This window comes from Diplotaxodon limnothrissa, linkage group LG9 (genome assembly GCF_057381915.1).
Source record: "Diplotaxodon limnothrissa isolate DT_005_m linkage group LG9, D_limnothrissa_male_GT1.1, whole genome shotgun sequence".
In the NCBI taxonomy this organism is placed as follows: Eukaryota; Metazoa; Chordata; class Actinopteri; order Cichliformes; family Cichlidae; genus Diplotaxodon; species Diplotaxodon limnothrissa.
Genome location: NC_140604.1, coordinates 13319175 through 13450570, shown reverse-complemented (window position 1 = coordinate 13450570; position 131396 = coordinate 13319175). Strand labels below are relative to the sequence as shown.

At 41.4% G+C, this 131396-nt stretch overlaps 5 protein-coding genes and 1 non-coding gene across 7 annotated transcripts; 2 read left to right on the top strand and 4 right to left on the bottom strand.

Annotated features, from left to right (window-relative positions):
• Positions 1-3030: 3030 nt before the first annotated feature.
• LOC146625292 (programmed cell death 1 ligand 1-like) lies at positions 3031-4094 on the top strand. The gene is given in 2 exon segments (XM_085362150.1): positions 3031-3247; positions 3793-4094. Coding segments are annotated over 2 exon segments (519 nt in total).
• An 8-nt stretch (positions 4095-4102) lies between these two features.
• Positions 4103-14746, bottom strand: LOC146625291 (uncharacterized). Its single transcript, XM_085362149.1, has 6 exons — positions 14729-14746; positions 13341-13598; positions 12373-12714; positions 4923-5519; positions 4535-4781; positions 4103-4134 (listed from the first exon to the last, which is right to left on the bottom strand). The coding sequence occupies exons 1-6, from the start codon at positions 14744-14746 to the stop codon at positions 4103-4105; spliced, it is 1494 nt and encodes a 497-aa protein (XP_085218275.1).
• A 10348-nt stretch (positions 14747-25094) lies between these two features.
• On the bottom strand, positions 25095-93544 carry LOC146625289 (uncharacterized). 2 transcript variants are annotated; one of them, XM_085362742.1, is made up of 7 exons: positions 80733-80750; positions 71331-71916; positions 70185-70393; positions 44095-44348; positions 43224-43442; positions 27132-27657; positions 25095-27000 (listed from the first exon to the last, which is right to left on the bottom strand). In XM_085362742.1, the coding sequence occupies exons 1-7, from the start codon at positions 80748-80750 to the stop codon at positions 26314-26316; spliced, it is 2499 nt and encodes an 832-aa protein (XP_085218868.1). In that variant the 3' UTR covers positions 25095-26313. The 2 variants fall into 2 exon arrangements, with proteins under 2 accessions (XP_085218868.1, XP_085218869.1); XM_085362743.1 differs by lacking the exons at positions 25095-27000; positions 27132-27657; positions 43224-43442; positions 44095-44348; positions 80733-80750 and adding exons at positions 87311-87907; positions 93527-93544 and having other exon boundaries at positions 69876-70454; positions 71320-71916.
• Positions 58374-60085, top strand: LOC146625290 (zinc finger BED domain-containing protein 4-like). The gene is made up of 3 exons (XM_085363223.1): positions 58374-58521; positions 58717-58832; positions 59449-60085. The coding sequence occupies exons 1-3, from the start codon at positions 58374-58376 to the stop codon at positions 60079-60081; spliced, it is 897 nt and encodes a 298-aa protein (XP_085219349.1). The 3' UTR covers positions 60082-60085.
• Positions 93545-95083: 1539 nt separating the features above from the next.
• Positions 95084-95189, bottom strand: LOC146625288 (U6 spliceosomal RNA). The gene has a single exon (XR_014906528.1). It is a non-coding gene; the product is annotated as a U6 spliceosomal RNA (small nuclear RNA).
• A 22874-nt stretch (positions 95190-118063) lies between these two features.
• Positions 118064-124317, bottom strand: LOC146625287 (uncharacterized). The gene is made up of 4 exons (XM_085362148.1): positions 124216-124317; positions 120519-121115; positions 119759-119882; positions 118064-118068 (listed from the first exon to the last, which is right to left on the bottom strand). Exons 1-4 carry the CDS (start codon positions 124315-124317, stop codon positions 118064-118066), a joined length of 828 nt encoding a protein of 275 aa, XP_085218274.1.
• Positions 124318-131396: the final 7079 nt, after the last annotated feature.

Below are 131396 nucleotides of genomic sequence, written 5' to 3'. Positions count from 1 at the left end.
ACGTGAAGGTAAAATAATGTTTTATCAGTTTTTACACTAAAAGTGTCCCACAGAGTGCTGCGACTTTTGTCCAAACTTCTGCAGTATTAGAAAAAAACCTCAACAAGCAGACGAGTGAGGACTTTGATGCTGGGAAGGAAACAGAAAGAAGAGTCTGTCTCCTGAATTCAAACTGGGAGCTGGTTCCACTGGAGAAGATTCTGAAAGCTGGTATTGAAATGTTTTTTCATCTGTAATTATTTTTCCATGTAATTCTAAAAGCAGTATTAATATGTTCAGTTTAATGAGTACAGTTTACTTTCGATTTTTTAAATATTTTAAAAAACATTTTCAATGCCAACTTTGAATGCTCACATTGTTTCTGGAATCAAATTAGGAGCTGAAATAATTTTGTCTCTCATGTAAACTCAACAGGAACTTTCATAGATGGTAAACCTGCTTTAGATCTGTTTTTTGAAGTCATCTGTCTAACTCGTGATTTCAGTGTGAATGGTACCACAGTTTGAGCACTTTGCATGGATGTTTTTATGTATTAGACTCTTGTTTCTACTCTGGATTTAAACAGTAAAGACAAAGGCAGGGATAGATGAACTGGAACAGAGGCAGCTGCTATGTAAGTGACCAGTACAGTTGTGGCCAAAAGTTTTGAGAATGACACAAATATTCGTTTTCACAAAGTTTGACGCTAAACTGCTTTTAGATCTTTGTTGGCAGTTGTTTCTGTGATGTACTGAAATATAATTACAAGCACTTCATATGTTTCAAAGACTTTTATTGACAATTACATGACATTTATGCAAAGAGTCAGTATTTGCAGTGTTGGCCCTACTTTTTCAAGACCTCTGCAATTCGACTGGGCATGCTCTCAATCACCTTCTGGGCCAAATCCTGACTGATAGCAACCCATTCTGTCATAATCACTTCTTGGAGTTTGTCAGAATTCGTGGGTTTTTGTTTGTCCACCCGCCTCTTGAGGATTGACCACAAATTATCAATGGGATTAAGATTCCAGGCCATGGACCCAAAATTTCAACGTTTTGGTCTCCGAGCCACTTAGTTATCCCTTTTGCCTTATGGCACGGCGCTCCATCGTGCTGGAAAATAATTCCAATAATTCTTCACCAAACTGTTGTTGGATTGTTGGAAGAAGTTGCTGTTGGAGGCTGTTTTGGTACCATTCTTTATTCATGGCTGTGTTTATGGGCAAAATTGTGAGTGTGGGCTTACTCACAATTTTGCCCATAAACACTCCCTTGGATGAGAAGCAACCCCAGGCATGGATGGATGCTTGACTGTTGGCCTGACACAGGACTGATGGTAGCGCTCACCTTTTCTTCTCCGGACAAGCATTTTTCCAGATGCCCCAAACAATCGGAAACTGGCTTCATCCGAGAATATGACTTTGCCCCAGTCCTCAGGAGTCCATTCACCATACTTTCTGTAGAAGATCAATCTGCCCCTGATGGGTTTTTTTGGAGAGAACTGGCTTCTTTGCTGCCTTTCTTGACACCAGGCCGTCTTCCAACAGTCTTCGCCTCACTGTGCGTGCAGATGCGCTCACACCTGCCTGCTGCCATTCCTGAGCACGCTCTCCGATCATGCAGCTGAGTCCTCTTTAGGAGACGATCCTGGTGCTTGCTGGACTTTCTTGGACGCCCTCAAGCCTTCATATCAAGAATTGAACGTTTTTCCTTGAAGTTCTTGATGATCCTATAAATTGTTGATTTAGATGCAATCTTAGTAGCCACAATATTCTTGCCTGTGAAGCCATTTTTATGCAACGCAATGATGGCTGCATGCGTTTCTTTGCAGGTTAACAATGGAAGAACAATGATTTCAAGCATCACCCTCCATTTAACATGTCAGGTCTGCCATTCTAACCCAATCAGCCTGACATGATAATCTCCAGCCTTGTGCTCATCAACATTCTCACCTGAGTTAAGAAGACGATTACTGAAATGGTCTCAGCAGGTCCTTTAATGACAGCAATGAAGTGCAGTGGTAAGGGGTTTTTTTTGGGATTAAGTTCATTTTCATGGCAAAGAAGGACGATGCAATTCATCTGATCACTCTTCATAACATTCTGGAGTGTATGCAAATTGCTATTATAAAACTTAAGCAACAACTTTTCCAATTTCCAATATTTATGTAATTCTCACCACAACTGTATACTCTTGAAGGAATCACATCCTGACTCACCATTGATCACATCTGGACGTTCACTCGGAGAGACTCTGCTTCAGTTACAAATACACTGGGTGCCCCCATCAGCTCATTAAAGGGGGTACCCATGAAAACCATTCATGGTGTTTTCAAGAGAATTTAAATATTTTAGTCAGCTTTCTACAGTTTCACATTTCAGTTATTTCTTATGAAATATGTCTGTTTAATGTGAGGTAGACGTGGACACTGACTTTGTTGCTCCTTGGCTGTTATGGTACAGTGCAGCTTTTTGAGTTTATTATCTAACACCTAATGAAAACACTTATTCAAAAAATATTTTTGTTTATAATTATTTTTATTATATTTTGTTGTGTGTATATATATATTTTTGCCAAATACAGTATGTTTCACACTTTCAGGTCTGGTCTCTGTTGTTGATTATGTTCTATAGATTTAAATAGCTTAGACTTTTTATTTTTTGTATCACCACCTGGTAAATCAGTCCAACTGTAATCCAAGTGTGATTTTGGAGGAAAGACAGACAGTGTTTTTGTTTCTCAAATCAAATCACTTTTATTGTCACATCACATGTGCAGGTACACTGGTACATTACATGCGAGTGAAATTCTTGTGTGCGAGCTTCACAAGCAACAGAGTTGTGCAAAATACAATAAAATAAAACGAGAAAAATATAAGGATGGCTAAATCTTTTCCTTGGATAAAGCTCGATGTCAAGCAAACAACTACGGGATACAACTGAAATACTTATTCACAACATCTTAATTATATACGTAAAATAAGACAACCGAAACATGTCGAACCCCAGAAGCAAAACCTGAGATACAGATGAAAGGCTGCTGAACACGGATGCACAGCAGACGAGGAGGAGCTCCGTGGATAGATTCATGTTTATATAACTGCTCGATCATATATTACGTCAGAAGTAGGACTTCACTTTCCAAGGATCAGGTCTCCAGAGGAAACGCCTCACTCCAGCTGACAGAGGTGAACATTCAGGATGAGGGGAGATATCAGTGCCACACCAGCACTATCAGTGAAATGTTCATCATCCTGAATGTGGATGGTAACAAAACTCTTTTTAAAAAGAGAGGAAAGACTAAAGCTGCCACGTTTACAGCCTACGCAAGAAATTGAACCACAAACATCTTGAACCCGTATTATTAACTAAATAATTATAATAGTCTGAGTTGTTACTACAATACCTAATCAGTGATGTGGTTATTCAGCATTGTCATTCCCAAATCATATGACCTCTGACCTTTGACTCATAGTTGTTAAAGTGTGTCAGAGGAATTCAGCTGAGAGCCAAAGGGACTTTCTGAGGTTTGAAGCCCCGAGGCCTGTCTGTGACACCAGGACTGATCCAGAGTCATTTTTATAACACTTCAAATACATAAAGATTACATGACATGTTACATCATTAATCATTATCTGTATTTAGAAATGCTTTGTCAAAACACTAACACAAATGCTATATTTTACTGTGGTCTGAGATTCAGATTCAATTTTCAGAAAAGGAAAATTGTGACATGAAAATCTCTTTCGGACTTCTTTAGAAATATATTTTTCTTTTGGTTTTTTTAATTCTTAGGGGGTTTTTTTTTTCAGCACCAGTCCGTAAAGTTAATCTCCAAAGAGTAGGACAAAGGATCACCTGCAGCTCAGACGGGATCTACCCTCAACCTGAGCCCACCTGGTCCACCAGTCCTTCATCCAGCATCACCAACAACAACACAACAGCCCAATAGACTGAGCAGCAGCTTTACAGCATCAGCAGTTCTCTGATACTTCCAAACAGTGACATGGATCTATATTACATCTGTGCAGTCAGCACTGGCAGAAACAGGAAGAGAGCAACCTTCAGAAAAAGAGATTATACATCCATCCATCCATCCAGTGGAACATTTTAATCAGATCTTTACAGGAGATTCGATCTGAACTCTGTGGAGCCTGATCTCAAGGGTTTTAAGTCTGACCCTGAAACCACAGGAACTTTCTGTCTCTTCAGGTTCACTGTGATCCAGTGATGGGAGTGATTTCAGCCCTGAGTGATCACGCTGATGTTTGCACAGAGCAGACAATGAGGTGAATGTTTGGGCACATTGGTAACAGTGAAACAGTTTATTAGTAACGTGGGATCGTTTGTGTTTGGAGTATGAACTGAGATTCCTGAAGCTCTTGTCACACTGGTCACAGCTGTAGTTTCCTTCCATGTGTGCATGTTCATGATAGATACGACTACCGGGATGTGAGAAGCTTTTTTCACAGTGTCTGCACTTGTATGGTTTCTCTCCTGTGTGGACTCGTTTGTGTCTTTTAAGGGTGACTGCGGTGATGAAAGATGACCCACACTGATCACAGAGGTGCTTTTTAACCCCGCTGTGAATCAGTTCATGTTGTTTTAAGTAACTTGATGTGGGGAAGCTTCTCCCACATTCTTTGCAGTATTTCAGTTTGTCTCCAGTGTGTCTACGTTGATGTATTTTTAGGTCAGCTTGCCAACTGAAAGTTTTTCCACAAAAGTCACAATGAAAGTCTTTCCCACCACCACAGTGATGACAGGGTTGAGAACTGGATCCATCTGTGTCACTCTGCTTCTAAACAAAGACACAAAGACAGTGTAAGTCAGTCCTTCAACATTTTTTTCCTGAACATCGCCTGAAGGAAAGAGCATCTCTGCAGACGTCCAATTACATTTTACTGTTTCAGTTAACACAGATAAAAATATAAATACATACCTCACAGTAACTGCACTTGTAGAGTCTCTTTCTGGTGTGGATCTGTTGGTGTCGTCTTAGGGAATGTGGAGATTGAAAAGTCTTCTCACACAGGTCACATTTATAAGGTCTCTCCTCAGTGTGGGAAAACATGTGTTGTTGTAACTGTGCGTCTGTTATAAACTGTTTGCCACACTGATCACAGCAGTACACATCATGTCCGGTGTGAATGCGTAGGTGTCTATTTCGATTCCGTATATGGCTGAAAGTTTTGCCACAGATGTCACAGCTGTATGCCTTAATTCCAGAGTGGGTAACTAGATGACTCTGTAAGCTGCTACTGTGAGTAAAAGCTCTGCCACACTGATCACAGCTGTACGCTTTAACTCCACTGTGGATGAGTTGGTGTGTTTTTAGGTAACCCTTCAAGGAAAAAGACTTTCCACACAAGTCACAGCTGAACGGTCTCTCTCCAGTGTGGATGACCTGATGCTGTTTTAGATTACCCTTCTCAGTAAACTCCTTCCCACACTCGTCACAGCTGTATGTTTTGTCCCTCTTTCTTCTGTGAGGTTTGTCGGCCTCCTGAGAGCGCTGACTTCTCGCTCCATGTTGGTCCTGCAGTGACAGAGATACAAACAGAGGCAGTGAGTGAAATGCAGTCGTGGAACAAACTCAACATTCAAACTCCCTCCAATAACACTAGTTTTAAACCTGAAGGTGGAGTGTGGCACCAAACACCTTAAAGGTCTCTTATCCCCACCTACTGGTAGTTCTAGCACATTACATCCAACCTGCTGTTAAAAAGAATTAATGACTGTTCAAACGTTTCACTGTAGAAAACATTGGATTCATTTTTCATTAATGGCAATTAAATGACCTTCATTTTCAATCTATATTATGGCATTTCGTTTTTCATGAGCAAAAAAAAACATACACACTTAATGTGTTTACTGCCTGATATTGGGCTACCGTTGTGGTACTTTGAATGAGTTTTTTGCAGTGATGAACCAATATTAAGTCTATTTATACAGCAATGATAGCAATAATATTATTAGTAGTAATAATAAAATTCCCCAGCATGTATTTTATCCTGTCTTCCTTTTTTCGCCCCAACCACTCTCTGCAGATGGCCCCGCCTCTCTGTGAGCCTCATTCTGCTGGAGGTTTCTTCCTGTAAAAAGGGAGTTTTTCCTTCCCACTGTCACCAACGTGCTTACTCAAAGAGGGTCATATGATTGATGGGTTTTCTCTGTATGTATTATTGTAGGATCCACATTACAATAAAAAGCACCTTGAGGTGACTGTTGTTTTGATTTGGTGCTGTATAAGTAACACTGAATTGAATTGAAAATGTAATTAATACTACTACTAATAATAATAAAGAATAACAATTGCTTGTGACTTCTTAATGTTTGTAAACACCATTTAAAAATACATAATAAAATGCAACACAGTCATATAACAGGTTGGGAGGATGAGAGTTTTAGACGTGACTGATTATTTGGTGAAACTGTGATATTTTCCTCACCTTCTGTGTTGAGCTCATTGTTTCCTCTGTAGTGACTCAGCTGAGTCCAGATGGCTGAAAATGTTCCTCTGCTGCTCCGTCAGACTCTTCTCCTCCTGCTGATCAGCTGGGACACAAAACAGATCTTTGTTAGGCTCCACACTGCACTGAAGAGTCAAAGTGTCTCATATGTTCATCTGACAACACAAAGTACAAATTTCACTCTGATTGCTTGTAGAAATCTTGTGAGACGTGTTGTGCTGCAAAGTGAGGAAACTCTCTCACTCACTTATACTTCAGGAGGAACTTTGTGACATTGGCTCTAATATTCTAAGCAGCCCTTTACTATGACAGGGCCAGAAAGTCCTATTTGAAGGTTTGGGAGAAGGACCATGTTAAAGGTGGATTGGGGTTTATACACTTTGTTATGATACAGGTAAGGCTGTAAGAGCCTGAGAAGGTGTCCTGAATAAACCTCTAAAACCAGTTTTCAGCTAACGACTCTGCTTCAGTCTGGAAAACAGCAACTACAAGTTTAAAGACTCCATCAACAATTCACACCCAGCAACAGCCTGAACAGCTCCTCCTGTGGTTTCCACAAACAGGGACAGACCTGTTACTCCCCCACCCCACACTTTCAACTCCTTCAGCCCCCCAGTCCCACCCCCCACCCCCACCATTCATAATAACAGAGACCCACACCTGATCACCACTTCACAAGTCTCTCCAGCCCCCATGGTGCCGCTCTCCAAACTCCACCATTCCCCAAACTTTGATTCTGTTCATCTGGACGTAGCTTTTTGTGGGAGAAACGTTTCGTCACTCATCCAAGTGAATTCTTCAGTTTCAGCTGACTGCAGCTTTCCCCAATCTTCAACAGTGCATTTACATAATGACTGAAACTAGAACCACTGAAGGAACAATGGGCTGGGAGGTCAGTTATTGAGCATTAATATGCAAATCCTCATGATCATTGATCAACAACCTCTGATCACTTGCAGCGACTCCCCAACTCTCTCTGAATGGTACTCATGGCCATTGATCAGCGGTCTTTGATTAATGAGCTTTGATCAGTGGTTTCAGTGCTTTCCTTCCTGCTTTGACTGCAGCTGTGTTTGACACAGGAAGACATTTTTACATTCTTCACGATTATACTTTATTCTTTTTGGGGGAAGTGCAGCTTTAAACCTTCACATGATTCAAGTCAACCCAACAAATCAATCTGAACGATCACAAGTGGGAAAAACTTCTGTAGATAAAATAAAATAAAAATTCAAGCCACAACGTGATTAAAAACATGATTCTCCCAAATCACGAAGAGCTGCACATTAACCACCACAATATATTTTATTCTCTGTGCTTTCAAATATGAACACTGTTTACTTTCATCTCTGTTTCATTAGTTTTTGTTAACATCTTCCTGTGCATCACTTTACAGCAGCCACACTCATTAAAATGAGACTTTGTAGGAGTTCACTTCCTCTCATGTGTTCATCCACAGCAGCTGGACAATAAAGTTTATTGTGACCCTGATACTGCAGCAGATCGCTCTCATCCATTTCCTGTTATCACTTCAAATAGAAATGAGGCTGTAGAGGTTTGGTGCAGGCAGAAAAACAGCTGCAGGGACAATGAAAAGACTTTTCTGCTCCAACTTCTCCCAGCATGCTGAGCTAATGATTAGTTGGTGTTTTTCTCCAAACACTCTCTCACTCTTCTCTCAACGTGTTCACAATAAACTGTGAACAGACACCGAGGAGAGCAGCAGAAGACCTCATTCAGGAGCTAAACTCAACATGAACTGAACTCACAGTAAAGTTAGCTCGGTGCTTACCTTTAGATGAGCCCACAAACCGAGAGAAACTCCGCGATGAAGCTGGAACTCTTTCCAAACACAGGAAACAGATCAGGGAGCAGAGACCCACGTGGTTCACGCTGATCTCAGCTACGATCCAGGAGACAAGGGTGGGCAGATCGATGCAGATATCGATCCAAGCGTTGGTGCTACTTTATTCTCTTTGAATGAAAAAGCAGCTCTCTGTGCAAACACCTCCTCTCGTGGAGCATTCTTACTTTGTTCTGCCCCCTCACCCTAACCCTAAAGATTCTGAGAATCCTCTCAGAGAGCTCCTAACTTAACCTAAAAATTCCTTGCCGGGAGTTTTAGCTTAGAAGTGATTCCAGAACATTTTCAGTGAACTCTGAGCAAGGAATGGATGGGAAATCCTATCTTAGTGAGGAGGTGTGGTTGACCCCGTTGCTAGGTATGAGTCATCATTTCAAAAGCCGTGATTGGTTGATCCTACAAGTTTGATGGAAATGAGCTTTTGGTGATAATGAGCAAAGGACGTACCCTCAAATCAATAAACATAATTATACACTCTAATCTTATGCTGACTGTAATTGTAAATAATATTTCACATTCAAGAAAATATCTGGAAAATGAATAGTAAGCTGTAGGGGTTATAGCCTAACATTAGAATCTAAAATATGTGAAAACTTAAACTCATTACACCCTGTTCAAATAATGATTCGTGTCCTATTTGCTCATATTAATATCCTAGCTGGCATATTTTGTACTTTCACTCCCATATGGACCCCATTGAAAACAAGATGGCCTATCTTAAGGGGCTGTAGAAATCACAACGTTACAAGTCCAGTGTGGTCTTAACAAGGGTAACACGGCTCAGCTTTTATCAATGTCTGTGATTGCTGGCTGGTCTATTTATAAAGGCTTGTTAACAAATATCCTACAAACACAGAAAATGGAGAAAAAAAAGGACTCGCAAGTCGAACTGGACTGAGGAGCAAGGTTTGTTGCTGGCCCAGTTGGTGAACGAACATAAAGGTATGTTACGGGGAAAATTTGGCCCAACTGTCACTAGCCAAGGCAAGAGGCGCGCCTGGGACACAATATCAGGATAGCCCGGCGGCTCAAACACCATTCCCATCCGCAGCACCTGCTCCGTCAGCCTCCGTCTCCTGCAGGGAGCAGGAGAGCAGATTGCAACTCACAATTGATGTGTTTGAACAACAAAAAAAAAGTCCTTTCCCTTCAGGAGGAGTACTACCGCCTTAAAATTGAACACCTAAAAAAAAAAAACATTTACAGATTGTGTTCTGTGTCTTGCATTTAACAATTGCAGGTGATGTGCAGTAAAACTGTGGTAGTTCTTAATACCATCACAAGTTCTCAAAAGACATGGGGCTACAGCTTGCCTGAAATGTAAATTTGTGAAGTTTGCCCTGTAAGGCAGTCCACTCTGGGCTAGGTTCCCCTGTGGAATGTAAATATCTTCTTCACCACCATCCTCATCGTTGTCTTCATCCTCATCCTCATCTCCATCCTCCAGAGGTTCTGCAATCTGTCTAACCTTGCTAATATTGTGTAATATTGCACAGGCTATGATGACTTTGCTGACTTTTTCGGGCCTCAGCCGCACCTCTCCTTGGAGAACATGAAAGCGCCTCTTAAGCTGGTCTATGCCACGCTCCACCACCGTTCTTGTTGTCTTGTGGGCCCTACAATAGAATACAGAGACCTTTAATTATTTGATGGAAATATTGCACTACTTGGATGCTCTAACATATTGCTTGCATTTCATTTCCATGATTTTTGTATTGTTTGGCTTACCTGTTATAGTTTAGTTGGGGCCCTTGGCGTGGCTGGAGGTAAGGTGTAAGGAGCCATGGTTTGCATGGGTAGCCACTGTCCCCTAACAAGTGGCAATTAGCTGGCACATAGCGTCTCTCAAAAAGCTGTCTGATGCCACTCTCGGAGAGCATTCTCGCATTATGTGTGGAGCCTGACCATTTAGCCACAATGTCCAAAATCTTACAGGCCGCATTGACGACTATTTGCACATTGATGCTGTGGAAATTCCTCCTGTTAACAAAGACAGCCTCGTCCTCTGATGGCGCAATTATTCTCACATGTGTTCCATGAATTACACCCACAACGCCAGGGAATCCTGCAATGTCCATAAATGCCCTTTTATGTGTGTGTAAAGTGCGGGCATCCAGCGGGAATGAAATAAATTGTGTCACAATATTAGGTTGTGACAAAGCTGTCAGTGTTTGGGTGATGACTCTGCTGACAGAGGATTGGGACAGACCCAAGTCATCACTGCTGCATTGTTGCATTTTCCCGGTTGCCAAATACCTCAGTGTTGTGATTACTTTCGTCTCCGGTGTAATAGCGTTGTGGCGTCGAGTTGGTGAAGTAATTGCATCTCTAGGGAGATCCACCACAAACATGATTCCTGCACGATCCAATCTGTAGCGTCTCAATAATTCCCTGTCATGCAGTGTTTGCAGGACATCACTCCTGCCTCTTCTGTTGGCCATTTTGTGCAGCTGCTTAGGGGAATTCCTACGCCACTAAAAGTCCTCTTCTCTGCTCTTAGCAGATCTCGCCTTAGGAGCCCTTTTAAGCGCTAGGAATCTTGAGGAATAGCTTTTATATTAACTGGGATTGTCATGTCACTTTTAGGGGAAATTCTAAGAAAACATCATGATTCTGAGAATTTTCTTAGAATTTGGCCGCTAGGAGCCACTTTTTACACAAAGATTCTTTAGGGATACGGGACTGATCCAGAGTCATTTTTATAACACTTCAAATACATAAAGAATACATGACATGTTACATCATTAATCATTATCTGTATTTAGAAATGCTTTGTCAAAACACTAAGACAAATGTTATATTTTACTGTGGTCTGAGATTCAGATTCAATTTTCAGAAAAGGAAAATTGTGACATGAAAATCTCTTTCTGACTTCTTTAGAAATATATTTTTCTTTTGGTTTTTTTTAATTCTTAGGTGTTTTTTTTTTTCAGCACCAGTCCGTAAAGTTAATCTCCAAAGAGTAGGACAAAGGATCACCTGCAGCTCAGACGGGATCTACCCTCAACCTAAGCCCACCTGGTCCACCAGTCCTTCATCCAGCATCACCACCAACAACACAACAGCCCAATAGACTGAGCAGCAGCTTTACAGCATCAGCAGTTCTCTGATACTTCCAAACAGTGACATGGATCTATATTACATCTGTGCAGTCAGCACTGGCAGAAACAGGAAAAGGGCAACCTTCAGAAAAAGAGATTATACATCCATCCATCCATCCAGTGGAACATTTTCATCAGATCTTTACAGGAGATTCGATCTGAACTCGGTGGAGCCTGATCTCAAGGGTTTTAAGTCTGACACTGAAACCAGAGGATCTTTCTGTCTCTTCAGATTCACTGTGATGGGAGTGATTTCAGCCCTGAGTGATCACGCTGATGTTTGCACAGAGCAGATAATGAGGTGAATGTTTGGGCACATTGGTAACAGTGAAACAGTTTATTAGTAACGTGGGATCGTTTGTGTTTGGAGTATGAACTGAGATTCCTGAAGCTCTTGTCACACTGGTCACAGCTGTAGTTTCCTTCCATGTGTGTACGTTCATGATAGTTACGACTACCTGGATGTGAGAAGCTTTTGTCACAGTGTCTGCACTTGTATGGTTTCTCTCTTGTGTGGACTCGTTTGTGTGTTTTAAGGGTGACTGCAGTGATGAAGGATGACCCACACTGATCACAGAGGTGCTTTTTAACCCCACTGTGAATCAGTTCATGTTGTTTTAAGTAACTTGATGTGGTGAAGCCTCTCCAACATTCTTTGCAGTATTTCAGTTTGTCTCCAGTGTGTCTACGTTGATGTCTTTTTAGGGAGTTTTGCTGACTGAAAGTTTTTCCACAAAGGCCACAACGAAAGTCTTTCCCACCACCACAGTGATGACAGGGTTGAGAACTGGATCCATCTGTGTCGCTCTGCTTCTAAACAAAGACACAAAGACAGTGTAAGTCAGTCCTTCAACACTTTTATCCTGAACGTCGCCTGAAGGAAAGAGCATCTCTGCAGACGTCCAATTACATTTTACTGTTTCAGTTAACACAGATAATAATATAAATACATACCTCACAGTAACTGCACTTGTAGAGTCTCTTTCTGGTGTGGATCTGTTGGTGTTCTCTCAGGTAATGTGGAGATTTAAAAGTCTTCTCACACAGGTCACATTGATATGGTCGTCCCTCAGTGTGGCTAAACATGTGTTGTTGTAACTGTGCGTCTGTTGTAAACTGTTTGCCACACTGATCACAGCAGTACACATCATGTCCGGTGTGAATGCGTAGGTGTGTATTTCGATTCTGTGTATGGCTGAAAGTTTTGCCACAGATGTCACAGCTGTATGCCTTAATTCCAGAGTGGGTAACTAGATGCCTCTGTAAGTTGCTAGTGCGAGTAAAAGCTCTGCCACACTCAAATCAAATCAAATCACTTTTATTGTCACATCACATGTGCAGGTACATTGGTACAGCACATGTGAGTGAAATTCTTGTGTGCGAGCTTCACAAGCAACAGAGTTGTGCAAAATACAATAATGTAAACAAGCAAAATACAAGAATGGCTACATCTGAAACTAATAAATATATGTACAATATATAATAGTATATGCATTTCTGGATGTGTATACTAAATATTTTTCTACGTGTGTGTGTGTGTGTGTGTACACATATTTTACAAATTAAATAGAGTAAACAATGAATAGAATATATAAAAATATACAGAGTTGAGACATGTGCAAAACAGTGGCATTACTGTACAGTATGGAGTGCATAATGTTGAAGTTCCAGTAGTGAAGCTGAGGTGTCCATGACGTGTTCAGCAGTCTGATGGCCTGATGGAAAAAGCTGTCTCTCAGTCTGCTGGTACGGGACCGGATGCTGCAGAACCTCCTTCCTGATGGAAGCAGTCTGAACAGTTTATGGCTGGGGTGACTGGAGTCCTTGATGATCCTCCCCGCTTTCCTCAGGCACCACTTCCTGTAGATGTCTTGGAGGGAGGGAAGCTCACCTCCAATTATCCGTTCAGAGCACCGCACTACTCGCTGATCACAGCTGTACGCTTTAACTCCACTGTGGATGAGTTGGTGTCTTTTTAGAGCATCCTTCCAGAAAAAAGACTTTCCACACAAGTCACAGCTGAACGGTCTCTCTCCAGTGTGGATGACCTGATGCTGTTTTAGATTACCCTTCTCAGTAAACTTCTTCCCACACTCGTCACAGCTGTATGTTTTCTCTCCCTTTCTTCTGTGAAGTTTGTCGGCCTCCTGAGAGCGCTGACTTCTCGCTCCATGTTGGTCCTGCAGTGACAGAGATACAAACAGAGGCAGTGAGTGAAATGCAGTCGTGGAACAAACTCAACCTTCAAACTCCCTCCATTAACACTAGTTTTAAACCTGAAGGTGGAGTGTGGCACCAAACACCTTAAAGGTCTCTTATCCCCACCTGCTGGTAGTTCTAACACATTACATCCAACCTGCTGTTAAAAATAATTCATGACTGTTCAAACACTAAAATCATGCCCATCCCTGCTGCTGTACACAAACATTAAGATTAGCATGCTAACACACTCAGAAAAGTAATAAATGTTTACCAGGTCTATACTTTTTTTTATATTTCACGTTGCTGTTTCCTATTAGATATTTTTATACCGGTGCAACGAATCAAAAAGAATTCATGACTGTTCAAACGTTTCACTGTAGAAAACATTGGATAAATTTTTGATTAAAGGCGATTAAATGTCATTCATTTTCAATCTATATTAATAGCATTTCAATTTGTATGAGCAAAAAAAACTAAAAAAAAAGGGAAAATATACAGACTTAATGTGTTTACTGCCTGATACCGGGCTACCGTTGTGGTGCTTTGAACGTGTTTTTGCAGTGATGAACCAATATTAAGTCTGTTCGAACGACAATAATACCAATAATAATAATATTATTATTATTAATAGTAATCAGAATAATAAAAACAACAACAACAATAATAATAATGTACTTCCACAGCATGTCTTTTATCCCAACCACTCTCTGCAGATGGCCCCGCCCCTCTGTGAGCCTCCTTCTGCTGGAGGTTTCTTCCTGTTAAAAGGGAGTTTTCCCTTCCCACTGTCGCCAAAGTGCTTGCTCAAAGAGGGTCATATAATTGTTGGGTTTTTCTCTGTATGTATTAATGTAGGATCCACATTACAATAAAAAGCACCTTGAGGCGACTGTTGTTTTGATTTGGTGCTGTATAAGTAACACTGAATTGAAAATGTAATTAATACTACTACTAATAATAAAGAATAACAATTGCTTGTGACTTCTTAATGTTTGTAAACACCATTTAAAAATACATAATAAAATGCAACACAGTCATATAACAGGTTGGGAGGATGAGAGTTTTAGACATGACTGATTATTTGGTGAAACTGTGATATTTTCCTCACCTTCTGTGTTGAGCTCATTGTTTCCTCTGTAGTGACTCAGCTGAGTCCAGATGGCTGAAAATGTTCCTCTGCTGCTCCGTCAGACTCTTCTCCTCCTGCTGATCAGCTGGGACACAAAACAGATCTTTGTTAGGCTCCACACTGCACTGAAGAGTCAAAGTGTCTCATATGTTCATCTGACAACACAAAGTACAAATTTCACTCTGATTGCTTGTAGAAATCTTGTGAGACGTGTTGTGCTGCAAAGTGAGGAAACTCTCTCACTCACTTATACTTCAGGAGGAACTTTGTGACATTGGCTCTAATATTCTAAGCAGCCCTTTACTATGACAGGGCCAGAAAGTCCTATTTGAAGGTTTGGGAGAAGGACCATGTTAAAGGTGGATTGGGGTTTATACACTTTGTTATGATACAGGTAAGGCTGTAAGAGCCTGAGAAGGTGTCCTGAATAAACCTCTAAAACCAGTTTTCAGCTAACGACTCTGCTTCAGTCTGGAAAACAGCAACTACAAGTTTAAAGACTCCATCAACAATTCACACCCAGCAACAGCCTGAACAGCTCCTCCTGTGGTTTCCACAAACAGGGACAGACCTGTTACTCCCCCACCCCACACTTTCAACTCCTTCAGCCCCCCAGTCCCACCACCTCCACCATTCCCCAAACTTTGATTCTGTTCATCTGGACGTAGCTTTTGCAGTAGGAGAAACATTTCGTGACTCATCCAAGTGACTTCTTCAGTTTCAGCCGACTGCAGGTTTCCCCAATCTTCAACAGTGCATTTGCATAATGACTGAAACGAGCACCACTGAAGGAACAATGGGCTGGGAGGTCAGTTATTGAGCATTAATATGCAAATTCTCATGATCATTGATCAACAACCACTGATCGCTTGCAGCGACTCCCCAACTCTCTCTGAATGGTACTCATGGCCATTGATCAGCGGTCTTTGATTAATGAGCTTTGATCAGTGGTTTCAGTGCTTTCCTTCCTGCTTTGACTGCAGCTGTGTTTGACACAGGAAGACATTTTTACATTCTTCACGATTATACTTTATTCTTTTTGGGGGAAGTGCAGCTTTAAACCTTCACATGATTCAAGTCAACCCAACAAATCAATCTGAACGATCACAGGTGGGAAAAACTTCTGTAGATAAAATAAAACCCAACATTCAATCCACAACATGATTAAAAACACGACTTCACCAAATCACGAAGAGCTGCACATTAACCACCACAATATATTTTATTCTCTGTGCTTTCAAATATGAACACTGTTTACTTTCATCTCTGTTTCATTAGTTTTTGTTAACATCTTCCTGTGCATCACTTTACAGCAGCCAGACTCATTAAAATGAGACTTTGTAGGAGTTCACTTCCTCTCATGTGTTCATCCACAGCAGCTGGACAATAAAGTTTATTGTGACCCTGATACTGCAGCAGATCGCTCTCATCCATTTCCTGTTATCACTTCAAATAGAAATGAGGCTGTAGAGGTTTGGTGCAGGCAGAAAAACAGCTGCAGGGACAGTGGCGCGGCTGCCCCTCTGTTGGTCTTCCTTGGTCTCTTGTGTTCTGGGGGCCTCTGGATGTCTGGAGTTTTGATCTCCTCCATACCTGCTTCATGCCCTGGAGGACGGGGCTGTGGCCCCCCCACACCCTCTAGCAGATTATTACATGAAGGAACCTTTTAAAAAAACAAGCGCGTCCATGCTCACAGGTGTACACACGGGTGATCACACCCACAAACTACACCCTTTTTGGCTCCTACCTCAAAGCACTCTGTGTTCTGTTGATCTTATGTGCTGCACAATAATGTTTAATATTTAGTATTTACTGTCATATTCCCATATATCATTGTGATGTTGTTTATTCTATTACTCTTGTTCTCTTCTGCTTGTTTTCTTTTTTCTTTCTCAGCAGGTGATCCAGGTGATTGATATATGCATTTTTTATTTCTTTTTTTTTTTCTGCTCATACTGTTGGTTTTTGTTTTTTGCCCTTCTCCCCCGTCCCTCTTCTCAGCTGTTTCTCTTTCCCTCTTTCTTTCTCCCCTTCTTTCCCCCAGTCAAGTCTGTCCCGTATTCAGTAAATGAAAATAAAATAAACAATAAAAGGTGAATCAAATGGACCATTACGGCAAGGCTGGGATTAGAGCTGGGCGATATATCGAGTTTTTAAAAAATATCGATATATTTTTATACGAGATATAAGATGTGACAATATCCTTTATATCGATATAGTCTATGTTACGTTATAATTATACTTGTGGAGCCGCAAGTTTGCCTCTCTTTCGTCCACTTTCGTCTTTACGCAACGTTACTCGGCCTCGCCTCTCCTTCACTGAACACAACTTCCCCTCCTCCCCCATCGCTTCACCTGCAGGAAGCGACAAGATGGACACGGCAAATCTCCGTTAACAAGTTACTGCGCATCGCCCCGTGCGTGGGGCTGGACGGCGTCAACGTGTTAGCTAGCTAACCACGCTAACGAGCTAACCACGCTAACGCCATGCAGCCCAGAGGTGCTGCACGGACTAAAATCCTTTCGTTTTCTCAAAAGTTGACAGCGCGCCTTATGTATGAATTCTGGTTGTGCTTGATGGCCGCGAACCGATTTTATGTGGAACACGGCGCTCAGCAATCTGTCAAAAAATGTTTTAGTACGACTTTAGTAAGCTACGGAGCTGCACCGCTTGATGGATTGTCGGAGCATTACGGCTGAGCCTCGCGGAGTGATACGTACTGTGCTTCAACGTAATATTACCCTACTGTGTATAAGGACCATAAATGGCACCTGTTAAGAGACGTGGTTGCGAAGCGGATTGCAAACTCCAGGCTGTCAGTCACGCAGTAGAAGTTGGGAACAGAGCAGCTGTGAAATCTGTCTTTGTTATTGTGCTCAGCGTCTTTTAGTTTACATTTTGACTGCACAATTGTGAGCTTTTTGTTATGCACAAAAACAACATTGTTTTCTTTTATTTATGGAGCATTGTTATTTAATAAATGCTCATAATTTATTTTTGAGTAAATTTTATGTACATCTGCTCTATGTTAATAAAAGTGCCCGTGTGACATCTGGGACACAGCTTTGACTAAGAACTCTCTTTTTGTTCTTATTTTATGGCTTTAAAAAATATATCGAGATATATATCTTATATCGCCATCCAGCTAAAAAATATCGAGATATGAATTTTGGGTCATATCGCCCAGCCCTAGCTGGGATGGTCAATTTGGTAAAGCAAATCCGCTGGGCATCTTTCTTTGCCTTTAGACAACAATTCTGATGGCAAAAGAGCCAAACGGGACAGGCAAAAAAAAAAAAAAAAAACAGCTGCAGGGACAATGAAAAGACTTTTCTGCTCCAACTTCTCCCAGCATGCTGAGCTAATGATTAGTTGGTGTTTTTCTCCAAACGCTCTCTCACGCTTCTCTCAACGTGTTCACAATAAACTGTGAACAGACACCGAGGAGAGCAGCAGAAGACCTCATTCAGGAGCTAAACTCAACATGAACTGAACTCACAGTAAAGTTAGCTCGGTGCTTACCTTTAGATGAGCCCACAAACCGAGAGAAACTCCGCGATGAAGCTGCAACTCTTTCCAAACACAGGAAACAGATCAGGGAGCAGAGACCCACGTGGTTCACGCTGATCTCAGCTACGATCCAGGAGACAAGGGTGGGCAGATCGATGCAGATATCGATCCAAACGGTGGTACTACTTTAGTCTCTTTGAATGAAAAAACAGCTCTCTGTGCCAACGCCTCCTCTCGTGGAGCGTCCTCACTTTGCTCCGCCCCCTCCTTCTTCTTCTTTACATCGTTTTTTGGCGGTTGTCAAACAACAAAATGATGAATTACCGCCACCAACTGGTGTGGAGTGTGAACTGGAACGTCGACCCTCAAATCCTCCCATTTTACTCTTTTAAAAACTGGAATAAGGCCTGATAACTTTCACTTCTTGAGTCATTTTGCAGTAAATCAATAAGATCCAGTTTCATTTTTATGTTACTGAGGTTTTGGATCAGTTACCTTCTCACAGTGTAATATAACATGCTCTACAGTTTCTTCTTTTCTCTTTTTTGAATGATTTGAATGGAGGTTATAATCCACCATCACTGAACTGAAGAGATCTCTAAGTAGGAAGTCATCAGTTCAGTTTTTGATCAATTTCAGGGTATTTTATTTTACTGGCGAAGTTGTTTTGGTGATTTTAGGTTTTCTTAGTGGTTATATTAATGTTATGAAATTGTATTTTATTTATTAATTCATGTATGTATTTCCTTTTAAATATAGCACTAATTTACAATGGGAGTTTCCAAGTTGTGTTATTGCTGGGTAAATGTCATTTAGAGATTTGTAAACATATTCTAATAATATCTTTAACAGGAGTGGCTGATTTTAAAAATTGGATTGTTTATGTCTGTAATATTTCATTAATCTCTGTTACTCTGTTATTTCTCTCCAGACTCAACCTTGTTTTTCCCTATAAAACACAGTTATACATCAAATATTATAAATCTGACTTTGACAAATATTTAGATCTTCACACATTTCAGGGTCCAAGTTTGGGTTGACTGAAGTGTTTGCTTTTATCCCCACAACTTCCTAAACATTTTACTGTTATACATAAACAGAAACGAAAAATCTAAAACATGATATATGCATTACTGTCTTCAGCCTCTAGGGCTGATTATCAGGAAGTACATTCTCCTCCGATAAGCAGCTAAAAGCACTTCTCTAACCAAAGGCTGCAAATAGACAACATAAAAGTTTAGAAACAGTAAAACAGATTCACAGAAGCCACAATGATATTAAACATACAGCACTGACAGTGATGACAGAAAACATTACAGGTGAGTTTCAAAAACAATAACACAAATACAGGGTTGAAGTTTATGAAACTGATGAAAGATTTATTACCTTTTAAAATACTAGTACTATTTAAAATACAAAACCTGAGAAACACAGAGGAAAGGCTGCTGAACACAGATGCACAGCAGGTGAGGAGGAGCTCGATGGAAATGAGGAAATAATGCTTGAACACAAATTTTGTTTTGCTGGAAAACTGAACAACCCAGCACATTCAGGAGTTCAAGAACACAGAGCACACAGTCAACACTGAACTCGAGTCTTTACAGTGAGAAAACTCCCACTTTGGAACTAAAAGAACAAAAATGCTTGATTCATCATAATTTCCTTTATATATTTCAAAATATCAGCTAAAGAGAATAAATAAATTAAATTGCTGCACATTTGGCAGACTAACATGTTAAGATTATTCAAAAATCAAATTTATGTTTTTATAACATTAAACGTAAAGATTCAAATGGAAGTTTTTCTAAAGTTATTTCATGATATTTATATTATGAAAAGCAGTTTTGACATTTTAAGTTTTTCCCATTTTCAGATAAAATAAACACGCACAAAACAAAAGCAAACAACAAGAACACAAAGCTGGAAAACCCACCCGATTGACCAAAAGCAACTCAAAATACTCCCTGTGGCGTGGGTGTGGTCCTTGGCCAGCTGCAGAGGAGGAGTGACGCAGTGAGCTCCCGGGGCGGCGCAGGGGCGGGGTGAACAGGTGTGCTGGGATCTGACAGTGATTGTGTCTCTTTATATGTTGGCAGTGACAGACGGAGACGGAGGTGACAGCAGAGAAAGAGAGCGCGGGAGCATATGTGTCCACGTACAACCCCGAGTTTAATAAAAAGTTCTGCATTGTCAAAGTCGCTCCGGCTGGTATTTCTTGGGTCCACCGTTACACTCCCACACAACAGAACCTCCTCTATTCCTCGCTGGCTCCAAATCTCTCAGCAGAGGCGGAGGCAAACTTTACATACACCCAGGGTTTAGCCCTAATCGGGGGGGGGGCTTTAGAAATGACTGAAAGACAGGACACCTTAAACTAGTTTTTTAATTAAGCAGCAAGGCAGAACAAAATCAGGACTGCATCAAGACACGAGGACTAAACCCCAATTCAACCAGACTCAGAATGAAAACAGGACTACAGCAGTTCACAATCAGGACTACTTAGGACTTAACCAAGACAGAACCAGAATCAGAACTAGATGATAGTAGCACTAAAAATCATCATAGACCTGCACTACACTTATTTTTTAATTCTACCAAAGTCCACTATTTAGATTGAGAAAAGTTTATATAATTATTTAGCCTTGTTGTGCAAACAAGCCTGCAGAACTTAATAAATGTAGAATTTTAAAAATAGCAAACCTAAAGAGAAACAGGTACGAGATACACGAGTACCTATGATACTGTGATACTTTTGGTAAACAACCGTTTTGGAGGAAGGAAGGTTCAGGTTTTCAGTAGTCATCATTATGGGCTCATCCGATTAGAATGAGAATAAGCAGTCATCAATCATTTGCAGGTTTTGTGGTTTTATTGTATAACGGGTAAAGGAAAGAAAGACACACATGGACTGCTCTCTCTAAAAAGAACTTAAAGTACGATTTAAATAACTCAAAATGATACATGAACTCAGGAGACTCAAAGAGAAACTCACCTCAGCTGCCACCCCATGTGGGAGTGAAGAAAGAGTGAGGGGTAGGTGAGTGCAGTCCATATATATATATATATATATATATATATATATATATATATATATATATATAAGGAAAATACTAATAAAATTAAGATAAACAAAATAAATATTCCCTTTAGAAAATTTTTTGCTCCATAAAATAGTTGTTTTCTTTTAGAATCACGCATCTTAGCGGTAGGATATACATGAAAAGAGACACAAATTAAGTGTTTGAGTGAAAATGTAAATTTTTCCACTCTATGGTCAACTGACTCGGTGAATCAAACGACTCAAAGAAACCGATTCACTTTGGTGAGTGACTCATTAAAACTCGATTCAGTAAAAGGAATCGACTTTACTATCACTATGGCTGTATCCCAATTCAGGATCTGCAGCCTTTTTTTTTTTTTTTAAATGACATCAGAAACAGCAGTATGCGACATTACGTGATGGCAGAGCTTCAGTTCATCCTTTGTCATTTTTTTTTTTTTTTTAATAAATAGGACAGGGGGAATGAATGAGAGAAAGAGGGGGAGAGAAAGAAAGAAAACCAAAGGGGAGAAGAGACGGTGAGAAGGGGGGGGAAGAGAGAGAAAAAAAAAAAAAAAAAAAGAACTCCTGGGTCACCTGTATGGAGAAAAAAAAAACAAACAAACAAAAAAAACAAACAGAGGAGACAGCAAACAACAAAGAGCAACATAATAATAGAGAAAACAAAGCACCATCACAATAAACTAGCTAGCCATAGATATCAATATTTACTAAATAATAAACGATATTGTGCAGCACGCAAGATAGACAGCGCACAGTGTGCTTTGAGGTAGCAGCCAAGAAAGCTTTAGTCCACGTCTGTGAATACCCATGTGTGCATACCTGTGTGGATCAGCATGCTTGCATTCCAAAGGTTTCTCCATGTAATGATCTGCTAGGGAGTGTGGGGGGGCCACAGCCCCGTCCTCCAGGGTGTGAAGCGGGTATGGAGGAGATCAAAACTCTAGACATCCAGAGGCCCCCAGAACACAAGAGACCATGGAAGACCAACAGAGGGGCAGCCGCGCCACTGTCCCTGCAGCTGTTTTTCTGCCTGCACCAAACCTCTACAGCCTCATTTCTATTTGAAGTGATAACAGGAAATGGATGAGAGCGATCTGCTGCAGTATCAGGGTCACAATAAACTTTATTGTCCAGCTGCTGTGGATGAACACATGAGAGGAAGTGAACTCCTACAAAGTCTCATTTTAATGAGTGTGGCTGCTGTAAAGTGATGCACAGGAGGATCTGCAGCCTTAAAGGCCGCATTTCAAGGCCAATTACGTCACAGCAGCGCGCCGAAGGCTGTCCCAATTCAAAGGCTGCTCGAAATGCGGCCCTGAAATGCGTCCTTCATTTCCCTGAATTTTAAGGCTGTGGCAGTGTAGACTTCGTGGCCCAACATATCCCAGAATGCATAGCGCGGCGATGGGTGTGGATAAATTTGCAGAAAAAAACGGCGGATGAGGGGCGGCCAAAGAGTACACTTTAAGTACTGAATATTATGTCACTTATTTATGTGCAAATGTTTAATAACAAAGAAAATTAAACATTACTGTTGGCCACATGTCGGCAAAGTTATGTGACATTAGTGACGTTTGTACTAACTTGGTTTTAAAGCCTTTACTTTAAAATATACGCCGTTCAATAGCTGAGCTTAATCTTACAGAGAATGATCAAAGCTCATGTAGAAACAAACAAACAAATGAACAGAAGATTTTCTCCTTCATTTCTGTCAAACAAAGCTGTAGGACACGATTCCAGTGGTTAGTATCATGGTTGCTAGGCAACCTGGGCAGCGCAACGGAGGTTTTTTTTTTTAACTTTATTGACAAACAACGGAGGCTAGACCGTCCCATTTCACAAGCCTCACACTTTCGGCCTTAGCGGTCTTTGAGTACGCGGCCCTTGAGGATCGTTGAGGCTGCGTACTTTAAGGCTGCAGACCCCGAATTGGGATACAGCCTATTGCTCACTTGCTTTGCTTGACTGAGGGGACTTCCTGTTCAATAAAGTTTTTTTTTTTCCAAAATAAAGGCGTTTCTAAAGTGCATTACTTGGAGCAACCAGAGAGGATGTTGTAAACACATAACGAATAACAACTGATTGAGAATGATATTTAAGTGATACATTTTACAACTTTTAGTAATAACAGAACAGTGTCAATAATTAAATTACATGTGTCATAAATATTTATGTAATTAATTATTGCCACATTTAATTAATTATTTAAGGGTGTATTTAATTAATTCGTTATGGCAGTCCTGGCGTTCCATAAGATTCTAGAATTACAGGATTTCTGTTAAATAAATCATGTTTACATGAAATAAACAGAAAGGAGTTGTGATAACAAAATCTCATCAATCTCAGCAAACTATCTACTGGAGCGGTAGGTCACTGAAAGTGATCCACTTACATTTTGTTAATTTGATGGAGGTTTGTTTGTTTTGTTCCTGTGAAGAAACGTGTGGTGGACTCGGCCACTGTTTGCTGATATTTCTTAAGGGGTGTCGCCAACTTGTAAACAGGTAACTGAACAACACATATGAAGCCATGTGGGAGGAATATTCCTGCTGCGGTCAGTTGTTCAGTGTAGGGGATGTCCTGTTTTCATCCTGTCTCCCACTTACAATTAGAGATAGGCAGTAACGCGTAATCCGATTACTTTTTTCAAGTAACGAGTAAAGTAAGGGATTACTATTGCAAAAACGGTAATTAGATTTCCGTTACTTTCCCGTAGGAACACTGCGTTACTAAAACCATGATTTTTTTTTTTGCGAGAATGTCTCATAACAGTGACGTAAGCAAGTGCGACGTTTGTGACAACAACAGGCTGCAGATCAACAGTGGATCATATATCGAGTGCTGAGAGAGTATGAGCGTGCAGCGTTTAAAGCGTGGAAGTACTGACTTTACTTTGAGTTTGATTCCATAAAAAGTGACAAAAACATTTGTGTCCGTTGAGCGTGGGAAGAAAACTTCTTTTTACAGCGAAAAAAACCCTAAACTTCCAAGCAAGCACCGTGTGCGCTACCACGTTATTGGAAATTCACAGAGAAACGCGGATTCTTTCACTGACCACTGCGGCACACCTGCACCAGGGTAAACCTCCGCCTACCCAACTCCTGCTTTACAGGTGAAAATAGAGCAACAGGACTGCTAGTCTTTGGTTTCATTTATTTTCTGCTTCACTCACATTTAAGGAACCTAGGATCTAATGCCAAAAGGACAAACTATAAACAAAAGAAAACACAGAGCGCTGTGTCATACGATCCAGGACTGTGACACCGTATTTAATAAAATCAAGTTTTTAAATTGTTTTAGGTGCTACTGTTACGTGTTTGATTCTATTTTGATTTAACATGAAACCCTTGTGAACTGAATGTGCCTACGGCTCCACCCTATTGAAATAGGTACCTCCCACAGGTCGCACTTATTCCGCCAACAATGTGGAGGACCAGTTGTTTTAGATTCAGCAAAATCAAGGCACTCAAAAAGATCCTCTGGAAAAGATTAAAATTCTTGGAACAGAGTTTAATACACAGAATTATATCAACAGGAAGAAAATACAGTTTTTCTTGCCTTCTGGCAGCTGAGGCGAGAAAAAAACAATCCCAGGTTGCAAAAACTTCATTAATATAATTGTAGATAATATTTGACCTAAATATGCGGGTCTTGTGATTTTAAACATGTAGGTTAGATGCTTATCACAGTGATTCCATTATTTAACCACTCCAGTGTATGTATAGTGTATACATGTCAGTATAAGTCAAGTGTATACAGGTATATATGTCATACAGTTGCAGTGGCCTCATTGTTCTGACAAAGAAAACAAACCTATCGACTACACTACACAATGGAAACATGGTAACAAATAGGGATGGGAATCCTTTAAGTTTTATCCGATACCGGTGTCAAACTGGAAATTTTGAAACCGTGCCGGTGCTCGAACCGGAGGTTAAAGAATGGAAAACACAAACTTTGTACAAAAACCTCTTGTGTTTTTATTTTTAGCAGTCTTTTTCTGCAAAATGATAACCAAGTTAGCCTTTTCTGTTGATACAACATACCTCCTTTGGTTGGAACCGGTGCTACACTGGCAGGGCTAGAGACCAGGACTCCACTCTTCGGGTTCTTGGGGGATATTGCTAACTCCGGGTCCGATAACAGGCACCACATCTGCAGTAGATGTGCTCGGTGTGAGGTCTTGCAGCAAGCTATCAAATACGGTGCATTTTCTAGCTTTTACAAAAACGCTATACATCACCAGGTGCTTCATCAGATTCAAGGTGTTACCTCCTTTGCACAGTATCACCTTAAAGCACTTGTTGCAGACTGCTGAGTTTGCATCTTTTGCTGTGAAGTACAGCCAGACTTTTGAGTGCTTCGCCTTGGGCATTTTCAATCTGTAGCTCTGTTGCAGGGTGTTTTGGTACAATTCTTTATTCATGGCTGTGTTTTGGGGCAAAATTGTGAGCCGACTCCCTTGAATGAGAAGCAACCCCACACATAAATGGTCTCAGGATGCTTTACTGTTGGCATGACACAGGACTGATGGTAGCGCTCACCTTTTCTTCTCCGCAAAAGACTTTTTCCCAAACAATCGGAAAGATGCTTCATCTGAGAATATGACTTTGCCCCAGTCCTCAGCCGTCCATTCACCGTGTTTACATGTTTTTCAATAAATTAAATCATGTTAACATGAAATGAACAGAAAAGGAAAATTGTGACAACAAAATCTCTTTCTGACTTCTTTAGAAATATGTATTTTTCCAGCTCCAGTCCGTAAAGTTAATCTCCAACAAGTAGGACAAAGGATCTGACCTGCAGCTCAGACGGGATCTACCCTCACCCTGAGCTCACCTGGTCCACCAGCCCTTCATCCAGCATCACTAACAACAACACAACAGCCCATCAGACTGAGCAGCAGCTTTACAGCACTGGCAGAAACAGGAAGATAGCAACCTTCAGAAAAAGAGATTATACATCCATCCATCCAGTGGAACATTTTAATCAGATCTTTATAGGAGATTCGATCTGAACTCTGTGGAGCCTGATCTCAAGGGTTTTAAGTCTGACACTGAAACCAGAGGAACTTTCTGTCTCTTCAGATTCACTGTGATCCAGTGATGGGAGTGATTTCAGTCCTGAGTGATCACGCTGATGTTTGCACAGAGCAGACAATGAGGTGAATGTTTTGGCACATTGGTAACAGTGAAACAGTTTATTAGTAACGTGGGATCGTTTGTGTTTGGAGTATGAACTGAGATTCCTGAAGCTCTTGTCACACTGGTCACAGCTGTAGTTTCCTTCCATGTGTGTACGTTCATGCTTGTTACGATGACCTGATCGTGAGAAGCTTTTTTCACAGTGTCTGCACTTGTATGGTTTCTCTCCTGTGTGGACTCGTTTGTGTGTTTTAAGGTGACTTGCAGTGGTGAAGGATGACCCACACTGATCACAGAGGTGCTTTTTAACCCCACTGTGAATCAGTTCATGTCGTTTTAACTCAGTTGGTGTGGGGAAGCCTCTCCCACATTCTTTGCAGTATTTCAGTTTGTCTCCAGTGTGTCTACGTTGATGTCTTTTTAGGGAGACTTGCCAACTGAAAGTTTTTCCACAGAGGTCACAACAAAAGTCTTTCCCACCACCACGGTGATGACAGGGTTGAGAACTGGATCCATCTGTGTCGCTCTGCTTCTAAACAAAGACACAAAGACAGTCCTTCAACATTTTTATCCTGAACGTCGCCTGAAATAAAGAGCATCTCTGCAGACGTCCAATTACATTTTACTGTTTCAGTTAACACAGATAAAAATATAAATACATACCTCACGGTAACTGCACTTGGAGAGTCTCTTTCTGGTGTGGATCTTTTGGTGTTGTTTCAGGTGATGTGGAGCTTTAAAAGTCTTCTCACACAGGTCACATTTATAAGGTCGTTCCTCAGTGTGGGTAAACATGTGTAGTTTTAACTGCCTGTTGGTTGTACACTGTCTGCCACACTGTTCACAGCAGTACACATCATGTCCGGTGTGAATGCGTAGGTGTGTATTTCGGTACCCTCTCTGGCTGAAGGTTTTTCCACAAATCTCACAGCTGTATGCCTTAATTCCAGAGTGGGCAACTACATGCTTCTTTAAGTGGCTACTTTGAGTAAAAGCTCTGCCACACTGATCACAGCTGTACGCTTTAACTCCACTGTGGATGAGTTGGTGTGATTTTAGGGAAGCCTTCAAGGAAAAAGACTTTCCACACAAGTCACAGCTGAACGGTCTCTCTCCAGTGTGGATGACCTGATGAAGTTTTAGTGTAAACTTCCTAGCAAACTCTTTTCCACACTCGTCACAGGTGTGTGTTTTCTCTCTCTTTCTTGGTTGAGGTTTGTCGGCCTCCTGAGAGCGCTGACTTCTCGCTCCATGTTGGTCCTGCAGTGACAGAGATACAAACAGAGGCAGTGAGTGAAATGCAGTCGTGGAACAGACTCAACCTTCAAACTCCCTCCATTAACACTAGTTTTAAACCTGAAGGTGGAGTGTGGCACCAAACACCTTAAAGGTCTCTTATCCCCACCTGCTGGTAGTTCTAACACATTACATCCAACCTGCTGTTAAAAATAATTCATGACTAGGGATGGGTATTGTTTAGGTTTTATCCGATACCGGTGCCAAATCGGTACTTTTGAAACGGTGCCGGTGCTCAAACGGTACTCAAACCGGTGCTTAAAGAATGGAGAACACAAAATTGGTCCAAAAACCTCTCATGCTTTTTGTAAAAAGATAACAATGTTAGCCTTTTCTGCAGCTATGGGGCATATATGGTATCACTCTTGGCTGGAAGCAGTGCTTAAACAATGGAAAAAACACAAACTTTGTCCAAAAACCTCTCATGTTTAACTGTTTTCCACTTTTTCTTTGGGCATTTTAGCCTTTTTGGCCAGGGTGAAGGGAGTATCTGCCATCAAACAAGAAGACAGCCGCATGTAGCTATGATGATGTTTGCTAGTTCACCTTACATGCATTAATGTAATAACGTGGTTAGCCTACTCAACGTAAATTACACACGAACAACATTAAGCTACTCACGCAGAGAAGAACGGCTACTGCTGCCATCATCATCCTCATCATTTCTGCTACACTGGCAGGGCTAGGGGCCAGGACTCTCCTCTTCATGTTTTTGGGGGATGTTGCATAACAGGCAACCCACCCGCAGTAGATGTGCTCGGTGTGAGGTCTCGCAGCAAGCTATCAAATACGGCGCATTTCTGGGCTTTTAAAAAAAAAACGCTATGCGTCGCCAGGTGTTTCATCAGATTCGAGGTGTTACCTCCTTTGACAGTATCACAGTATCAGCTTAAAGCACTTGTTGCAGGCTGCTAAGTTTGCATATTTTGCTGTGAAGTACAGCCAGACTTTGACCGCTTCGCCTTGGGCATTTTTAATCAGTAGCTCTGTACCTAGGCCCGCCTATTATCCTCGGAAACGTAAAATGATTGGCTAGAAGTGTATCACAGCTCAGGAAAAAAAAGCACCAAAATAAAGCAGCGAAATGTGCGCTGCTTTTCGGTCTGGTTACTACCGTTTATGTCAGAACGACACCGGTACCCATCCCTATTCATGACTGTTCAAACACTAAAATCATGCCCATCCCTCCTGCAGTACACAAACATTAAGACTAGCATGCTAACACACTCAGAAAAGTAATAAATGTTTACCAGGTCTATACTTTTTTTTATATTTCACGTTGCTGTTTCCTATTAGATATTTTTATACCGGTGCAACGAATCAAAAAGAATTCATGACTGTTCAAACGTTTCACTGTAGAAAACATTGGATAAATTTTTGATTAAAGGCGATTAAATGTCATTCATTTTCAATCTATATTAATAGCATTTCAATTTGTATGAGCAAAAAAAAAACTAAAAAAAAAGGGAAAATATACAGACTTAATGTGTTTACTGCCTGATACCGGGCTACCGTTGTGGTGCTTTGAACGTGTTTTTGCAGTGATGAACCAATATTAAGTCTGTTCGAACGACAATAATACCAATAATAATAATAATATTATTATTAATAGTAATCAGAATAATAAAAACAACAACAACAATAATAATAATGTACTTCCACAGCATGTCTTTTATCCCAACCACTCTCTGCAGATGGCCCCGCCCCTCTGTGAGCCTCCTTCTGCTGGAGGTTTCTTCCTGTTAAAAGGGAGTTTTTCCTTCCCACTGTCGCCAAAGTGCTTGCTCAAAGAGGGTCATATAATTGTTGGGTTTTTCTCTGTATGTATTAATGTAGGATCCACATTACAATAAAAAGCACCTTGAGGCGACTGTTGTTTTGATTTGGTGCTGTATAAGTAACACTGAATTGAAAATGTAATTAATACTACTACTAATAATAAAGAATAACAATTGCTTGTGACTTCTTAATGTTTGTAAACACCATTTAAAAATACATAATAAAATGCAACACAGTCATATAACAGGTTGGGAGGATGAGAGTTTTAGACATGACTGATTATTTGGTGAAACTGTGATACTTTCCTCACCTTCTGTGTTGAGCTCATTGTTTCCTCTGTAGTGACTCAGCTGAGTCCAGATGGCTGAAAATGTTCCTCTGCTGCTCCGTCAGACTCTTCTCCTCCTGCTGATCAGCTGGGACACAAAACAGATCTTTGTTAGGCTCCACACTGCACTGAAGAGTCAAAGTGTCTCATATGTTCATCTGACAACACAAAGTACAAATTTCACTCTGATTGCTTGTAGAAATCTTGTGAGACGTGTTGTGCTGCAAAGTGAGGAAACTCTCTCATTCACTTATACTTCAGGAGGAACTTTGTGACATTGGCTCTAATATTCTAAGCAGCCCTTTACTATGACAGGGCCAGAAAGTCCTATTTGAAGGTTTGGGAGAAGGACCATGTTAAAGGTGGATTGGGGTTTATACACTTTGTTATGATACAGGTAAGGCTGTAAGAGCCTGAGAAGGTGTCCTGAATGAACCTCTAAAACCAGTTTTCAGCTAACGACTCTGCTTCAGTCTGGAAAACAGCAACTACAAGTTTAAAGACTCCATCAACAATTCACACCCAGCAACAGCCTGAACAGCTCCTCCTGTGGTTTCCACAAACAGGGACAGACCTGTTACTCCCCCACCCCACAATTTCAAATCCTTCAGCCCCCCAGTCCCACCACCTCCACCATTCCCCGACGACCACTGATCAAAGCTCATTGATCATATGCTGTGATTGCAGCGACTCCCCAACTCTCTGAATGGCCATTGATCAGCGGTCTTTGATGAATGAGCTTTGATCAGTGCTTTCCTTCCTGCTTTGACTGCAGCCATAGCTGGACTGGCCATTGGGCATTTGCCCGGTGGGCTGCTGGCGATTTTTTGTTTTTATGGGCCGATCGATTTTTTTTTTTTTTTTTTTTGGAAGGGTGTAAATAATGAAAGGTGTTGGAAAGGAGGTGCAGAAAAAATTAGGGCCAACAAGAAACAAGGCCTTCAGGCAGACGCTGCTAAATGTGTAAAAATAATTGAAATGTTTGGCGGTAGCTATGGCATAGCTTCCACAGATTTAGCAACATCAGCAAGTGGTGGAGGCCAGCAGGTGGATAAGGGAAAGGGGAGGCAAGAGGAGGAGAGACCCGAGGCGGCCGCCGGTCATAGTGGCTTAGGAACTGAACTTCAGGTAAGAAGTTATGATCTGGGCCCTATTTCAGGAAGCCGGTTTAGAAAACTCAGAGTGAAAAACGATACTCAGGGTTGAGTAACCCCGAACTGTCCAACTCGGAATATTCGGTTTCAGAAAGGCTGATAACAAGTAGTTCAATCAACGCGGAGTTCCTTTAACCCCAAATTAAGCGCGCGCACGAGGATACATAAAGCCCTGATTAGTGGAGCACAGATTAAGCGAGTCACCATGGAGACGGAGGGAAAGAAGGCGCGGTCAATGTATTTTACAGCGCTTGAGGCCGAAATTCTGATGGCAGCATATGCCGATAACATGCAAATTTTGCAGAAAAAAAGTAACACAGCCTCAGCTGCAAAAGAAAGGGAGCATGCGTGGCAAAACATAGCCGACAGAGTCAATGCGTGAGTGTAAATTTAGGGATTCCCACCCATTTAACACGTTATTATATTTTATTTTTTATCTCATACATTTTATTTTGTGATGTGATGTGAGCGCAGGTGCAACCCAACAGGCCCCAAACGTGCCTGGCAGCAAGTAAAAATGAAATATAAAAATATAGTCCAAACAGGTAAGGTGAAATTGTATTATGAGCCATAGTGCTTGGTCTGTTTGTCCGATGTAAATCAATTGCAGTTAGAGGCTACATTAATTTTCTTTCTGTAAGCACTTATTGAAATTATCTGAGCACATTTCAAGTACATATTTGCTTACTCTGTATGCTCAAATGTGACCCGTTATAGCCACTAGAAAAAAAGCGGAGGCCCGAAAAACAGGTGGGGGTCCTCCACCACCACCACTCACAGAGCCTGGCCACTTTTGGCTTCCACATTTGTGATAATGTTGGCAGCATCACATATGATCTTCACAGTGCAGAGAACACAAATTAGCATCCATTACTATAATGAAATAATTTGTTAGTTTGAAATGCTACAGGGAACTATGTACCTGTACATTAATGCTGTGGAAAGACTTCCTGTTCACATAGTCTCCTTCATTTACTGAAGGAGCAATGATTGGAATGTCAGTGCCATCTATACAGCCAATCACGCCTGGGAACCCTGAAAATAAATGTAAAATTTAAGTAGTAGTTCAAATATCACCACATCATGAATTAAGTTTTGTTCATCCTGATACCTGCAATTTTGTGGAATCCCTCTTTGATGAATCTTGTGGGTCTATGACCGGGGAACACCACAAACGAGTGCAGGAGACGTTTTTAATGCAGTACAGTTGTTATTATTAAACCCCTGTCACATTCTGACCGTTAAAATGAATAACATTCATATATGAAATGAAATTGTTTCAAGTAAACTGTATATGGTGTTAAATAGGCCTAAACTACTGTACTTTAATGTCGGCATTAAGGGCTGTACTTCAAGAGCCATATATTTTATGAGGTGGTACTCATTGTGATATATAGAGGACAGCAGGAGCAGAACAGACACACAGCAATAACCAACAACAACCCTGCAAGTGGACCTATTTTGGGGGTACTTGTGTATCATGTAAGCACTGTGCAATGCTCTATGTGACAAATATTAAAAAATAAATTTCATTAGTATAGATGAAATATTTTGTTCTCTACAAATGCCAGGCAGCCCTGAAACCCTCTGAACTCTAATGTTCACAATCCAATAAATCGATAGACTTTGAGGAGCATGAATTAGACTGGATAAGAATTTTTATGGAACTTCTTTTATCCTGGACCTGGAAGAATCCTTGACCCCAAGCAAGCTCATGCCATCCCCCTGTACCCAGCTCCACTTGTTTGTGAAACAAAGCTGTGTCCCATTGGTTCTCCTGTTTGGTCTACCTTAGTAATTTGGACATCCTCAACAAAACGAACAGTAAGTATGGAAAATTCAAGTCCATGTCAAGTTCTTGTTAACAGGAAGAGAAAAAGTGTCTCATCAGTTTGATACCTGCTACGTGAAGGTGTTAGAGAAGATTTGCATCAATAAGATTTCTTTTTCTGGTCTATTGTGGTTACTTGTGAGTTTAGACTATTCAGACATCTATGAGGGCTGTGATAAGAGAAGGAGAAGGTTTTAGAGATGTTAAAAGTTAGCCTATACTTTCACAATTTAAAACACTCTAAACACAGTTACTCCTGCTACAGAACCTGCTGCCTTCTGGTGGTGTCTAATAATCTTAGGCCCCTCCTCAATTCAGAGATGGTCTTTCCCTTTTCACGTAAATGGCCTCCTTGACTCCGCCCTCAAACCAGCATTCCTCCCTGTCCAGGATGTGTACATTCTCATCATTGAAAGAGTGTCCACTGGCCTGTAGGTGTGAATAGACTGCAGAGTCCTGGCCTGACGAGGTAGCTCTTCTGTGTTGTGCCATCCTCTTAGCCAGAGGTTGTTTGGTTTCCCCGATGTATAAATCCTGGCAATCCTCCTGGCACTTAACAGTGTACACTATGTTACTCTGTTTGTGTCGGGGGACCCGATCCTTAGGGTGGACCACTTTTTGGTGCAGCATGTTTTGGGGTTCATAAGCCACAGAGACCCGGTGTTTAGAAAAAATGCGTCTCAACTGCTCCGATACTCCTGAGACACATGGGATCACTACAGGTTTTCGCTTGGGCAGCGGTTGTCCTTCTCTCCTGGATCAGCTGGAGCTTTCTTTAGGTGCCTTTCCCGCTTTGACAAAAGTGCAGCTGGGATAACCACATTTACTCAAGGCCTTCTTGATGTGCTGTTCACCTGCCTCCCTGGCCGCTGTGTCAGTGGGGATGGGGTTCGCTCTGTGTTGTAGCGTCCTGATGACACCCAGTTTGTGCTCCAGTGGATGATGAGTCAAACCTTGGATACTGATCCGTATGTGTAGGTTCCCGGTACACGTCAGCTTTTAGATGTACAGCCATTACTGATGGAAATCTCACAGTCTAAGAAGGCTAACCTGCCACTTTTCATGTCCTTCCTGCTGAATTTGATGTGTCTCCTTATCTTTCCTCATGTGGTGCATTTTCCATTGTTATACCTCTCTGACCTGTCTTCCCCATGTGATGTTTTTGTGTAATGTATGTATGGTTGGAGGGTAAGATGGCTCTGCCCTTGCGTGCAATAGGTCGGCAGCCTTAACATGAAATTTCCCCTTGTGGGACTAATAAAGGTATATCAATCAATCAGTCAATCAATCAATCAACTAGGGAAGCAGATGCCATTTCGGTTGCCAAAGCAATATATAAGAATATCATCCCAGAACACGGGATTCCGGAGACTATTTATAGTGATGATGGTCCACACTTTGTAAATGAAGTGATTGGATTAATGGCACAGCATCTAGGGATAACACTAAAACATCATTGTTCATATCACCCACAAAGTGCAGGGTTGGTAGAGAGAACTAACGGCACAGTAAAGCTAAGACTTAGGAAGTCAATGGAAGAGACAGGCAGGACATGGTTAGACTGTATAGAACTCGTTAAGATGTACATGAGGATTACTCCAACAGAGAACGGTCTGACTCTTTGAGATTATATATGGTAGAGCATTTAGAGTTTTAGTCTTCTGTAGTGATGATAGAAACGCAGAAGAGAGAGCACATTAGCAGATTGGATGCTCAAAATGTTTAAAAGTAAAGAAGTCATGAGAACAAATGATCTGCCAGATGATTCTGTTTCTCCTCAGGAGCAGAGTCTGAAGTCTGGAGATTGGATGTTGATAAGGCCATGGAGACGAAGTACTAAGTTCTTACTGCAGGTTTTCATAGAAAGTATAGAGAATAACAACCTCCCTCCTACTCTTACTCAGGGTCTCATAACACTTATTCCAAAGCCAAACAAAGACTTACTTCTTATTGATAATTGGAGACCCATCTGTCTGCTCAATAATGACTATGAGATTATGGCTTTAGTACTTGCTAACAGAATTAAAGAGTTCTTGGATACAATTATCAATGAGACACAATCAGGCTTAATGAGAAATAGACACATTTCTCATGACATTAGACTGGTTTTGGATCTACTTGATTACTCTGATTTGGTATTTGACAATAGCTTCATTCTCTTCCTGGAGTTTTAAAAGGCCTTTGCAAGGGTGTAGACTTGGTTGTGGCATTGGTGGGGACGGCTGATTCGACCATCGACCCCTGCCCCGTTTCTTATTTTTTCCTTTTTGTTTTTGCTTCTTGATAAAAAAAAAAGGAGAAATATACTTGCCTGCATATGCTATTCTACATGCTTTTAAACCGTTTAAAATTACAATTCATAGTTTTATATGTGCATTATATAATGTTAAATTACTATTAAACAAATGACTGACTAAGTATTTCAGGCTTTAGTTTACTTCAGCCATATATCATATAAATCAGGTATCATACAAAAGTAAAAATACAGTCATGACAATAAAAGAATATGACTTTAAGGACTTAACAACATTACTTCAGTTATAGTGCACCAACATCTCTGACACATTAGCACTAAGGGAACACTGAAAGATCTGGTGGGTTTTGTCCATAAAACTACTCATCTAAGATTACCACAAAGTAAAAGATCTCTCAGCAACATTATGCAACATTTTAGGCACTACTGCCCCGATCAGATCAGTGAGCTGAGATGTTTTATTCTAAACATGAACTACTGTTACAGCAACAGACATGGACTACATGCCCCACACAACAAACACATGCCTGCTCCTAGGGATGCACCGATACCGATACCGGCATCGGCCTCGATACCACATTTTCTAAAGTATTCGTACTCGTTAAAAGTCCCCCAATACCGAGGACCAATACCACGGTCTGAGACCTCTCTATGTTTGACTGGCATGTAAGGGGTTAATCACAGGCGCCGAGTGCCCGCCCCCAGGCCCCGGCTGCAGCTCAGAGCGGGGAGAAAGTGAGGCAAGACATATCAGCTCTGTGGAACTATTTCAAAGTGAACGAAGACGCGAAAACAAAGGCAGCCTGCAAATTGTTCTCAGCGAAATTGTCCAGAGGAGGCTCTAAAGGTAGTGCATTTAACACAAGCAATTTAATCAAGCACCTAAAATCCCAACACAACAACGAGTACAAAGAGTTTACCCACGCTTATTTACCGACGCTTATTAGCACAGAGGAGCATAGCTGATGCTATAGCAGTGGGACGGAAAATAGTTGGGCATTTTAAACATTCCGCCTTAGCCTACACCCGCCTCGAGGACATTCAGGGACAGCTCAACTAGCCAATAAAGAGACTACAGCAGGACGTACAGACTCGCTGGAACAGCACGTATTACATGCTCCAGTCCCTCATTGAGCAAAAGCGAGTGCTGGGCGTGTATGTGTCCGAGCACAAACTCCCTGACTATCTCACCGCTCACCAATGGGCTCTTATGGAGACAACTGTTGCCATCCTCGCCCCCTTTGAGAAACTAACCAAAAAAAGTGAGCAGCTACGACGCACCAGCCTCTGATGTCATCCCAGCTGTGACTGTGCTAGTGAGACTTCTAAACAGAGAAACAGACGAACAAATTTAAAATTAAATTTTGTTTTTTTATAATTATTTATTCTGTAATATGTTGCATACAACATGCTTTTCATTTTAAATAAATGTTCTTAATTCCAAACTAGTCCCTTGTTTGTTTGTTTTTTGTTAAATTATAGGACTAAAGCTGTTACCTGCAAATTTAAATCATGTTTTTATTAAGTACTCGGTATCGGTATCGGTGAGTATTGAAATGCAAGTACTCGTACTCGTACTCGTTTCCAAAAAAGTGCTATCGGTGCATCCCTACCTGCTCCTCTCGTTAGCTGAAATTAACTGGTGGCATATTTGTTTTACATCTATACTCTCCAGTCTCTCCTTGTGGACATGGCATCACATTATTCATGGTTACATACAATTTTAGACTGATGTGGACCAAACCTAGCTCCTACTTGCCAACCTTGAGACCTCAAAATTAGGGAGACATTCAAAGGGGCTGGGGGGGGATATACATGTACATATACATACAAAAAACTTGATTTTACAGTGTTTATTTATCGGATAAAATAAGTTAAATGTCACCGTTATTATTGTCCGACCGGAAACAGGCCGGGGGTGTCCAAATTCAGAGGCTGTGTCCACCTGAGAACCCGGCCTTTGTGGTCTAAGTGGGCCGGGTCCTCCGAAAGCCGGGTAGACCGGAAATGAGCGACTGTGAAATTGGACGGTCTAGCCTTCAGAATTACGTCACCTGCCGTCTGCTCCTTGCTGTCTAAAATATAACCGGACGCTGGTGTAGATGGTCGAATAAACTGCTGTTTTCACACAGCAGTTTATTCAGCTGTGTGAGAACCCTGGAGGAATTCTCCTGAGGGATTAATAAAGTTTTATTTAATCTAATTTAATCTAATAACTTTAATCTCAGCCAAAACCATTTACTCACCAACAAATAAAACACAGAAACAGGCCAAACAATAACATGTTTAAGTTATTTGTGTCATGATCGGCTGTGTGGCAGGCGGGAGGAGGACCCAATCGCAAGATTCACAAACACGGGGATAAACTCAAAAGCAGCTTTATTGCTGACAGGCAGAACATAGGAAATACAGAACTCAACTAAACTGGGAATTGTGACCAGGAGATATTTTATTTTGTATTCTTATGATCACAGTTATAATCAGAAGTATCAATCATTAATCATTTACCATTGTTGAACCAGTTGACAGAATAATCTTTGAACCATATCTATGTTAACAACTAACAGTTGATGTCCATATTAGGTAAACTCTCTGAACAGGCCCAAAACTGTTATCATTTCCAGTAAGGTCTGACTGTGTTACGTCATCATGGGATCATGGGTTATATAAGGATGGGGAGCGGTCCACTCTTTGGAGATCTGTGGCTGTACGCTTGTCTTCCCTAGAACGATTAATTGAGACTAATCGCTACTAACCTGAAACTGAGGAGGTTCTATATAAGGAGGAATTAAAACAGGTATAAAATGCATCTGATCTTTAATTGCAGGTGGGACCATGAAGATTTTTTGGTACAGATTGCAGGTTGTTGCTCATTATTGAAGTGTGCTCATAAAGGTAAAAGCTATATAGGGGGTCTATCATTTGGTCTGTGTTTTAATAATTTAGGTATGGCAAAATTAAAGGTTTCTAGACAATTTAGGGAACGAGTGAGAAGCATAATTAGATGATCAGAAACTGAGTACTACACTCAAGTTAGAATTAAGAATGCCCAATTTGTTTGAGGTCTGTTGTTCATTTTTATACACACATTGCAAATGTGCTTATAAGGAGCTGGCACTTAGTCTGTGAAGGTCAAAAGCTTCATCCGACAACGGATCGGATTGATATATTGGAGCTATTGACTTCACGTGCAGAGGGTTAAATGCATGCACGCTTACACACATAAGCATGGCATAGGATTGGAATAAACAAAGTCAACAACATTAGGTTAGGAGAGCCAGCGCAGGAGAGGTGTTGGCTTTCTGTCTCTTGCAGAGAAGGGAACAGACACCAGACGGGGACACGGAGATATGGGGATCCTTCACAGCAACTGGGGTCAAGTGTCATGGCCTTGGGGCTCCTTGAGAAGATGGATCCCATAACCACAGCGATAACCAGGAAGGGGTTGGCGAAAACTAGGAACACCAGAGACCAACTAGATCTGTGTAACGACTGAAGGGTGGTATAACCCCGGAAGTCGAAGAAAGAAGAATCTGAGGGCGTTTCTTCACTCCAAGAGGAGGTGGTAAAGGGGCCTGAAGCGTGTCAGGCTGAAACTCGAGTCCGAAGCTAAAAGAACAGCTGGGTTGTGGGAAAATTGGAAAACAACGGAGGCGTTGGGATTGATAAGTGTCATAACGTGTTTGTTTGGTTTGGAAATAAATCCTGGTGTGAGTTGGGCTGGCAAGCCAGCCCAAAGAGGAGGAATGTGACCAGGAGATATTTTATTTTGTATTCTTATGATCACAGTTATAATCAGAAGTATCAATCATTAATCATTTACCATTGTTGAACCAGTTGACAGAATAATCTTTGAACCATATCTATGTTAACATTAATCTACACAGATTATCAGTACTTTAATCAGTCTATTGTTGTTCTGTACTATTCATATTATTTGCTTAAAGCTGTTTCACAGTTCTGTAATCACTCAGAAGCCTGTGGGGCCTGCTGGACCCTGCCTTGGTTCTATGTTCAGTTCTGCACGTACACAGGCCTTTAGTAAGAATAGGAGGGTCGTCTGAGGACAGATATACTTTCACAAAAGGCACGAATGTAATACACACTTGTTTTCTCTAACAACTAACAGTTGATGTCCATATTAGGTAAACTCTCTGAACAGGCCCAAAACTGTTATCATTTCCAGTAAGGTCTGACTGTGTTACGTCATCATGGGATCATGGGTTATATAAGGATGGGGAGCGGTCCACTCTTTGGAGATCTGTGGCTGTACGCTTGTCTTCCCATGCTTCTGTCTTAGAAGTGTGCAATAAAATCACTATGTTTGTCACCTACACGGACTCGGCTGTTTTTCCTTCTTACCCAAACTGAACCAGACGTAACAGAATCAATAAACTAATAGTCGTAGGGAGACACAGGGAATCCACACAGCAATGAGGGAGAACGCGACGCCGAACAGAGGGAGACGCAGACAGAAATACACAGAGGGTTAACGAGGAAAGTGGGAACACACGGGGAACACAGCTGACACAGATAACCATAACGAGACAGGGCGGGGTGAACATAACACTGACGGGAGACGGGCAGAGTCAAACAGGAAGTACAGAGGTTCAGACAGGAGGAGAGAGAGCACGGGGAAAACACAGACATAACGGGCAGGGGAAACATGGAATAAAACATAAGGAGAGACGAGGGCTCACAGATACACAGAGGGGCACACAGGGGGTAAAAGCCACGAAGGGAAAACACACAGGGAACAACATAACAGGGCAACTCAGGAAACAGAACCTAAACAGGGAACTAAATACAAAAATACAAGAGAACTAAGAATACTGGGCCAACACGGCCCAGGACCATGACAATTTGACTTTTACACAGCTACATTCTCGCCTGAAAATGTGTTAACAGTTTATTTTGCGACCCAGAAAGAGTAATAAGAGTAATATTAAAACTAAGTAGCTGCAGTAATAGTATCCATTGTTGGAAACTGGAATTGGCTGGGCCAGTCTAGGATATGGTTTTCAGTTTTGTTGTCCGGGTGTAAAATCGGGAGAAATTGGGGAGAATGGTCGCCCCGGGAGATTATCGGGAAGGGCACTGAAATTCGGGATTCCCCGGAAAAATCGGGAGTGTTGGCATGTATGTCCTAGCATAGCCTGTAACGTTATTGTGACGGACACATTAAATGAGTGAACTTGACTTTATGTGACTCACAGGTTTGTTTGAAAAATACTTTCTTATATCCAGGTTCTTCCTCTTTGCTGCCGTCCTCCTCGCAGCGCAGGTTTGCAGCTGCTGAAACTAAACAGAGCTCCCTGAAAGGCACAGCCAATCACATTGGCCATATTTGTCACATGACGTAGGACTCCAGTAGAGAACTAATTTAACTCTTTCTGCACCACTCGCTGAATGAGAAGCTGACAGATCGTTTTTTACTTACTATCGGGTTTGTTTTTCTTTACTCGAAGAGATCAAATTATTGGTGGGGACAATTCAATAATTGCTGGATATTGGTGGGGACGCGTCCCTTCCGTCCATGCCAAATCTACGCCCTTGCTTTTGACATAACCTCAAAAAAGTGTGAGCTGGCAGGGGACTCCATAATTGGTCATAATGGCTCATTACCTGTGCGGACTCAGACTGTGGAGGCAATAGTAGATACAAAGAGTCAGCCACGCTGTTCAGCACAGAACTTACGGAGCACCAAAACTGCACACATTCCCTTTATCATGATGGCTCGTTTGAAATTTATTTAAAATACGTTTTGAGTTAAAGTTTAAGTTTCTGAGTTAACCTTGGCTACACCTGACCGTGTAAAATCTGACATTAAAAATCTGAAATTACTCAGATGTTAAAGATTATTTTTCAAAAATGATTATCTAATAATTAACTAATAGAGGCAGTATCTTGGTTACATCTCTTGGATGAATGGATGACAGGGTGCTATAGCAGAGGCTTTCATCTGATTAATGCCAGATATTCATGAACTCATGCAGGATTTAATTTTTACTGAAAGAATGTTAAATATCCAAATCCAGCTGTGTGGGTCTTTGTGCTGTCACTGTGCAATGTGGACTGTGCAGCTATGCAGGAGTTTGTTAAAGTGTTGCTTCAGAGACGTCTATAGCTTGGACACAGTATAACGTGGAGCAGTTGCACACTGTTATAATGATTATTTCTTTGCATCTCTGCAGTGTTTTATGATAAAATAAAAATCAAGTGCAAAACACTTGAAATTGATCCAGTGGTTTGTGGTTAAAAAAAATAGCAGTTTTATAAGCTGAGGTTGTCCATTTTCTGACTTTCTTTATATTCTGATAGTTTGTAACAATCTGAAGTGCAAGAAGAATTGTGAAGTAATTTTAAAATATTGTTCCTAATTTAGGAACAACAACACCTGCTTCCATGTCTTGCATTAATATTTTAATAACTTCTCTGCTTATTGACAATTGTTCCTCAGATAATTATATTATCTCTATTTGTACGATACGATGAAGGGAAAACAGGGTACCGTTTTGAAAGTCTTTTAACATTTATTGTATTATTTATTTTTGCAAAATAGATGCATTATACTCCGTGCATTTTCAAAGACAATGACACTTGGGGTTCAAATGAAAGCATTGGGGTGTAACATTAATGAAATGCTCAATTATGATGAATCAGATTCTCCCGCGTCTTCAGAAAGTAAAAATAAACTAAAAGTAAACTTACTGAAAGTAAAAAAAAAAGGGGTGAAAACTAGCGTATGTGGATAAATCTGGTATATTTACACAGTGAATTCAATACACATTCATATCTGACTCTGCTGCTTTGTCAACAGCAGCTGTGTTGCTTCCAGTCAGTATCACGCGCTGAGCTCTTGTGCCCTCCTCCTCCTTTGCATCCTTTCAACATTTTCATGTACAAAAATGTTGATGCAAAAAATCAGCCATGAAAATCCTCATAAAACAATATTGTTTTTTGCTTCTTTTTTCATAAATGACTCATCATCATCATAATCATCTTTGTTTAGATGCAAGAAGAATCATATAGAAATGAAAAAGGTATAAATCTTCTGACCGAATCTGCTGGGACTGTGTGAGGTCCTGAGGCTAAGAGTAAGGATTTATCCACAGGAGAGCTGCGTTCTTACAAACCATCCCACTGTGTAAACCTGACATCTGTGGAACAGCTGAGCTGTATGATGTGTACAAGGACACAAAACATTATTTACCATCAGATCCCGAGCCCTCCATGTGTTAATCAAGAAACTGCTGCTGTGCTACATCCATAAATAATGAATAAATTAGGAGCTGAAGCTAAAAGGACAGTTTATTTGTACCATCTTCATGTCAACACATTCAAGAACATCACAGATGAAAGAAACATTAAAAACTTCTACACTACATAAAGCTAGAAAAATAGTTTTTCTTTCAGGTGATTTCAGAAAAAACAAAACATCAAAAACCTCCAAGACGCTTTGAAAGAACTAAAAGCCTTTATTCTCATGGTCCAATCATGAGTGAACTCCCCGATGAAGCCTTGTGTGCTAAAACATGTCAGAGTTTTAAAAGTTAAACATGAGTTTCCAAAACGTTTTGCTGGAGAACAATGAACTATTTGACTGAGTTTCAATTATTTACAGACGAGCAAAACCAGGACAGAGAAAAAAGGACAAAACTGACTCAGTAAAACGACAGAAAATAAGATCCCATGTAAATCTGTATTATGTAGAAGTTCAGCCCAGCAACCAGTTCAGTTCAACACAAGTTTAAATGATTCTATCTGAACTCTGTGGAGCCTGATCTCAAGCTTTTTGAGTCTGACACTGAAACCAGAGGATCTTTCTGTGTCTTCAGATTCACTGTGATCCAGTGATGGGAGTGATTTCAGCCCTGAGTGATCACGCTGATGTTTGCACAGAGCAGACAATGAGGTGAATGTTTGGGCACATTGGTAACAGTGAAACAGTTTATTAGTAACGTGGGAATGTTTGTGTTTGAAGTATGAACTGAGATTCCTGAAGCTCTTGTCACACTGGTCACAGCTGTAGTTTCCTTCCATGTGTGTACGTTCATGATAGTTATGACTACCTGAATGTGAGAAGCTTTTGTCACAGTGTCTGCACTTGTATGGTTTCTCTCCTGTGTGGACTCGTTTGTGTTTTTTAAGCTGACCTGCAGTGGTGAAGGATGACCCACACTGATCACAGAGGTGCTTTTTAACCCCACTGTGAATCAGGTCATGTTGTTTTAACTCAGTTGATGTGGGGAAGCTACTCCCACATTCTTTGCAGTATTTCAGTTTGTCTCCAGTGTGTCTACGTTGATGTGTTTTTAGGTTCTTTTGCTGACTGAATGTTTTTCCACAGAGGTCACAACGAAAGTCTTTCCCACCACCACAGTGATGACAGGGTTGAGAACTGGATCCATCTGTGTCACTCTGCTTCTAAACAAAGACACAAAGACAGTGTAAGTCAGTCCTTCAACATTTTTATCCTGAACGTCGCCTGAAATAAAGAGCATCTCTGCAGACGTCCAATTACATTTTATTGTTTCAGTTAACACACTCAGTTTACTGGGCTGCAATAACTACAATACTACCACCATAATACTACAGTAATACTAAAATCGTAACTGACATGAAAATCTGAATAATCACTCAGAGCTGCTTTTCCATGCAGTAGAATTGCTAACATGCTAACACAGTTTAATGAGCAGAGTTGTTCCAAACAGTCAGGCTAAAATGACAAGATAACAATATAAATACATACCTCACAGTAACTGCACTTGTAGAGTCTCTTTCTGGTGTGGATCTGTTGGTGTCGTCTCAGGTAACGTGGAGATTTAAAAGTCTTCTCACACAGGTCACATTTATAAGGTCTCTCCTCATTGTGGGTAAACATGTGTTTTTGTAAGTCTGCGTCTGTTGTAAACTCTTTGCCACACTGTTCACAGCAGTACACATCATGTCTGGTGTGAATGCGTAGGTGTGCATTTCGGTACCCTCTCCGGCTGAAAGTTTTTCCACAGATGTCACAGCTGTATGCCTTAATTCCAGAGTGGCTAACTAGATGATTCTGTAAGTGACCATTTTGAGTAAAAGCTCTGCCACACTGATCACAGCTGTATGCTTTAACTCCACTGTGGATGAGTTGGTGTGTTTTTAGGGAACGCTTCCAGGAAAAAGACTTTCCACACAAGTCACAGCTGAATGGTTTCTCTCCAGTGTGGATGACCTGATGCTGTTTTAGATGACACTTGGAAATAAACTCCATCCCACACTCGTCACAGGTGTGTTTTTTCTCTCTCTTTCTTCTGTGAGGTTTGTCGGCCTCCTGAGAGCGCTGACTTCTCGCTCCATGTTGGTCCTGCAGTGACAGAGATACAAACAGAGGCAGTGAGTGAAATGCAGTCGTGGAACAAACTCAACCTTCAAACTCTCTCCATTAACACTAGTTTTAAACCTGAAGGTGGAGTGTGGCACCAAACACCTTAAAGGTCTCTTATCCCCACCTGCTGGTAGTTCTAACACATTACATCCAACCTGCTGTTAAAAATAATTCATGACTGTTAAAACACTAAAATCAAGCCCATCCCTCCTGATTGTACACACACACACACACACACACACACACACACACACACACACACACACACACACACACACACACACTGTTTCTAACACATATTTCTATAATTTTTATAGATTTATACATAATTATTCAGTGATAATAAATCCTGTGTTTGTTTATTTGTTTATTCAAAAGGAACCCCATTAGCTTCCATGTTGCTCGTCTTCCATCAAATACAATCACATAAAATATTATACAATAAAGTGGATTCAAGATATCCACATAATTTGGCTCTTACATCCACAGTGAGGTTTCACAATTAAAATATAAGCAATCAATAATAACTACAACAACAATAACAACAACAATATCAATAACACGGAGGCACATTACAGAAATCTCAAAAACAAATCATCTCTTACAATATTACAACAACTAAAAGTTCTGTAAATCAGCTTTTAAATGTTCATTGAAGTTTTGAATAGTTACTAATTCTCTAATTTTATAAGGTAATTTATTCCACCTGAAAGTTGCTCTAAATATAACAGTTTTACAAAAAGTTACTTTTAACTCGAGGATTTACTAAATTGCAGTTTGTTGAAAATCATGTAATATCATTATGTATTTCATCTGGATACTGCAGCTGAGCAGAAATAAATGTGGTGTGTTTAACAGAATTGAGTTCTTTATAACTGCAAGTAAGCCATAGAATACTTTAGCCTGTACAGGAAGCCAAGAAAGCTGATAATGCATTTCATCGATATTCGTATTAGAGATGGCACCATGCCACTTTTTAATGTCCAATACCGATATCATATGGATATCTGCCGATACGAATCCGATAGTGTTTTTTGTAATCAATAAAACTGTTTTTTAAATAAATATCTTGCTGCATTTTGTATAAGTTCATACTCAAGTTTTAAAAACAAGACACTAAAGCTATTCCGTTATACCAAATGAGCCCTTTCCTCTACTCCCTCTTCACCCACGACTGCAGACCTGCCGATGGTTCTAACACCATCATTAAGTTTGCAGATGACACCACGGTGATTGGCCTCATCAGTGACAACGATGAGGCCGTCTACAGGGAGGAGGTGGATGGTCTGGCTGAGTGGTGCGACACAAACAACCTGCTGCTTAACACCGAGAAGACCAAGGAGCTCATCGTGGACTACAGGAGCAATGCTGACCCACATCCACCCATCTACATTAAGGGGACGGCTGTGGAGCGTGTGAGCAGCTTCAAGTTCCTTGGAGTCCACATCTCCGAGGATCTCATCTGGACGACCAACTGCTCCAAGCTGGTCAAGAAGGCTCACCAGCACCTCTTCTTCTTGAGGACTCCGAGGAAGAACCAAATGTCCTCGTGAACTTTTATCGCTGCACCATCGAGATCATCCTGACCAACTGTATAACAGTCTGGTACGGGAACTGGTCTGCCTCGGAGCAGAGGCAGAGGTTGCATTGCAGAGGGTTGTGAAAACTGCCCAGCCCATCGCCGGAGCACCACTTCCTGCCATAAAAGACATCTACAGGAAGCGGTGTCTGAAAAGGGCTGGGAAAATCATCAAAGACCCCAGTCACCCATCACATTGACTCTTCACCCTCCTGCCCTCTGGGAGGCGCTACAGGAGCCTCCGGACTAAGACCACCAGGTACCGGAACAGCTTCTTCCCCACAGCTGTCAGACTCCTGAACTCTGCCTCCTGACATCTGACCCACGTTAAACTCACGGACTGAACATACACACACCCACAACCACCTACACACACACATACAATGGACAACTGTACCCTCAAACACACAATAATAACACAGACTGAACCACCACTCAAAACCACTAGCACTTTATACAGCCTCTGTAGAAATTATCCACATATCTCTCTTATCTTAACTGCACCACTGTATAAATAATCATTCTGTAAAATACGATAATTTTTAATTCAACAACTGTTTATAACTTGCATATTTCCCATTTCTGTATAGCTGTACATCTCATATTTTTGTATAGTTTTTCCTATTTATATCCTGTTCATAGCTTGTACTCACTACAGCCTGTACATACTTATAGTTATAGCATATTCATAACATACTTCATACCGTGTACATTATAACATGCCATAATAGACCCATTTCTGTAATATACTTACATATCTATATTATTGCTAATATATATATTGTAATATATCTATATCAAGGCTAAAGCACTTCTGGATGGAAGCAAACTGCATTTCGTTGCCCTGTACCTGTGACATGTGCAATGACAATAAAGTTGAATTCTATTCTATTCAAATATTTTATAGTTCAGCAACACACATCAATCTAATAAACTTAAACTTGCACCATCCTTCCTATTCTATTATTATAAAGAGTACTTATCAGAAATATTAAACAACCTAACTAATAGAGTTGCCAACTCCCAGCAAAAATCTCCCAGAACCACCCCCGCCCTCATGATGCTTAATCGACATAATCAACTTTAATTTAATGCACGTGTACATCAAATGCACAGAAATAATCAATCATGTTTCCACAATAATTACCACATTTCCCGGACTACAATGCGCACCTGAATATTAGCCGCACAAGCTAGAATCAGGGGAAAATCCTGTTTCGCACATACAGTGGGGCAAAAAAGTATTTAGTCAGCCACCGATTGTGCAAGTTCCCCCACTTAAAATGATGACAGAGGTCAGTAATTTGCACCAGAGGGACACTTCAACTGTGAGAGACAGAATGTGAAAAAAAAAATCCATGAATTCACATGGTAGGATTTGTAAAGAATTTATTCGTAAATTAGGGTGGAAAATAAGTATTTGGTCACCTCAAACAAGGAAAATCTCTGGCTCTCACAGACCTGTAACGTCTTCTGTAAGAAGCTTTTCTGTCCCCCACTCGTTACCTGTATGAATGGCACCTGTTTGAACTCATCATCTGTATAAAAGACACCTGTCCACAGCCTCAAACAGTCAGACTCCAAACTCTGCCATGGCCAAGACCAAAGAGCTTTCGAAGGACACCAGGAAAAGTATTGTAGACCTGCACCAGACTGGGAAGAGTGAATCTACAATAGGCAAGCAGCTTGGTGTGAAAAAATCAACTGTGGGAGCAATCATCAGAAAATGGAAGACATACAAGACCACTGATAATCTCCCTCGATCTGGGGCTCCACGCAAGATCTCATCCCGTGGGGTCAAAATGATCATGAGAACGGTGAGCAAAGATCCCAGAACCACACGGGGGGACCTGGTGAATGACCTGCAGAGAGCTGGGACCAAAGTAACAAAGGTCACCATCAGTAACACACTACAACGGCAGGGAATCAAATCCCGCAGTGCCAGACGTGTTCCGCTGCTGAAGCCAGTGCATGTCCAGGCCCGTCTGAAGTTCGCCAGAGAGCACATGGATGATACAGCAGAGGATTGGGAGAATGTCATGTGGTCAGATGAAGCCAAAGTAGAACTTTTTGGTATAAACTCAACTCGTCGTGTTTGGAGGACGAAGAATACTGAGTTGCATCCCAAGAACACCATACCTACTGTGAAGCATGGGGGTGGAAACATCATGCTATGGGGCTGTTTTTCTGCCAAGGGGACAGGACGACTGATCCGTGTTAAGGACAGAATGAATGGGGCCATGTATCGTGAGATTTTGAGCCAAAACCTCCTTCCATCAGTGAGAACTTTGAAGATGAAATGAGGCTGGGTCTTCCAACATGACAATGATCCAAAACACACCGCCCGGGCAACAAAGGAGTGGCTCCGTAAGAAGCATTTGAAAGTCCTGGAGTGGCCTAGCCAGTCTCCAGACCTCAACCCCATAGAAAATCTGTGGCGGGAGTTGAAAGTCCGTGTTGCTCGGCGACAGCCCCAAAACATCACTGCTCTCGAGAAGATCTGCATGGAGGAATGGGCCAAAATACCAGCTACTGTGTGTGCAAACCTGGTAAAGACCTATAGTAAACGTTTGACCTCTGTTATTGCCAACAAAGGTTATGTTACAAAGTATTGAGTTGTATTTTTGTTATTGACCAAATACTTATTTTCCACCCTCATTTACGAATAAATTCTTTACAAATCCTACCATGTGAATTAAAAACATATCATGATATGAAAAAATCTTATATCGCCCAGCTCTAGCTTTAACAAGAAGAAAAGTCAGTCATTCACCATCTTTCTCTTCTTCTTGTGCACTAAAACCACCAAAGTCCTCTTCTCCAGTGTCGGAAACGAACAGGTTCATGATGGCTTCGTCATCACCTCTCCGCTTCTCTCATTCGTTGTCACTTTCAAAACCAAACAAATCCTCGTTGTCAGTGTCGAACACCCTCTGAAGGGCTGTGGCGGTGTCCTCCTCTCCATCATGCAGCAGTCCAGCCCTTCGAAATCCGTTGGTGATCATGGATGTTTTCACACTTTTCCACGCTGTCAGAATCCACTGGTGGAGTTGGGCATAACTTGCTTTTCGCAAGTTTATCGCCGCTCATCATCCACGCCTCCCGCTGAAGGCGTAGCGCTACTTTGAAGTTTGTTTTTCGCGCTACTTCTTACGGCACTATGTTGCCTGGCGGATGGACATGTGACCAATATACCACTCTTGAACCCCGATCCTTCCGCCAGGCAACGTAGTGCCGTAGAACAGCAGAAGAAACAAAACAAATCATCTTACGATATCACAAAAATCATGGACAATCCTTAGAAAAGCCGCACCTGACTAAAAGCCGCAGGGTTCAAAGCTTGTGCAAAAAGTAGCGGCTAGTAGCCCGACAATTACAGTAAATAGATTCAACATCTTTCTTCAACAGAATTGCAGACTGCACAGATGGTACCTTCCCAAAGGAAAAAGGACTATAGCTTACCAGGGTGTAAATTAGACTTAATAGTTAACATATACAGTAATGGATTTCTATACATTTAATCAGATGAACACTTTGGTTGTAAGATTCAGATAATTATTTATTAAAAGTTAGTCCTTTAAATGAAATAACAAAGAAAAGTATTTTTTGTGCCTCCCTTTACTTGTTAATGCCATACCTGCCCCCTGGCAAAGCTTTGCTAGAGCTGCCCCTGCACAGTTACCAGCTGTCAGCTACTTAGAAAACATGAGAGAAGAAGAGGCAGCTGCAGCTTAAGGACACAGACTAACTCCAGAGTCTTTTTCCCCCCATTCTAGCTGAAGTACGGGACAAATCGCTTCCTTTTCGCCTCAGTATGGAAGAGATTAAGATTAAAAATGCTGCGGTTTGGAAGCATGTAGTGAGGCTCCAAATGCTCCACCAGTTCGCCGACAGGTCTTGCAGACAACAGCCGCTCTATCGAGTGACACATACTTCTCTGATAAGCAAAGCTGGGTTACGCCAAGTAGCGCGTTTTGTGAGGCGAGGATCGGTCCGTTTTTAATTAGTATAGTATGAACATCTAATCTGGACGCCTTATTCTGGACTAACTGAAGTCTGTTAAGATCTGTCTTATTAGCTGCTGACCAAATGATTGACCAATAGTCCAGATGAGACATTACTAGTGCATTAATGACATCTTTCATAATTTTTTTTTTTTTTTGTGTCCCGTTTGGATCTTTAGCCATCAGAATTGTTGTCTTAAGGCCAAGAAAGATGCCAAGCGGATTTATTTTACCAAGTGGATCATCATGGCCTTGCCATATTGGTCCATTTGATTGACCTTTATTATAATTATACATTTATTTTATTTTCAGTTGGCCAGCTCTGTTCTAGGATGCCCTCTGGACCCAGTGGAGGTGGTGAGTGACAGGAGAACGGCGGCTAAGCTTTCATCCCTGATGGACAACATCTCCCACCCCATGCAGCAGACTGTGACAGCACTGAGCAGCTCCTTCAGTGGGAGACTGCGGCACCCACGGTGTGGGACGGAGAGATTTCGCAGGTCTTTCCTCCCCACTGCTGTCAGACTCCATAATAAAGACTTTAACTGATCAAGCACACACATCCATACATGTGCAATAATACTAAGTGCAATAATCCTTTCTGTCATCGTTGTATTTTTACTCAGTTGTATATAGTATTTGTATTTGTATTCTATTTTTATCTTATTGTATATTTATTTTATTTTATTCTACTGTATATAGTATTTTATTTTATTCTATTCTGTACAGTTGTGTACTGTATTTATTCTTATTGTATTCTAATTTTTGCCTCATAACTTTTGCACTGTCCACTTCCTGCTGTGACAAAACAAATTTCCCACGTGTGGGACTAATAAAGGTTATCTTATCTTATCTTATCTTATCTTACAAACGGGACAGACATGACTGGGGGGATAGGACAGGGAGAAAGAAAACCAAACGGGAGAAGAGACGGTGAGAAGGGGGGGAAGAAAGAAAAAAAAAAACAAACAAAAAAAACAAAACACCTGGGTCACCTGTATGGAGAAAAAAAACAGAAGAGAAAGCAAACAACAAAGAGCAACATAATAAATTTTAAAAAAAGCACCATCACAATAAACTAGCTAGCAGTAGATATCAATAGTTACTAAATAATAAACGATATTGTGCAACACGCAAGATAGACAGCGCACAGTGTGCTTTGAGGCAGCAGCCAAGAAAACTGTAGTCCGCGTCTGTGAATACCCATGTGTACACCTGTGTACACCTGTGTGGATCAGCATGCTCGCATTCCAAAGGTTTCTCCATGTAACGATCTGCTAGGGAGTGTGGGGAGCCACAGCCCTGTCCTCTATGGTATCAAGCAGGTATGGAGGAGATCAAAACTCCAGACATCCAGAGGCCCCCAGAACACAAGAGACCAAGGAAGACCCACAGAGGGGCAGCCGCGCCACTGTCCCAGTAAGAGCTGAGGAGAGTCCCAGATGAGGGCTCACTCAGCAGCCGCAGAGCAGAAGCCAGGGGGAGTTGCAGTGACGTGCTTGTGAGCTCTGCCGGCAGCCAGCTGTGCCTGAGTGACCGAGCCCCAGGCCGAGAGGCCGGGGGCACCCCACCTCCGAAGTGGCCCGAGCGAGCCCCAGGCTCCAGGCCCCGATAAGCGGCCGCCAAGGAGTGAGCCGGTGTGTACCCGGACGCCCACCCCCAGACACAAAGAACCACCAACGCACCGACACCTGAGGGAGTCCGCCACTGGCAGGGGAAGTGGTGGTGGGTGGAGATAGGCCTCCAAACCTTGGAGGGCCTGAGATGTCCCCAGAGAGGTGGCGTCTGATACCAAACCTGACATATAGACACAGACATACAGGCACACACAGATACAAACATCCATTCCCACCCTCATGCTCTCATATGCACTTACTCCACACTCAACCGACGGGGAGACAGACATAAAGAGACGCTGTATACACGATCACACTCCCCAAGCGTACTCTACGAACCGGGTCTAGGTACCCTTGCCCCTGGAGGGGGGAACTGCACCCAGACCCAGGTGGTGTTACCCTTTTCCCTGCGGTGGGGAGAGGCAGACCGCCCCGACTCCGCAGCAGCAGGGAGGCCCCACACTCCAGACCGCAGTCGGACGGCCAACTCCTCCTAGCCCCCCCCGCTCCAGCAGGCCGCAGAGAATGGGGGTGAGAGAAGACTCCAAACCTCCCTCCACCCGTTCATTGTAGTGTTGATGCATGTGTGTTCTAAGGTGCAACTCCAGATGAGACATTACTAGTGCATTAATGACATCTTTCATAATTGAAGAAGTGATACAGAAAGAGCATTTCATAGCCATAGCTATGCCTTGTCCTATTTTCTTAAAAACAATCGATGTGCTGAGACCATGAAAGGTGGTGATTTATGGTAATGCCGAGTAGTTTAATCTGGGTGACGTGTTCTAACACTGGCTATGGACAGACTTAGTTGTGGGCTGTTGACTAATCTGCTTCTAATTAACATAGATTTGGATTTAGATACATTTAAAATCATGTTGTTTTTACTTATCCAGTCAAACACATTCAGCAAATTTTGTTGTGACACGCTGATCAGTTCAGAGTTGTCACTGGCTGAATAAAACATGGTGGAATCATTGGCATACCCAAGATTAAGCCAAGACATATTGCAGATCGTTTGTGATAACTGAATAGAGAAGTGAGGCAACCTTTCATCAAGCACAGAGCAGCTGATGAAAATCAATAACATTTTAGTTTATCAATCAAAAGATCTAAATTTATCCAAGAATACCACTTTCCCATCATCTAGATGTTTATACCATATATTATTGGTCATATGAATTAGAGCTGAGCTGGTAAAATGACCAGCTGGGCTCTGTTAAAGTGAATTGTTAAATGTTGTCATTTTTATGCTACCATCTCTACATTGTTTTAACTCTGTGGTGAAAGGAATTTATTTGTCCCCCTCCCCAGCTTCTCGAGGTCCGGGGGGGGGGGGGGGGGGCTAATGACATTTGAAGTGCCTTTCTGAGATACCGACGAGGCCTCACTTGCAAGTAAATCGATCGCTGTTGCCTTGTTTTTCCTTTCACGGGAATAAGTCCTGGAGACAGCGGGGTCTAAGTTTAGACCCAACAGGTTCAGTGAAGAAAAATGTCTGATTGTAACCTGAGGATTTTTTTGCATTAAGAAAAAGGCACCAAACATCAAACCAATTTAATCCTAAACAGTAACACATGAACGTAGAGCAGGGCGATATGACCAAAAATATTAACAGTGTAAATGCAAATTCCTCGGAGCAAATGTCGGCCAATTTCCACTGGAAATGCCTTTTGGTTAAACTGTCAGCAAGGAATTTGCATTTGCACTGTTAAATTTTTATATAACTTCAATACACAGAAAAAAAAAAACAGCTGTTTGTTTAAGTGAAAATACATTGATGGGATTTTTAATAAAGTTGTGGAGTTGTAAAGTATTTTGTCTAGTGTCAATTATAGCGTCAGTTATATCATTATCGCAAATTTTCAAATGTATATCGTGATAAATATTTTTGGTCATATCGCCCTGCTCTGTCTGTCACCTTCTGTGTTGAGCTCATTGTTTCCTCTGTAGTGGCTGAGCTGAGTCCAAGTAGCTGAAAATGTTCCTCTGCTCTCCGTCAGACTCTTCTCCTCCTGCTGATCACCTGGGACACAAAACAGATCTTTGTTAGGCTCCACACTGCACTGAAGAGTCAAAGTGTCTCATATGTTCATCTGACAAGTAAAAGAACACATTTTTGCTTCCCGAGGTGGGCAACTTATTGGAAACAAACACAAAAGGTTTGAGCACCGATACAAAATTTAGCAGTATAGCAGGAGAGACTGAGGCCTGTTATTAGACTCAAATGCCCAGTGGGCCGACACACCAATATACACATACACACGTGTTATATGGGAACACCCTCAAATCACGTGATGCCCAGAATTGTACAATACTGATGCTTGAGAGCGCGCGTGTGATCATAGCTGGACTGGCCATCGGTTATACCGGGAATTTGCCCGGTGGGCTGCTGGCGATTTTTTGTTTTTATGGGCCGATCGATTTTTTTTTTTTTGGAAGGGTATAAATAATGAAAGGTGTTGGATTGGCCAATTGGTCATGATCGACTCTGGGCTGGACCAATTACAGCCGAGGAGGTCGGATGCACCCTCCCCCTTGTTTAGCAATCTTATAGATGAACTAAAGAAATGGAGAACAAAAAAAGGAAAGGAGGTGCAGAAAAAATTAGGGCCAAAAAGAAACAAGGCCTTCAGGCAGACGCTGCCAAATGTGTAAAAATAACTGAAATGTTTGGCGGTAGCTATGGCATAGCTTTCACAGATTTAGCAACATCAGCAAGTGGTGGAGGCCAGCAGGTGGATAAGGGCAGTGTTGGGAAGGTTACTTTTAAAATGTATTCCATTACAGAATACATGCCCCAAAATGTATTCTGTAACGTATTCCGTTACGTTACTCAATGACAGTAACGTATTCTGAATACTTTGGATTACTTAATATATTATCATGCTTTTTACAACAACGTGAATGTACTATTGCTGTGTGATTTATTACTGAAGGTCCGCGACTCCGAACTGTAGTAAAGGGACCTCTGACTAATACGGCGGGGTCCCTGTCGGCTCGTAGCCGAAAAATAGCTTTACTTTGTTGTGTGGCTCAACTTTTCTTGCGAGAGACAGAGAGAGGCGTTGAAAGGCTGCTCCAACAGAACTTATTGTTTTCGGAGGAAAACACGAACACGGTGTACAGTTGAGTCTTAATAGCTTACTTACAACTGGGCTCGTCAGGCACTCTTCTTGGCTGAAGTGGTTATTATTATATTTACATGCTTCCAGCTCCCGTTTTTCCTCGACGACAACTCCTACCTTTCCACTCCCCCTTTTCTCCCTCCTCGAGCTCACAGACCCATAACGTGTATGGCAGTCCATTCTCCCTGCAACACGGACTACACTGCCCATGATGCTACATTCTTTAGAGCTATGCTTGTAGCATTCTGCCTGTTAGCTTAGCACAACAACAACGAAAAGGCGCTCTCTCACCCAGGAAACACACAGTCGCAGAAAGAGAGAGAGAGAGAGTTGCCCTGTAACCATGGCAACCGTAACCCTGCCCCCTGGAACAACAGAACGTAGCTGTCAAACAAAACCCAAACAGTCCTGACCCGCGTGTAACGCTAAGTTATTTAAGGACTAGTTTATGTCAATGGATGAATTTACTGACTGACGCGCAGAAGAAATAGTTCTTTATGGAGCCCAGATGGTGTGAATGATGAGACCAAAAACTACAATGTCTTGTACCAAAAATATATTGAATAAATAGGGGAAAGGGGAAATGGAACAAAATAATTAACACAACACACAACGTAAATGTCCACAATTAAATAATAAATCAGTGCTGTGATTTTTCTGTGCAAGTGTCCTTTTGCTAAGAGTCCTTTTTTTGGTCCTTTTCTTTTTAAAGTTCACTTTTAAGGTATTCCTCCTTAGGGTCCAGCTTCATACAAGGGGGAAATATGTCCGTAATCCAAAGACGGCTAAGTGGGGGAAAAGAAAGAATGGTCCTACCGGCTCGCCACTTCAATATGAAGAAGATCAATTCAAAGAGGGAAAAAAAACCTGACCTGTAGGTCAGAAAAATGTCCATTAGCACATCAAGTTCGATTCAGTTTACCGGTAAACAAGTATATTCTTCTGCATGTCTAGGTAACAATGCAAACCATAAATCATCATCAATCCATGTACAACAGTTAAATCATTAATCATCTTGGCTACGTAGCTTAATCTATACAGTCCAGTAGCGTTCGCTACAAACAATACAAAAACAACAATAAAGGAAAACAACTGTCTAACAGACAGCATAGCCGAATTCAAGGCAACACATAACAATAATCATTCAATCGCACTTTGTTTCAAAGTAAGCCCATAAAAATGCTTAAGTAAAGAAAGTGTTCAAAAACAGCGGTTTTTGAACCGGAGTTCTGCTTGCGGTGGGAGCGCTGCCGCACAAAGTCATTTTTTAATCGCGAAAACGATCGGCTGGTTACTGACAACCAAAGGTTGAAAGATATTAAGGACACTTACCGCTGAGTTTAAAGTTTAAAGATGAATTGAGGGGAGAAAACGCTTTGTTTTCCAACACCGTTCTAAATGCCATAAGCTCACAGCCACAGCAGGAGTCGAACCCGGAAGTATCCCTCCACAGCCGGTTTTCAGAGTTGCCGCGACGTGGGAGGAGCCAATCAGAAGAGGGACCTCAAATCAGCTGACGTGGGTCATGTGACAGGGAGTAGTTGATATGGGTTACACGCGACAAAATGAAACCGGAAAGTACCGCAGTGTAATCCATTTATTTCAACAAAGTAACTGTATTCTGAATACCACCTTTTTAAACGGTAACTGTAACGGAATACAGTTACTCATATTTTGTATTTTAAATACGTAACGGCGGTACATGTATTCCGTTACTCCCCAACACCGGATAAGGGAAAGGGGAGGCAAGAGGAGGAGAGACCCGAGGCGGCCGCCGGTCATAGTGGCAGAGGAACTGAACTTCAGGTAAGAAGTTATGACCTGCTGTCTATCTGTGTCAGATATAAACCAAGTTTAGTTGTAGTTTGTTTTCATTGTGCTGACTTTTTACAGTTGCTTAGAATAACTGGTACTGCGTACTAGCTAGCATGACGGAGTTTATATACTGCTGGGCGGGTGCTATGAAGTTACTGATAGTAAATTTTATTTTATGCTTAAGGTTAGTTTCTCAAACTCCTCAAAATCTTAACAAATTGTGCCAATCCTTACATGTTGCACCAGGCTGATTTATCATCGAAAGTGGAGAAGTCTGTGACAGAGGAGACAGAAGAGCAGCAGAGAGAGATGGAGATGGAGAGAAGATTTTATGTCATCCATGAGGGATGCATTTGACATGTTTCACATATTATAGCTCAACAAGTTACTTATAGCAATTCAAATACGAGCAATCAGTTTTTGGCACAACACCGGCTATTGCAGTTAATAATACAACAGCGTCTTGCCATTTTTGTGTTTCTTTTTATCGCTGTGTAACTGAGTTCAATTGAAAGCCTGCATGCGCTAGTACCTCTTGCCACAAGTTCCCAGAATCCTTTGCGGTTTTACCCCTGAATGACGTCACATTTTTGGTGGGCCGGTCTCTAGTCAAAATGCCCGGGTCGATTTTTTGTCCCAGTCCAGCCCTGTGTGTGATGCAAGTATGTGTAGTGTTGAGCGCGTGATCAGTGGTGAGAAAAACAACTCACGGAACTTGACCTTTCTATACTTGTGGCTAGTGATGTGACCTTCTGTATCGAGGCTTCGAAGCGTGTGTCGAGTAATGGAGGGGGCGTTTCCGCGAAGCGTGCATCGAGGCTTGCTTCGTTTATGGGAGGAGCTAAAAATGATGACGTCCGAAGCCTCGCTGCCCGGCTGTACCACGTGACTGGTTCATGAAGTGGTTCGAACTTTGCTGCGAGATATGACAGCGATATAAACCCCTCAGACTTCATTCAAAAATGTGGGTGTTTGATGGAGAGTTGCGGTTAGTGAGAGTTTGGAGACAGTTTGGAGGTTTAGGAGAGTGAGGAGAGAAAGTCAGGAGAGAATGGAGCCAGCTAAGAAGAGGAGGATGTCCTCCCCTGTGTGGGAACATTTTGAGCTTATATCTCCCAACAAGGTATGTAAATTTCTACAGAAGATGTATTTTCATAATACTGATGGTGCAATACAATTTATGTTAAGCAGCTTTACTTTTGTACAAGGTGAAGTGTTTGCTATGTGCCAGGGAGCTGGGATATAACAACAACACCTCATCCATGCTTAGGCACTACAGAGCTTTGCATGAGAATAAGGGGGACACCGATTGTGGAGCAAGACCAGATGAGCCATCAAATGCCATGATAATATAGCATGCAGTAATGTTACTAAATGATATAACAATATCATACAATGCAATAAGTGACGTGTGTGATATTTATATTTGTGCTTTGTTTTTATTGTCTTTCCTCAGGAGAACAATCTCAAATAGATGAAGACCTGGTTAGCACGGTGATTGAGGACTCCCAGCCATTTAGCATTGTGGAGGACAAAGGATTCAAAAGATTTGTTAAGTCATTAAATCCTAGCTATGTTCTCCCCACTAAAAAGGTCATAAAAGCAGTGAAGATTTCGTTTCTACAGAGTAAAATGTGAACAGGCAGGACTGAGGCTCAAAGCCTCAGTGTGTAGCTACACTACACACTGCTTCACAGCCACGTCGTACTTTAGAACAAAATGTTTTTACTTTCCTTTAGGCCCTGAAAGTCATGGTGGAGGCCAGGTACCAGGAGATGAAGGAGAAAGCTAAGGCCAGCGTTGAGAAGGCAGCAGCTGTGAGTCTGACATCAGATATGTGGACCTCCATCAACACAGAGGCCTATCTTGCAGTCACCTGCCATTTTGCTGATGAGTCCAGCACATTAAACACCGTTGTTTTAGGAGTGTAATATTTTCCTAATGCACACACTGCAGAAAACATTGCACAGGTGAAAGGCTCACTCATGGCAGAATGGGCAATTACTGACAAAGTCACATGCCTAGTAACAGATGGGGCTGCCAATATGGGGGCTTGTGCAAGGGAGCTAAGACTTAAACATGCCATATGCATAGCTCACACCCTGAACTTAGTGGTGAAGAAGGCCCTTGACCAGACCCCTGAGCTCTCTGACATCCAAGCCAAGTCCAGGAAGATCATGGGATATTTCAGGAGCAGTACCTCTGCAAAGGTATGTTCTTAAGTGGCTTAATTACAGTTTCTTTAATGCTACTTATGTGTATTGTCGAGAAAAACATCTTATTTTAAATCTCACTGTGATATCATTTACATGCACTGTCATTATTTCATCATTACTTCATTAGTTTGTATCACTTTATCATTAAATATTATCATGTATCATTTGAATTAACATTTAAATAGATCAGTTAGAAACCACCAGAATAGCTGGACCTCCAGAAGGCTCAGCTGCAGCAGTTCACATAAGGACATTTGAACTCTTTTTAGCCTGATCCCACAATTACACAAAATACACACACTGTATACACAATTGGTTAGGTTCCCAGGAAGCATGAGTGGAAACATCTGGGTTCAATTCTGGGAAGTGGGGTGTTTTGAACATAGAAGGAGATATGGGAATTCTTCTGACGTCATAATGACTATAAAGCTTTCTGCAACGAGCAGGGAAGTCGAAGTCCGGCTCTTCCCACACTGTACTACTGTGTGCTTTAATAAAATAATTTATTGACCCACTATGGACTTTTCAGTCGTATGTCTCTTCCTCAAAATTCGAACCACGACAGTATAGTTCTGCTCCCTTGACAATCTAATGTATGCTTTTTTAAATTGTATTTTGTAAGGAGAGGCTTTCAGTTGTGCAGGAACAACTAAGGCAGCCTCAACACAAACTACTACAGGAGGTGGAAACCCGCTGGAACAGCACTTACAATATGCTGCAAAGACTTTTCGAGCAAAGGGAGCCAGTAGGTGCTGCTTTGGCAAGTCTCACAACAGACATCCCACCTATGTCATCTGAGGAATTTGGTATAATTTCAGAGTGTCTGGTTGTCCTAGCACCATTTAACGATGCAACCACTGAGCTCTCTCAGGAAAAAAGGGTGTCTGGGTCAAAGGTCATACCTTTGCTCACTACGCTGGATCATTGCCTCAATGAACAAATGGAAAAACCACCATCCATTGGATCTTCCCTGGCTCAGAAGCTTAGGATGCTATTGAGAGAGAAGCTAGATAAAATACAGACCATGAGCATTATGTTCCTTGCGACACTGCTGGACCCAAGGTTCAGAAAACTCGGGTTTCTCAGCCCTGCAAGAGCTAGCAAAGCAGAAAAAAGACTGAAAGCAGAATGTGCTTCTGTAATGAGGGCCTCCACCACCTCTTCCTCCACACCACCACCACAGCCATCAACGTCACAATCTGTTGAGGCTGTTTCCCACGGTACCATTGTTATTGCATTTTAGTTGCATTTATATAAACTGAATGTTGGGTTTTCCACTGTATCTATTATTGTATGATCTACTGTACAATATAATGCGCCTTGAGGCGACTGTTGTTGTTATTTGGCACTATAGACATAACATTGAATTGAAAATTGAATTGGTAGTATCTCATAAGACTCTCCTTCTTGTTTAGGTAACAACCTGCGGCGTCGCCTGGATGAGAGTGTCAGGCAGACACAGACACAAAATGTGACAGCAGACGCAAATATTGAGGTCCAACGGTACCTGATGGAGCCAAATATTGGAAGGCTGGAGGACCCCCTTAAATACTAGGAGAGACAGAAATATGTCTACCCTCACTTATATAAGTTAGCACTGACATACCTGTGTACCCCTGCCTCATCTGTGCCCTGTGAGCGAGTGTTTTCAAAGGCAGGGGAAATATTGTCCAAAGAAAGAAATCGCCTACGACCTGCCACAGTGGAGAAACTGTTGTTTTTAAATAAAAACCAATGATGTGTCCCCTAAACACTAATCACTGTCCTTGCCTCAATGTTACAAAAGCACAACCACTGTCCACACCTCACCTCACAGCATATGATCATTTCCATTTTAGGCATTTCCAAATAATCATTTTCCATACTGCCAGCATAAATATACACAGTATACACACTCCTTTTGTTGTTGACATTTACAGGCTGTGTGCAAAATGCCACACTCTTCAAATTCATGCCAACTAATATTTTTACGTCCAGTAGGTGTCCTGCTAGAGCAAATGAAGCTTCAAGAAACTTCGCGTTGGGGTGAACCAATTGGATGAAAAGCTTCAGTGCTTCATGAGGCTTCATCTGCCCATCACTACTTGTGGCTCACTTACATTTCTAAACTATTCGTTTGCACACTTACACACACCCAGCTGCTGTTTCCTGTTTTGCTACACTCTGGAGAGCCCCGCCTTTAACGGTCTCCTCTCACAGAGAGCAACAGAAAACTTCGAAAAACTCGAGTTTGACTGATCTCAGTTCAAAGTTACCTTGACACTTACCTTTAGATGTGAGAGATAGTGATGGTCCGCTTGAAGCTGACGCTCCGGTGCGTGTGTCAGAAAACTCAACACGCTGCGTCAGAAGCACCGTGTCGAGGCTTGATTCGTTTGGCCAGAGTCACGTGATTAGTGACGTCTGAAGCTTCATTTAGAACGTACTTTTTTTTTTTTTAAGTTTGACGAGCATCTTGACTTTTGGTCTTTGGATCAAGGGCGTCGATTTGGCATGGACGGAAGGGACGTGTCCCCACCAATATTCAAACCCGATAGTAAGAAAAAAAAAACGATCTGTCAGCTTCTCATTCAGCGAGTGGTGCAGAAAGAGTTAAATTAGTTCTAAATAAATAAATAATTCTCTACTGGAGTCCTACGTCATGTGACAAATATGGCCAATGTGATTGGCTGTGCCTTTCAGGGAGCTGCGTTTAGTTTCAGCAGCTGCAAACCTGCGCTGCGAGGAGGATGACAGCAAAGAGGAAGAACCTGGATATAAGAAATTATTGCAGGGTAAATGTCATTTAGAGATTTGTAAACATATTCTAATAATATCTTTAACAGGAGTGACTGATTTTAAAAATATGATTCTTTATGTCTGTGTAATATTTCATTAATCTCTGTTACTCTGTTATTTCTCTCCAGACTCAACCTTGTTTTCCCTATAACACACAGTTATACATCACATATTATAAATCTGTCTTTGATAAATATTTAGATCATGTGAAAACACAGAGCAGCTCTCTATGAACAGTGTGAAGCAGGGGTGTCAAACTCATTTTCCATCAGTGTAAAGAAGTTACATATTTAACTGTTTTTCTACATGATGAAGAAAAAGCTGCTGTCAGCATGACTCTGAACCAAAGTGGGGAAAAATGTGCAAGATTACAGAAAAAGTTTTTGTAGCTTATTGCACAAACTGAAAACAGAAACTTTTCTGACATGAATTAGTTTGAATGGGTATAAGGACGGTTTTTATCTGTTGGAAATGCTTGGCAGTCACCAAGAACACTACTGGTACCACACTGCACCATGACCGACTGAAGTGCTGTGCTCATAAGAAACCAACATTTCTCCAGTGGAGAACATCAGAATATTTCAGCTCCACATTTCAGTGCATCAAATGAAAACTCTAATGTGTCATTTGCAAGTTCTCAAAGCCTCGGCATTATGGGAAATGATAAGAGCATTTAAATGATGACATGTAAAGAAAAACTATACAGCCTGAGTTGAGACAGCAGTTCTGGGTTTACAGTGAACTCTATCAGCTGGTTGTAGAACAAGTACTGCTGCCTGATGTTTGCCACCTAGTTTTCTAAGAAAGCGTGCTTACATGTAGCTGTCATTACGCAAGTGTGCAGGAATGTTTCTGCCTCCGTGCCCACGCACTCTGAACTGAGAGGTTTCACCAATAAGCACCATGAACTGTTCTCTGCTTATTTCACCTCCACTGGTCATTGAATACCTTCCATTGTTCATCCTGTAATAAGAAATACAATCACACAGGCCAGAATCAGACCTCTGTGTCCTATGAAAATGCAGACATGGCATCTGCTACTCTTTCACTCTTTTCACTAAGAGTAAATGTTTTAGCTGCTTATGTGTTGGCAACGTGTCAGGTTAGATTTTCTTTCCTGATTAGGATGTCACCAGAAACTCAGGAATTTGCATCAGTAGAACTAAACAGTTGGCACACTTCTTACATGAGCATAAACGTGTCATGTTTGCTATTGCAAACATTTAGCCTATGAAAAAAAAAATAACAATAACACATCTGTCTCAAACAAAAGGGTACGGTGTATTTCAGGTTAACATATGAAGGATAATACTTTGGATGTTTTTAATTAAATGAGGCTTACTATGAATTCTTTGAATAGATGTGGATGTCAGCCTGTTAGCTACTAAACTGCAGTAGTTCCTCCCTCAACTACATTTTGGAGTAATTCTGTGTTTGTGTGTGTTACTGTGTTCGTCTTTTAGAGAACAAATGTGCAGATGTTGCTTCCTGCAGGAACTGCAGAAACCATCTTCAGCTACTAAACATGGACTGAAAAAAATTGTTCTTAATATATTTTAGTCAAGTTGTTTATTTAGTTAAGTTTCTTATGCATTATATACACACATACACACAAAACATTCATTTTCGAGATGGCAGCATTTGAAAAGACACAAAGAAACCTACGAGTTACTAGTTGCTGCTCCTGGGGTCCGTTCTTCGTACCTCGCTTATTACATCCAAGATCAAATCATCGCACCAACTCTGAGCTCGCTATTCCGGTTCTCCGAACACACCTGTTGTTGACGATTAGTACAGCTGGATGAAGTAATGTGAGATCACTGGGTGGCTTAACAGGGGCTACGCATCGATAGTAGAAACATTGATCGGCAACCCTTTGATTGGTCGTCGAAAATGTCGAAGGAGCGCGCTCAGTATTTTTCGGCAGCAGAGCAAGAACTCTTGATTGAGGGATTTCAGGAGTTTCACAGTTTAATTAAAACGATGCTAAGTAAATAATACCCTCACGGGAAAATCGATATCTCTCTATGAGCACACTGTCGCGCTGAGCTAAAGGATCCTGTCTATCCCGTAATATACGCTGAATTCTGAAAACTCTCCTTATCAATCTTGCACCTTCCGCAATGGGTGGCTCGCGTATACGGACAGGACATGGCTGCGACAGACTTCCCAAATCCACCTTCGCTTTTATAGCCGTGGTCTCTCATCTTGATTACACGAAGTAATTTGCAATTACTGCTCTGAAATATGAATTACATCTGTAATAATCACATACATGTAATAGAATGTTAATAGTACATTTCCCTTTTTTAGGAAGTGACCTGTATGTATCTGTGTGAAATCAATAAATGGATCAAGTGCTGCATTATCTTTAGTTACATTGATAATATTTATTTATGGTGAAACAGTGGTGGAATATCGCTGTTGCTTTCGTATAAATGAAGCGGACATACTTGAGTGGCCGCGATCTAATCCTGTTTACATAAAGTAAACCTGCTCCCGAGCAGGTTTACGCTTACGGCTCTGTTGCTATGACAGCAAGTCCCGGATGAGCTTCGGGGAACCGAACGATCCAAGATCACGCGAAATCGTCAACAATCAAATCCAGCTAACTTACTTAGTGAGGTACGAAGAACGGACCCCTGGGTCTGTGTCCCTGTGTTTTGTGTTGTTGGGTTAATTCTGTTCTTCAAATTCTGGTTTTCTGTTATATTTATTGTTCCTGGTTTCTGTTCTCTTCCTCACCTCATGTTACCATTTCTCAGTGTTGAGACTGCGTCTCTGTGTCTGTCTTGTATTTCCTGTTTTACTTTGACAGTCTGTGTCTTGTGTCATGTCTTCAGCTCTGCTCCCCGCCTCGTCACATCTATTTAATTAAAGCTGTGTTCCCACCTGTTCTCCATCCTCTCGTTGTCCTCTTTGTGTATATTTGCTGTGCGTTTCCTTCTGCTCCACGTCGGATCGTCTGTTTGTCATCCCCGTGTTTCACTCTGCATTTCCTCCTTAGTGTTTGTCTTGTGCTCCTCCTTCCCGATTGTCAGGTTTTTGCTATGTTCTCCGTGTTTCACTTGATCCTTTGTTTAGCTGTTTGCAGTTTAGGTTTTCCTTCAGTTCCCTGTTTGCTTCTTACTGTGTAGCGTTGTGTCCAGCCAATAATAAAGGCTCACTTTCTTTGTTTTTGTTAAATTCACCTCTCCACAGATTCTGCCTCACTGACTGTCACTATTTCTGTATCTCTCCCATTCAAAAACACTCCATACACAGTTTATTTTATGTAATATTCAATATTAACCTATAAATTTAGTCTTTTCAAGGAAGCATTTTTTTTCTTTTTATGGCATTCAAGCCTTTTTCTGTGTGGATTTTCTACTGCTAAGCAGAACACACAAACTTTAAGACCTGGACATATTTGAAACCTGTTGTTTCTTCATTATCAGCTATTTGAGTTTGCACCGCTGCAGTAAACCTCAACAAACAGACGACCCCCTATGAGCAAACACTTTGTGAAGGTGGTAAGAAAAAGCAGAGAGAAGAGTCTGTTTCCCAAATCCAAACTGGAAGCTGGTTCAACAGGAGAGAGGCCTGATATCTGACGGCTCTGCTCTCATTCTAGTTTTCAAAACTAATAACCAAAAGTACGACTGCAGTCTGAGAGCGACGTGCTCTGTTGCAATCATACGGTACTACAGTATAAGGTCTTTAAGAAATGATGGGGCCTGATTATTCAGGACTTTATATTCAATTCTAGATTTAACATGGAGCCAGTGAAGAGAAGCTAACAAGGTAGAAAGATGATTTGTCTGCTGTCAGGACTCTAACTCCAGCATTTTGGATTAACTGGAAGCTTTTTAGAACATGGTTATATTAAGTACGTTATGTTGTGTTTTGTCAACATAGTGAAAAACACTAATAAAAACAAACAGCTGCTTATGTTGATTATGAGTTTAACCCTTTAACACCTAGCATAGAACCTGTGTAGTGCCATTTTTGGGAGCATTTCAAGTTGATATACATCAATATAACCATTATAGCCCAAATTTTAATAATATGTATGCATTAAGTGCATAGTAATTACAAAAAATTAATTAAAAAAATTTAATTAAAAATTAATTACAGTTTTCAAAAATATCCACGCTGGACGGAGTTTTTAAAAACGCTGTTTACGTGTGGATGAAAGGTGCAAACGCATAGAAAAATCTGCGTTTTCAAAAATACTCGGGTATGTGTGGACGTAGCCTTAATGAGTGGAAAAAAAGTTGGCGTTCATCCTCCAGCTTCACTGTGCTAATGTTATGCTAACATGGCTGTGTCGCTAGCAATCACGTAGCACAGCATTATATTCCAGGTATTCCAACTTCAGTAACCCTACAAACGCCACTGCTGTGTAGTTTTCTGTCTTCATTTATGTTGGAAGTGGTAGCAGAGCTGTATGTTTTAATTAGTTTCAAACATCTCTCAGTCAGAACATGGTATGTCATGTTTAGGTGTAAACTAGCGAGCTAACTTCCTGTTAACTTCTAACTCCGTTAAATTTAATAAATTCTGTTTTCATGGATGCATGGATGTAAAACTTAATTGTTACACCCGATAAAGCAGCAATGCTGATGATTTAATTAAAGATCAAAGAATTTAGACCGTTTTTAACTCTTAGTGTTCGTTTGACTTTGGGACCTGAAGTTGACGGAGTTTTGGACCCAGATTACTCCGCAAAGCTCGTCACTACGGCAGCCATAATGCTCTGACAATCCATCAAGCAAGAAATGCGGCTTACCAAAGTTGTACTAAAACATTTTTAACAGATTTCTGCACGCCCAAATCAGTTCGAGGTCAGTAAGCACAACCAGAATTCATACATAAGGCACACTTTCGATTTTTGAGAAAATTAAAGGATTTTAAGTGTGCCTTATAGTGTGGAAAATACGTTATACAGAAGAAAAGAATATATCGTGATATATATCGTTACCGCACATGCTTCAAATTATATCGCGATATGAATTTTAGGCCACATTGCCCAGCCCTATTTCCCACCACAGGAAATTTATTTTAAGTGTCTTCATAGTTTTATTTTTAAAATACACCAATTTTTATATACTGCAGGAAAAACAAAAATAAATATTATAATGAAAATTTGCAAAAAAAAACAGCAGGTGCATCAAAATAAACTATTTCCAGCAGTGCAATATGAGTCCTAAGCATCCCAGAAACGATGCAGAAAGTCACAAAGTCAAACATAACTTTTAAAAACCAAATTCATGGGCTGCATCCTCCTGAGGCCGCATTTGTAGACCGATTACGTCACAGCGACGCGCCGAAGGCTGTCCAAATTCGCAGACTCCTCCGAATGCAGCCGACAAATGCGTCCTCCTTTTCTCCGAATTCGAAGGATGGGTCGGGTGTGTCCTTCGTGGCTTACCATATCCCAGAATTCATAGCGCGGCCCAGCCAAACTCCAGTTTCCAACAATAGCGGCCACTACTAAGTTTTAAATTTACTCATACTAATCTTTCTGGGTCAGAAAATAAACTTAGCTGTGTAAACATCAAATATCTGCTCGGTTTATCAAGATATCGCATATTTGCAAAAGTGCTTCGACGTTTTCGGAGCATGCCCCGACCGGCTTTAAAGGGTTAATATCCAGCTGTTGGAGCCCTAAATGAAAAACACTTAAAATGAGCAGTGTTACGATTTATGAAGCTAATGAAAGATTTTATTACTAAAACATGCAGGAGTGGTTTTTAACTTAAAGGAGCCATAATAAGTCATGATACATTCATACAATATGCATAAGAGGGCAGACCATGTTTCATTCATACATCCTTCTTCCAGTAACCTAGTTCATCAGTTTGTAGCTTCACATAACAAAAGTAATTTTTGTTACAGGTTTTTCAATCACGTTTGTTTTTGTGTGAAGACGAACTACACGTACCAGACCTTTCTTATCTGCAAAGGTTGTTATAATTTTTCAGAATACCCAAGACCCTTGAGGTTTTTACATTGGGATCTAACCATGACAACATCTCCAGGCACAAAACAACTTTTTATCCATTTCTGTCATTCTTGTAGCAATGGTAAATATTCTCAAATCCACAGTTTCCAGAGAGGTCTGAAATGTACTGGATTTGTTCCCACCTTCTTCTAGAAGTAAAAAGTCTTTTTTTGGTCAAATAGTCCTGGAGGGAGAGCTGGTTTTCACTTCATGACAAGCAATAACTTTGTGATGTTGCATTAAACATGAGTCAGTATCTAAAAAGTAATCCCTTCAAGGTGCACGGCCCTGCTTGTCATGCAAGTGAGCACTACTACATACCGTTTTACAATACTACGCTGTACTGTTGGCTGGGTTTTCCTCCATACAGTTTACAGAATAAACATTTTGCTATGACCCTTTGCACAGCTGAAACTCCATTTGTTATCCAAAATCTGGGAAACATGCTCTTTGGCCAGTCCTCTTGAAGATCCTATTTCATTTTTCTCTCAGTTTAAATGGAAACTTTTGAATCAGAATTTTAATGTTAGCTGGCATGTTTAACTCCTCCAAACACTGCAGTTCCTTCATAGCATTGCAACACTATGTATAGATATAGACAATATAGATGTCCTTGTCATGGTTCTGGGTCATTTGACCCAGCGTTTTGAGTTTGTTGTTTATTTGGTGTCTATCATGTATTAAGCTAGCGGTCCCCAACCTTTTTTGCACCACAGACCTTTTTAATGTTAAAACATTTTCTCAGACCAGCATTTAAGGTGTTGCAGATAAATACAACAGAATAAAATGATATGACCAAGACAAAAACTGTGGTATTTTGTAAATACAACAATAAACCTGTATTCACTAACGTTATTAGAAGCCTCCTTCTGAAAATGGGCCAACAACAGATTAACATCCTCCTCTCTGCCTCTTAATGCTCTCTGGTCGCTATGGTAACACGTAAATATTTGACATTTATTCAGAACACACGGGAGAAGTCGCAGGGGAACAGAGTTGATGATTAAAAACTCTGAAAACCATAAATTTCATGCCCGAGCCTAAACTCTCGCGACCTGGTATGAAACAAATGACGGACCGCTGGTCTAAGCTCACATCCATCATGGACAACACCTCCCACCTCTGCATGAGACGGTACAAGCACTGAGCAGCTCGTTCAGCAGTACTTTTACACCCACAGTGTAGGAAGGAGCGTTACTGCAGGTCATTCTTACCAGCAGCTGTCAGACTCTAACCAGGGGTGCACATAACTTTTTTAGTGAGCTACTCAGGTGAGTACCAGGATGGTTTTTAGTACGCATTGAAAACGATCTTTTTCAGATATGCTACAAGTCACTCTCGAAGCCAGTTGCATTATAATGGCTGGCAGGTGGTCTTCATGCCTCCATGTATTATGAGACTTACCCAGTTTTACAAAGGGGATCCCATTTTCTTCACACAGCTTCTTCAGTGTAGCATTTTTTTTTGTTCCACTTTTTTTTTTTGGAGCATCAGCTTGACCACACAGCGATTAAATGTCTCACAGTAAGGATCCTTGTGATCATCTGAATTTAAGAAAGCTCCCAGTGTGTGTGCTGTGCAGAGAATGTGCACAAGGGAGTCTCCAACTGTAGCAAGTTGCCGGAGTTTTGGCACAACGCCATTGGACATACCCACGTTGATAGCAGCCTCGTTTGTGCACGCAGCGACCAACTTTGTTGTCCAGTCATCCAAGCCTGTGTCCTCAAGAAGTCTCACAAGTCCACCCCTATGCGGTGCGGTCAGCACCCAGTTTAATCAGTCACACAGACACAATGTAAATGATTTCCTGCTCAACTTTTGTGATGTCAACAGATCCATCGGAAAGCATCCCCCAAAAATCGGCAGACTGCAATTTGGCTCCTAACTCCCAGCTGATGGTGTGATGCTCTGCACGATCCGTGCCCCCTTCACGTGAATGATATGCACATCTGACATTTACTCCTAGCCGCTAAAATAATAATATCCTCAGAATATAAATATGGACATTTCTTCTCAGCTAGCTTGTTTATTAGCAATGACTTGCACCACATTTCAGTGCACTCATTGTTAGCTTTAAGCCACGGCAGTTTGGAACCAGTTTTTTTTTCTTCGGCTCTGCCTTCAGTTGGTGTTTCTTAGGTGGTTGCGAAACACCAAAGAAGCTGTAGGAACACGTGTCAGGTTGAATGAGATGTGGAGCTCTGTGGAGCCTGATCTCAAGGATTTTGAGTCTGACCCTGAAACCAGTAGAGGTTCTTTCTGTCTTTTCAGATTCACTGTGATGGGAGTGATTTCAGCCCTGAGTGATCACGCTGATGTTTGCACAGAGCAGATAATTTAGTAAATGTTTTGGCACATTGGTAACAGTGAAACAGTTTATTAGTAACGTGGGATCGTTTGTGTTCGGAGTATGAACTGAGATTCCTGAAGCTCTTGTCACACTGGTCACAGCTGTAGTTTCCTTCCATGTGTGCACGTTCATGCTTGTTACGACTACTTGAATGTGAGAAGCTTTTTTCACAATGTCTGCACTTGTATGGTTTCTCTCCTGTGTGGACTCGTTTGTGTCTTTTAAGGGTGACTGCAGTGATGAAAGATGACCCACACTGTTCACAGAGGTGCTTTTTAACCCCACTGTGAATGAGTTCATGACGTTTTAAGTGATGTGATGTGGTGAAGCTTCTCCCACATTCTTTGCAGTATTTCAGTTTGTCTCCAGTGTGTCTACGTTGATGTATTTTTAGGGCGGCTTGCCAACTGAAAGTTTTTCCACAAAGGTCACAATGAAAGTCTTTCCCACCACCACAGTGATGACAGGGTTGAGAACTGGATCCATCTGTGTCGCTCTGCTTCTAAACAAAGACACAAAGACAGTGTAAGTCATTCCTTCAACATTTTTATCCTGAACATCGCCTGAAATAAAGAGCATCTCTGCAGACGTCCAATTACATTTTACTGTTTCAGTTAACACACTCAGTTTACTGGGCTGCAATAACTACAATACTACCATCATAATACTACAGTAATACTTATTTCATGTTACAGTAACATCTGAGTTACACTAAAGTACTACTTTGCTAATATTTGCAGGGTACCAACACAGTGCTAAACTACTAATGTAACACTGTAGTAATACTCATTTATTACTGCATTAATAATACTGTAACTGTGCAGTTATAACACTCAGCTGAATGGACACAACACAAACACTACTACCCCCATGACACTGCAATTATAACATTAAATTAGTATTTTAACACTAATGTCTAAAAGTACTAAAGTTAAAAACAAGCAATGATACTACTGCTACAATATTACAATACCATTACGTAACGATACAACTTTGTTAACCATAAGAGAAGATTACAGAATGTTTTGGTTTTGAGCTTATTTTCATTGTGTTTTATTTTATTACATGTGCTCCTAACAGAGGAATCAGGCTCTGTAAACAAAAGGCCATTTATGCTGAAATAATAACAATATCATGATATACCAGGAAACTGCCTGAACATTAAATAACAGCATCATATAAATTTTCACCACTTTTACTTTTTCATGATCGTGTAAACAAAAATCATAACTGAAATGAAAATCTGAATAATCACTCAGAGCTGCTTTTCCATGCAGTAGAATTGCTAACATGCTAACACAGTTTAATGAGCAGAGTTGTTCCAAACAGTCAGGCTAAAATGACAAGATAACAATATAAATACATACCTCACAGTAACTGCACTTGTAGAGTCTCTTTCTGGTGTGGATCTGTTGGTGTTGCCTCAGGTAACGTGGAGCTTTAAAAGTCTTCTCACACAGGTCACATTTATAAGGTCTCTCCACAGTGTGAGTAAACATGTGGCGTTGTAACTGTGTGCCCGTTATAAACTGTTTATCACACTGTTCACAGCAGTACACAACGTGTCTGGTGTGAATGTTTAGGTGTGTATTTCGGCTCCTTATGTGGCTGAAAGTTTTTCCACAAATCTCACAGCTGTATGCCTTAATTCCAGAGTGGGTCACTAGATGCTTCTGTAAGCTGCTACTGTGAGTAAAAGCTCTGCCACACTGATCACAGCTGTACGCTTTAACTCCACTGTGGATGAGTTGATGTTGTTTTAGGGAACGCTCCCAGGAAAAAGACTTTCCACACAAGTCACAGCTGAACGGTCTCTCTCCAGTGTGGATGACCTGATGACGATTTAGTTCAGCCTTCACAGTAAACTCCTTCCCACAATCATCACAGCTGTATGTTTTCTCTCCCTTTCTTCTGTGAGGTTTGTCGGCCTCCTGAGAGCGCTGACTTCTCGCTCCATGTTGGTCCTGCAGTGACAGAGATACAAACAGAGGCAGTGAGTGAAATGCAGTCGTGGAACAAACTCAACCTTCAAACTCCCTCCATTAACACTAGTTTTAAACCTGAAGGTGGAGTGTGGCACCAAACACCTTAAAGGTCTCTTATCCCCACCTGCTGGTAGTTCTACCACATTACATCCAAACTGGTGTTAAAAATAATTAATGACTGTTCAAACACTCTAAAATTATGCCCATCCCTCCTGCTGTACACAAATATTAAGACTAGCATGCTAACACACTCAGAAAAGTAATAAATGTTTACCAGGTCTATACTTTTTTATATTTCACATTGCTGTTTCCTATTAGATATTTTTATAGTGGTGCAACGGATCAACAATCTCATGGTTAGTATCGAATCATGGTTTTAAGTCACGGATCGGATCAATTTTCGGATCAGCAAAAGAGGAAAAGAAAGACAAAATTTTTACATTTACTTATTAACTTATTTAAGTATATTTTTGCCTATTAAAAACATTCAACTCAAGACTCATTCCACGCAATTATATAAAAACATATTAAGGTGCAATATAGGGCAGTACAGGGCTTTGTATCTAACACTCCGCTGTGATATAATGAGCGGTCACGGTCACGTAGCTGTTCGTTGACCTGGAGGTCCACCCATTTGTAGTTAGGGCAACAGAAGATGACTGGGACAGTTCAGCCATAACTTTAAACTTTTCCTACTCATACCTGCCTGGATATGATCTTGTCACTGAAGTGGACGCGCAACGGGATATTATTATTTGGCTCAAGCACGTTCATCATAGTTTAAACCCCTTGTTTTGCCCAACGGAAAACGGCCTCCCGTCTGCAGCTAAACACACCAGTAGCTTTTGTAATAGCTTTAGCCCGGTCGGACTGGGCAGCAAAGGGCTGCTTAAATGCTGCAAACTCCTCTGCTCCTCCACTTGGACCGCTAGCACTGGCCATGATTATCACTTGACAGACTGACCATGTGCACCATACACATACTTTTTTTCCTTCTTTTTCGAATGTTCGGATCACGTGCGTGCCGAAACGTGGAGTGGGATCGGTTCGGATTATGGATCAACCGTGATCCGTTGCACAACTGCTAGCTTGGTTCAGTGAAGGAGAACATCAGAGTCTGATTGTAACCTGAGGAATTTTTTACTTTTACTCCCTACATTAAAAATATATCTGTATTTTCTACAACTTACATTTACAAAACAGACTTTTTACTTTTGGTTTAAGGCATTTGCGGGGAGTTATTTCATCACTGCAGGCATCAAACATTAAACCGATTTGAGCCTAAACAGTAACACATGAAAGCTAAGATGAACATGAAAGAGGCAAAACTGTGTGCCATAGCCAGGGGTTAAAATGGGCTGGTTCCCCCCCCCCCCCCCCCCCCCTTCTTGCACAGCACTAAACAAATGCAGGTGCTCAAAAGTTGCAGTCACAGTACTTCAGTACCTAGCTAGCCTGTTGTGTGCAGTTTGTCTCACAGTGTGTTGCTGGCTAAAGGTCCAGCTGCTGTACATCACAGGGAGAGAAAAGAAAGAGAGCTAACTTCACTCAGAGATGGAGAAAGATAAGACACACAGGACAGGAGAGGAAGAAGAGAGGTTAGATTTAAAGGGAAGGACTGCTCAGTGGGATTTGATCAACTCAATGTTAATTCAGTTGTACATTGTTGTACATTTGTACACAGTGGATTTAATAAACTGGAAATGTAAAGCTTACATGCAAGTCCTAATGTGTTGAAATCAGATATTGAGTCTTTACATATGACATTATGTTTTTTCATATATTGAAAGATGCTGCAAAACAATCTGAGACAAACTATTTAGTGAAGTGATTGTATATATAATAAAATACAGAGTCATATAACAGGTTGGGAGTATGAGAGTTTTAGACGTGACTGATCAGGGCAAAATTGCTAGCCCGAAGTCCCGGGGCTAGCGATTTTTCCAGTCGGGCTACCAAAATCTATCTCTGCCCTGCCCGTTGGGCTATCATAGGAAGGAAAAATATATATCAATGCTTTTGCATTCCTTCGGAAATGTAGCTGGGTAATTATGTCATTGGCATCGATGAGCCACTGTCAATATGTGACATATTGAAATTGCGTTTGAATTTTCGCTTGTTTTTTGCTTTCACTTTGCTATCGGGCGAACTGTGTATAGAGAGCGACAGCACTGATTGGTGAGTGACGATAATTTGCGCACCAATTCCTCTGACATCGTCTTATCAATCATTAGCTTACTACGCAGACATGACAAGTGAAATCTCCCGCAGCAAGCTTAAACATGTGAGACGCTGATCGCGCAGCGAATCGCTGAGCGTTATGTGAGTGCGTGTGTAAAAGCAACAGGATATATATTTTAGTTCTGCTGAGCCAAATAAGACAGGTCAGGGTGAAGAACTGACAGCCAAAGAAAAGCTTACCAGAAAACGGAAAAGTTCTGACAAATCAGACTGTAAGGCAAAAAGAAAGTGCAGCTTTTTTTTTTTTTTGTCCCGTTTGGATCTTTAGCCATCAGAATTGTTGTCTTAAGGCCAAGAAAGATGCCAAGTGGATTTATTTTACCAAGCGGATCATCATGGCCTTGCCATATTGGTCCATTTGATTGACCTTTATTATAATTATGTATTTATTTTATTTTATTTTCAGTTGCTACAAACAGGACAGACATGACTGGGGGATAGGACAGGGAGAAAGAATGAAAGAAAGAGAGGGAGAGAAAGAAAAACAGAGGGGAGAAGAGACGGTGAGAAAGGGGGGAAGAAAGAAAGAAAAACAAACAAAACACCTGGATCACCTGTATGGAGAAAAAAAAACAGAAGACAAAGCAAAAAAAAAAAAAAAAAAAAAAAAAAGAGCAACATAATAAATACAGCACCATCACAATAAACTAGCTAGCAGTAGATAACAGTAGATGCTAAATATTAAACGCTATTGTGCAGCACGCAAGATAGACAGCGCACAATGTGCTTTGAGGCAGCAGCCAAGAAAGGTGTAGTCCGCGTCTGTGAACATCCGTGTGTACACCTGTGTGGATCAGCATGCTTGTATTCCAAAGGTTTCTCCATGTAACGATCTACTAGGGAGTGTGGGGAGCCATAGCCCCGTCCCCCAGGGCATGAAGCAGGTATGGAGGAGATCCAGGCCCCAGACATCCAGAGGCCCCAGAGTACGAGGACCCGAGGAAGACCACCAAAAGGGGGGGGAACCGTGCCACCCTCCTGGGAAGAGCTGAGTAGAGCCCCAAACGAGAGGTCACAAGGGGTTGCAGTGGCGTGCCCGCGGGCTCTGCTGGCAGCCAGCTGTGCCAAAGAGGACTGAGCTTCAGGCCCAGAGGCCAGAGGTCTGAGACAAGAACCACCAACACACCAACGTCTGAGGGCATCAGCCACCAGCAGGGAGTGTGGTGAGGGGAGATAGGCCTCCGTACTTTGCAGGGCCTGAGATGTACCCAGAGAGGCTGAGTCTAAGACCCAACCTGACATATAGACAGACGAACAGGCGCACGCGGACACAAACGTGCATTCCCACCCCCATATACACAACCAAATACTCGGCACTCACCCAACGTGTAGACAGACACAAATAGACACTGCTCAGACAGTCACACTCCCCAGACATACTCTATATCCCAGGTCCAGGTACCCCTGCCCCCAGAGGTGCAAGCCGCACCTAGACCCAGGAGATGTAACGCTTCTCTCTGGGGTGGAGGCAAGCGGACCACCTCCTTATCTGCAGTAGCAGGGAGGCCCCGCATCCCATACCCCAATCTGAGGGCCAGCACCTCCTCCCAGCCCCCCAGCCCTGACGGCTAACAGAACCGGGGTGAGTGAAGACCCCGAACCTCCCTACGCCCGCTCATATGTAGTGTTGCTGTGTGCTGTTCTAAAGTGCATTTAAAACACAGGCGAGCATGGTACTAGCTTCCTCTCAGAGAGCAGCACGGCTCTTCCCGAAAACCCTTAGTGTCTAAATGCATTTAAAATTGAGGGTAGGGCACCAGCGCCAGAGGTGGGTTGGAGTACACCGACCATCCTCTGGATGCTGTAAAACGTGCCCACCCCCAAGGCCCTATATGTATGTGTTATGTGAGAGTGTGAGTAATGTGTCTAGGTTGCAGAATAAAATTGAGGCACAGGCGGCCAGAAGGGGACAGAGGGGGAGTGCCTCCCCTGCACCCTGGTGACAAACCTGCACCCCAAGCCCTGCGTGTGCGGGTGGGTGTGGTAGAGCGGGAATAGGGAGGCAGCTGAGGACAGGGAGGGAAGAAAGGGAGGGGCAAGCGGCCCCTCCCTGGGGCCAGCTCCCCCACTGACCCCAGTAGGCACCCACACACTCTGGAAACCACCAGGGCAAGGGGGCCCAGGCCCATCCGGACCGGGGCCCGCAGCAGCAGCACCGCCCAGCCCCACAGAGTCCGTGAGAGCGCACCCGACTCCACCCCAGAGAAAACTGCACCCACCCCATCATCCAATCATCTCCCAAACTACACAAGACAATAGACACCCAGGTTGAGTTCATTCTCCACCTCTCCTATATCTCTCCCCCCACCTGCAGAGTGAGCTCCTGTAGAGAGGAGACCACCTGCAAAGATATAACAGCCTCCCCACCAGTTAGAGAGACCCCTAGTTGGGCCGATGCACCAGAGGTCCCCTGCACTGGGACTGAGCCCCCCCTGCACCCCCCCCCCGCAGCTCCGGCGACACAACAGCCAGGACCCAAGCCCCCAAGGCCCAGCCAGCACCCCAGACCGGGGGCGGAGCACCCCCAGACCCCCAAGCCTCCACGCCCATCCCGGACCCACCCAGGGGCAGCCAGGCTACCAGGCCAGTAACCAACATCCGCCAGCACAGACCCTCCCCCATCTCCGCTGTACGCAGCAACAAGGAAAACACCATCTAAGAGCCACCAGAGCCCCTAACCAGGTCATGGCCACATCCCCCGGGTTAGGCCCTCCAGGGAAACATCCCTAGGAACTCCCCAGACGCCCTAAGGCCGTCCCTACCCCCATATCAACCACAATAGCGAAGGCAGGACCAAACCCTGACGCTAAGCTGATCGATAAATCTGCTTCCCATTTTGCAATAGGAAGGGATATTGATTCATCTATTTTAGAAAGTGTTCTGTATATTTTAGACAATAATTTGGGGGGTTTTAGACTAAAAAATAAATAAATTGTACCACACTTGGTGGTGTTTGTAATTCAGCTTCACTGGGATTAAATGTATTTTTTACTATGGGTTTAATTTGTTGATATTCCAAAAATTGTTTCTTGTTGATCCCATATTGTGTCTGTCAAACGAAATAAAGTCTGTTCCTTCCAATATATGTTCCAAGTATTTAATTCCTTTGCAACTCCAATCTGGAAAGTTTATCATATTATTGTTTTGTAATATGTCCGGATTGTTCCAGATAGGTGTACGTTTGCATGGGATTAATGAAGACTCTGTCATTTTTAGAAACTCCCACCATGCTGTCAGAGAAGAGCTGATGTTGATGCTTTTAAAGCATTCATGTCGTTGGATGTTTGAGCTGATAAATGGTAGGTCTGAAATTTCTTCTTTTTTTTTTTGGCCTGTCCCGTTTGGCTCTTTTGCCATCAGAATTGTTGTCTAAAGGCAAAGAAAGATGCCCAACGGATTTACTTTACCAAACTGACCATCCCAGCCTTGCCGTAATGGTCCATTTGATTCACCTTTTATTGTTTATTTTATTTTCACTTACTGAATACGGGACAGACTTGACTGGGGGAAAGAAGGGGAGAAAGAAAGAGGGAAAGAGAAACAGCTTAGAAGAGGGACGGGGGAGAAGGGCAAAAGACAAAAACCAACAGAACGGGCAGAGAAAAAAAAATGCATATATCGATCACCTGCTGAGAAAGAAAAAAGAAAGCAAGCAGAAGAGAACAAGAGTAATAGAATAAACAACATCACAATGATATATGGGAATATGACAGTAAATACTAAATGTTAAACATTATTGTGCAGCACATAAGATCAACAGAACACAGTGTGCTTTGAGGTAGGAGCCAAATAGGGTGTAGTTTGTGGGTGTGATCACCCGTGTGTACACCTGTGAGCATGGACGCGCTTGTTTTTTGTTTTTTAAAAGGTTCCTTCATGTAATAATCTGCTAGAGGGTGTGGGGGGGGCCACAGCCCCGTCCTCCAGGGCATGAAGCAGGTGTGGAGGAGATCAAAACTCCAGACATCCAGAGGCCCCCAGAACTCAAGAGACCAAGGAAGACCAACAGAGGGGCAGCTGCGCCACTGTCCCGGAAAGAGCTGAGGAGAGTCCCAGATGGGGGCTCACTCAGCAGCCGCGGAGCAGAAGCCAGGGGGAGTTGCAGTGACGTGCCCGTGAGCTCCGCCGGCAGCCAGCTGCGCCTGAGTGACCGAGCCCCAGGCCGAGAGGCCGGGGGCACCCCACCTCCGAAGTGGCCCGAGCGAGCCCCAGGCTCCAGGCCCCGATAAGCGGCCGCCAAGGAGTGAGCCGGTGTGTACCCGGACGCCCATCCCCGGACACAAAGAACCACCAACGCACCGATGTCTGAGGGGGTCCACCACTGGCAAGGGAAGTGGTGGTAGGGGGAGATAGGCCTCCAAACCTTGGAGGGCCTGAGATGTCCCCAGAGAGGTGGCGCCTGACACCCAACCTGACATATAGACACAGACATACAGGCACACACAGATACAAACATCCATTCCCACCCTCATGCTCTCATATGCACTTACTCCACACTCAACCAACGTGGAGACAGACATAAAGAGACGTTGTACACACGATCACACTCCCCAAGCGTACTCTACAAACCGGGTCTAGGTGCCCCCGCCCCTGGAGGGGGGAACTGCACCCAGACCCAGGTGGTGTTTCCCTTTTCCCTGCGGTGGGGAGAGGCAGACCGCCCCGACTCCGCAGCAGCAGGAAGGCTCCACACTCCAGACCGCAGTCGGACGGCCAACTCCTCCTCCTAGTCCTAGCCCCCCTGCTCCAGCAGGTCGCAGAGAATGGGGGTGAGAGAAGACTCCAAACCTCCCTCCACCCGCTCATTGTAGTGTTGATGCATGTGTGTTCTAAGGTGCATTTAAAACCCAGGAGGGCTTGGAGCTACCTGCCAGAGAGCAGCAGGTAAGCGCATGGTCCCTCCTGCTAGCCCTCAATGTCTAAGATAAGATAAGATAAGATAGAACTTTATTAATCCCTCGGGTGGGTTCCTCTGGGAAATTCGATTTCCAACGTCTACGTGTATTTAAAGGTCTGAAATTTCTAGGTTATTACATAGATGAACCTTGGATAGATGTAGAACAGGCACTAAGAGGGTGTGTTTAAACCATCTAGAGATGAACTGAAGCCTGTTGGCTAAAAAATAGTGATTAAAGTTAGGCAGATCTAATACTCCTTATCCTTGGTCTTTTGTAGTGTTTTTAAGCTGATACGTGGGGGTTTATCTTTCCAAAGGAATTTAGAAATATACGAGTCTAGAGATCTGAACCAATCTTGTTATGGCTTTTTTGGGATCATTGAAAATAAATAGTTTATTTTTGGCAAGACCATCATTTTTACAGCGGCAACCCTTCCCATGAGTGATGTGGGTAGATATTTCCACCTAGCCAGATCGCCTTCTACCTTCTTTAAAAGTGGGATGTGGTTTAATTTAGTTAATTCTGAAAGCTTAGGAGAGACATTAATACCTAAATATTTAATATTTCCAGATTGCAGTGGGGAAGGAGAAGAATTATGGAAGGAGCAATTAATCGGAAGAACTGTAGATTTTGACCAGTTAATTGAATAATCTGAGACACTTGAGAAAGAATTTATCAATGCAATTACCCCATTGAGCAGCTTTATGGTTTCATGGACAAAAGAATTTCTGTGGCTGCAATATGACACGCTATATAACCAGGGGTGCACATAAGTGGTCCGCAGGTGCGCATTCGCTGTCAAAATAAAAAACGCACACAAGATAAGAAGTTGCAACGCGTGTTTGCGTACATAAGATTTTCTGGAGGAGGACAGACATTTGTTTAGAACTCTTAAAGATGTCGAAGAAGCAAGCTCCTTTAAGCAATTACTTTGGCGTTCCTCCACCGCCAAAGAAATGTCAGAAGGAGTCCAAACCACAAAAGAAACGCGTATTCTCGGAAAAGTGGTTGCAGGAGGTGAGCTGGCTTCAAACAAATGATGAACGCACAGAGATTTGGTGCAGAATGTGTCATGAAAATCCCACTCTAGCGGACAAAAACAGCTTTTTATATGGACGCAAACGCGCGTTGCAACTTCTTATCTGGTGTGTGTTTTTTATTTTGACAGCGAATGCGAACCACTTATGTGCACCCGTGTAAATAACATAATGTTCTGCCGGATGTGTTGTTGGTTTTCCCTCAAGAAATGCATTATTGCTCAGTCTGCAATATCTTTCCCAGAACAAACACCAATTGCAAATAACATACTAAAAATAAACCTGAAAATCAGTTTAAAACAGCGAACTATGTTGCAAAGAGTGAACTACCACTGGCACAATTTAGCAGTCTTTGCAAACTTCAAAAAGCAAATGGCCTAGATTTTGGTTCCACTTGTCTCTTACCCGTGACTTCAGGATCTGACGCAGACGGATTCATGTTCTACACAGTTCTTGCATGTTCATAGAAATTTCTGTTCAATTAGAACCAAGTATTTGAGTTGATGATTGAAATTTTAATACAATGTTGTAATTTGTGTTTCAATAATTTTTTAATTAATGTTTTGTTTCCGTTAAAATATTATACTTTAATGTGGTGAAACTGTGATATTTTCCTCACCTTCTGTGTTGAGCTCATTGTTTCCTCTGTAGTGACTCAGCTGAGTCCAGATGGCTGAAAATGTTCCTCTGCTGCTCCGTCAGACTCTTCTCCTCCTGCTGATCAGCTGGGACACAAAACAGATCTTTGTTAGGCTCCACACTGCACTGAAGAGTCAAAGTGTCTAATATGTTCATCTGACAACACAAAGTACAAATTTCACTCTGATTGCTTGTAGAAATCTTGTGAGACGTGTTGTGCTGCAAAGTGAGGAAACTCTCTCACTCACTTATACTTCAGGAGGAACTTTGTGACATTGGCTCTAATATTCTAAGCAGCCCTTTACTATGACAGGGTCATAAAGTCATATTTTTCTACCAAATCACCAGGAGCTGCACATTAACCACCACAATATATTTTATTCTCTGTGCTTTCAAATATGAACACTGTTTACTTTCATCTCTGTTTCATTAGTTTTTGTTAACATCTTCCTGTGCATCACTTTACAGCAGCCAGACTCATTAAAATGAGACTTTGTAGGAGTTCACTTCCTCTCACGTGTTCATCCACAGCAGCTGGACAAGAAAGTTTATTGTGACCCTGATACTGCAGCAGATCGCTCTCATCCATTTCCTGTTATCACTTCAAATAGAAACGAGGCTGTAGAGGTTTGGTGCAGGCAGAAAAACAGCTGCAGGGACAATGAAAAGACTTTTCTGCTGCAACTTCTCCCAGCATGCTGAGCTAATGATTAGTTGGTGTTTTTCTCCAAACACTCTCTCACTCTTCTCTCAACGTGTTCACAATAAACTGTGAACAGACACCGAGGAGAGCAGCAGAAGACCTCATTCAGGAGCTAAACTCAACATGAACTGAACTCACAGTAAAGTTAGCTCGGTGCTTACCTTTAGATGAGCCCACAAACCGAGAGAAACTCCGCGATGAAGCTGCAACTCTTTCCAAACACAGGAAACAGATCAGGGAGCAGAGACCCACGTGGTTCACGCTGATCTCAGCTACGATCCAGGAGACGAGGGTGGGCAGATCGATGCAGATATCGATCCCAACGGTGGTACTACTTTATTCTCTTTGAATGGAAAAACAGCTCTCTCTGCAAAAACCTCCTCTCGTGGAACATTCTTACTTTGCTCCGCCCCTTCTTCTTCTTCTTCATATCGTTTATTTGCGGTTGTCAAACAACAAAATGGTGAATTACCGCCACCAACTGGTGTGGAGTGTGAACTGGAACGTCGACCCTCAAATCCTCCCAAATAATTTACTCTCTTTGAATAAGTGGAATAAGGCCTGATAACTTTCACTTCTTGAGTCCTTTTGCAGTAAATCAATAAGATCCAGTTTTGTTTTTATGTTACTGAGGTTTTGGATCAGTTACCTTTTCACAGTGTAATATAACATGTGCTATAATTTTCTCTTTTTTGAATGATTTGAATGGAGGTTATAATCCACCATCACTGAACTGAAATGAATCTCTAAGTAGGAAGTCATCAGTTCAGTTTTTGATCAATTTGAGTGTATTTTACTGTGCAGGCTGAGTTTGATTCGATGAGTTAGGGTTTCTTATTGGTTATATTAATGTCATTAAATAGTTTTTTATTAGTTTTTTTAAATTAATTCATGTATGTATTTCCTTTTATATATAGCACTAATTTACAGTGGGAGTTTCCAAGTTGTGTTATTGCAGGGTAAATGTTATTTAGAGCCTTTTAAAAGTATTCTAATAATATCTTATCTTTTAACAGGAGTGACTGATTTTAAAAATGTGACTCTTTATGTCTGTTTAATATTTCATTAGTCTCTGTTACTCTATTATTTCTCTCCATACTCAACCTTGTTTTTTCCTATAACAGTTATATATCACATATTATAAATCTGACTTTGATAAATATTTAGATCTTCGCACATTTCAGGGTCCAAGTGTGGGTTGACTGAAGTGTTTGTTTTTATCCCCACAACATAATAAACATTTACTGTTATATGTACAGAACCAAAAATCAAAAATATGATATATGCATTACTGTCTTCAGCCTCTAGGGGTCATTGTTGTTCAGGAAGTGCATTCTCCTCTGACAAGCTGCTAAAAGCGCTTCTCTAACCAAAGACTGTAAACAGAAGATGCGAGAGTTCAGAAACAGTAAAACAGATTCACAGAAGCCACAGTGATATTAAACATACAGCACTGACAGTGATGACAGACAACATTACAGGTCAGTTGCAAAAACAATAACACTAATACAGAACACTGACTATAAATAATGACATTAGACCTCACTAAGATCAGGATAACTGGTGACCTTCAGGGCATCAATCCAGTATGCCTCTGATGACATGACATGAGCAGTGTTACAATTTATGAAACTGATGAAAGATTTTATTACAAAAAACTAAAGGAGTGTTTGTAAAATAGAATCTCTCGGGAAAATGAAGGTGTGGCAACACACAAATATATATTAGCAATTTGAGATGGACCGATCCGATATTAGGTATCGGTCCGATACTGACGTAAATTACTGGATCGGATATCGGAGAAAAATTTAAAAAAATGTAATCGAGCCATTAAATATCAAAAAAGCACCTCACAAAACTTGCGACATGGCGTAACTCGGCTCATAACCGTAGCACATTGCAGCAGTACGGGTCACGTGATAGAGCGGCTGTGTGTATTTGTAGCCTCGCTACCAATCCGGCATTTCATCTCCGAGGAAGTTTTCCCAGAGAGAAGTAAAGCAAGTGTGTAAGTTCATCTCTGAATATTTGTAAAGCATTCCAGCGTTAAGCTTAACAACCGATATATGGAGCGACTGCCTCTTCTCTCTCCTGCTGCTACTTCAATCGAAACTGATTAATGATCAGCTGATCGGCTTTTCTGTCACGAGTCCGTCTCTCTTGTTTGTTTATTGCTCACTTCGTGCCAGAAAGAGGAAACCAGCAGCTGAACAACTGCAGCACGTTTTAGCTTGATAAGCTGTTGTTAGAATCTATTTATTATTACTTTCTACTCCAGGATCTTTTTCTACGTAGCTGACGGCTGGTAACTGTGCAGGGGCGGATCTAGCAAAGTTTAGCCAGGGGGGCCGATAGGGCATTAACAGGGAAAAGGGGGGCACAAAAACATACTTTTCTTTCTTATTCTCATTTAAAATGTCTAGCTTTTAATAAATAATTATCCGAATCTTACACCCAAAGTTTTAATCTGATGTAAAATGTATAGAAGTCCATTACTGTATATAGTAACTATTAAGTCCAATATACCCTAGTAAGCTGTAGTACTTTTTCCTTTGGGAAGATACCATTTGTTCAATCTGCAATTCTGTTGAAGAAAGATGTTGAATCTATTTAATTATTCTTGAAAAATTACTGGTTTTTGTGTTTGTTTGTTTGTTTTTCCACACTGCATCAAATTAAAGTTGATTACGTCAATTAAGCATCATGAGGTGGAGGGTGGGTGGTTCCCTATTTTTTTTTTTTTTTTTTTTTTGCTGGGAGTTTTAGAACCCTATTAGTTAAGTTGCTTATTATTTCTGCTAAGTACTCTTTAAAATACCAGAATAGGGAGGATGGTGTAGGTTTAAGTTTATTAGATTGATCAGTATTGCTGAACTATGAAATATTTTGGGTGCAGTGCAGTTTTTTGCATACAGGTATAACAGAATAGCTTTAGTGTTTGTTTGTTTTTTTAACGTGAGTATGAACGTATACAAAAAGCAGCAAGATATTAAAAAACTGTTTTATTGATTAAAAAACACTATATCGGATTCATATCGGTATCGGCAGATATCCAAATTTATGATATCGGTATCGGACATAAAAAAGTGGTATCGTGCCATCTCTATTAGCAATTACATTTCAGCTCGCCTGGACTTTTGTACTAGTCTTTACTCTGGTGTTAGTCTGTCGTCAGTCAGCCGACTGCAGCTGGTCCAAAATGTTGCAGCAAGGTTACTAACGGGCACACGCAACCGAGACCACATATCTCCCATACTGGCATCCTTACACTGGCTGCCAGTCAGTTTTTGAATTCATTTTAAGATTTTATTATTTGTTTTTAAGGTGTTGCATAGGTCTGAACTCTCATACCTTTCAGATTATTTAAATTAGTACATTCCTGCAATATCACGGAGGTCTGTGGATCAGATGCTCTTGGCTGTCCACGGTCCACATTAAACACAGAGGAGACGAGGCCTTTGCTGTGACTGCTCCTTAAATTGTGGAACAAACTGTCCCTTCACATCAGGACCTCCTCAACATTAGACAGTTTTAAAACCCTTCTAAAAAAGGAATGAGTTTGTATAACTTTTGTCTTACTCAAATCGTATAGAAGTATTGTGTTGTATAGCTGGAGACAGCGTTAATACCGCTGTCTGCTTTGGTCGCAAAGCCATCATGGATCTCTGTGGAGATCCGGCTTTTTTTTTTAGAGTCAGTTAAAATCAAGGCACTCAAAAAGATCCTCTGGAAAAGAGTAATATTCTTGGAACAGAGTTTAATAAACAGAATTATATGGACAGTAAGAAATTACACACAGAATATAGCGAGACAGTTAGCAGAAAGCAAAGTGAAGCGAACCCCATGGTGAAGAGCCTTTAAGCACAAACATAACAAATTTGCAAAGGGATAACAAACAGTCGTTATAATTAATCACACATTGAAATATCAGACAAATCAACAATACAGCTCTTCCAATTAGCGGCTCGTTAATATTATGCTGAACACAGTCCAAAAGATTCAACAAGTCACATCAGTCTCTACTGTCTGTCTACTGTTTACTATAATAGCCAAGAAGCTAACAAAGGTAAACAGCAGTTTTCTCAATCCCTACTAATGAATGTTATCTTGTTTCAGGACAATACCAGGTAAGCAGATGTGCAGTTTTTTCTGGGATTTCACACAACCCAGAAAAAATAATTAATACATAATAGGCTTGGAGTGAAGATATGAATCATAATCAAGCAGCCCGCCCCCTCCCCTTTCGACAGGTTGTGTGTGAGACTTCAGCACAGCATCAAGCAGGCGCACCGAGGGCCCTGACACACGTTAACGCTGTCATCAAGATTGACACAATTGACACAATTACAATTTTTAACCCATCTGGAGCGCAGAATGCACGAACTTTGGACAAACTGTCCGAAATACATTGACAGAGACATTTCAGGGATTTCTGATTTCAGCGCTCCAGAACGGATTAATTGTGTAAAATTTTTAATCACGTAATCGTGATGTCAGCATTGACATTAAGTTTAACCCTCGAACCTCAAGAGGATCTTTCTGTCTCTTCAGATTCACTGTGATCCAGTGATGGGAGTGATTTCAGCCCTGAGTGATCACGCTGATGTTTGCACAGAGCAGACAATGAGGTGAATGTTTTGGCACATTGGTAACAGTGAAACAGTTTATTAGTAACGTGGGATCGTTTGTGTTCGGAGTATGAACTGAAATTCCTGAAGCTCTTGTCACACTGGTCACAGCTGTAGTTTCCTTCCATGTGTGTATGTTCATGAAGGTTACGATTGCCTGATTGTGAGAAGCTTTTGTCACAGTGTCTGCACTTAAATGGTTTCTCTCCTGTGTGGACTTGTTTGTGTGTTTTAAGGTTGACTGCAGTGGTGAAGGATGACCCACACTGATCACAGAGGTGCTTTTTAACCCCGCTGTGAATCAGTTCATGGCGTTTTAATCTACTTGATGTGGTGAAACTTTTCCCACATTCTTTACAGTATTTCAGTTTGTCTCCAGTGTGTCTACGTCGATGTACTTTTAAGGTGTATTGGTGACTGAAAGCTTTCCCACAAAGGTCACAACAAAACCCTTTCCCACCACCACATTGATGACAGGGTTGAGAACTGGATCCATTTGTGTCGCTCTGCTTCTAAACAAAGACACAAAGACAGTGTAAGTCAGTCCTTCAACATTTTTTTCCTGAACGTCGCCTGAAATAAAGAGCATCTCTGCAGACATCCAATTTTTTTTTTTTTTTTTTTTTTTGTGTCCCGTTTGGATCTTTAGCCATCAGAATTGTTGTCTTAAGGCCAAGAAAGATGCCAAGCGGATTTATTTTACCAAGCGGATCATCATGGCCTTGCCATATTGGTCCATTTGATTGACCTTTATTATAATTATGAATTTATTTTATTTTCAGTTGCTACAAACGGGACAGACATGACTGGGGGATAGGACAGGGAGAAAGAATGAAAGAAAGAGAGGGAGAGAAAGAAAACCAAAGGGGAGAAGAGACGGTGAGAAGGGGGGGAAGAAAGAAAAAGAAAAAAAAGAAAAAAAACAAACAAAACACCTGGGTCACCTGTATGGAGAAAAAAAGACAGAAGAGAAAGCAAACAAAGCAGACGTCCAATTACATTTTACTGTATCAGTTAACACACTCAGTTTACTGGGCTGCAATAACTACAATACTACCACCATAATACTACAGTAATACTAAAATCATAACTGACATGAAAATCTGAATAATCACTCAGAGCTGCTTTTCCATGCAGTAGAATTGCTAACATGCTAACACAGTTTAATGAGCAGAGTTGTTCCAAACAGTCAGGCTAAAATGACAAGATAACAATATAAATACATACCTCACAGTAACTGCACTTGTAGAGTCTCTTTCTGCTGTGGATCTGTTGGTGTCGTCTCAGGTCATGTGGAGATTTAAAAGTCTTCTCACACAGGTCACATTTATAAGGTCTCTCCTCATTGTGGGTAAACATGTGTTGTTGTAACTTTGCATGTGTTGTAAACTGTTTGCCACACTGTTCACAGCAGTACACATCATGTCTGGTGTGAATGCGTAGGTGTGTATTTCGATTCCGTATATGGCTGAAAGTTTTGCCACAGATGTCACAGCTGTATGCCTTAATTCCAGAGTGGGTAACTAGATGACTCTGTAAGCTGCTACTGTGAGTAAAAGCTCTGCCACACTGATCACAGCTGTACGCTTTAACTCCACTGTGGATGAGTTGGTGTGTTTTTAGGTAACCCTTCAAGGAAAAAGACTTTCCACACAAGTCACAGCTGAACGGTCTCTCTCCAGTGTGGATGACCTGATGCTGTTTTAGTGAAGCCTTCCTAGTAAAATCCTTCCCACACTCGTCACAGGTGTATGTTTTCTCTCTCTTTCTTGGTTGAGGTTTGTCGGCCTCCTGAGAGCGCTGACTTCTCGCTCCATGTTGGTCCTGCAGTGACAGAGATACAAACAGAGGCAGTGAGTGAAATGCAGTCATTGAACAAACTGAAGCTTCAAACTCCCTCCATTAACACTAGTTTTAAACCTGAAGGTGGAGTGTGGCACCAAACACCTTAAAGGTCTCTTATCCCCACCTGCTGGTAGTTCTAACACATTACATCCAACCTGCTGTTAAAAATAATTCATGACTGTTCAAACCAATGACTGTAGAAAACGTTGTCTCTATCACTCACTAGTGTCTGGCTAGATCATAAACCCCGCCTCCTCTATGTTAGCAGAGAGGGGTCAGACAAAAAATAAATAAATAAAGAAATCTGCTCAGATAATTTTTCAATCATTGACTATAGATTAAAATAGTAAAGCCCAATATTTATGCATGAAACCAGCTACAGCTGTTTGGTAGCTTACGTTAAAATAAAGTTTGTTTCAAATATTCTGGTTAAAAGAAACAGTCTGGATAATTCTTAATAAGTTATTGTTCATAGTTACATGGACATTACTCTGTACAGCTTACATGCTCTGAGAGAAATAATTTGAAGCTTTAATATTTCTTGTCCAATACCCAGGCAACCGCTGAAACACCAGTTATAATGCCTGCGTATGTTGGTGACCACAATGCAGCTGCAGACTGAACAAGGACTGAAACCTGCTCCATCTCATTTTTATCAATTTACATAGCACCTACAACTCAAAGGTAAACATATTGCAAAATCTGTTAGTATATAAGGCTTTATCTAATAAACAGCTCATATGTCAGCTGTCAGCAGAGCTGTAGAAAGGAAAATATGTAAGAGAAGAACTTCAGATCCCGAGTGTGTGAGGACAGAGAGGATCAGCTTTATTTCAGATTTGAGGGATAAACTTTATTTTTCAATTTGTGATGGTTCTGCTGTCTTTGTGATTCCAGGAGCTGCCCTCAGATTCAGACCTCAGCACCACCCAGTGACAGCAGACAGATCATCCAACATGTTCACATGTTAACTGCAAAATTAATTGATGAAAACAGTACAAAAGTTAAAGTACCACATGATGTGCTGTCAGTGAAAGCTGCAGCTCTTTTATTGATACAAGTAGTGCTGTCAATAGATTAAAAATAATAACCTCATAAATAATCTAATAAATCGCTCAATTTTCTGTATTTAATCGCAATCATTGATCAATAAGCCAGAATGCAATTACACTTTTTGAACTTTATATTTAAGCATGTAACAGACATTCATGCAATATAATGAAATAAATAAAGAATATTTGCGTCAATCTTTTAACACAGGTTCTCTCCTGTGAAATACAACTTTTTAAAAAGCCTATTTACTAATATGTAAGTATACATTAATATATAATATATATGAGTGCTGTCAAACAATTAAAATGTTTAATCATATTCATCACAGGGTTACTGTGGATTCATTTATTCTTTATGTTTCCTTTTATATATTTCCATAAATTTCTAATTTCTTCAGGCTGGAGAAACTGATCAGGAGGGCTAGCTCTGTGGTCGGCATGAAGCTGGACACTCTGGTGACAGTGGCAGAGAAAAGGACACTAAAGAAACTGCTGGACATTATGGACAATACCAGACATCCTCTGCACACGGCCATTAACAACCAGAAGAGTCTGTTCAGTGACAGGTTGCTTCTCCCAAAGACAAGAACTAACAGACTTAAAAACTCCTTTGTCCCACACGCCATCAAACTGTTTAACTCCTCCCTGGAGGGGAGAGGGAGGGGAAACAGGAGGACAAAGGAGGGGGGAACAACTAAGCTGTAGTGCCTCTTCACCTCACGGTGCAATACCTTTTGTGCAATACTTTTGTAAATAGTCAACGGTGCAATAGACTCAATACTTGAAATGTGCAATTCACTTGTATTTTTATTTTTATTCCTATTTATTCTATTTATCCCCTTCGTATATTTTATTTATATTGTCTCTGTATTTATATATGTGTGTGTGTGTATTATTTATTTATTTATATATATATATATATATATATATATATATATATATATATATTATTCTGTAACTCTGTAACTTCTGTCGGTGCTGTGCTTTTTTGGAAATCGAATTTCCCAGAGGAACCCACCCGAGGGATTAATAAAGTTCTATCTAATCTTATCTAATCTAATCTAATCTAATCAATGATAACAAACTCAAATTAACAGTTACTATTTTGGTTTAATGAAGTAAAATATCTGTTTGTAACCTGAGGGTTTTTACTTTTACTCCTTACATTTAAAAAACAGATGTGTTACTTTTGGTCTGAGGAATTTAAGGAGAGTTATTTCATCACTGCAGGCATCAAACATCAAACCAATGTGAACCTAAAAAGTAACACATGAAAGGCAATCCGGATCATGTACTAATCACCAGGGTGTGAAATATAAAAAGTACGGTGGCCCTGAGAGGCCAAACGGACTGCAACTTCAGAAAAAACTTGCAAAAAGAAAAACGCTGCAAAAAGAAAAACACTGCAAAAGCACACAAAGCACAACGGAAAAAGGAAAAAAGACAACGGAAATGTTTCTGGGGAGACAATAACCGGACGGACCAGTTGCACGAACCAAAACATGCTAACAAGTGCACTGGGACTGGGAGACACTTCAAAGAAGTGGAAGCGGTGCGGCCAAAGAGTAAACTTTCAAAAGTAAGTTCTGAATATTGTGTCACTTATTTATGTGCAAAAATTTAATCATGAGGAACATTAAAACATTACTGTTGGCCACATGCCGGCAAAGTTATGTGACATTAGCGATGTTTGTACTTTCAGCATTTACTTTGTTTTAAAGCCTTTACTTTATACGCCGTTAGATAGTCGACCTTAATCTTACAGAGAATGTGATGATTTTATGGATAATTAAAGTCAGTCATATATACACAAACTCAACAAGCTGAAAGTCAGTGATGCTGCTCGGTTTGCAGTCCTGAATATCACGGCACAAGCAGGATTCACTGCACTGTTAATGTTAGCTATGTTATATTGCTGCCTCTGTTCGGTGGTGTCGAGCCAAACGGACTTTAACGTGTGTTTGAACGAGCTGACGGTTCACTCCTTAAGCTGAAAGAAAGATGCTTTAATCACAGGAGTCGCACATGTGTCCACTGTACCATCTGGGAACTCTTCTTGTTTAACACTCGTAATAACACAAACACTAAATCCTCCTGTTTGTAGCAGTGTGTACACCTGAGACTGTCACCTGTCTGTCTGTCCTGCACTCTCTCTTTCTTTCTCTCTGATTGTGGAATAAAAGTATGAACATGTGTTTATAAGTTACACTTGTGTTTGAAACTTGCAGCTTATCACACATTTGATTTCCATGTGTGACGACTGCAAGTGTCCAGAGTGAGGACAGACTGAGGGACACGCTGCTGCACATCATCTGTGAGGCTTTGCACCCCTGATGATCCACCAGGACAAACTCAGCAGTGTGTGAGGAAGAGGAGGAGGAAGAGCCAGCAGCAGCTGACAGATGGAGAGAATAGACAGACTGTTCCCTGTTTGTGAAGGACTGCTAGGAAAGTTTAACATAACTAACTGTCTGTCCTGAATCGGTCTTATTAGGTAATGTTCAAATAATTTAATCATTCCAGTGTTTTCAGTGTGGGAGAAAGTACTCAGGGCCTTCAAGTTACACACTATGAAAGGCAGCAACAAGTTTAATGTTCAGAAACCTAAAGTATGTATCAGCAGCAGAATGGAGCTAAAAATAAATGTTTGTTCCAGTTCTATGAAGCTTTGAGTATTTTGGATCAGTAGCACTGCTGTGTTTGTTGCATCATATTGCTGTAATTGTTTATATGCTTTATATATTCTGAGCTAAGTTGATCTATAGTGTTACATCATATTCTATAAGGATGTTATGTGTTTGTATACTTTCTGCCCAGTTTGACCCATTTAGCAGAAGCCAGCCTGTTTAAGGCTCTGATATCTATTCTGTATGACTTAAAGCAGTTATGACATGGTCTGATTTTCTCACCCAATAAAGGAATATTTAATATATCAGTCTACTCTTCATTCTATCAGACACAGTTTTCACAGCTCGTACATTTTCTTTTTCCACACATATATGTAAGCATTGAGCCAAATTTAGTAATGCCAACATATTAAAAGAACAATATTTGTCTCTTATATATAATACATCTATATATATATATATATATATACACTGTCACAGATACTTGTCTTTAAGTGAAGATTTAAGGTAATAGGAAATATAAATAAATGCAACTTGAATCTTTACTGAAGCTCAGTGTTTGGCACAGAGTTCATGTTCACTGCTGTAATAACTAATAATGATTAATATAATATTGGCCATATTATATTTACATTACCAAATTGAGATGACTTTAGTCTCATGAACAACATTAGCTAATTGTCATTTACTAGCTAATCTTAAATGACTGTTCATGTTCAATCATGTTTTACAGTCCTGTGGTCTCAGCCTCAGATACTTATTAAATCACACAGAGCTCATGTAGAAACAAATGTGCAAAATATGTTCTCCTTCATTTCTGTCAAACAAAGCTGTATGAAACGTTTCCAGCTGTTAGTATCATGGTTGCTAGGCAACCTGGGCAGCGCGACGGAGGCTAGCCCGTCCCATTTCACAAGCCTACAAGCCTCGCACTTCCGGCCTCAGCGGTCTTTGAGTACGCGGCCCTTGAGGACCGTTGAGGCTGTGTACTTTAAAGCTGCAGAACCTGAATTGGGAAACAGACCCTGAATTGGGAAACAGCCATACATACATGTTTTGGTTCGTGCAACTGCTCCGTCCGGTTATTGTCTCCCCAGAAACATTTCCGTTGTCTTTTTTCCTATTTTCGTTGTGCTTTGTGTGCTTTTGCAGCGTTTTTCTTTTTGCAAGTGTTTTCTGAAGTTGCAGTCCGTTTGGCCTCTCAGGGCCACCGTAAAAAAGAGATGAAAGGGGGAAACTATGAGTTAAGTGTTTTTCTTCTTTTTGTTTTTGCACAACAACTGAACGACTGCAGGTGCTCATAAGTTGCAGTAACAATACTTCAGCATCTAGCTATCCATGCAGAAGATGAGCGAGCATAACTGGAGTAATATTTTTAAGTGGCAGGTAATTTCAAATGCAGCATTTCTATCAGCTCAACAAACATCAGCAAACAAACAAACTGTTTGTGTGCAGTTTTGTCTCACAGTGTGTTGCTCGCTAAAGGTCCAGCTGCTGTACATCACAGGGAGAAAAAAGAAAGAGCTAACTTCACTCAAGAGATGGAGAAAGATAAGACACACAGGACAGGAAAGGAAGAAGAGAGGTTAGATTTAAAGGGAAGGACTGCTCAGTGGGATTTGATCAACTCAATGTTAATTCAGTTGTACATTGTTGTACATTTGTACACAGTGGATTAAATAAACTGGAAATGTAAAGCTTACATGTAAGTCCTCGTGTTTTGAAATCAGATATTGGGTCTGTACATGTGACATTGTGTTTTTTCAGGTTTTGAAAGATGCTGCAAAACAATCTGAGACAAACTATTTATTAAAGTGACTGTATATATAATAATATACAACACAGTCATATAACAGGTTGGGAGGATGAGAGTTTTAGACGTGACTGATTATTTGGTGAAACTGTGATATTTTCCTCACCTTCTGTGTTGAGCTCATTGTTTCCTCTGTAGTGACTCAGCTGAGTCCAGATGGCTGAAAATGTTCCTCTGCTGCTCCGTCAGACTCTTCTCCTCCTGCTGATCAGCTGGGACACAAAACAGATCTTTGTTAGGCTCCACACTGCACTGAAGAGTCAAAGTGTCTCATATGTTCATCTGACAACACAAAGTACAAATTTCACTCTGATTGCTTGTAGAAATCTTGTGAGACGTGTTGTGCTGCAAAGTGAGGAAACTCTCTCACTCACTTATACTTCAGGAGGAACTTTGTGACATTGGCTCTAATATTCTAAGCAGCCCTTTACTATGACAGGGCCAGAAAGTCCTATTTGAAGGTTTGGGAGAAGGACCATGTTAAAGGTGGATTGGGGTTTATACACTTTGTTATGATACAGGTAAGGCTGTAAGAGCCTGAGAAGGTGTCCTGAATAAACCTCTAAAACCAGTTTTCAGCTAACGACTCTGCTTCAGTCTGGAAAACAGACGTCAAGGCGACAGGTCTGTAGTCATTCAGTCCTGTGATGGTGGGTTTCTTGGGAACAGGGATGATGGTGGAGCATTTGAAGCAGGATGGAACTTCACACAGCTCCAGGGATCTGTTGAAGATGCGAGTAAAGATGGGAGCCAGCTGTTCAGCACAGGTTTTGAGGCAGGAGGGTGAGAAACCGTCTGGTCCGGGGGCTTTCCTGCGCTTCTGTTTCTGAAATATGTCTGTGAAGGTTCTCAGTCATCCAGGTCATCGTAGTCAAAGGAGCTTGCAAAGAAAAGCGTCTGGACTTCTTTAAGTTACTTGCAGACGTTTCACCTCTCATCCGAGAAGCTTCTTCCGTTCTAAGGTCAAATGGCGGGGAGTCCCAGATTTAAACCTAGTGGGAGTTTCCCCCCAAAGAGGGACAAAAGGACCCCCTGATGATCCTCTAATCGCCTGAGCCAAGGTGTGAAACTGGGTGTGGGTCCCAATCAGCCAGAGTTTCGGGTGTGCTCTTTGTGAAACGTGGCCCCACCTTATCATGTGATTTCCTGAGGTCAGATGGCCCAGGATGTGAGTGTGAGGGTTAAGGCGTCTGGGGATGGATCTCAAAACTGGATTATAGATGGCAGACAGCTGGTGTCCTAAACCCCCGCCTCTGTTCAAAGACTCAGCTGTCCATTTTAAGGACAAATGTCACTCTTTCGAGGATGCCAATGTTCACATTTTGGACAGAGAGGACAGATGGTTTGAAGGAGGAGTGAAAGAAGCCATCTATGTCCACTGTGAGTGACCATCTTTGAACAGAGGCGGGGGTTTACGACACCAACTCTCTGCCATCTATAATCCAGTTTTGAGATCCCTCCCCAGACGCCTTAATGCCCACTAACATCCTGGGCCATCTGATCTCAGGAATTCGCATGATAAGGTGGGGCCAGGTTTCACAAAGAGCTCATCCGAAACCCTGGCTGATTGGGACCCACACCCAGTTTCACACCTTGGCTCAGGCAATTAGAGGATCATCAGGGGGTCCTTTTGTCCCTCTGTGGGGGGATACTCCCACTAGGTTTATATCTGGAACGCTTCACGAATTTGCGTGTCATCCTTGCGCAGGGGCCATGCTAATCTTCTCTGTATCGTATCCAATTTAGCGTACGCGCTTGCCGAAGCAAGCCGAAGCAAGTTTATATCTGGGACTCTCCGCCATTTGACCTTAGAACTGAAGAAGCTTCTCGGATGAGAGGTGAAACGTCTTCAAGCAACTTAAAGTCCAGACGCTTTTCTTTGCAAGCTCCTTTGACTGTTTCTGAAATAGTTGGCTTACGTCCTCAGAGAGTATTCTGAGTTTCAGGGAGAAGGAAAGGGGGGTGAGAAGTGTGACGGAGATCGTTGAAGAGGGTGGTGGTGGTCGTTGATATTTACATAATGACTGAAAAGAGCACCACTGAAGGAACAATAGGCTGGGAGGTCAGTTATTTAAGAATTAATATGCAAAATCAGTGGTTTCAGTGCTTTCCTTCCTGCTTTGACTGCAGCTGTGTTTGACACAGGAAGACATTTTTACATTCTTCACGATTATACTTTATTCTTTTTGGGGGAAGTGCAGCTTTAAACCTTCACATGATTCAAGTCAACCCAACAAATCAATCTGAACGATCACAAGTGGGACAAACTTCTGTAGATAAAATAAAACCCACATTCAATCCACAACATGATTAAAAACATGATTTCTCCAAATCACCAAGAGCTGCACATTAACCACCACAATATATTTTTATTCTCTGTGCTTTCAAATATGAACACTGTTTACTTTCATCTCTGTTTCATTAGTTTTTGTTAACATCTTCCTGTGCATCACTTTACAGCAGCCACACTCATTAAAATGAGACTTTGTAGGAGTTCACTTCCTCTCATGTGTTCATCCACAGCAGCTGGACAATAAAGTTTATTGTGACCCTGATACTGCAGCAGATCGCTCTCATCCATTTCCTGTTATCAATTCAAATAGAAATGAGGCTGTAGAGGTTTGGTGCAGGCAGAAAAACAGCTGCAGGGACAATGAAAAGACTTTTCTGCTCCAACTTCTCCCAGCATGCTGAGCTAATGATTAGTTGGTGTTTTTCTCCAAACACTCTCTCACTCTTCTCTCAACGTGTTCACAATAAACTGTGAACAGACACCGAGGAGAGCAGCAGAAGACCTCATTCAGGAGCTAAACTCAACATGAACTGAACTCACAGTAAAGTTAGCTCGGTGCTTACCTTTAGATGAGCCCACAAACCGAGAGAAACTCCGCGATGAAGCTGGAACTCTTTCCAAACACAGGAAACAGATCAGGGAGCAGAGACCCACGTGGTTCACGCTGATCTCAGCTACGATCCAGGAGACAAGGGTGGGCAGATCGATGCAGATATCGATCCAAACGTTGGTACTACTTTAGTCTCTTTGAATGGAAAAGCAGCTCTCTGTGCAAAAACCTCCTCTCGTGGAACATTCTTACTTTGTTCCGCGCCCTACTTCTTCTTCTTTTTCCTAGAAATTGTATTTGCGGTTGTCAAACAACAAAATGGTGAATTACCGCCACCAGCTGGTGTGGAGTGTGAACTGGAACATCAACCAGCAACGATTTACTCTCTTTTAAAAAACTGGAATAAGGCCTGATAACTTTCTCTTCTTGAGTCCTTTTGCAGTAAATCAATAAGATCCAGTTTTGTTTTTATGTTACTGAGGTTTTGGATCAGTTACCTTTTCACAGTGTAATATAACATGTTCTACAGTTTTCTCTTTTTTAAATGATTTGAATGGAGGTTATAATCCACCATCACTGAACTGAAATGAGTCTCTAAGTAGGAAGTCATCAGTTCAGTTTTTGATCAATTTGACTGTATTTTACTGTGCAGGCTGAGTTTGATTCGATGAGTTAGGGTTTCTTATTGGTTATATTAATGTCATTAAATAGTTTTTTTTTTTAATTAATTCATGTATGTATTTCCTTTTATATATAGCACTAATTTACAATGGGAGTTTCCAAGGTGTGTTATTGCAGGGTAAATGTTATTTAGAGCCTTTTAAAAGTATTCTAATAATATCTTATCTTTTAACAGGAGTGACTGATTTTAAAAATATGATTCTTTATGTCTGTGTAATATTTCATTAATCTCTGTTACTCTATTATTTCTCTCCATACTCAACCTTGTTTTCCCTATAAAACACAGTTATACATCACATATTATAAATCTGACTTTGATAAATATTTAGATCTTCGCACATTTCAGGGTCCAAGTGTGGGTTGACTGAAGTGTTTGTTTTTATCCCCACAACATCCTAAACATTTTACTGTTATATGTACAGAACCAAAAATCAAAAATATGATATATGCATTACTGTCTTCAGCCTCTAGGGGTCATTGTTGTTCAGGAAGTGCATTCTCCTCTGACAAGCTGCTAAAAGCGCTTCTCTAACCAAAGACTGTAAACAGAAGATGCGAGAGTTCAGAAACAGTAAAACAGATTCACAGAAGCCACAGTGATATTAAACATACAGCACTGACAGTGATGACAGACAACATTACAGGTCAGTTGCAAAAACTGACCTGTAATGCTGGTAAGGAGAGTTCGTCCGTTAGTCGAACCTCAGATACAGGAGGAACAATGCGGTTTTCGTCCTGGTCGCGGAACACTGGACCAGCTCTTTATCCTCTCCAGGATACTTGAGGGTGCATGGGAGTTTGCCCAACCAGTCTACATGTGTTTTGTGGACTTGGAGAAGGCATTCGACCGTGTCCCTCGGGGTGTCCTGTGGGAGGTGTTGCGGGAATATGGGGTGTCTGGCCCATTGCTACGGGCCATTCGATCCCTATACAACCGTTGCAAGAGCTTGGTTCGCATTGCCGGCAATAAGTCGGACTCGTTCCCGGTGGGTGATGGGCTCCGCCAGGGCTGCCCTTTGTCTCCGGTTCTGTTCATAATTTTTATGGACAGAATTTCTAGGCGCAGCCAAGTGGCGGAGGGCTTTCACTTTGGTGGCCTCAGAATCTCATCTCTGATTTTTGCAGATGATGTGGTTCTGTTGGCTTCATCAGGTGAGGGCCTCGCACTGGAACGGTTTGCAGCCGAGTGTGAAGCAGCGGGAATGAGGATCAGCACCTCCAAATCTGAGGCCATGGTTCTCAGCCGGAAAAGGGTGGAGTGCCCACTCCGGGTCGGGGATGAGTTCCTGCCCCAAGTGGAGGAGTTCAAGTATCTCGGGGTCTTGTTCGCGAGTGATGGGAGAAGGGAGCCGGAGATCGACAGACGGATTGGGGCTGCAGCTGCAGTAATGCGGACGCTGCACCGGTCCGTCGTGGTGAAGAGGGAGCTGAGTGTAAAAGCGAAGCTCTCAATTTACCGGTCGATCTACGTCCCTACCCTCACCTATGGCCACGAGCTGTGGGTAGTGACCGAAAGAACGAGATCGCGGATACAAGCGGCAGAAATTAGCTTCCTCCGAAGGGTGGCTGGCCTCTCCCTTAGAGATAGGGTGAGAAGTTCGGCCATCCGGGAGGGGCTCAGAGTAGAGCAGCTGCTGCTCCACATCGAAAGGAGCCAGCTGAGGTGGTTCGGGCATCTGACAAGGATGCCCCCTGGGCGCCTCCTGGGTGAGGTGTTCCAGGCATGTCCCACCGGGAGGAGGCCCCGGGGCAGACCCAGGACACGCTGGAGAGATTATATCTCTCGGCTGGCCTGGGAACGCCTTGGTATTCCCCCGGATAAGCTGGAGGAGGTGGCTGGGGAGAGGGAGGTCTGGGCCTCTTTGCTTAGGCTGCTGCCCCCGCGACCAGGCCCCGGATAAAGTGGATGAAGATGGATGGATGGATGGATGGATAAAGGAGTGTTTGTAAAACAGAATCTCTCGGGAAAATGAAGGTGTGGCAACACACAAATATATATTAGCAATTACATTTCAGCTCGCCTGGACTTTTGTAATAGTCTTTACTCTGGTGTTAGTCTGTCGTCAGTCAGCCGACTGCAGCTGGTCCAAAATGCTGCAGCAAGGTTACTAACGGGCACACGCAACCGAGACCACATATCTCCCATACTGGCATCCTTACACTGGCTGCCAGTCAGTTTTTGAATTCATTTTAAGATTTTATTATTTGTTTTTAAGGTGTTGCATAGGTCTGAACCCTCATACCTTTCAGATTATTTAAATTGGTACATTCCTGCAATATCACGGAGGTCTGTGGATCAGATGCTCTTGGCTGTCCACGGTCCACATTAAACACAGAGGAGACGAGGCCTTTGCTGTGACTGCTCCTTAAATTGTGGAACAAACTGTCCATTCACATCAGGACCTCCTCAACATTGGACAGTTTTAAAACCCCTTCTAAAAAATGAATGAGTTTGTATAACTTTGGTCTTACTCAAATCGTATAGAAGTATTGTGTTGTATAGCTGGAGACAGCGTTTATACCGCTGTCTGCTTTGGTCGCAAAGCCATCATGGATCTCTGTGGACATCCGGCTTTTTTTAGAGTCAGTTAAAATCAAGGCACTCGAAAAGATCCTCTGGAAAAGAGTAATATTCTTGGAACAGAGTTTAATACACAGAATTATACGGACAGTAAGAAATTACACACAGAATATACACAATTTAACATGTTTATCTTACTCATCACCTGTTTAATTTTTCTCAGTACACTAGAAGAACATGTTCATTCACAGCTGCCTCATCACATTTTTACACCTGAACTCTGTGGAGCCTGATCTCAAGGGTTTTGAGTCTGACCCTGAAACCACAAGAAGATCTTTCTGTCTCTTCAGGTTCACTGTGATCCAGTGATGGGAGTGATTTCAGCCCTGAGTGATCACGCTGATGTTTGCACAGAGCAGACAATGAGGTGAATGTTTGGGCACATTGGTAACAGTGAAACAGTTTATTAGTAACGTGGGATCGTTTGTGTTTGGAGTATGAACTGAGATTCCTGAAGCTCTTGTCACACTGGTCACAGCTGTAGTTTCCTTCCATGTGTGTACGTTCGTGCCTGTTACGATTACCTGATTGTAAGAAGCTTTTGTCACAGTGTCTGCACTTGTATGGTTTCTCTCCTGTGTGGACTCGTTTGTGTGTTTTAAGCTCCCATGCAGTAATGAAAGATGACCCACACTGATCACAGAGGTGCTTTTACACCCCACTGTGAATCAGTTCATGTTTTTTTAAGTGATGTGATGTGGTGAAACTTTTCCCACATTCTTTACAGTATTTCAGTTTGTCTCCAGTGTGTCTACGTTGATGTACTTTTAAGGTGTATTGGTGACTGAAAGTTTTTCCACAAAGGTCACAACGAAAGTCTTTCCCACCACCACAGCGATGACAGGGTTGAGAACTGGATCCATCTGTGTCGCTCTGCTTCTAAACAAAGACACAAAGACAGTGTAAGTCAGTCCTTCAACACTTTTATCCTGAACGTCGCCTGAAATAAAGAGCAAATAAAAAACAAACAAAATCATAACTGAAATGAAAATCTGAATAATCACTCAGAGCTGCTTTTTCATGCAGTAGAATTGATGAAACATCAGAATCAGTGAGCTGCAAACTTTCAGCCCCGACCGTGTCCGTGCTATCAGGTGAGAAAGGTGACATCTCACTGATTCTGATCTGCGGGTCGGCGCTTTGTGTTTATGTCTTCGTGCAGAATCCGTGTACCTGCTCTCATTTACTGTTTGGTGGTTGTCGAAATTTTGTGATGTTTCACCTGAGATTCGGGTGTTTCGGGCAAAATAAAATTATATTTAAAAAATCGATTCAGGAGTTTAATGAATCGATGTCACGTTATCCAAGCCAGAATCGATTTTAATCGGTAAATCGATTATCAAAACCCACCCCTAGCTAACACAGTTTAATGAGCAGAGTTGTTCCAAACAGTCAGGCTAAAATGACAAGTTAAAAATATAAATACATACCTCACAGTAACTGCACTTGTAGAGTCTCTTTCTGGTGTGGATCTGTTGGTGTCGTCTTAGGTAATCTATAGATTTAAAAGTCTTCTCACACAGGTCACATTTATGAGGTTGTTCCTCAGTGTGGGTAAACATGTGTTGTTGTAAATGCTGGTTTCTTGTAAAATGTTTGCCACACTGATCACAGCAGTACACAACATGTCTGGTGTGAATGCGTAGGTGTGTATTTAGGTTCCCTCTCTGGCTGAAGGTTTTCCCACAGATGTCACAGCTGTATGCCTTAATTCCAGAGTGGGTAACTAGATGACTCAGTAAGTACCTACTGTGAGTAAAAGCTTTGCCACACTGATCACAGCTGTACGCTTTAACTCCACTGTGGATGAGTTGGTGTATCTTTAGAGTACTCTTCCTGGAAAAAGACTTTCCACACAAATCACAGCTGAACGGTTTCTCTCCAGTGTGGATGACCTGGTGACGTTTTAGATCATCCTTCCCAATAAAACCCATCCCACACTCGTCACAGGTGTGTTTTTTCTCTCCCTTTCTTCTGTGAGGTTTGTCGGCCTCCTGAGAGCGCTGACTTCTCGCTCCATGTTGGTCCTGCAGTGACAGAGATACAAACAGAGGCAGTGAGTGAAATGCAGTCGTGGAACAAACTCAACCTTCAAACTCCCTCCATTAACACTAGTTTTAAACCTGAAGGTGGAGTGTGGCACCAAACACCTTAAAGGTCTCTTATCCCCACCTGCTGGTAGTTCTAACACATTACATCCAACCTGCTGTTAAAAATAATTTATGACTGTTTAAACACTCTAAAATCATTTTTTCCTTATTTTCCTTACTTTTACTCCCCACATTAAAAAATGGACTTTCTACTCATTGTATTTTCAAAACAGACTTTTTACTTTTGATTTGAGGAATTTGAAGGGAGTTATTTCATCACTAAGGGCATCAAACCAATTTGAGCCTGAAAAGTAACACATGAAACATAACGACTTATGTTGTGATTTGGCGCTATATAAATAAAATTGAATTGAAAGACAATCCTGATCGTGTACTAATCATCAGGGTATGAAACATAAAAAGAGATGAAAGAGGCAAAACTGTGAGTCATAGTCAGGAGTTAAAGTGAGACGTTAGGGCTGCACAATCAATCGTTAGAAAATCGCGATCTCAATTCATACTTATGTGCGATCTCATTTACAAATGACAACGATTAAAAAAAAAGGAGAAAAAAAAGATGACGATTGTACCGCATTTTGATCCGGGACATGAAAACAAGCGCTCACTCTTCCTGCTCAACAAATGACATGGGCGGAGCCTTATACCACGTGATACAGAAGCCAGCTTGCTGATAAAATTGGCAGGGGAAAAAACAACGGAGAGCATGTGAGAGATGAAGCTGTAAAGGCCAAGAAAGTGACAGGAGAAAATCCGTCCCGGTCAACCACCCAAACATCAATAACGGGAACCTTATACAGCGCCGTCGAACTCCCGCAGGCACAAAGAAATTACAGAGGCTTTCACTTATCACCTGGCTAAAGATATGGCTCCCATCAACACTGTGCAAAACGAGGGATTTAGGAAAATGATCAACACCCTAGACCAGGGGTCGGCAACCTGCGGCTCCGGAGCCGCATGTGGCTCTTTAGTCCTTACAGTGCGGCTCCGCGTGGTTTGGGAAATAAATTAGAAGTATTTAGCTGAAGTGTATTTTATTTATGTTAGTTCTTTTTTAACTTGTAGTTCTAAATTGGAAGATTATTGTGATATTGAAATATAAAAATAAAATTATATTCTATTTTTTTTTTTCGCTCAAAATAAGCGTCACACTAGCGGAAGCCGATATACCGCCCGAAATGCCGTGCAATTTATCGAGACTTTCAGCCCCAGGTAGGCCAATTATGGATCTTCGGGTCCACATTATGTCAGCAGCTGTTCTCCACCATGAACTATGTTAAAAACAAACGCCGCTCACGCCTCACAGATGACAGCTTATAGTCCTGTGTAAAGATGAAACTGACTTCGTACAACCCCGATCTGCAGACGCTGTGCGCAGAGGTTCAGGAGCAGAAGTCCCATTGTAAACATATCAGGGCAGACCCGACGATGTTTGTATGAAGATGCTTTTCAGCATCTCTTTATTGAGCACTTTTCACACACGGTTGCTGTACGCATACAGCCGGCTGTAGCTTTTCAGCTCATAGCCCGACACACACCAACACAACAGCATAGAGAGCACAGACGTTAAGGCGGCGAGGCGTGATTGCGAATCCCGCTCAGGTGCATCCGCCTCCCCTGCAGCAGCGCTGCAGACCACGCCTCGCCACACACATTAACCAGGTAAAATACATATTTAGGCAGAATTTTGCAAATATCTATTTTTCATCTTTTAGCAGCATAGTGCTTTTTTCCAGTTTTTTTTTTTAAAGTCAGGTCAAGGCTCCAAAAGCCCAAAGGCGATATAAGGGTGGCGGCTCACAGCAGTTTTTCTTTGCTACATGGATCATTTTAGTTCAGCTGGGTGTCTTTCCTTTTGTTATATTTCTTTAAGAGTTCAAAATGTGTTAATTACAGAAATAAAATGTAATTTTCTCTGTAGCACTTCATGGACTTCATAAGCAACACACCTTAGTTGTTCACACAAAGCATAAAGGTAAAAACAATATATACAGTGTTATCTTCATTTGAGATGTCAAAAAGTATTTGCGCCCCCATCGTTTTCTTTTGCGTGGAACCCAGGTCCAAATGGCTCTTTGGGTGTTAAAGGTTGCTGACCCCTACCCTAGACAAACGCTACACAGTGGCATCCCGCAACTATTTTTCAAATGTTGCACTACCTGCTGTGTACACGTAGTGTCGAGCAACGGTGGAGACGAAATTGTTCTTATGTTCAGTCTCAACTATTACGAAGTTGATGTGCAGTTAATAAGTGCAATAAATATTTATATTAGAAAAGAAAATCGTGACAGAATCGTGATCTCAATTCTAAGCAAAAAAATTGTGATTCTCATTTTATGCAACATCGTGCAGCCCTATGAGACGTTGTTCTTCTTTCTTTTTTGCACAGCACCTGAACAAACAGGTAATTTCAAATGCAGCGTTTCTATCAACAAACATCAGCAAACACACAAACTGTTTGTGTGCAGTTTGTCTCACAGTGTGTTGCTGGCTAAAGGTCCAGCTGCTGTACATCACAGGGAGAGAAAAGAAAGAGAGCTAACTTCACTCAGAGATGGAGAAAGATTAGACACACAGGACAGGAGAGGAAGAAGAGAGGTTAGATTTAAAGGGAAGGACTGCTCAGTGGGATTCGATCAACTGCAGATTAAAGCTTACATGTAAGTCCTCATGTGTGGAAATCAGACATTGGGTCTGTACTAGAGATGGCACGATACCACTTTTTTTATGTCTGATACTGATATGAATTCGATATAGTGTGTTTTAAATCAATAAAAGTGTTTTTTTAATATCTTGCTGCTTTTTGTATAAGTTCATGCTCAAGTAAAAAAAACAAACAAAAAAAAATACACTGCACCCAAAATATTTCATAGTTCAGCAATATTGATCAATCTAATAAACTTAAACCTGCTCCATCCTCCCTATTCTGGTATTTTAAAGACTAAGCACCCTAACTAATAAAGTTCTACAACTCCCAGCAAAAACAAAACAAAACAAAAAAACAAAAAACAAAAAACAAAATGGGAACCACCCACCCTCCACCTCATGATACTTGCAAGGAAATCAATTATTTTTCAAGAACATTTAAATAGATTCAACATCTTCAACAGATTTGCAGACTGCACAGATGGTACCTTCCCAAAGGAAAAAGTGCTATAGCTTACTAGGGTATATTAGACTTAACAGTTACTATATACAGTAATGAACTTCTATACATTTTACATCAGATTAAAACTTTGGGTGTAAGCTTCGTATAATTATTTATTAAAAGCTAGACATTTTAAATGAGAATAAGAAAGAAAAATATGTCTTTGTGCCCCCTTTTCCCTGTTAATGCCCTATCGGCCCCCCTGGCTAAACTTTGCTAGATCCGCCCCTGCACAGTTACCAGCCATCAGTTACGTAGAAAAAGATCCTGGTGTGGAACGTAAATAAATTCTAACAACAGCTTATCAAGCTTAAACGTGCTGCAGTTGTTCAGCCGCTGGTTTCCTCTTTCTGGTGCGAAGTGGGCCAAAAACAAACAAGAGAGACGGACTCGCGACAGAAAAGCCGATCAGCTGATCATTAATCAGTTTCATGATTGAAGTAGCAGCAGGAGAGGGAGGGAGAGAGAAGAGGCAGTCGCTCCATATATCGGTTGTTAAGCTTAACGCTGGAATGCTTTACAAACATTCAGAGATGAACTTACACACTTGCTTTACTTCTCTCTGGGAAAACTTCCTCGGAGATGAAATGCCGGATTGGTAGCGAGGCTCCAAATGTTCAAACAGACTGCAGACAGGTCCCGCGCGCCACAACCACTCTATCACGTGATGCATACTGCTGCCACATGCTATGGTTATGAGCCATGTCACAAGTTTTGTGAAGTGCTTTGTTGATATTTAATGGATCAGATTACATTTTTTATTTCTCTCCGATATCCGATCCAGTAATTTACGTCAGTATCAGACAGATACCGATACATAATATCGGATCGGTCCATCTCTAGTCTGTACATATGACATTATGTCTTTTTTTCAGATTATGAAACTTGCTGCAAAACAATCTCAGGCAGATTAACTGTGCCACCTCAGATGCAGCCTTTTTCATGCAGTAGAATTGCTAACATGCTAACACAGTTTAATGAGCAGAGTTGTTCCAAACAGTCAGGCTAAAATGACAAGATAAAAACATAAATACATACCTCACAGTAACTGCGCTTCGAGAGTCTCTTTCTGGTGTGGATCTGTTGGTGTTGTCTCAGGTAATGTGGAGATTTAAAAGTCTTCTCACACAGGTCACATTTATAAGGTCTCTCCTCAGTGTGGGTAAACATGTGGCGTTGTAACTGCATGTTGGTTATAAACTGTTTGCCACACTGTTCACAGCAGTACACAACATGTCTGGTGTGAATGCGTAGGTGTTTATTTCGGTTCCCTAACTGGCTGAAGGTTTTCCCACAGATGTCACAGCTGTATGCCTTAATTCCAGAGTGGGTAACTAGATGAGCCTTTAAGTTGCAACTGTGAGTAAAAGCTCTTCCACACTGATCACAGCTGTACGCTTTAACTCCACTGTGGATGAGTTGGTGTCTTTTTAGAGTACTCTTCCAGGAAAAAGACTTTCCACACAAGTCACAGCTGAATGGTCTCTCTCCAGTGTGGATGACCTGATGATGTTTTAGTGACTCTTTCCCAATAAAATCCTTCCCACACTCGTCACAGGTGTGTGTTTTCTCTCTCTTTCTTCTGTGAAGTTTGTCGGCCTCCTGAGAGCGCTGACTTCTCGCTCCATGTTGGTCCTGCAATGACAGAGATACAAACAGAGGCAGTGAGTGAAATGCAGTCGTGGAACAAACTGAACCTTCAAACTCCCTCCATTAACACTAGTTTTAAACCTGAAGGTGGAGTGTGGCACCAAACACCTTAAAGGTCTCTTATCCCCACCTGCTGGTAGTAGAAACACATTACATCCAACCTGCTGTTAAAAATAATTTATGACTGTTCAAACACTCTAAAATCATTTTTTCCTTATTTTCCTTACTTTTACTCCCCACATTTAAAAAAAGGACTTTCTACTCATTATATTTTCAAAACAGACTTTTTACTTTCGGTTTGAGGAATTTGAGGGGAGTTATTTCATCACTAAGGGCATCAAACTGATTTGAGCCTGAAAAGTAACACATGAAACACAATCCTGATCGTGTACTAATCACCAGGGTATGAAACATAAAAAGAGATGAAAGAGGCAAAACTGTGAGTCATAGTCAGGAGTTAAAGTGAGATGTTAGGGCTGCACAATTAATCGTTAGAAAATCGCGATCTCAATTCATACTTATGTGCGATCTCATTTACAAATGACAACAATTAAAAAAAAAAAAAAAAAAAAGATGACGATTGTACCGCATTTTGATCCGGGACATGAAAACAAGCGCTCACTCTTCCTGCTCAACAAATGACATGGGCGGAGCCTTATACCACGTGATACAGAAGCCAGCTTGCTGATAAAATTGGCAGGGGAAAAAACAACGGAGAGCATGTGAGAGATGAAGCTGTAAAGGCCAAGAAAGTGACAGGAGAAAATCCGTCCCGGTCAACCACCCAAACATCAATAACGGGAACCTTATACAGCGCTTCCCTATACCCGTCGAACTCCCGCAGGCACAAAGAAATTACGGAGGCTATCACTTATCACCTGACCAAAGATATGGCTCCCATCAACACTGTGCAAAACGAGGGATTTAGGAAAATGATCAACACCCTAGACCAGGGGTCGGCAACCTGCGGAAACACCCTAGACAAACGCTACACGGTGCCGTCCCGCAACCATTTTTCTATTGTTGCACTACCTGCTCTATACACGCAGTGTCGAGCAACGGTGGAGACAGAATTTCAAGCAGTACAACATTTTGCGGCAACAACAAAACGTGAGACATTTGTTGTTTTTATGTTTATTTATTGTTTTTATGTTCAGTCTCAACTGTTACGAAGTTGATGTGCAGTTAATAAGTGCAAGAAATATTTATACTGGAAAAGAAAATCGTGAGAGAATCGTGATCTCAATTCTAAGTCAAAAAAATCGTGATTCTCATTTTATGCAAAATCGTGCAGCCCTAGTACATCCACAGAGAGCAGCAGGTCAGCTGATCACAGCCTGTACTTGAAGAAAATCTACTGGAGCTCTCAACAGAAATTATTGTGAGCTGTGATTCTTTTCCCCACGCTGAGCCACTACAGCTGATTTTAGGGTTCCCACCTGCTCAATCCCACTTTAACCTCTTCCCTGCTCATGTTCCTGTTTAGAGGCAAAGTCACCCTCTACAGTGTAGGCAACAGAAAATACACATATGTTTTATTTTCCTTCATTTTCTACTTAACTGATTCAAACAGAGAACCTTTATTAGAAATAAATAGTTTGTACTTCATCTACTAATCTTAGTTTATTATTACATTAATAAAGCACAAGGTTCAGTTAACTTTGGATAAAAACATGTGGTTAAAAAGTTCTTCAAGGAGCTACTTTTACTTTTTTACTCTGATTACATTTCAGAGCCTCTACTTTTTCACTGTTACTTAAGGAAAGAAGGTGAATGAATACTTTTACTGAAGTATTTTTTAACACTAATATCTGTACTTCTACTTAAGTATAGAGTAAATGTACTTTTGCCTCCTCTGATCATTTCTATAATATTATTTATATCAGTGATGGCCAAATGAAGCTTTCTGAAACACTGAAGCTTGTATTGAAAAAGGTTCATTACTCAAAGCTTTTCAACACAGTCCTCTTTGGTGACATCTGCTGGCCAAACATATGAAGAGCAGCTTGAATCTACAAATCAAACTGAAGAGCTTCATTATAATTGCCCACTCTACAGAGCTCAGCTGACAGCTTCTGTCTGATATCGGGCTGCTGTTGTGGTGCTTTGAATGTGTATTTTTGGGGATGATGAAAAAAATGTTTTGTCTGTTTGATTAATAAATATTTTTTATGAATAAACCTTCCTTATTTTAACATGTGCTGTGGTCTCTAAAAAACAACATAATATATAATAATATGCAACACAGTCATATAACAGGTTGGGAGGATGAGAGTTTTAGACGTGACTGATTATTTGGTGAAACTGTGATATTTTCCTCACCTCCTGTGTTGAGCTCATTGTTTCCTCTGTAGTGACTCAGCTGAGTCCAGATGGCTGAAAATGTTCCTCTGCTGCTCCGTCAGACTCTTCTCCTCCTGCTGATCAGCTGGGACACAAAACAGATCTTTGTTAGGCTCCACACTGCACTGAAGAGTCAAAGTGTCTCATATGTTCATCTGACAACACAAAGTACAAATTTCACTCTGATTGCTTGTAGAAATCTTGTGAGACGTGTTGTGCTGCAAAGTGAGGAAACTCTCTCACTCACTTATACTTCAGGAGGAACTTTGTGACATTGGCTCTAATATTCTAAGCAGCCCTTTACTATGACAGGGCCAGAAAGTCCTATTTGAAGGTTTGGGAGAAGGACCATGTTAAAGGTGGATTGGGGTTTATACACTTTGTTATGATACAGGTAAGGCTGTAAGAGCCTGAGAAGGTGTCCTGAATAAACCTCTAAAACCAGTTTTCAGCTAACGACTCTGCTTCAGTCTGGAAAACAGCAACTACAAGTTTAAAGACTCCATCAACAATTCACACCCAGCAACAGCCTGAACAGCTCCTCCTGTGGTTTCCACAAACAGGGACAGACCTGTTACTCCCCCACCCCACACTTTCAACTCCTTCAGCCCTCCAGTCCCACCACCTCCACCATTCCTAAAAGTTTGATTCTGTGCAGCCATTCCCCAACTCTCTGAACGGTACTGTCCTGATTCTTTGATGTTGGGCTGAGAACAAAAAAACATTACTCAGATCTTGTCCAGTCAACAACAATTATTTATTAAGCACATATGTGGGAGATGTACACGACACCACCCTCAGCGTAGTCCAGTAGATCTCAAAGAGGAAGCACTTCGATACACAGTTTTACATGTCAGGGTTCACGCCCCTTCATGCGTAAGCAGATAACATAACATGCGCGGCAGTTGTCTGCAACTCCTTTTATAGTATTGATGTTTGTTCCTCACTAACGGTTTCAGCACTCTCTCACCTCCATCTGTTTCCTGTTTCTCGTTGTGAGGCCCCATGATCGTATATGACACATCCTGAGTACATCCTGTTCTAATCTGCGCAGGCACGTATGCAGTTACAAGCAAAACACTACTTTAAATGTCTTCCAGTTTAAACCTTCTATAACCTCTTGATTAATGTTGTTTTATTTAAAATTACAACATTTATATTTCCCACAGTACTCGTGGTCATTGATCAGTGGTTTCAGTGCTTTCCTTCCTGCTTTGACTGCAGCTGTGTTTGACACAGGAAGACATTATTACATTCTTCATGATTATACTTTATTCTTTTTGGGGGAAGTGCAGCTTTAAACCTTCACATGATTCAAGTCAAACCAACAAATCAATCTGAACGATCACAGGTGGGACAAACTTCTGTAGACAAAATGAAATAAAACCCAACATTGAATCCACAACATGATTAAAAACATGATTCTCCCAAATCACCAAGAGCTGCAAATTAACCACCACAATATATTTTTATTCTCTGTGCTTTCAAATATGAACACTGTTTACTTTCATCTCTGTTTCATTAGTTTTTGTTAACATCTTCCTGTGCATCACAGCAAACACTCAACTTCTCCCAGCATGCTGAGCTAATGATTAGTTGGTGTTTTTCTCCAAACACTCTCTCACTCTTCTCTCAACGTGTTCACAATAAACTGTGAACAGACACCGAGGAGAGCAGCAGAAGACCTCATTCAGGAGCTAAACTCAACATGAACTGAACTCACAGCAAAGTTAGCTCGGTGCTTACCTTTAGATGAGCCCACAAACCGAGAGAAACTCCGCGATGAAGCTGCAACTCTTTCCAAACACAGGAAACAGATCAGGGAGCAGAGACCCACGTGGTTCACGCTGATCTCAGCTACGATCCAGGAGACAAGGGTGGGCAGATCGATGCAGATATCGATCCAAACGGCGGTACTACTTTATTCTCTTTGAATGAAAAAGCAGCTCTCTGTGCAAACACCTCCTCTCGTGGAACGTTCTTACTTTGCTCCGCCCCTTCTTCTTCTCCTTTATGGTTTATTGGCAGTTGTCAAACAACATAATGGTGCTTTACCACCATAAACTGGTGTGGAGTGTGAACTGGAACGTCGACCCTCAAATCCTCCCAAACAATTTTTTCTCCTATTCTCTGGTGGTGGTCAGAGGGCCCGGTGGCGCCAGTGTCCGGCAGCCTCGCCTCTGTCAGTGCGCCCCAGGGCAGCTGTGGCTACAATGTAGCTGCCATCGCCAGTGTGTGAATGTGTGTGTGAATGGGTGAATGACTGAATGTAGTGTGAAGCGCTTTGGGGTCCTTAGAAAAGCGCTATACAAATGCAGGCCATTTACCATTTATTAAAAAGTAGAAAGTAAAAAGTTATTACAATATACATTATTATCATGTTCGTACAATATAAATATTATATTGCACGAACATGAAAAGTATATTGTTAGAACAATAAAATTTTCACATTATAACATATGACAACAATATAATGACCAGACCTAATTCTTTTGAAAACCATACATCTTTCCACAGGTCTCCACTTCATCAGACATCACCTAGACACAGAGCTGGATGAGGCCAGCACAAACAGCAGCCTATTCGACGAAGATGATGGATCCATGGGGTCAGGGAAGCCAGAAGCAGGGCTGGAACGGTACCTTTCATGTCCATTCACTGGAGGCGTGGATCTATTGCATGGCGTTCCTCACATCAAGAAGCTGTCAATCAAAGTCAACACAGCTCTTCCTGCATCTGGAGCTTGTGAAGGACTTCTCAGTCATGCAGGACTCCTGTTCACTGCTAAACAGTCACAACTTCACAGAAAGAACCTTGAGAGCAAACTGCCGCTGAAGCTTAACCATCACCTCACTGAGTGAAGAAATGGCACATGTTTGCTAAATATGCAGAAATAGATGCACACCCATACAATTTATGGTAAACTGAGCTGGCTTGTATGTACATATGTTCAAGATGCCTCGTTCTGTTTTCTCTGAGGCTGCTGTGGCATTTGGAGCAAAATTAATATAAAGTTTACAGCAAATCTTGTCACTGGAAATTGTTTGCACTGTTTATATATTTATATTATTTACTGTAGGTATTGGTGAAAAAAGCTTGTTTGAAAAATGTTGTGAAAATCTGGAAATTAGAATTGTTGTGCCTTATTTTGTTGATGTTTTTACACATATTCCTTTTGAAAATGGTAAAATTTGTATATTTATTTATTTTTGTTTGTCTGATAACATTTATTTAAAAAATAAATCGGACATTTCAAACAGTTACTCACTACTTGAGTAGTCTTTTCGCCAAGTACTTTTTTACTCTTACTTGAGTAACTTTGTTGACGACTACTTTTCACTTTTACTTCAGTAATAATATTTTAAAGTAATGCTACTCTTACTTGAGTACAATTTTTGGATACTCGACCCACCTCTGATTGTTCCTGGTTTCTGTTCTCTTCCTGCGGCTCACCTCACCTATTCTCATGTTACCATTTCTCAGTGTTGAGACTGCGTCTCTGTGTCTGTCTTGTATTTCCTGTTTTACTTTGACAGTCTGTGTCTTGTGTCATGTCTTCAGCTCTGCTCCCCGCCTGTTCTCCACAGAACCAGCAAAGGTGTACTCTCAGTGGCAAGGGAACAATAAGAGAACAGCACCACCAAGGCTGGAGACAGAGCAATACTGGAAGAGCATATGGGAGAAGGACGCAACCCATAACGGCAATGCTCAGTGGCTAGTGGATCTGAGGGCAGACCACAGCGACCTCCCTGAACAGGGTCCAGTAACCATCACAGTGGCAGATATCCAAGAAAGGGTCTCCAGTATGAAGAGTTGGACAGCACCAGGGCCCGACATGGTTCACGCCTACTGGCTAAAGAAGCTGACTGCACTCCACGAGCGTCTGGCAGCACAAATGAACCAGCTGCTAGTTAACGAGAGACACCCGGAATGGCTAACCGAAGGTCGGACGGTCCTGATCCCCAAGGACCCCAAGAAGGGACCGGTCCCCTCCAACTACCGACCAATAACCTGCCTCAGTACTACATGGAAGCTCCTGTCAGGCATCATATCGGCTAAGATGAACAGGCACATGGGTCAATACATGAGTGGGACACAGAAAGGAATTGGCAAGAATACCAGAGGCGCAAAACACCAGCTACTGGTAGACAGAACAATCAGCCGAGACTGCAAGACCAGACTGACCAACCTGTGCACTGCCTGGATTGATTACAAGAAGGCCTATGACTCAATGCCCCACAGCTGGATACTGGAATGCCTAGAATTGTACAAGATCAATGGGACCCTAAGAGCCTTCATCAGGAACTCAATGGGGATGTGGCGTACAACACTAGAGGCCAACTCCAAGCCCATAGCACAAGTCACCATCAAGTGCGGGATCTACCAAGGAGATGCTCTGTCCCCACTGCTGTTCTGCATAGGCCTGAACCCCCTCAGTGAGATCATTAACAAGACTGGCTACGGATACCGACTACGGAACGGAGCAGTTGTCAGCCACCTCCTGTACATGGATGACATCAAGCTGTATGCCAAGAGTGAACGAGACATCGATTCACTGATCCACACTACCAGGCTATACAGCAATGACATTGGAATGTCGTTCGGACTGGAGAAGTGTAGTCGGATGGTAACAAAGAGAGGGAAGGTAGTCAGAACTGAGGGGATTGAACTACCAGAAGGCAACATTGCAGACATAGAGGACAGTTACAAGTACCTGGGGATCCCGCAGGCAAATGGGAACCATGAAGAGGCCGCTAGAAAGGCTGCAACCACCAAGTACCTGCAGAGGGTCAGGCAAGTCCTGAGGAGTCAGCTGAATGGTAAGAACAAGATCCGGGCCATCAACACGTACGCCCTGCCCGTGATCAGGTACCCTGCTGGGGTAATAGGCTGGCCAAAGGAGGAGATAGAAGCCACTGACATAAAGACAAGAAAGCTCCTTACCATGCATGGAGGGTTTCACCCCAAGTCCAGCACCCGGAGGCTGTACGCTAAGCGGAAGGAAGGGGGCCGGGGACTGGTGAGTGTCAGCACCACAGTCCAGGATGAGACAACGAACATCCAAGAATACATTGGGAAGATGGCCCCAACTGACCGAGTGCTCAGTGAATACCTCAGGCAGCAGAAACCCAAGAAAGAGGAGGGAGACGAGGAACCATCATGGAAGGACAGGCCCCTGCACGGTATGTACCACCGGCAGATAGAGGAGGTGGCTGATATCCAGAAATCCTACCAGTGGCTGGACAAAGCTGGACTGAAAGACAGCACAGAGGCACTAATCATGGCAGCACAAGAACAAGCTCTGAGTACAAGATCCATAGAGGCTGGGGTCTATCACACCAGGCAAGACCCCAGGTGCAGGCTGTGTAAAGATGCCCCAGAGACAATCCAGCACATAACAGCAGGGTGCAAGATGCTAGCAGGCAAGGCATACATGGAACGCCATAACCAAGTGGCCGGCATAGTGTACAGGAACATCTGTGCCGAGTATAACCTGGAAGTCCCGAGGTCAAAATGGGAGATGCCCCCAAGGGTGGTGGAGAATGACCGAGCTAAGATCCTGTGGGACTTCCAGATACAGACGGACAAAATGGTGGTGGCTAACCAACCGGACATAGTGGTGGTAGACAAACAGAAGAAGACGGCCGTAGTGATCGATGTAGCGGTTCCGAATGACAGCAATATCAGGAAGAAGGAACACGAGAAGCTGGAGAAATACCAAGGGCTCAGAGAAGAGCTCGAGAGGATGTGGAGGGTGAAGGTAACGGTGGTCCCCGTGGTAATCGGAGCACTAGGTGCGGTGACTCCCAAGCTAGGCGAGTGGCTCCAGCAGATCCCGGGAATAACATCGGAGATCTCTGTCCAGAAGAGCGCAGTCCTGGGAACAGCTAAGATACTGCGCAGGACCCTCAAGCTCCCAGGCCTCTGGTAGAGGACCCGAGCTTGAAGGATAAACCGCCCACAGGGGTGTGCTGGGTGTTTTTATATATATATATATATATATATATATATATATATATATATAAACAGACCTGACCCTGGCTTCCAAAACCCATGACTTTGTGCCTGTGACTTTTGCGACTTTCTGAGTTCTGTATATAGTGTGTACATTAGTTTTCATTGTAAATAGCACTGGAACAGAAGGGGTGAGCTGCCTTATTGTTTTCCCTTGCACTGTTTTCTCCTGTGGTCTCTATGGTCAACTGACTTAGTGAATCAAATGCCTCAAAAGACCCGATTCACTTTGGTGAGTGACTCATTAAAACTCGATTCAGTAAAAAGAATCAAATTTACCATCACTATTGCTCACTTGCTTTGCTCGACTGAGCGGACTTCCTGTTCAATAAAGGCGTTTCGAAAGTGCATTACTTGGAGCAACCACAGAGGATGTTGTAAACACATAACAAATAACAACTGACTGAGAATGATATTTTAGTGATACACTTTACAACTTTTAGTGATAACAGAACATTTTCAATAATTAATTAATTACATGTGTCATAAATATTTATGTAATTAATTATTGCCACATTTAATTAATTATTTAAGGGTGTATTTAATTAATTCGTTATGGCAGTCCTGGCGTTCCATAAGATTCAAGAATTACAGGATTTCTGTAAAATAAATCATGTTTACATGAAATAAACAGAAAGGAGTTGTGACAACAAAATCTCAGCAAACTATCTACTGGAGTGGTTGGTCACTGAAAGTGATCCACTTACATTTTGTTAATTTGGTGGAGGTTTGTTTGTTTTGTTCCTGTGAAGAAACGTGTGGTGGACAAGGCCACTGTTTGCTGATATTTCTTAAGGGGTGTCGCCAACTTGTAAACAGGTAACTGAGCAATACATATGAAGCCATATGGGAGGAATATTCCTGCTGCGGTCAGTTGTTCAGTGTAGGGGATGTCCTGTTTTCATTTATAGATTGCCAAGCTGCTGCTTTGCCTGGATGGATTTCTGGCTGCAGGGCCGAGGTCCGATACACATGTGTTTATTTTTATTTGTTATAGGCTGGTTTAAGTCAACAGTGAAGAGCTGAAGATTTTTGTGACGGCTGCGGCTGCCAATGTTGTTTTGTTTATATGTTTTATTCCACTGTATAAGGAGGCAGCAACGCATGTATTGATTGTATTTTAGAGTGATTTACTTTTTACATTGTTGCAGACATTCAAGGCGCTGCGCAGAAACAAAAAATTTTCTTGCAGTTTTTGCATTCAACGCAGCGAGTTTTAGTGGAGACGACACTAAAGATTTTCCGTTTTATTTTGTGTTTCCCAGTTGGGGTAAAGTGTGTGTTGGAGTCCCCCCCCCCCCCCCCCCCCCAACGTGTAATAAATGTTGATTAGTTTTTAACAGGTTCCCTGTCGCGCCGATCCTGTCTCCCACTTACAATCAGAGATAGGCAGTAACGCGTAATCTGATTACTTTTTTCAAGTAACGAGTACAGTAAGGGATTACTATTGCAAAAATGGTAATTAGATTACTGTTACTTTAACGTAGGAACGCTGCGTTACTGCGTTACTAAAGCCGTGATTTTTTGCGAGAATGTCTCATGACAGTGACGTAAGCAAGTGCGACGTTCGTGACAACAGCGACGTTCGTGACAACAGCTGTGTGGAGATCAACAATGGATCATATATCGAGTGCGGGAGAGAGTATGAGCGTGCAGCGTTTAAAGCGTGGAAGTACTGACCTTACTTTGAGTTTGATTCCATAAAAAGTGACAAAAACATTTGTGTCCGTTGTGCGTGGCAAGAAAACTTCTTTTTACAGCGGAAAACCCTCCCCTGAACTTCCAAGCAAGCACCGAGTGTGCTACCACGTTATTGGAAATTCACAGATTCTTTCACTGACCACTGCGGCACACCTGCACCAGGGTAAACCTCCGCCTACCTCACTCCTGCTTTACAGGTGAAAATAGAGCAACAGGACCGCTGAGTCTTTGACTTTATTTATTTTCTGCTTTCGTTTTACTTGCATCTATTTGAAAGAGTGAGTGTAAACACAAAAAATATTTTATTTTATGTGCTGGAATGTGCAGAAAATAGGTTTAAATGTTAAACTAATTTCTTCCAGTCAGAGAATGTTGCATATAATTAAATTTTTGCTTGATGCATAAAGTTAAAAGATTAAAACTAATAAAACAAGTTTAAAAAATAAACGTTTCCATTTCATTACATTTTGTATGATGGATTATGTAGAAAAAGTAGATTTAGGCTGAAAGATCTATCGCTTTATCACCTCTTCAGATTGTAAATTGTGTTTTTTAAAAGTAACTAAATAATTAATAGCTTTTGAATATAAGTAATCAGTAAAGTAACGGGATTACTTTTTGGGGGAAGTAATCAGTAATTAGTTACTGATTACTTTTTTCAAGTAACTTGACCAACACTGTTTACAATCATACAGTTTTAACCGTATTTCACGGCGGGGAGCACCGGTGTGTTTGTTAGAGCAGACCCAAAAGCAGACACTGGACGAAGGAGCTGGTTTGCAAACCAGCAGGAAAACATGAAAAGATGCAGGCATGACACGAACTTGACATTAACCAGGCAGACCAGAAACATGACAGATTAGACACAATCAACAACATGGTGAACTTTAATACAGGGGAAGATGACACAAAGGAGACCTACTAAACAATGACCAGTAACTACAGCTAAGGAACCTAGGATCTAATGCCAAAAGGACAAACTAAACAAAAGAAAACAGAGCGCTGTGTCAACGGATCCAGGACTTAATAAAATCAAGTTTTTAAATTGTTTTAGGTGCTACTGTTACGTGTTTGATTCTATTTTGATTTAACATGGAACCCTTGTTAACTGAATGTGCCTACGGCTCCACCCTATTTCAATAGGTACCTCCCACAGGTTGCACTTATTCCGCCAACGATGTGGAGATCGAGCTGTTTTAGATTCAGCAAAATCAAGGCACTCAAAAAGATCCTCTGGAAAAGATTAAAATTCTTGGAACAGAGTTTAATACACAGAATTATATCAACAGGAAGAAAATACAGTTTTTCTTGCCTTCTGGCAGCTGAGGCGAGAAAAAACAATCCCAGGTTGCAAAAACTTCATTAATATAATTGTAGATAATATTTGACCTAAATATGCGGGTCTTGTGATTTTAAACATGTAGGTTAGATGCTTATCACAGTGATTCCATTATGTAACCACTCCAGTGTATATATAGTGTATACATGTCAGTATAAGTCAAGTGTATACAGGTATATATGTCATACAGTTGCAGTGGCCTCATTGTTCTGACAAAGAAAACTAACCTATCGACTACACTACACAATGGAAACATGGTAACAAATAGGGATGGGAATCCTTTAAGTTTTATCCGATACCGGTGTCAAACTGGATATTTTGAAACCGTGCCGGTGCTCGAACCGGAGGTTAAAGAATGGAAAACACAAACTTTATACAAAAACCTCTTGTGTTTTTATTTTTAGCAGTCTTTTTCTGCAAAATGATAACCAAGTTAGCCTTTTCTGTTGATACAACATACCTCCTTTGGTTGGAACCGGGGCTACACTGGCAGGGCTAGAGACCAGGACTCCACTCTTCGGGTTCTTGGGGGATATTACTAACTCCGGGTCCGATAACAGGCACCACATCTGCAGTAGATGTGCTCGGTGTGAGGTCTTGTAGCAAGCTATCAAATACGGTGCTTTTTCTAGCTTTTACAAAAACGCTATGCATCACCAGGTGCTTCATCAGATGCTGTGAAGTACAGCCAGACCTTTGAGTGCTTCGCCTTGGGCATTTTTAATCTGTAGCTCTCTGTTGCAGGGTGTTTTGGTACCATTCTTTATTCATGGCTGTGTTTGGGGGCAAAATTATGAGTGAGCCCACTCGCTTTACTGTTGGCATGACGCAGGACTGATGGTAGCGCTCACCTTTTCTTCTCCGCTCAAGCCTTTTTCCCAGATGCCCCAAAACAATCGGAAAGATGCTTCATCTGAGAATATGACTTTGCCCCAATCCTCAGCAGTCCATTCACCGTGTTTACATGTTTTTTGTTAAATTAAATCATGTTAACATGAAATAAACAGAAAAGGAAAATTGTGACAACAAAATCTCTTTCTGACTTCTTTAGAAATATATATTTTTCCAGCTCCAGTCCGTAAAGTTAATCTCCAACAAGTAGGACAAAGGATCACCTGCAGCTAAGACGGGATCTACCCTCAACCTGAGCTCACCTGGTCCACCAGCCCTTCATCCAGCATCACCAACAGCAACACAACAGCCCATCAGATTGACCAGCAGCTTTACAGCATCAGCAGTTCTCTGATACTTCCAAACAGTGACATGGATCTATATTACATCTGTGCAGTCAGCACTGGCAGAAACAGGAAGAGAGCAACCTTCAGAAAAAGAAATATTAAATCCATCCATCCAGCTAGTGGAACATTTTCATCAGATCTTTACAGGAGATTACATCTAAACTCTGTGGAGCCTGATCTCAAGGGTTTTAAGTCTGACACTGAAACCAGTAGAGGATCTTTCTGTCTCTTCAGATTCACTGTGATGGGAGCGATTTCAGCCCTGTGTGATCACGCTGATGTTTGCACAGAGCAGACAATGAGGTGAATGTTTTGGCACATTGGTAACAGTGAAACAGTTTATTAGTAACGTGGGATCGTTTGTGTTTGGAGTATGAACTGAGATTCCTGAAGCTCTTGTCACACTGGTCACAGCTGTAGTTTCCTTCCATGTGTGTATGTTCATGATTGTTACGACTACCTGGATGTGAGAAGCTTTTGTCACAGTGTCTGCACTTGTATGGTTTCTCTCCTGTGTGGACTCGTTTGTGTGTTTTAAGCTCCAATGCAGAGATGAAAGATGACCCACACTGATCACAGAGGTGCTTTTTAACCCCAATGTGAATCAGTTCATGTCGCTTTAAGTCAGCTATTGTGGGGAAGCTTCTCCCACATTCTTTGCAGTTTTTCAGGTTGTCTCCAGTGTGTTTACGTTGATGTCTTTTTAGGGTGTCTTGTCGACTGAAAGTTTTTCCACAAAGGTCACAACGAAAGTCTTTCCCACCACCACGGTGATGACAGGGTTGAGAACTGGATCCATCTGTGTCGCTCTGCTTCTAAACAAAGGCACAAAGACAGTGTAAGTCAGTCCTTCAACATTTTTATCCTGAACGTCGCCTGAAATAAAGAGCATCTCTGCAGACGTACAATTACATTTGGCTGTTTCAGTTAACATACTCAGTTTACTGGGCTGCAATAACTACAATACTACCAACATAATACTACAGTAATACTAAAATCATAACTGACATGAAAATCTGAATAATCACTCAGAGCTGCTTTTCCATGCAGTAGAATTGCTAACATGCTAACACAGTTTAATGAGCAGTGTAGGAGCCATTCTTGGGTTAATACCTTATGTGGTCACTAGAGGTCACCTTTTTCTGTTTTGATTATGTAATGTAAAGGTATTTAAGGTAGACGCACGTAATCGGCGTCAGGTGTGTCATTGAGAAGGCAAACAGTTTGTGACCGTTGCGCTGTTATGCTATGTCGATACGGAATAAAGACCAAAAAGGACAAGATACATACTGCTGGATTTATTGGACTGTGAACATTCATGCATACCAGTGACATCGCGTCACCCCCGTTAACGACCACCTCAGTGGCTTCAAGCGTAGGCTTAGCCTCTACAAGCAGAGTTGTTCCAAACAGTCAGGCTAAAATGACAAGATAAAAATCTAAATACATACCTCACAGTAACTGCACTTGTAGAGTCCCTTTCTGGTGTGGATCTGTTGGTGTTGTCTCAGGTAACGTGGAGCTTTAAAAGTCTTCTCACACAGGTCACATTTATAAGGTCTCTCCACATTGTGGGTAAACATGTGTTGTTGTAACTGCCTGTTGGTTATAAACTGTTTGCCACACTGTTCACAGCTGTACACATAATGTCTGGTGTGAATGCGTAGGTGTGCATTTCGACTCTCTATGTGGCTGAAAGTTTTTCCACACTCGTCACAGCTGTATGCCTTAATTCCAGAGTGGGTAACTAGATGATTCTGTAAGCTCCTACTGTGAGTAAAAGCTCTGCCACACTGATCACAGCTGTACGCTTTAACTCCACTGTGGATGAGTTGGTGTGATTTTAGGGCACTCTTCCAGGTAAAAGACTTTCCACACAAGTCACAGCTAAACGCTTTAACTCCAGTGTGGATGACCTGATGACGTTTTAGTGACTCCTTCACAGTAAACTTTTTCCCACACTCGTCACAGGTGTGTGTTTTCTCTCTCTTTCTTCTGTGAGGTTTGTCGGCCTCCTGAGAGCGCTGACTTCTCGCTCCATGTTGGTCCTGCAGTGACAGAGATACAAACAGAGGCAGTGAGTGAAATGCAGTCGTGGAACAAACTCAACCTTCAAACTCCCTCCATTAACACTAGTTTTAAACCTGAAGGTGGAGTGTGGCACCAAACACCTTAAAGGTCTCTTATCCCCACCTGCTGGTAGTTCTAACACATTACATCCAACCTGCTGTTAAAAATAATTCATGACTGTTCAAACTCTAAGATCATGCCCTCCTGCTAGGGCTGAGCCATATTACCGTATTTTCACAACCATAAGGCGCACTTAAAAGTCTTAGATTTACTTCAAAAAGTACGGCGCGCCCTATAGCGCAGTGCGCCCTGTGTGTTGTAATGAGGACGTAGTAGAGAACGCCATGAGAACGCTAAAGGGTGAAGTGCGTGCGTTGACTTTATCGCACATACCTGTATAAAAGAACAGGTATGTGCATTATGTGGAACATCGTTTTTTTAACAACCCTGAAAATGGCAAAGAGACACGCTTACGAAGCACAGTTTAAACTGAAGGCCATCAGCTATGCGGAGGAACATGGAAATCGAGCAGCGGCGAGAGAATTTAAGATTAACGAATCGATGGTTCGCAAATGGAGGAAGCTAGAAAACAAGCTCCGGCAGGTCAAGAAAACGCAGCTGAGTTTCCGTGGACATAAGGCGAGGTGGCCCGAGTTGGAGGAAAGACTCGAGCGGTGGATCATCGAGCAAAGAACAAGCGGGAGAAGTGTTTCGACGGTCACCATTCGGCTAAAAGCAGTTTCACTAGCTGAAGAGATGAACATTGAACATTTCCAAGGAGGTCCGTCTTGGTGCTTTCGTTTTATGAAACGGTGCCATTTTTCCATCCGGACCAGGACTACGGTAGCGCAGCAACTTCCAGCGGATTATAAGGAAAAGCTGGCTATCTTCCGCTCCTACTGCAGCAAACACATCGGCGACAAAAACATCCAGCCCAGCCACATTACAAACATGGACCAGGTCCCGCTCACTTTTGACATCCTGGTGATTCACACTGTGGAGAAGAAGGGGACCAACACGGTGGCGATACGCACAACGGGGCACGAAAAGTCTTCTTTCGCTGTTGTGCTTGGCTGCCATGCTAATGGACAGAAACTGCCGCCTATGGTGATTTTTAAGCGAAAGACTTTGCCTAAAGAGAAGTTTCCAGCAGGAATCATCATTAAGGCAAATGAAAAGGGCTGGATGGATGAGGAAATGATGAAAGAGTGGCTGAGGGAGGTGTATGTAAGGAGACCAGGTGGTTTTTTCCACGCATCACCATCGCTGTTGATCTGTGACTCTATGCGTGCCCATCTCACAGCCGATGTGAAAAAACAAGTGAAACAAATGAACTGTGAGCTTGCTGTCATTCCGGGAGGCCTGACAAAGGAACTCCAACTGCTGGACATCGGTGTGAACCGCCCGTTCAAAGTAAGGCTGCGAGCGGCCTGGGAGCGATGGATGACCGGTGGAGACCACAGTTTCACTAAGAGTGGAAGGCAGCTCCGGGCGAGTTACGCCACAATTTGCCAATGGATTGTATATGCTTGGGCTAACATGTCTGCTGGCACTGTTGTTCGAGCTTTCGCAAAAGCCGGCATCATTTCCGAGGAGCCGCACGGCACGGAAAGTGACTCTGACAGTGAAGAAAGTGAACCTGGCATGTTTGATGGAGATTTAGCGCAGCTGTTCAATTCAGACACAGAGGATGAGGACTTCGATGGGTTTGATTAATGATAAAAATGTGAGTACCAAACTTTGTTTTGCTCCTGCTTTATTTTTAAATACGCACACTTGTATGCTTGTGTGTTGTTGATGATGACGATTACCGGTAATAGAAATTTGAGTAAGGTACCGAACTCAGATTTGCTCCCGCTTTATTTTTAAATACGCATACGGTACTTGTATGCGCCCTATAATCCAGTGCGCCTTATGTGTGTGTTAAATACAGTAATGGCACACATAACTGAGACTGCGCCTTTTAGTACAGTGCGTCTTATGGTCGTGAAAATACGGTATACCGTTCACGGTAATACCGGTATAATGTTAGGCAACGATAGGAAAATGAAACATCGCAATAGAATGGGAGTAAAACGCGCATGCGCAGTGCCTTTGTTTTCATACGCACATGGCCGATTGTTGAGTGAAACAGATGAACCAGAATTGGTTTGTAAAATGGTGCAACTTCCGTGATGTGGAACTGATTTGGTGTTTGTCCGTCAGATACACAACAAAGCACATTTTTTTGCAGAACATGCAAGCGGCCGTCGTATTTGTCGGACTAAGATGCTCTTAAATCTGGGAGTAATGTGGGTCCTAAACTCCATATGCTTCAAGTCAAACGAACACTGCAGCATCACTGAGAGTTAAAAACTGTCTTAATTCTTTCATCTTTAATAAAACGATCAGCATTGCTGCTTTACCAGGTGTAACTATAAAGTTTAACTTCCAGGTATCGATGAAAACAAAAGTTATTACATTTAACGGAGTTAGAAGTTAGCAGGAAGCTCGCTAGTTTCGCTAGTTACCTAAGCATGATACAGCATGTTCTGAAAAAATTCAAACGTACAGCTCTGCTATCACTTCCAACATAAATGAAGACAGGAAACTAAACAGCAGTGACGTTTGTAGGGTTACTGAAGTTGGGCTAGCTGGTATATAATGATGTGCTACGTGATCGCTAGCGACACAGCTATGTTAGCATAACATAAACAGTGAAGCTGGAGGACGAACACTAACACTTTTCCACTTATAAAAGTTAACGTGAAAGTTCCTCATGGTTAGAGACAAATGCAATCGCATGGCAGGATGCTGTAAACGGACCAAACTTCAGTCAGGAGAACTGAGATAATCCATCCACAATACAAGGTTAGTCATTAATATACTGCAACAACATGGGAATAGAGCAGCTGCCAGAGAATTCAACATGAATGAATCAGTGCTACAGAAGTTTCACGTTTGCTCCGGCAGTGATGGCAAGGTAGCCCACTGCTTTGTCTATGCTCGCTTGCAGATTCTGGATAGAAAGAAACAATGAAGGAAAGAAAGATAGAAGAAATGTAAGATAGGCTTCTACTGCACCACAGCTTCTGTTACCTTCAAGGACTCTGCATCACAGCTAACGAGGCTAGCAGCCAGGCCACGCAGGGCTCCACCACCAGCTAACAAGGCTAGCAGCCAGGCCACACCAGGCTCCATCACCAGCTAACGAGGCTAGCTGCCAGGCCACGCCTGGTACCAACAAACAGCCAGTGAGGTAATTGCCAGGACAAGCCGGGCTTCGGCAACCCTCAAGGGTGCTTCGCAACCAGCGGGCCTTAACGCCGTTAAGATGCCGCCTAAGAGGGGCAATGTTAACGTTAATGAGGAGGAACTGGAGGACATAAAGAAATCCCTAAACTTTATGTCTGAAGAAATAACAACAATATCAAAACAACAAAAACTGATACTCAATTTAATGGATGATATTAAAGAACTAAGAAGGCAGAGCGAGGAAAAGGACAAGAAGATTGCTATGCTGGAAGGACGGGTGTCAGATCTGGAACAATATTCAAGAGTAAATGATGTGATAGTGACAGGACTGGAAACCAAGCATCAGACATATGCACGGGTAGCAGCATCAGAGAGAGGGGAGCCACCCGAGCAAGAGCTACGCTCTTTGGAAGAGCAGGTAATGGCCTTCTTTAAAAGCAAAGGTATCGAAATGGACAGTAAAAATATTGAGGGATGCCATCCTCTTCCGAGGAAAAACAAAAATCAAATACCTGCCATTATCATTCGTTTTGTTAATAGAAAACAGAAAAAAAAACTGCTCAAGCAAGGAAGAAAGCTAAAAAGGTACAAATGTTTATTTAAATGAACACCTAATCAAGAAAAATGCAGACATTGCAAGACAAGCAAGAATATTAAGAAACTTGGACGTCAGACTGTAAAATATTCATTAAGTTAAATGGAACACTAGAGCAGGCTAAGGTTCTAGTCATCAAAGAGATGACGGAACTAGAAAAATATAACTGAAAAATGCTAAGCAGTGCTAAATATGATGGGACCGTCCAAGTGCACAACCAACGCAGATGTCTGACAATTTTCAACTAACAACTCATATAGATATTGAAAATAAGACATTGATGTATGACAGCAACATAGATCCTGATTGTAATTTCTTTAACAATAAGACAAATGAATGCAATTATTATAAAAATGAGCAACTTAAAAAGGAATTCAAGGTAGAACAGGGTATAACAATGGTTCACTTTAATAGTCGAAGCTTATATGCAAACTTTCAATCCATCAAAGACTACATAACACAGTTTGAACAGCCATTCAATGTGATAGCCATATCGGAGACCTGGATAACTCCTGGAAAAGAAGAAGACTTTAAAATAAATGGATATGAATTCCTTCATGTAGACAGGATCAACAAGAAAGGAGGTGGGGTGGCACTTTACATTGATAAAAACCTAAAGTACGAAAGAATGGGAAGAATGACAACTGTTATTGATGGAGTGATGGAATGTTTATCAGTGGAAATAAGTATGGAAAAAAGGAAAAACCTAATTGTCAGTTGTATATATAGAACACCAGGATCTAAGATTGAGATATTTAAGGATAATATGGAGGACTTATTTACAAATATAAATCAGAAAAGAATGTTTATTTGTGGGGACTTTAATATTGACTTATTGAATCCAAATCATAATAAGAGTACAGAAGAATTTATTGATTCCATGTACAGCATGGGTTTATTTCCACTGATAACAAGACCGACCAGAATAACATCTCATTGTGCAACTCTATTAGATAATATATTTACAAATATAATAGAAGGAAATATAAAAAGTGGACTGTTAATCAATGATATAAGTGACCATTTACCAGTCTTTGCATCTTATAATTGCTATTATAAAGTGAACAACGATGGACATAAGATTATTTACAAAAGAATAAGAACAGAGGAGACATTAAATTGTCTTAGAAATGAACTTTTAAAGCAAGATTGTAATATTGTATATGAACAAACAGAAGTTAATAAAGCTTACGAAGGATTCTTAAGAACATTTAACACATTACTTGATAAAAACTGCCCAGTAATTGAAATCAATAGGAAACTCATCTATGCAGGAAGACCATGGATGACTAAAGGACTACAAAATGCCTGCAAAAAAAAGAATACCCTATATCGAGAATTCATAAAAAAGAGAACAATAGAAACTGAAAGTAAGTATAAAACTTACAAAAATTAATTAACTAATATAATGAGATCCTGTAAAAGAGAGTATTACATTAAAAGGTTAGAACACAATAAAGATAACACAAGAGATATGGAATGTATTAAACAGTATAATCAAAAATGAATCAAGGAATAATGATTACCCTGGGTACTTTATAGAAGGGACAAGAAATATTAATAACATGGAAGAGATAGTAAATGGCTTTAATGAATTCTTCGTAAACATAGGGCCAAAACTGGCAGAAGAAATAAAGGTTGATGGAATAGAAAGGGACACTGGTGAAAATATTGAAAGGAATAGTAGCTCAATGTTTTTAAGAGCAGTGGAAGAGAAAGAGATTTATGACATGGTTAGAGGACTTAAGAACAAAACCAGTACAGACTGGAATGATATTGATATGGTAACAGTAAAGACAGTTATTGATGGTATTGTAAAACCATTAAAATATATATTCAACTTGTCGTTTCAAAAAGGAGTTTTTCCACAAAAAATGAAAGTTGCTAAAGTTATTCCCATTTACAAAACCGGTGAAAGGCATCATTTTACAAACTATAGACCAGTGTCAATACTCTCCCAGTTCTCTAAGATACTGGAAAAACTCTTCATAAAAAGATTTGACAGTTTTGTGGAAAAATATGAATTAATGACAGATAGTCAGTATGGGTTCAGAAGCAACAGATCAACAGCTTTGGCACTGATAGATTTAATGGAAAAGATAACGGAATGTATGGATAATAAGAGGTATGCGCTCGGAGTTTTCTTAGATCTAAAGAAGGTGTTTGATACCGTACTGTTAATCATGAAATTCTATTTAAAAAACTGGAAAAGTACGGGTTTAGGGGAGTTGTTTTGGAATGGTTAAAAAGCTATGTAGGGAATAGGCAACAATATGTACAAATAAATGAATATAAATCCAATTTGATGGATATAGCTTGTGGAGTACCTCAAGGTTCAGTACTGGGTCCAAAAATGTTTATTATGTACTTAAATGATGTCTGCAGAGTATCGGAGATTTTAAAGTTTATAATATTTGCAGATGACACAAATATACTGTGTTCAGGTGTGGAATTGCCACAGGTTTTGGGGATGATCACACAGGAATTAACGATATTAAAGAAGTGGTTTGATATAAATAAATTATCATTGAATCTAGATAAAACAAAATTTATGTTGTTTGGAAACGAAAAGAAAAACATCAAAGTAGAAATATGTGTTGACAATGTATATTTAGAAAGAGTAAATGAAATAAAATTTCTTGGGGTGATCATTGACCACAAGCTCTGTTGGAAGCCACACATTACTTATGTTCGGGGGAAATTGGCACGGGGCATTGCCGTCCTGGGGAAAGCAAAGCATATGTTGGATCAGAAAGCACTGCACATTTTATACTGTGCTTTACTACTGCCATATATGAGCTACTGTGTAGAGGTCTGGGGAAACACATACAAAAGTAACACACAAACAATAACTATAATACAGAAAAGGGCCATTAGATTAATGAATAATGTGGGGTACAGGGACCATACAAATGCACTCTTTGTCAAAATGCAAGCTATTAAATTCCAAGACTTGGTGAAGCTTAAAACAGCGCAAATAATGTATAAAGTAAGAAATAAATTGCTTCCAAAAGAAATCTGTAAATTGTTCATAGAAAGAGAAGGTGGGTATAACTTAAGAGGGAAATGGAATTTAAAAAATTCAAAGTGCTAGAACAACTTTAAAAACTATGTCTATCTCAATTGCAGGAGTTAAATTATGGAACAGTCTAACAGAAGAAATAAAAGACAGTAAAAACATAAAACAGTTTAAAGTAAAATATAAAAACCTAATTTTAAATAAGTATAAGACTGAAGAAAACGGGGTTAACCCAGGACGGTAATGTTGCTGGTAATGGTGTTGTGGTTCTTTTTTGGGTTTTTTGGTTTTGGTTTGTTTGTTTTTCCATAACTTGTGTATCGGCAAATATACACATTCTGTATTTATCATATGAAAGAAACTATACTGTGGAGGGGCATGCTAATTTCTTGTTTTTGATTGATGTATGTTTTTTTTTTTTGCTTTATTTTTGTTGCATATGTTGTTTGTTTAATTTAAAACAAAAAAAAAAACAATTAAATGAATGAGAGGTAAAACTTAAGGGGGTAGGGACAAATAAGTAAATACTTCTACCTACTCCTTTTTCAAACAAATAATGGAATAATAGTTTGTAATGATTGTGAAGGCACATGTTTGAAATAAAAATGAACTGAACTGAAGGAAGCAAGAAGAATGAGTTTAATAAAGTTTGATTTATCTGACTGCTTTGTTTCGCTTAATGTGCCTTATAATCCCGTGCACCTTATGGTCCGAAAAATACGTACTGCACACTGCAGTTTAATGTTGCAAAGCACCTCTTTTTAACTTCAGTGGATATTATACATGGTTATGCTCAGGATATGTCAGCCAATTTCTACTGGAAATGACTTTTGGTTAAACTTTCAGCAAGGAATATGCATTTGCACTGTTACATTTTTATAAAGCTTTAATGTACATAAAAACCAGCTTCTTGTTTAAGTGAAAATAAATGGAAGGTTGTCTTTTTGCGCTAGTAATGTTGTGGAGTTGTATTTTGTCTCGCATCAATTATATCGTCAGTTATATCGTTATCGCAAATTTTCAAATATATATCGTGATAAATATTTTTGGTCATATCGCCCTGCTCTAACTCCTGCTGTACACAGTTATTAATGATAGCATGCTAACACACTCAGAAAAGTAATAAATGTTTACCAAGTCTATACTTTTTTATGTTTCCTGTTTCCTATTATATATTTCTATCATTTTGTCATTTTTCAATATTAATAATTACAATGTAACATTTAAAAGTTGATTCAGTGAAGGAAAATATTTTACTTTTGCTCCCTACATGAGAAAATGATAAATGGTAAATGGCCTGTATTTATATAGCGCTTTACTAGTCCCTAAGGACCCCAAAGCGCTTTACATATCCAGTCATCCACCCATTCACACACTGGTGATGGCAAGCTACATTGTAGCCACAGCCACCCTGGGGCGCACTGACAGAGGCGAGGCTGCCGGACACTGGCGCCACCGGGCCCTCTGACCACCACCAGTAGGCAACGGGTGAAGTGTCTTGCCCAAGGACACAACGACCGAGACTGTCCAAGCCGGGGCTCGAACTGGCAACCTTCCAATTACAAGGCGAACTCCCAACTCTTGAGCCACGATTGCCCTAAGAAAATTGTGGCTCAGAACAAGAAAATTGTATTTTGTACTCCTTACATTTACAAAACAGATGTGTTACTTTTAAGGCATCTGAGGGGTTTATTTCATCACTGCAGGCATCAAACATCAAACCAACTTGAGAAACGGGAAAAGTAACACGTGAAAGACAATCCTGATCGTGTACTAATCACCAGGGTATGAAACATAAAAAGAGATGAAAGAGGCAAAACTGTGAGTCATAGTCAGGAGTTAAAGTGAGACGTTGTTCTTCTTTCTTTTTTGCACAGCACCTGAACAAACAGGTAATTTCAAATGCAGCGTTTCTATCAACAAACATCAGCAAACACACAAACTGTTTGTGTGCAGTTTGTCTCACAGTGTGTTGCTGGCTAAAGGTCCAGCTGCTGCACATCACAGGGAGAGAAAAGAAAGAGAGCTAACTTCACTCAGAGATGGAGAAAGATAAGACACACAGGACAGGAGAGGAAGAAGAGAGGTTAGATTTAAAGGGAAGGACTGCTCAGTGGGATTCGGTCAACTGGAGATTAAAGCTTACATGTAAGTCCTCATGTGTTGAAATCAGATATTGGGTCTGTACATGTGACATTATGTTTTTTCATAAACTGAAAGATGCTGCAAAACAATCTGAGGCAGATTATTTAGTGAAGTGATTGTATATATAATAATATACAACACAGTCATATAACAGGTTGGGAGGATGAGAGTTTTAGACGTGACTGATTATTTGGTGAAACTGTGATACTTTCCTCACCTCCTGTGTTGAGCTCATTGTTTCCTCTGTAGTGACTCAGCTGAGTCCAGATGGCTGAAAATGTTCCTCTGCTGCTCCGTCAGACTCTTCTCCTCCTGCTGATCAGCTGGGACACAAAACAGATCTTTGTTAGGCTCCACACTGCACTGAAGAGTCAAAGTGTCTCATATGTTCATCTGACAACACAAAGTACAAATTTCACTCTGATTGCTTGTAGAAATCTTGTGAGACGTGTTGTGCTGCAAAGTGAGGAAACTCTCTCACTCACTTATACTTCAGGAGGAACTTTGTGACATTGGCTCTAATATTCTAAGCAGCCCTTTACTATGACAGGGCCAGAAAGTCCTATTTGAAGGTTTGGGAGAAGGACCATGTTAAAGGTGGATTGGGGTTTATACACTTTGTTATGATACAGGTAAGGCTGTAAGAGCCTGAGAAGGTGTCCTGAATGAACCTCTAAAACCAGTTTTCAGCTAACGACTCTGCTTCAGTCTGGAAAACAGCAACTACAAGTTTAAAGACTCCATCAACAATTCACACCCAGCAACAGCCTGAACAGCTCCTCCTGTGGTTTCCACAAACAGGGACAGACCTGTTACTCCCCCACCCCACACTTTCAACTCCTTCAGCCCCCCAGTCCCACCACCTCCACCATTCCCCAAACTTTGATTCTGTTCATCTGGACGTAGCTTTTTGTGGGAGAAACATTTCGTCACTCATCCAAGTGACTTCTTCACTCTCAGCTGACCGCAGCTCTCCTCAATTTTCAACAGTGCATTTGCATAATGACTGAAACGAGCACCACTGAAGGAACAATGGGCTGGGAGGTCAGTTATTGAGCATTAATATGCAAATTCTCATGATCATTGATCAACAACCACTGATCAAATGCTGTGATTGCAGCGACTCCCCAACTCTCTGAATGGTACTCATGGCCATTGATCAGCGGTCTTTGATTAATGAGCTTTGATCAGTGGTTTCAGTGCTTTCCTTCCTGCTTTGACTGCAGCTGTGTTTGACACAGGAAGACATTATTACATTCTTCACAC

What these genes read in the sequence shown, in the direction of transcription:
- LOC146625291 (XM_085362149.1), bottom strand. An exon ending in ACAAGTGCAGTTACTGTGAG is followed by an intron (nt 5,520 to 12,372) that starts GTATGTATTTAT and finishes CTGTCACTGCAG; the next exon opens with GACCAACATGGAGCGAGAAG. An exon ending in AAAGCACCTCTGTGATCAGT is followed by an intron (nt 4,135 to 4,534) that starts GTGGGTCATCTT and finishes CCTTGAGATCAG; the next exon opens with GCTCCACAGAGTTCAGATCG.
- LOC146625290 (XM_085363223.1), top strand. Translation starts at nt 58,374, where the DNA reads ATGGTGGAGGCCAGGTACCAGGAGATGAAGGAGAAAGCTAAGGCCAGC. An exon ending in CCATTTTGCTGATGAGTCCA is followed by an intron (nt 58,522 to 58,716) that starts GCACATTAAACA and finishes CCATATGCATAG; the next exon opens with CTCACACCCTGAACTTAGTG. An exon ending in GGAGCAGTACCTCTGCAAAG is followed by an intron (nt 58,833 to 59,448) that starts GTATGTTCTTAA and finishes CTTTTTTAAATT; the next exon opens with GTATTTTGTAAGGAGAGGCT.
- LOC146625289 (XM_085362742.1), bottom strand. An exon ending in GTCCACACAGGAGAGAAACC is followed by an intron (nt 27,658 to 43,223) that starts ATACAAGTGCAG and finishes GAGAGAGAAAAC; the next exon opens with ACACACCTGTGACGAGTGTG. An exon ending in CCAAGTGCAGTTACCGTGAG is followed by an intron (nt 27,001 to 27,131) that starts GTATGTATTTAT and finishes GTCTTTGTTTAG; the next exon opens with AAGCAGAGCGACACAGATGG.
- LOC146625287 (XM_085362148.1), bottom strand. Translation starts at nt 124,317, where the DNA reads ATGGAGCCTGGTGTGGCCTGGCTGCTAGCCTTGTTAGCTGGTGGTGGA. An exon ending in GTGATGCAGAGTCCTTGAAG is followed by an intron (nt 121,116 to 124,215) that starts GTAACAGAAGCT and finishes CTGTCACTGCAG; the next exon opens with GACCAACATGGAGCGAGAAG. An exon ending in ACAAGTGCAGTTACTGTGAG is followed by an intron (nt 119,883 to 120,518) that starts GTATGTATTTAG and finishes GCCTTTGTTTAG; the next exon opens with AAGCAGAGCGACACAGATGG.